This window comes from Phyllobates terribilis, unplaced genomic scaffold (assembly GCF_046119375.1).
Source record: "Phyllobates terribilis strain yellow unplaced genomic scaffold, ASM4611937v1 Scaffold_3__8_contigs__length_932513732, whole genome shotgun sequence".
NCBI lineage: Eukaryota > Metazoa > Chordata > Amphibia > Anura > Dendrobatidae > Phyllobates > Phyllobates terribilis.
This window is the reverse complement of record NW_027362763.1, coordinates 667,803,216-667,930,359: the sequence shown is the minus strand read 5'-3', so window position 1 is coordinate 667,930,359 and position 127,144 is coordinate 667,803,216. Positions and strand designations below refer to the sequence as shown.

Here is a 127,144-nt window from a genome sequence, read left to right as displayed (position 1 = left end):
GAAAGCTAAGAGGTTGAATTTCACCATCTGCAAGCTCTTGGCTACAGAAATGCTGCCTTTCCGCCTGGTGGACACAGAGGATTTTCGAGACCTTATGTCCGTCGCAGTGCCCCAGTACCAGATGCCCAGTCGGCACTACTTCTCAAAGAAAGGTGTGCCTGCGCTCCACCAGCATGTCGCACACAACATCACCGCTTCTTTGAGAAACTGTGTGTGACAGGGTGCATTTCACCACAGACACTTCGACGAGTAGGCATGGACAGGGGCGTTACATGTCGCTGACTGGGCACTGGGTAACTATGGTGACAGCAGGACAAGGGGCTGCTGTCCAAGTCTTGCCGTCCCCACGAGTTGTGCGTCAATCCTCTTTATGTCAAAGTTCCTCCACTGCTTCTGCCTCCTCAACCTCCTCTCGGTCTTCCACCTGCACCCAAAGCCTGTCTGGTCATGCCACAAGCTTTCTAACTGCGCAGAAGGGATCCTGCACACCTCCTTACTATGCTGGCAGTAGGGCTCAACGTCATCAGGCGGTTTTTACTTTGAAATGTCTGGGAAATGTGAGTCACACAGCTGAGGAGTTGTGGTCAGCTCTGGAGAACCAATTTCATGAATGGTTGTCTCCACTGGACCTGAAACCAGGGAAGGCCGTGTGCGACAATGCTGCAAACCTGGGTGCGGCCCTTCGCCGGGGCAATGTCACACACGTGCCTTGTATGGCTCACGTGTTGAACCTGGTTGTCCAGCAATTTTTAGCCCACTATCCCAGACTAGATGGCCTTCTGCAGAGGGCACGGTCGCTGTGTGCTCACTTCCGCCGTTCGCATCCCGCAGCTCAGCGACTTACATCACTACAGAAGTCGTTGGGCCTGCCACTTCACCGGCTAAAATGCGATGTGCCTACCCGGTGGAATTCAACTCTGCACATGTTGCAGCGACTGTGGCAGCACCGACAAGCCCTGGTGCAATACGTTCTGACGTATAGCCTGGGCCAACGAGATCCAGAGGTGGGGCAAATCACGCTGGAGGAGTGGTCTCAGATCAGGGACCTATGCACCCTTCTGCACAGTTTTGAAATGGCGACGAAGATGTTTAGTGCTAACGATGCCATTATCAGCATGACTATTCCGGTGATTTACATGCTGGAGCACATGTTAAACAGAATTCGGAGTCAGGTGGTGGCACAAGAGGAGGTGGAGGAAGTAGAGGAGGAGGAGTTGTATGCGGAAGGGCTCACATCTGCAAGGTCCAGACGGTTGGCAGCACCAAGGCGGCAGGCATGTGAGGGTGGGGGAGATGGTTTTACCAGGGCGCATGGTAGCAGCCAAACTAGTGAGGAAGGTGCAGGAGCCCAGGAAGAAGTGGAGGACGAACTGATGGAAGACTCATCAGATGAGGGAGACCTTGATCACATTTCTGTTGTGCGAGGTTGGGGGGAGAGGACAGAGGAAGGAAGCATGATTGTTACCTCGCCACCAACACAACAGGGACTTGGTGCTCCTGGATGCGCAACACACATGAGTGCCTTCTTGCTGCACTACCTGCAACATGACCCTCGAATTGTGAGAATTAGAAATAATCCTGACTACTGGGTTGCCACACTGTTAGATCCCCGGTACAAAAGTAAATTTCCAGAAATTATTCCTGCCATAGAAAGGGATGCACGCATGCAGGAGTATCAGCAGAGACTGTTGCAGAATCTTACATGTGCTTTTCCACAAAACACCAGTGGTGCACGTAGTGAATCTCACAGTTCCAACTTGCCAACTGTGGGACCGTCAAGTGTTCAGCACTCAAACCGTAACAGAACCACAGTATCTGCTGGTAACATCAATTTTGCGGAATCATTTCACCACTTTTTTAGCCCATCCTTTGCAAGGCCACAGGAGACAAGAAGTCTGACACATAGTCAACGCCTAGAGACGATGGTACAGGAGTATCTCCAAGTAAACATTGAAGCCATGACTGTGTCACTGGACCCTTGCTCTTTTTGGGCTTCCAATCTGGATAAATGGCCGGAGCTAGCCACTTAAACCTTGGAGATCTTGTCATGCCCCGCAGCCAGCGTTCTGTCTGAACGTGTGTTCAGCGCTGCTGGTGGTGTGCTGACAGATAAGCGCACGCGGCTCTCCACTGATAATGTAGACAGACTCACGTTCATAAAGATGAACAAATCATGGATCCGAAACGACTTTTCTACCCCTGTGTCATCCTGGGGAGAGTAAAAGCTTGATGATTGGTTAAAATCACCCTACCAACCGTTTTAAGCTTTCAAATTACTAATCATGTTTATCTGTATCTTGGCTGGAAAATAATTTGGGCTTTGTAGCAGTGTGCAGCACTGATTCTATTAGGCCATCTATAATAAGCTCCACCAGATTTAAAATTACTAATCATGTTTATCTGTATCTTGACTGGAAAATAATTTGGGCTTTGTAGCAGTGTGCAGCACTGATCCTATTAGGCCATCTATACTAAGCTCCACCAGATTTAAAATTAATAAAAATTTTTAGCTGCATCTAGCCCGGAAAATTAGTTTGGGGCTCCGAGATGCGCAAGACACATAAGTGCCTTCTTGCTGCACTACCTGCAACATGACCCTCATATTGTCAGAATTCGAAGTAATCATGACTACTGGGTTGCCACACTCTTAGATCCCCCAAACTTTTCGATCAACCTTTTCATTTTAATAAAGACCAAAAAAATGGTCATTTTTGAAATTATAAGCATTAGCAGGTTATTAGAAACTGAAATCAAACAGTTTTCAACTCAAAACTTTATTCTAGGTGATGTTACATTTTCACATAGGACCCCTTGTTCGAAAGGAGCTTCTGAACTCTCTCGTCCATTGAATTTGTCAGGTTTTGGATGGTTTCTGCTTCAATTGTTTTGCATGAGGACAGAATACCCTCCCAGAGCTGTTGCTTAGATGTGAACTGCCTCCCGCCATCATAGACACTCCTTTTGATGATGCTCCAGAGGTTCTGAATGGGGTAGAGGTCAGGGGAGCATGGGGGTCACACCATAAGTTTGTCCCCTTTTATGCCCATATCAGCCAGAGATGCAGATGTTTTATGTGCAGCATGAGATGGTGCATTATCATGCAGAAAAATGATCTTGCTGTGAAATACACGGTTCTTCTTCTTGAACCATGGCAGGAAGTGCTGTTTGAGAAAATCCACATACATTATGGAGTTCATCTTTAGCGCCTTCAGGGATCCTAAAGGGGCCGACAATCTCTCTCCCCATGATTCCAGCCCAAAACATTACTCCACCTCCTCCTTGTGTACACCGCACATATACAGTGTACACAGCACCGCACATATACAGCGTACACAGCACCGCACATATACAGTTGTCAGGGACGGCACCGGCAGGATCACACAATATCCCACCGATGCCACCAATTTGTCAGGGATTCCACCCACACCCAGTCATGACGACACCGGGGAGATCACGTAATATCTCACCATGTCGTAACGCTGTCCGTATTTCGTCCGGAGTCGCGAGCACGCAATCCAGACTACTCTCTACGTAGGTATCGGTAAGCGACCAGTGAGCGTATGGCGCAACACCGTGGGTTCCACAGACTGGAATCCGTGTTTAACGCCCTCCGTACGGTCACTGTCAGCTTCACGAAAGCCCAATTATTAATACTCTTTGCCACCACCGGCTGATTTTAACATATAATACAGGCCTGGCCGGACGCCTGCGTTTTGGTAGCGTATATGGCTTCGGGGGAGGGAACGATTACAGAACAAAAGAAACAGAACTATTAAATTTTATATTTAATCCAAAAGGGAGGCAGTGTTTAGGAAAAATATATACAAGGATGTTACAAAGGGGACATTAAAATACATAGGCAGATACATAAAACAGGATAAAAAGTGAAACTTACACTATAAAGTTCGCTGCGACGACTCAATATAGGTGGAGGAGGGGCTCCCCGGTTGGAATATGCTGTTATTGAACAGGACCCGTTGCTTATAATTCTTAATCCCCCCTGGCAATGTGTGCTCTTGTCTTCTCCATGTGTTCTCTTATACCTGAGGGGAGATCTGGCCCCACGCCCCTTATTGTGACATCATGTGGGCCGGTCTCCAGCCTTTACATTTTTATTAAAAACGCTGACTTCTGCGATAACTCATCGCTCGTTGATCGCACAAGCTTGCAAACTACGCCATTTTTTCCCTTATGATTTTATCTTTATGTAGATATCACACATCCCATAGCTGCAGTCTGCTATTCTGGTGTTTTTGCGCTGCAGCTCCCTGATTTTGGTTACAGCCCTGGAAAACTACCTACACATTCCTGGGCTGCTTTGGTCACTACACATATGGGTCCCATCACTGTCGGACCTATGGAACTCATAATATCTCATAATTCATATCGGAGTCATCATGTCTGCAAATTCCCCTTTGAAGCTCGGGAAGCAGCTTCAACAGTTACACGCAAATTAGTGCAAGCCTGCGTTTTAATTACCTCCTGCGTCTTTCAGGGACAAGATGCTTGCTTCTTAACGAAGTTATAACACTCCTTGCCTGGCCTTGTTTGCATAAACTATTTACCAGCCGTGGACTAATAGGGACTTTTGTGCTGAGGAAAATGGGACAGCTCGGTGCTGACAAGTGGTGATAATTTGCATTAGACACTGTATGATTGTCATCTCTGGACAAACACTACAGCAGAGGGCATGGGAGAAGGGATAATATTCTATTAATCTCTCCCTGACAATAATATTTTATAATATTCCTGACAACAGTGTAGACAGCACCGCACATATACGGCACCGCACATATACAGGGTACACGGCACCGCACATATACAGGGTACACGGCACCGCACATATACAGGGTACACGGCACCGCACATATACAGGGTACACGGCACCGCACATATACAGGGTACACGGCACCGCACATATACAGGGTATACGGCACCGCACATATACAGGGTATACGGCACCGCACATATACAGCACCGCACATAAAAAGCATCTACGGCACCGCACATATACAGCACCGCACATATACAGCGTACACAGCACCACACATATACAGCGTACACAGCACCGCACATATACAGCGTATACAGCACCGCACATATACAGCACCGCACATATACAGCGTACACAGCACCGCACATATACAGCGTATACAGCACCGCACATATACAGCACCGCACATATACAGCGTACACAGCACCGCACATATGCAGCGTATACAGCACCGCACATATACAGCGTATACAGCACCGCACATATACAGCGTCTACAGCACCGCACATATACAGCGTATACAGCACCGCACATATACAGCACCGCACATATACAGCGTACACAGCACCGCACATATACAGCGTACACAGCACCGCACATATACAGCGTATACAGCACCGGACACATATACAGCGTATACAGCACCGCACATATACAGCAAATATCTCACTGTAGACTGAGATCAGTGGAAGAGACGAGGCCTCCTGGGATTATAGTACAGAGGAGAAACCCTACAGACACCTGGATGATGTCATCACCACGTGACCAGTCACATGAGGGGGCGGAGTCAGACTCAGGCTTGAGGAAATGAAGGACCTTTGGTGATGTCATGGCCATGTGATCAGTCACGTGAGGGGGCGGAGTCTCATTTCCAGCTTTCCTGATTCTATGGTAACATCTTCATAAGCAGGTAATAGAGAGGAGAGTGTGACCCCGAGAACTACACAGGAGTGCGGGGGCTCCACACTATATACACACAGCTCTACACTATATACACACAGCTCTACACTATATACACACAGCTCCACACTATATACACAGCTCTACACTATATACACACAGCTCTACACTATATACACACAGCTCTACACTATATACACACAGCTCTACACTATATACACACAGCTCTACACTATATACACAGCTCTACACTATATACACACAGCTCTACACTATATACACACAGCTCTACACTATATACACACAGCTCTACACTATATACACACAGCTCTACACTATATATACACAGCTCTACACTATATACACAGCTCTACACTATATATACACACAGCTCTACACTATATACACACAGCTCTACACTATATATACACAGCTCTACACTATATACACACAGCTCTACACTATATACACACAGCTCTACACTATATACACAGCTCTACACTATATATACACACAGCTCTACACTATATATACACAGCTCTACACTATATATACACACAGCTCTACACTATATATACACAGCTCTACACTATATACACACAGCTCTACACTATATATACACACAGCTCTACACTATATATACACAGCTCTACACTATATACACACAGCTCTACACTATATACACACAGCTCTACACTATATATACACAGCTCTACACTATATACACACAGCTCTACACTATATACACACAGCTCTACACTATATACACAGCTCTACACTATATATACACAGCTCTACACTATATATACACACAGCTCTACACTATATATACACAGCTCTACACTATATACACACAGCTCTACACTATATACACACAGCTCTACACTATATATACACAGCTCTACACTATATACACACAGCTCTACACTATATACACAGCTCTACACTATATATACACACAGCTCTACACTATATATACACAGCTCTACACTATATATACACACAGCTCTACACTATATATACACAGCTCTACACTATATACACACAGCTCTACACTATATATACACAGCTCTACACTATATATACACACAGCTCTACACTATATACACACAGCTCTACACTATATATACACAGCTCTACACTATATACACAGCTCTACACTATATACACACAGCTCTACACTATATACACACAGCTCTACACTATATACACACAGCTCTACACTATATACACACAGCTCTACACTACATACACACAGCTCTACACTATATATACAGCTCTACACTATATACACACAGCTCTACACTATATATACAGCTCTACACTATATACACACAGCTCTACACTATATACACAGCTCTACACTATATACACAGCTCTACACTATATACACAGCTCCACACTATATACACAGCTCCACACTATATACACAGCTCTACACTATATACACACAGCTCTACACTATATACACAGCTCCACACTATATACACAGCTCTACACTATATACACAGCTCTACACTATATACACAGCTCCACACTATATACAGCTCTACACTATATACACAGCTCTACACTATATACACACAGCTCTACACTATATACACACAGCTCTACACTATATACACACAGCTCTACACTATATACACACAGCTCTACACTATATACACAGCTCTACACTATATACACAGCTCTACACTATATACACACAGCTCTACACTATATACACAGCTCTACACTATATACACACAGCTCTACACTATATACAGCTCTACACTATATACACAGCTCCACACTATATACACAGCTCTACACTATATACACACAGCTCTACACTATATACACACAGCTCTACACTATATATACAGCTCTACACTATATACACAGCTCTACACTATATACACACAGCTCTACACTATATACACAGCTCTACACTATATACACACAGCTCTACACTATATACACACAGCTCTACACTATATACAGCTCTACACTATATACACAGCTCCACACTATATACACAGCTCTACACTATATACACAGCTCCACACTATATACACACAGCTCTACACTATATACACAGCTCCACACTATATACACAGCTCTACACTATATACACAGCTCCACACTATATACAGCTCTACACTATATACACACAGCTCTACACTATATACACACAGCTCTACACTATATACACACAGCTCTACACTATATACACACAGCTCTACACTATATACACACAGCTCTACACTATATACACAGCTCTACACTATATACACACAGCTCTACACTATATACACAGCTCCACACTATATACACAGCTCTACACTATATACACAGCTCTACACTATATACACACAGCTCTACACTATATACACAGCTCTACACTATATACACACAGCTCTACACTATATACACAGCTCTACACTATATACACACAGCTCTACACTATATACACACAGCTCTACACTATATACACACAGCTCTACACTATATATACAGCTCTACACTATATACACACAGCTCTACACTATATACACAGCTCCACACTATATACACACAGCTCTACACTATATATACAGCTCTACACTATATACACACAGCTCTACACTATATACACAGCTCTACACTATATACACACAGCTCTACACTATATACACACAGCTCTACACTATACACAGCTCTACACTATATACACAGCTCTACACTATATACACAGCTCTACACTATATATACACAGCTCTACACTATATACACAGCTCTACACTATATACACAGCTCTACACTATACACAGCTCTACACTGTATACACAGCTCTACACTATATACACACAGCTCTACACTATATACACACAGCTCTACACTATATACACACAGCTCTACACTATATACACACAGCTCTACACTATATACACACAGCTCTACACTATATACACACAGCTCTACACTATATATACACAGCTCTACACTATATACACACAGCTCTACACTATATATACACAGCTCTACACTATATACACACAGCTCTACACTATATACACACAGCTCTACACTATATACACACAGCTCTACACTATATACACAGCTCTACACTATATACACACAGCTCTACACTATATATACAGCTCTACACTATATACACACAGCTCTACACTATATACACAGCTCCACACTATATACACACAGCTCTACACTATATATACAGCTCTACACTATATACACACAGCTCTACACTATATACACAGCTCTACACTATATACACACAGCTCTACACTATATACACACAGCTCTACACTATATACACAGCTCTACACTATACACAGCTCTACACTATATACACAGCTCTACACTATATACACAGCTCTACACTATATACACAGCTCTACACTATATATACACAGCTCTACACTATATACACAGCTCTACACTATACACAGCTCTACACTGTATACACACAGCTCTACACTATATATACACAGCTCTACACTATATACACACAGCTCTACACTATATACACACAGCTCTACACTATATACACACAGCTCTACACTATATACACACAGCTCTACACTATATATACAGCTCTACACTATATACACACAGCTCTACACTATATATACAGCTCTACACTATATACACACAGCTCTACACTATATACACACAGCTCTACACTATATACACACAGCTCTACACTATATACACACAGCTCTACACTATATACACACAGCTCTACACTATATATACAGCTCTACACTATATATACAGCTCTACACTATATACACACAGCTCTACACTATATACACAGCTCTACACTATACACAGCTCTACACTGTATACACACAGCTCTACACTATATACACACAGCTCTACACTATATACACACAGCTCTACACTATATACACACAGCTCTACACTATATACACACAGCTCTACACTATATACACACAGCTCTACACTATATACACACAGCTCTACACTATATACACAGCTCTACACTATATACACAGCTCTACACTATACACACAGCTCTACACTATATACACACAGCTCTACACTATATACACACAGCTCTACACTATATACACACAGCTCTGCACTATATACACACAGCTCTACACTATATACACACAGCTCTACACTATATACACACAGCTCTACACTATATACACACAGCTCTACACTATATACACACAGCTCTACACTATATACACACAGCTCTACACTATATACACAGCTCTACACTATATACACACAGCTCTACACTATATACACACAGCTCTACACTATATACACACAGCTCTACACTATATACACACAGCTCTACACTATATACACACAGCTCTACACTATATACACAGCTCTACACTATATACACACAGCTCTACACTATATACACACAGCTCTACACTATATACACACAGCTCTACACTATATACACACAGCTCTACACTATATACACACAGCTCTACACTATATACACACAGCTCTACACTTTATATATACACAGCTCTACACTTTATATATACACAGCTCTACACTATATACACACAGCTCTACACTATATACACACAGCTCTACACTATATACATACACAGCTCTACACTATATACACAGCTCTACACTATATACACACAGCTCTACACTATATACACACAGCTCTACACTATACACACACAGCTCTACACGATATACACAGCTCTACACGATATACACAGCTCTACACTATATACACACAGCTCTACACTATACACACAGCTCTACGCTATATACACACAGCTCTACACTATATACACACAGCTCTACACTATATACACACAGCTCTACACTATATACACACAGCTCTACACTATATATACACAGCTCTACACTATATACACACAGCTCTACACTATGCACACACAGCTCTACACTATATACACACAGCTCTACACTATATACACACAGCTCCACACTATACACAGCTCTACACTATATACACACAGCTCTACACTATATACACAGCTCTACACTATATACACAGCTCTACACTATATACACACAGCTCTACACTATATACACAGCTCTACACTATATATACAGCTCTACACTATATATACACAGCTCTGCACTATATACACAGCTCTGCACTATATACACAGCTCTACACTATATACACACAGCTCTACACTATATACACACAGCTCTACACTATATGCACACAGCTCTACACTATATGCACACAGCTCTACACTATATACACACAGCTCCACACTATATGCACACAGCTCTACACTATATACACACAGCTCCACACTATATGCACACAGCTCTACACTATATACACAGCTCTACACTATATACACAGCTCTACACTATATACACAGCTCTACACTATATACACACAGCTCTACACTATATACACACAGCTCTACACTATATACACACAGCTCTACACTATATACACACAGCTCTACACTATATACACAGCTCTACACTATATACACACAGCTCTACGCTATATACACACAGCTCTACACTATACACACACAGCTCTACGCTATATACACACAGCTCTACACTATATATACACACAGCTCTACACTATATATACACACAGCTCTACACTATATACACACAGCTCTACACTATATACACACAGCTCTACACTATATACACAGCTCTACACTATATACACACAGCTCTACACTATATACACAGCTCTACACTATATACACACAGCTCTACACTATATACACAGCTCTACACTATATACACACAGCTCTACACTATATACACACAGCTCTACGCTATATACACACAGCTCTACGCTATATACACACAGCTCTACGCTATATACACACAGCTCTACGCTATATACACACAGCTCTACGCTATATACACACAGCTCTACGCTATATACACACAGCTCTACGCTATATACACACAGCTCTACGCTATATACACACAGCTCTACGCTATATACACACAGCTCTACGCTATATACACACAGCTCTACGCTATACACACACAGCTCTACGCTATACACACACAGCTCTACGCTATATACACACAGCTCTACACTATATATACACAGCTCTACACTATATATACACAGCTCTACACTATATACACAGCTCTTTACGATGTATATTATATACGCTGCTCTTCATCCTTCATAGTTGAAAATGACTTCAGGGTTGAGAGGAGGATGAGTGGCTGTGGGTCCGGAGGTGACTGATGAGACCAATCCTGGCCCTGAAGGCTCACGCAGATACGTGACATAAGTGACTAGATGTGAGCAGGTCAGTAATACCCCGTGTGCCGTGTTCACAGCTCGCTCTCTTTTTGCCTCAGATACTCCTATCTTCAGCTGCACGGTCTAGTGAGGTGATCCTTAGCGAGCGTGTTCGGTGATACTCGGATATCACTTGAGTATCTGGGTTCTCGGATGTGGTCTGCACTCGTCGAGCATTGGGCGGTCCTCTATTTTGAAACTCGAATCCCGCCCCGCATGTTTGCACTTGTTACACAACCAATAAACATGCCATGCGGTGATTGCCTGCCAGTCACTGTAATGCTATAGCCATCTTGGTAGTGGCATTCCTGTATTTGACTGGCCATATTACATCATCAGAGGTATAAAAGAACAGGCGCCGCCAAGCTCTGCACACTGATACTGGTGCTGGTGCTGAACCATCATACTATGGGCTCTTTCACATGTCAGTGTTTCCAGTACGTGTGGTGACAGTTTCCACACGTACTGGAGACACTGACACACGCAGACCCATTTAAATCTATGGGTCTGCGCACATGTCAGTATGTTTCCACGGACCGTGCGTCCGTGTGCTCCACATGCTGACATGTCTGATTTTTTTGTGTATTCACGGTCCGCAAAAGTGTCTCACGCTGAACACACACGGATGACATCAGTGTGACATGTACCGGCGCCTGGGAATCAGTGATACAGGTAGCGCTGTTCCCAAGCGCCAGATGCTGAACACAACCCTCATCATGGTTCCCTGCCGACGCTGCAATCAGCACCAGCAGGGACAATGATGAGGGTAGTAGTGTCTGCTGCAGTATCCCTGTGTAAAAATAAGATTAAAATAATAAAATCCTTATACTCACCTGTCCTAGGTGTCCCCCGCTGTAATCCTCTCACCGCTGGAGCCAGGAAGAATAAGCCGGAGGTGAGCTCAGAGAGTGACAGGACACCGCTCCTGAGCGCAGCCCTGGAGCCCCTCGCTGGAGCTGCTCATTTTCCGCTTTGTCAGCAGTCAGACGATTACAGCGGGGGAATACCTAGGACAGGTGTGTATTAGGATTTTATTATGTTATTCTTATTTTTACAGGTAGACTCTGCGGGAGCAGAGACTACTACCCTCATCATTGTCCCTGCTGGTGTTGATCGCAGCGCTAGCAGGGAACCATGATGAGGGCAGTGTTCAGCACCTGGCGCTTGGGGACAGCTCTAACTGTAGTGCTGATTCCCAGGTGCCGGTCCATGTGATCCTGATGCGGCACACGGTTGCCACACGTGTGACACATGAGACACGGATACCATTTTTTCCGGTAGCGGAAATATACGGATGTGTGAAACCGGCCTAATAATCCTTGTAAGAGCTAATTTTGTGCTTTTCTGTATGTATCAGACACATTCTGCATTTAGCCTTGGGAGGGACAGGAGCAGGGGCAGGAAGAGTGACTGAATACAGTCTCTAGGCAGGGCTTAGGGCTTTGCAGTTGGTTGCTAAATATATAGCTGCGGCACTTGACCACATTAAATCCCCCCCCCCTCCCCAAAAAAAAAAAATATATTGTCATTCATAGAGTATTACATTCTTTGTAGTACATTTCAGTGTTATATAACACTCCAAACAAGCGTTGAAATTTTTTTCTGGATTCAATTACTCACCCATACAGTATTACTGTCACGGGTGTGTTGCCACGAAGATCGTCACGAGTACACAGCCTGACTTCTCGCAGCTGACTTGTTGGTGCTTTGTGTTTCTCGGCAGTGAGGGAGTTAATTCTCTCTCTCTCTCTCTCTCTGGGCTAGATGAGGTCCAGCCTCGCCCAGCTGCAATCAATACTTCTGTAGTGAGACTCCTTCATATACCTGCTGGTCTGTTTGGGAGGTGTCGGTGAAAGCATTTCATTCTGACTGACAGAGCGGATCGTGGTGTTTGGAGTTGCTGAGATAAGTGTATTTGGAAGTGTTTTTTCCCTTTCCTCGCTTTATCATTTATCTCCTTTCCCGTTGGTTTTCCCTCTGTTGTAGTTGAGAAGTTGTTTGTATGCAAGGTGGTTTTGGTTTTTCCCTTGTACTGTCTCGTTCGTCTAAATACTGTGTTTGGGCATATTATTTCTTGTTCCCTTTGGTTGTGATCGGGGTCCTTCTCAGGACTAGATTACTGAGGTGCAGGGATCTTCAGGAGGTAGGGGTTACGCTGGCGGCCTGGACCTCTGTACCTTTAACAGTACCTCCAGGTTGAGGGATTAGTCAGGGCCCCAGCTTAGGGTCAGCTTAGGCCCCCTACCTCCAGTATACAGAGACAGCGTGACATTTACGTACTTTGTGGTGCATTTTGGTGTTATATAACACTTCAAAAAGTGTTGAAAAATTTTCCGGATTCAATTAGTCCTCCACCCATTCATAGAGTATTGCGTGCTTTCTTAACAGTTCGTTGGTATATAACATTCCAAAAAAGGGTTAAACATTTTTTTCTGGATTCAGTTAGTCATCCATACAGTTTAACACGGTTATTGTTACATTACGGTGGTATTTAACACTCAAAAAATGCATTGACATTTTTTCTTGATTCAGTTAGTCATCCATAGAGTATTACGTGCTTTCTGTTAAATTTTTGTGGTATATAAAACACTCCAAAAAAGCATTCTAAATTTTTTCTGGATTCAATGAGTCATGTATAGAGTATTACGTGCTTAGTAAGCTACAAGGATGGCAGAATCCCATGAGACTCCTGAGGGAGAGACCGGAGGAATATTGGAGCCAGACCAAGCTGGTGCGACAGGAGAGGTTGCAGGAGCCTGTGTTCCTGAATCGGCCACTTTCCTGCAACTACCAAGGCCCGAACCCAGGCCACAGCCTTCACTGCTGGAGTTCTTGCGGACCGCAGACGGGAGAGCCAGGATCCAGCAACTAGTGAGCGGACTGCGGGGTCTAGGATAGTCGGAAGAGAGCAGGAGGTGAGCCAGGATCAGGGCTGGATCGTTGATATTTTGGAGATGTGTGAGCTACAAAGGCACAGGAAAGTTGAAGGAAAGATGAATGCAGCACGTTATCAGCAAATACTAGAGACAAAGTTGCACTCATCAGCCCGGAAGCTGCGCATGGGACGTACTTGGATGTTCCAACATGACAACAATCCAAAACACAAGGCCAAGTCGACCTGTCATTGGCTTCAGCAGAATAAAGTGAAGGTTCTGGAGTGGCCATCTCAGTCTCCTGACCTCAATATCATTGAGCCACTCTGGGGAGATCTCAAGCGCGCAGTTCATGCTAGACAGCCCAGGAATTTACAGGAACTGGAGGCTTTTTGCCAAGAAGAATGGGCAGCTTTACCATCTGAGAAAATAAAGACCCTCATCCACAACTACCACAAAAGACTTCAAGCTGTCATTGATGTTAGAGGGGGCAATACACGGTATTAAGACCTGGGGTATGAGAACTTTTGATCAGGGTCATTTGGATGTTTTTGGTCGTCATTAAGATTTATAAAGAGAAAACACAGTAAAGAGAATACAATAAATGGCTTCACCCAACCAATAACCATGAGTGTTATCATTCATATTCTCTGAAACAAGACCAAGAAAGGAAAAATTCTGCTGGGGTATGTAAACTTTTGAGCACAACTGTACACAGCTCTGCACTGAATATTAAATATACTCAGCTGTACATTTTATGCTATATACACACAGCTCTACACCATATACTATATACACACAGCTCTACACCATACACTATATGGGAGAATTGGGAGCGCAGGTGGTCTTCTCATCCATCCTCCCAGTGGATGGCCATGGAACAATGAGGTGGAATAAGATTCTACAGGTGAACAACTGGCTACGTCGATGGTGCCGTCAACAAGGATTTGGATTTCTGGATCACGGAATGAATTACCTATACGATGGACTACTTGCTAGAGATGGGGTGCACCTTACGAAGACTGGAAAACATGTATTTGGAAGTCGCCTTGCTACACTCATCAGAAGAGCTTTAAACTAGAACAATGTGGGAAGGGAAGCAAAAGGCCAGAAAAAGCCATACAGCTGACAAATACTATTGAGATCTCTGCTACTGGAAGTGGAAAAGAAGAACAAAGACAAAACAATTTAAATAATAAAAATACGGGAGGAAGAGAAACCAATCACAAACTAAAATGTTTTTATACAAATGCACAAAGCATGGGCAACAAACAAGGAGAATTGGAACTACTAATGCAGGAAAAGGAATATGATGTCATTGGAATCACTGAAACTTGGTGGGACGATACACATGATTGGAATAAAGGCTAAAAGGATACAACTTATTTGCAAGAAACAGACTTGATAAACGAGGAGGAGGTGTTGCATTGTATGTTAGAAAAGCGTATATCTGCACAGAGATTGAAGCTTCAGAGACTGGGAGTTCTGTGGAAACTGTTTGGGTAAGAATACAAGGAGAGAACAACGGAAAGGACACCATTGTAGGCATTTACTACAGGCCACCTGGGCAAGCTGAAGATATGGATGAACTCTTTATGTATCAAATGACCAAGTTCTCCAAAAAATATGACGTAGTGGTCATGGGAGATTTCAACTATCCAGACATTTGTTGGGAATCTCTCTCAAGTAAAACTAACAGGTCAAGCAAATTCTTATCCTCTCTTGCTGACAACTTTATCTTCCAAAAGGTAGGGGAGAAAACAAGGGGATCTGCTACTTTGGATCTAATCCTTATAAACAGGGAGGAAATGGTTGAGGAGGTAAAGGTGGCTGGGACCCTAGGAAGCAGCGATCATGCTATTATAGAATTTTGGATAACTAGAGGAGGAAGACATGTGAAGACTCAAACTTCAAGGTTAGATTTTAGAAAGGCAGATTTTAAGAGACTCAGAAAGAGAATAGGAGGGATCCAATGGCTGGATGTCCTTAAGGACAAAAATGTCCAGGAAGGATGGGAAATTTTTAAAAATGAGATTCTCCAAGCACAATCGTTAACAATCCCGAAAAGTAGGAAGAATGGGAAGCATTTAAGGAAACCAGGATGGATGAACACAGAACTTAAACACATGCTAAAAAGAAAGAAAGAAATGTTTATTAAATGGAAAGAGGGAGGCATATCTAAAGAAGATTATAATGCAGTCTGCAGATCCTGCAGGGCACGTATCAGGTTAGCTAAAGCTGACAATGAATTAAGGCTTGCAAGAGATGTCAAAAGCAATAAAAAAGGATTTTGGGGGTATGTCAAAAGTAAAAGAAAAGTCAAAGATGCTATAGGATTTTTACAGGATGAAAATGGAGAAATGGTAAGAGAGGATGTTGAGAAGGCCGAACTTTTTAATTCCTATTTTGCATCTGTTTTCTCTCAGAAAGAAAATGTAACATCAACTGATCTTCACTGTCCTTTTAAAGGAATAGAGGAATCCAAGTTATCTGTAAACAGAAAGATTGTGAGGGAATATTTAGCTAACATAAATGAGTTCAAGTCTCCAGGTCCAGATGAATTACACCCCAGAGTACTGAAGGAGATCGTAGAAGAAATTTTAGAACCACTCTCCATAATCTTTGAAAATTCTTGGAGAACAGGAGAAGTCCCAGAAGACTGGAGAAGAGCAAATGTTGTTCCTATCTTCAAAAAGGGGAAGAAGGTGGACCCAGGGAACTATAGGCCGGTGAGTCTAACTTCTATACCAGGAAAGATCTTTGAACAAATTATTAAACAACATGTATGTAAGTACATGGATAAGAATGAAGTGATTAACCAGAGTCAGCATGGGTTTGTAACTAACAAGTCATGTCAGACTAACTTAATTTCCTTCTATGACAGAATCACTGACTGGGTGGATCAGGGAAATGCTGTAGATATAGTATATCTTGACTTCAGCAAAGCATTTGACAAAGTATCTAACACCATCCTTATTGAAAAAATGACCAAGTATGCAATGGACCAGGCAACTGTTAGGTGGATTCATAACTGGCTTAGTGATCGGACTCAAAGGGTGGTTGTAAATGGCTTCACATCCAGCTGGATGAATGTCTCAAGTGGGGTACCACAGGGCTCCGTCCTGGGACCTGTATTGTTCAACATCTTTATCAATGATTTAGATGAAGGAATTGAGGGTAAACTGATTAAATTTGCTGATGACACAAAGCTAGGAGGGATAGCTAATACTAGAGAAGAGAGAGAGAGGATTCAAAAAGACCTAAATAAACTGGAGCAGTGGGCAGCAACCAACAGAATGGTTTTTAACAGGGAAAAATGCAAAGTACTACATCTGGGCAATAAAAATGAAAAAAACATATACAGAATGGGAGGAATAGAGCTAAGCAACAGTACATGTGAAAAAGACTTAGGTATACTAATAGATCATAGACTGAACATGAGTCAACAGTGTGATGCAGCAGCAAAAAAGGCAAATACAATTCTGGGATGTATTAACAGAAGCATACAGTCTAGATCACGTGAAGTCATTATCGGTCTTTACTCCTCTTTGGTCAGACCTCATCTGGAATACTGTGTACAGTTTTGGGCACCACATTTTAAAAAAGACATAGACAAACTGGAGCAAGTTCAGAGAAGAGCGACCAGAATGGTGACTGGTCTGCAAACCATGTCCTATGAGGAACGGTTGCAGGATTTGGGAATGTTTAGCTTGCAAAAAAGAAGACTGAGAGGAGACTTAATAGCTGTCTACAAATATGTCAAGGGCTGTCACATTGTAGAAGGATCATCTTTATTCTCATTTGCACAAGGAAAGACTAGAAGCAATGGGATGAAACTAAATGGGAGGAGACACAGATTAGATATTAGAAAAAACTTTTTGACAGTTAGGGTGATCAATGAGTGGAACAGGCTGCCACGAGAGGTGGTGAGTTCCCCTTCAATGGACATCTTCAAACAGAGGCTGGACAGACATCTGTCTGAGATGATCTAGTGAATCCTGCTTTGAGCAGGGGGTTGGACCAGATGACCCAGGAGGTCCCTTCCAACTCTACCATTCTATGATTCTATGATATACACACAGCTCTACACTATATACACACAGCTCTACACCATATACTATATACACACAGCTCTACACCATACACTATATACACACAGCTCTACACTATATACACACAGCTCTACACCATATACTATATACACACAGCTCTACACCATACACTATATACACACAGCTCCACACTATATACACAGCTCTACACTATATACACACAGCTCTACACTATATACACACAGCTCTACACTATACACACAGCTCTACACTATATACACAGCTCTACACTATATACACACAGCTCTACACCATATACTATATACACACAGCTCTACACCATACACTATATACACACAGCTCTACACCATATACTATATACACACAGCTCTACACCATATACTATATACACACAGCTCTACACCATATACTATATGCACACAGCTCTACACCATATACTATATACACACAGCTCTACACCATACACTATATACACACAGCTCTATACCATATACTATATACACACAGCTCTATGCTGCATACTGTATACACACAGTTCAACGCTGTACACTATAAACAAATAGCTCTACATTGTATAGTATATAGAGACAGCTATGCACAGTATACTGTATACACACGGTTGTACATTGTATTTTATATATACTCAGCTCTATGCCATGTACTATATACATACAGTTGAACGCTGTATATTGTATACACACAGCTCTATACCTTATAATATATCCACACTGCTCCACACCGTGTACTGTATACACACAGCTCCTCCTAATGTCTGGGGTGGATTCTTATTACATCAGGGTAAGAAGCTATAAGATTTATAGCAATTCGGAGACCTCTTCATCGTGTACTGTGTACAGTCCTGTATAATTTCCTATTAGGCTATGTGCCCACAATGCAGAAATGCTCAGGATTTTTTTTGAGCGTTTCTGCATCTCCCTGGCAGAAAAAACACATGCGGATTGTACATGCGGATTGTACATGCATTTTTCCTGCCAGGGACATGCGGATGTGAAGCGTTCTTCACATCCATTTCCGCATGCGGGTTGACAAGCGATTTTAGCATCACTTGGAAAGTGCTTGACAACTTGGTCACACTATATAAATCCATGCAACAGGCATATATAGTGTGACCGTAAAAGAATGTTTAAAAATAAATCTATACTTACCTTCTGATGGCCCCCGCTGTCTTGCTTCGCTCCGTCCTGGCTTGCCGGCAGCTCGCGGTACACTGAAGGACCTGCCGTCACATGACTATGACGTCAGCGCAGGTCCTTCAGTCCTCCGCGAGCTGCCGGCAAGTGAGGACAAGCACACCGGGGGCTATCAGAAGGTAAATATAATATTTATTTTTTATTTTATTCTTTTTTTTACAGGTTCTATGGTACCCGGGTCCGGAGGAGAGTCTCCTGTCCTCCACACCCGGGTACAATCAGCACATTGAAACACATGTTATCCGCATGTACAGATGCAGTGATGCGTAATCCATGCGTTCCAATGCAAGTCAATGGCGGCGAAAACTCAGCGCTTCCGCAAAATAATTGGTAGTGCTACGTTTTTTTTTCCCATGATAACCCGCAGCGGAAATTTGAGCAGCATGTGCATAGCACATGCGGATTATCATTGGGGAACATGGCAGGCCTTCTACCAAGCGTTTTTGAAGCGTTTCTGCAGCGTTTTTCCTGCTGCGGAAACGCTTCAAAAATGCATCGTGGGCACACAGCCTCAGATTTCCCTTCAGTTAGATTTTCAACCCTTGCTTTCTCATTTTTATTTTCCTTTAAAAGACAATGGTCCTTTCCATCAGTGCCCCCCCGAGGATGGAGCAGGACAGAGACCACATGGCGGCTCGGATATTAGACCTCACCCTGGAGATAATCTACTGGATCACTGGAGAGGTGAGAGCTTCACATCACATCACTCTGATCTCTAGTAATAAAGCCGGAAATGACGGGAAAGGTGAAGGATTCTCGGCCTCTGTGTAGTGATCGGCGCCTCCCCATACACAGGATCACACAGTAGTGAAGACGTCGTCTGGGGAGTGTGTGACCCCCCGTGTGTCAGGAGGGCGGAGCTGGACCCTGAGTGACATCACCGAGCCTCCACCTCATTCACTGATACATGAGCAGAAGATCCTAGAACTGACCACCAGGATCACTGAGCTGCTGAGCGGAGAGGTGAGCGCTGCCGGGAATGCTGGGACATTGTACAATAACGCCGGGGGAGGGGTCTCCTAATGACGGGTCATTGTGTGTGTCAGGTTCCTATAAGGTGTCAGGACGTCAGCGTCTATTTCTCCATGGAGGAGTGGGAGTATCTAGAAGGACACAAGGATCTGTACAAGGACGTCATGGTGGAGAATCACCCGTCCATCACATCTCCGGGTAAGAGGAGACCTTCCTGGGTTGTGGAGGAGAGAACAGGTCTGAGAGTCGTCTAGATTCCCCATCATCTGCTCATCACATATAGACAATGTATTCAGACACTGCGGTTATTTCCTATAGATGGATCCAGTCTGCGAAATCCCCCGGAGAGATGTCCCAGTCCTCTATATTTCCAGGATCGGCCAGAAAAGGAGGAAAATGTCCCCCGGGATCATCAGGTAGATGAGATGAGATTTCTGTAAATCCTCTGTAGATTGATGTAATGAGGCTTCCTCTGACCTCCTCCGGCCGCCGTGCTGTGCACTGGAGGATCCATCAGATCCTGGTATTGTCGGTCGGTATAAATGATTTCTGGTTTATATAAGATTGTGTGAAGCTTCCTGCTGTCTGGAGATTTATATTCAGTGTGGATAGATGGAAAGTTCTGTAGTGTAGATGTAACTAACAGATAACAGCACAATGCCAATCAGCTGCTTCTAAGGCAGAATACTGCTCGCAAAAAAAAAAAAAGTGAGTGCAGGAAGAAGTAGAAGGGGTAATCTCGAGCGGTGATGAAAGACTTCTTTACCGTAAAAGTGATGATGACGCTGATTAATGTAAGAAGTGTTTTTACTAAACGCAGTGTCCACCTTACAATGGACGAAGATTATTTCATGCAGAGTATAATGGTAATATTTCTGTAGACGTGAACTTGGTTGAACGTCATTGCTGTCTGCTCGCCATGCGAGGAGATATTTCTCATTTTAGGGTTGATTGGTTCATGTCCAGAATTAAGATTAACTAGGGTTCCTTTTTTCTTTTTTTTTATGTGTTTAATGTTGGATTCTTGTAGGAAAGTTCTGGTGGAACAAGTGGACTTCAACATCAGACATCAGCGTCAGTGACCGGTAAGAGCCGCTCGTTCATTTTGTTTCAGAAAAATGTCCTTGTGATTATTATTCCTATTATTGATAGCAATTTATTTCGCGACTGTCTGTCCACGGACTCTAGTATTTTGTCCTCCTATCTGAAACTGAATTTTTCAATTACGTAACTTCTTGTGTTTCATCTTCTGCTCATCAGGCTAACCCTGATATTTCCATCTGAGTATGTGAAGCGGCCATAACTCCATCTCCGGGATGTATTTCCGTTACTCCCTTTATCCAGTCAGTCGCACGCTCATGTCACCTGCAAATTAAAAAAATAACTGCACCGTCCACCATTTCAGTGTACATTGTGTAGTCCGCGCAAGACAGATTATAACTGGCTGACCGGTTGAAGATGGGAATATTTTCAGAAGAGTAGGAAGCATCTGGCCACCATTAGCCGGAGCATCGGCCGCCCACAGGGACATGATGCTGGAAGCGGGCAAGATGAGTAACAGTATTCCCCTGCTTCAAACTCCTTCCTGAAGGTGGGATTTGAGGGAAAACTTAAAATGAAAGAGGTCAATTGTATGTAATAAATCATTAGTACAGCATCTAGATCACCGACAGTCATACAAAAATTCTAAAAAAAATAAAAAGTTATACATGTACAAAATCTAGATATAGTGCAATCCGGTAAACTCTTCATCTCCTTGTCATATTCCTTTTGGTCAAATATTACTATTATTTGCCCCACAGCTCTCCTCTACTGGTTTACAAAGTACTGGGCCGTCTTCTTCATTTAATAAGATTGACAAACCCAGATTGATGATTGGGATAGTGGAGAGAGCGACTGTGGGCAGTTGTGGGATCTCTCACATGCTGGGATCCCACAACCTGGAAGTTCGGGCTGAATTTTATTAGGAGATGGTCTATTAGGGTTTGTTGTGAGTAGTTTTTTTTTTAATAGGTGATATTTAGAACAATTAACTATATGGGGCTATCCACTCTTTTATATAATAAAAATGGCAGCCCCAGATTGGTGATAGGTACTCTTTAAACATGTTTATTATAAATTTTTTAGCTCCTATAACTCCTGTCCAAAACTTGTCTCTTTGTAATTTTTTTTTTTTAAATGTGCAAATTACAAAAAATATTCCCCATTTTGAAAATATATATTTTTTTTTTTCTAGGTGAAGATTGGATGGGAAGCTCCTATAGACATCTCCTTTCAGCTCCCTATCATAATGTAGATGATAATACCACAGAAGATAATTCAATATCTCTAAATATACCCATAGTCCTTCACAGCGGAGATCTGTCCACTGATACCAGTCACATAACGCTATTGTCTAATCAATCACTGATCAGCAAACAAGGAACTGGGCTTAGACTCGAAAACGCATTTCTATGTGGGGAAAATGTAAATACTGAATCTAATCTTTTACGAAATGAAGAAATTCACATAATTGAAAGGCCATTTTCATGTTCGGAATGTGGGAAATCTTTTACCAAAGAAATGTATCTTGTTCGACATCAGACAACTCACACGGGAGAGACACTGGTTTCATGTCCGCAATGTGGGAAATGTTTTACTCAAAAATCAAGTCTCGTGAAACATCTAAGGACTCACACAGGGGAGAAGCCATTTTCATGTTCGGAATGTGGGAAATGTTTTGGCAAGAAATGGTATCTAGTTAATCACCAGAGAACTCACACAGGGGAGAGGCCATTTTTATGTCCTGACTGTGGGAAATGTTTTAGCCAGAAATCAAGTCTTATGGAACATTTCAGAAGTCATACAGGGGAGACACCGTTTTCGTGTTCAGAATGTGGGAAATGTTTTCGGAAGAAATCAAACCTTCTGGATCATCTAAGAAGTCACACAGGAGAGAAGCCATTTTTCTGTTCAGAATGTGGGAAATGTTTTACCCATAGATCAAATCTTGTGAAGCATCAAAGAAGTCACACAGGGGAGACACCATTTTCATGCTCAGAATGTGGGAAATGTTTTACTCAGAAATTAAGTCTTATGGAACATCTAAAAATTCATACTGAAGAGAAGCCATTTTCTTGCCCTGATTGTGGAAAATGTTTTAGGCAGAAAGCATATCTTGTAAAGCATCAAAGAATTCACACGGGGGAGAAGCCATTTTCATGCACACAATGTGGGAAATGTTTTAGCCAAAGATCAAATCTTGTGGAACATTTGAGAATTCACACAGGAGAGAAGCCATACTCATGTTCAGAATGTGGGAAATGCTTTACCCATAAATCAGGTTTCATACATCATCTGGGAACTCACACGGGGTAGAAACCTTTTTCATGACTTTTGTTGACCATCAAAGACTTCACGTAGAGGAGAAACAATTTCCTGGTTGATAATTTGAAAAATGTAACGAAAAAAACAAAACAAATTTTCTGGATCACGTAAATTGTCACACAGGGTAGAAGCCATTTTGATGTTCAGATTGTAGGAAATTTGTCAGGTGTCGAACTTAGAGGGTCATTTCTGAAGGTTGGAAGTTATTCCCTATCCATTGGTTAGGGGATAGCTTCCTGATTGTTGGGGTTCTGACCACTGCGACCCTGACTCTTCCAGAGAACCGGGGCTCTGAAGAGTCCTCTGTGAATGGAGTGGTGGTCGATTATGCGTCATGCTGCTCCATTCATTCTTAATGGGACCACCAGAGATAGCCGCGCACTACGCTATATGTATAGGGAATGACTTCTAAACTTGAGAATACCCCTTTAATTGTAAGACCAGCTGCCTAATAATGTCTTCTGTTTAGTGATGAGCGAGCCTGCTTGCCACTGCTCGGTACTCGCCCGAGCAACTCACTGCTTGGGCGAGTATTTCCGGGATGTTCAGACGGGAGCTTGGGTCCCCGTCTCGCATGTTTGGCGCTCTTTAGATAGCCAATTAACACGCAGGGATTGCCTGACACTCACTGTAATGCCGTAGCCATGTTGGTTGTGGCATTACAGTGATTGGCTGACCACATAGCGTCATCGGATCTATATAAGACCTGGTGACTCTATGCTCGTCATAGTCTACCTGGAAACAGGCAGAGTAGGGAGAGGTGCTGCTGAGTGAGGGACAGAATAGGTAGTTTATTAGTTAGGTATAGGTATTCCACAGCAAGATATATATCCATCTGAAATAACAGTCCTTCTAAGGACTCATCCAGCTGCATATATTACTGATGATAGCAGGCGTTAGGCAGGCAGAGTTTGTGGACACTGTATACAGCAGAAAAGGGTCCATTGCACGCTCTGTTACAGATATCCATAGCCCTAGATATCAGGACTAATTTTTCTCTTAATCCTGATTTTTTTGCTTAAAAAGCAATACAGTACACCATTTTACTCCTCCATTTGCTTGTTAGCAGAATACAGCCAGATTTTTTTTTATTTTATACGCATTGCTGTATTGTGGAAGTAGAGAAACTTGTCCATCATCAGACTTGATCCCATATTACTGCGGTAATAATCGTGACTTTTTTTTGGAGTGTGCTAGATATTACACTCCAGTTAATGTCTGCCAGTTGTGTGTTGCTCAACCTATTCACACTTAGTCGCTGACCAATACCATATCTCTAACGCCACTGCCTAAAACCGTGGTCATGACGAGATCAGATATTACTGCGCTAATAATGCAGAATTTTTTGGGAGCATGCCAAATATTACACTCCATTTAAACTCTGGCAGTTGTGTGTTTTTCAACTTATTCACACTGTAGTGCGGCGGTGTTCACACTGCAGTAATGAGGCAGTGACCCAAGGAAAGTCCAACTTAAACAGCATTTATCCTCCGGATAGCAGCCGGGTTGCCCACAATAGTCCATACAACAACAACCATTGCCGGGGGCGACTGCACCGCTGTTTCACTTCAAGGTGTGCCAGAAGCTTGGCCGTTCTGGGCTCTGTGTTTCCTTCACACAGACCTCTATAGCACAGAGGCTCCTGCTCTGCAGTCTGCAAAACCAAAGACTGACACACCCAGAACCTTTGCTGCTGGTTTTAAACAGGAATCTGTGGCCATGAGCCACCTGTAAGACCTGGACTGGAGGGAGTGGACCGCCCCACTGCCATTCCTGTAGTCCACTCCAAGAATAAAAGCCCATGCCGGGTTTTACCAAATCTGCCTTGGACAACTAGTTTGACCAAGTCCAAGTCCTCACATATCCCCCCCCGCCTCCTGTTCAATCTTGTGGGGTTGAACACTTGTCACCATACAGGGTGCCCGTGACAGGGCATCTGCATTTCCCTGCGACTTCCCAGCCCAAAGTTCCACTGAAAAACTAAAAAAATTTTGTAGGAACAGGTACCATCTGGTGACCCGAGCATTCCTCTCCTTTGCGTTTCTCATCCAGACGATGGGCGAATGGACCGTAACTAAGCGAAACTGTCGCCCGAGCAAATAATAGCGTAGGGACTCCAAGGCCCACTTAATTGCCAAGCACTACTTCTCCACTATGCTAGAATTTTTCTCTGCCGGGGTAAGTTTCCTGCTCAAGAAGGTGACCGGATGTTCTTCTCCGTTCACCTCCTGTGACAGTACCGCACCTAGTCCTACCTCTGGGGCATCAGTTTGCACGATGAAGGTTTTCTTGAAGTTGGGGCTGATAAGGACCGGCTGTCCACACAACCCCAACTTCATGGACTGGAATGCTTCCTCTGCTTGAGGGTTCCACTGTACCATTACCGACTACTTACCTTTTAACAGATTGGTCAGGGACGCCGTTCTCTCAGCAAAGTTAGGTATAAATCGGCGGTAGTACCCAACGATGCAGAGGAACGCTCTCACTTGTTTAGTACTCACAGGCTTGGGCCAGTTTTGAATGGCCTCGATCTTGTTTGTTTGGGGTTTGATAACCCCATGGCCAACCACGTACACCAAGTACCTGGCTTCCTCGAGGCCTATCGTACATTTTTTGGGGTTCGCTGTCTTGCCCGCTACTCTGAGCGAATCCACTTCTGCTTGTACCTGGGACAAGCTTTTCAGCCAGTCAGTACTAAAGATGATGATGTCATCCAAATATGCAGACGCATACTTCTGATGGGGCTCCAAAACTATGTCCATCAGTCTCTGGAATGTAGCCGGGGCCCCATGTAACCCAAAAGGCAAGACAACATGGTGATAGAGGCCCTCCGATGTTATAAAGGCGGTCTTCTCCTTTGCCGATTCTGTCAGAGGCACCTGCCAGTAACCCTTGGTCAGATCGAGCATGGTGAAGTACTGGGTCTGCCCTAGTCTCTCAATCAGCTCATCCACCCAGGGCATTGGATAAAGGTCATATTTTGACACCTCATTCAATTTTCGAAAGTCGTTACAAAATCGTAACGATCCGTCCGGTTTCGGAATCAGCACAATGGGGCTAGCCCACTCACTCCTGGATTCCTCGATTACCCCTAGTTTGAGCATTTGTTTTACTTCTGCTGCAATGGCTTGCCTCTAGGCTTCGGGTACACGGTACGGTTTCATTCGTACTCTCACCCGAGGCTCGGTGACAATGTCATGTTGGATGACAGAAGTACGGCCTGGTAGTTCGGAGAATACGTCCCCATTCTGCTGCACTAATTTCCGAGCCTCCCGCCGAGCGTCACTTATTTTTACCTCTCCAGCCTCCTCCTGTCGGAGGATCCACAGATGATACGACCGGAGTCACTTCCATAATCATACATTCCTGGTCTTTCCAGGCTTTAAGCAAATTGACATGGTATAACTGTTCGGGTTTCCTCTTCCCGGGCTGGTATACTCTATAATTTACCTCCCACACCTTTTCCCGGACTTCATATGACCCTTGCCACTTGGCCAAGAGCTTACTCTCAGCAGTGGGCACTAATACCAATACCGGATCCCCTTCTTTAAAGGAACTGACTGTGGCCGTTTTATTGTATGTGCAACTCTGCGCTGCTTGGGCATCCATTAGATGCTCTTATACTATAGGCATGACCGCCGCGATCCGACCCTGCATATTTGCCATGTGCTCAATTACCCTCTTATGTTCCCACGTCTCTTTGGCTACGTCCAGCAGACCCCTGGGATGCCTGCCGTATAGTAGCGCAAAGTGTGAGAACCCCGTGGAAGTCTGTGGTACCTCACTGATGGCAAACATTAAGTAGGGCAGTAACATGTCCCAATCCCTCACATCCTTGAAAACTACCTTTTTTAGCATGGACTTGAGGGTTTTATTAAATCGCTCGACTAGCCCGTCCATCTGTGGATGGTACAGTGACATGCGCAACTGTTTTATTTTCAGCAGTTTACACAGTTCCTTCGTCACCTTGGATAGAAAAGGAGTCCCCTAATCTGTAAAGATCTTCTTAGGCAGCCCTAGGCGACAGAACATGGCAAACAGCTCCCATGCAATAAGTTTAGCCGAGGTGTGGCTTAGCGGAATGGCTTCTGGGTAACGGGTTGCATAATCGACGACCACAAGTATGTGTTGGTGGCCACTAGCGGACTTTACAATGGGCCCCACCAAATCCATCGCAATCCGTTCAAAAGGTACCTCTATAAGTGGCCAAGGTACCAATGGGCTACGGAAGCTTGCGGTGGGTGTGGTCAGCTGACATTCCGGGCACGACTCACAATACCTCTGTACGTCAGCGTAAATCCCAGGCCAAAAGAACCGCTGCAAGATGTGATCTTGCGTCTTTTTAACCCCTAGATGCCCCCCCAGCAGGTGTGTGTGGGCCATCTCGAGTACCGCCCGACGGTGTGACTGTGGCACTACTAGTTGTTCCACGACCTCGTCCCGGATGTTGTCAACCCTATAGAGTAAATCTTGGTTGACCGCCATGTGTGGAAAGACAGTCTCTGCACCCGGTTGCTGAGCCACCCCATTTAACTCTATTACCCTTTCCCGGGTCAGGGTAGGATCCTGTAGCTGAGCTGTCCCAAACGCTCCCCGGGACACTTCCAGCTCTGGGATCAATAGGGCCTCGTCGACCTCTCGTGCCAATACCTCTAGGGGAAACCTATCGGGCTCACACTCTGTCCCTAGGTTGGCGACCCCTACGGCAGGTATCCCTGACTCGGGATCTTCGGGTTCCGCACCCGGACACATCTTTATTCTGGGAGGGTTAATCTTTCTCTCCCACAAGGACCAAAACAGTGGCAAATCTCTTCCCAGCACAGTTCCGTAAGGAAAAGTCTTTACCACCTCGACCACAGGTTTAACCTCTCTGAACGGAGTGGAAAAGGTTCCCTCTGCCGTCGGATACTCGCGGAGTTTGTTATGAATGCATATGAACCCGACCTCCCCCCCCCCCCCCAGTGGGTTCCAACCCAGAGATTAATGACCCATGGACAAGGGTCACTAGGCTCCCTGAGTCCAAGATAGCCTCAGCTCGATGTCCATTGATTGGCATCTGGCACAGATGGGGTCCACCCGTGGGACTGACGGGGTCCGCAGTGTAGATGGTCCGAGCAAACATAGACACCCTGTGGTTAAACCTGCAGGCCATGGGTTCAACAGTCAGGGGGCAATTGGCAGCCACATGTCCTGGCCCTTTTCATCGCCAGCACCTAATAGCGGTGGCATCGCCAATCCTTGAGACCGATTTAGGGGAAACTGATCTCCTGCCACCCTCACTCCGGGGTACCCCCTCAGCGTGGGCTTGGTTCTTACTGTCCCCAGCAGAGGGACGTGACCCTTTACCAGGCTCCGGGGCTTGCAGGGGCCGACATGCCATTCGCATTGGGGCAAAGTCCCGTACAATCAGGCTAACCACCTGGTCCAGGTTACCCGGGTCCCCTTGCCCCACCCAACGCTGTTTGGCTGCTGGCTGAGTTCGCACCAGCCTGTCCACCACCACCCTCTCTACCATTTGGGCTGGACTCAAGGTCTCATGTTGGAGCCACTTTTTGACCAACTGTAACAAGTCATATGCCTGAGACCTAGCGCGTTGGGACTCCGCAAAGGACCACTGGTACACGCGTTGGGCTCGCACATAAGTATTAACCCCCAGTCGGGCAAGGATCTCACCTTTCATCTTCTCGTAGTCCTGGGCATCCTCCCGACTGAGGTCAAAGTAGGCCTTCTGAGCATTGCCCATCAGAAATGGAGCCACCACTTCAGCCCACTGTTCGGCTGGCAAGCACTCCCGCTCCGCTGTGCATTCAAAGACTGAGGAAGGCCTCCATGTCGTCCTCAGGACTCATCTACTTCAACGCTGCTCTTACTTTGTCCCGGGCCTCACAACGGATTAGGATTGGCATTGGGGCCGTTTCTCGCAGGGCAGCAATCTGTTGCAGAATCAGTTCATTAGTCTTGCTGCTGCTGCTGCTGGTACAATAGCTGCTGCTGCTGATTATGCTGCTGATCCCTCTCCTGCTGTTGACATTGAAGATTCTGGTGCTACTGTTTCTGCTGCTGCTGGGTGAGTACCAACTGCTTTAGTAGCTCCTCCATTTTGTCTGCGGGCCTGGGCTGCAAGGTGGCAGGCCTAATAACAGACATGCAGCTGGTGTTGGGGTATGCCTCAGTTCACATTGCCCGCATTCTCCACCATACTGTAGTGTGGCTGTGTTCACACTGTGCAGTAATGAGGTAGTGACCAAAGGAAAGTCCAACTTAAACGGCTTTATTCAGCAAAAACTCACACAGTGAAGGCAGATTTATCCTCTGGATTGCTGACGGGTCGTCCACAATAGTCCATACAACAACAACCATTGCCGGGGGCGACTGCACTGCTGTTTCGCTCCAAGGTGTGTCAGAAGCTTGGCTATCCTGGGCTCCGTGTTCCCTTCACACAGACCTCTATAGCACACAGGCTCCTGTTCTGCAGTCTGCAAAACCAAAGACTGACACCCAAAACCTTTGCTGCAGGTTTTAAACAGGAATCTGTGGCCATGAGCCACCTGTAAGACCCGGGCTGGAGGGAGTGTACCACCCCACTGACATTCCTGTAGTCCACTCCAAGAATAAAAGCCCATGCCGGGTTTTACCAAATCTGCCTTGGACAACTAGTTTGACCAAGTCCAAACTTACTCTTATTCTTCACTGCAATCACAGCTATCTCTGTGACTGCAATGCACTCCAGCGGGTTTAATATGCCTCTATGCACATTCTAGGAGAAGCATACTGTCCTTTGCATATGATTCCCGTCACTGCCTCACAACACTTAGTCGCTGACCAATACCATATCTCTAATGCCACTGAATAAAACCATGGTCATCAGACGAGATCAGATATTACTGCGCTAATAATCCAGAATTTTTTGGGCGCGTGCCAGATATTACACTCCATTTAAACTCTGGCAGTTGTGTGTTGTTCAAATCTATTCACACTTGGTCGCTGACCAATATCATACTAATAGGCCACTGCCTAAAACCGTGGTCATCAGACGTGATCCCATATTACTGCGGTAATAATTGTGACATTTTTTGGAGCGTGCCAAATATTCCCCTCCATTTAAAGTCTACCACTTGAGTGTTGTTCATCTTATTCACACTTGGTCGCTGACCAATACCACATCTATAAGGCCACTACCGAAAACCGTGGTCATCAGACGTGATCCCTTATTACTGCGGTAATAATTGTGACATTTAATAAAGCAGGCCAAATATTACGCTCCATTTAAAATGGGCAAGGCGCGTGGCAAGGGACGGGGAAGTGGATGTGATGGTGATGGTTCATGCCGAGGCCGTGGGCAAGATGAAACTGTGCCTGCTGAGGAAGCACACCAAACACCCACATCATGTCGAACTACCTTCCTGTCCCAATTACTAGGGGGCAGCGTAACACCACTCCTGAAGCCAAAGCAGTGTGAAAAGGTTGTTGGTTGGATAGCAGATAATGCTTCCAGTCAGTTTTCCACCACCACCTTGTCTTCCACACGGTCAAGTCTTAGTAGCCGTGAGTCTAGCCCACATATTCCTCACCCTGATCCTCCTTCCTCCCACTATGCCAAGTGCCCGGAGACAACTGATCCCATACTTGGACACTCTGAAGAGCTGTTCACTGTTCCATTTATAGATTTGGGCCTCTTGCCCGGCCTGCTTCAAGCGGGGCAAGAGAAGATGCCCAAATATTTGAGCAGCCACGGTCACAAGAAGGCAACTGTGGGAAACTGCCACAAGAGGTGGATGATGATGAGACACAATTGCCACCAAGTCAGGAGGAGGCTCAGGGTGCGTACGTGGAAGACGAGGTGGTGGACGATGAAGTCACTGACCCAACCTGGCAAGGTGACATGCATAGCGAGGACAGCAGCACCACAACAGGCAGGAACAATCAGTGGGGTGGCCACAGACACAAGGCGGGCAGCTGTTCCACGGAACACCAACACGAGGGAAGTTGCCAGTCCAATTGTTAGGTCTTCCAGAGTCTGGCTTTTTTTTGAAGACTGTCCAGATGGCCTTTTTGGAGGTTATTTGCACTCCCTGCCATGCCAGTATCTGCAGAGGCAGCAAAACTATCAGCCGCACCAGCATGCTCAGGCACATGACAGGAAAGCACCCGACTAGTTGGGCAGAATGCAAGGGTCCAGAAACAGTATCTGCGGGTGACACCACTGCCTGTTCCGCTATTGTGCATGCACACCAATCCTCTATCCATGGCACAGGCGAAGATGCCTCCTGCCCTGCACCGGTCGTTGCACACTTGCAACTGTCAGCATCCACGTTGTTGTCCCAGCGCAATGTTCAGTTGTCCCTACCCCAGTCCTTTAAATGCAAGCGCAAATACGCAGCCAATGCCCCATAGGCCACACTACTAAACTCACATTTCTCGAATGCTTACATTTGAAATGTTTTGGGCTTGTGGAGACAGAATCTTTCCACAACCTGATGGCGGTGGCCGTCCCTTGGTACTCAGTGCCCAGCCGCCACTATTTCGCCGTCCCCACATTACACAAGCAGATGTCCCAGAACATTACCTGTGCCCTCAACAACGCAGTTACCGGGAAGGTCCACCTACCACGGACTCATGGACAAGTGCTTGTGGCCAGGGACAGTACATCTTGCTGACAGCACACTGGGTTAATATAGTGGAAGCCGGGACCCAGTCGGACCCTGGGATGGAACATGTCCTCCCGGTGCTGAGGATTGCGGGCCCTGGGTCAATCAGGGTTGCTCCCACATTCTACAGCTCCTGCACCTCCTCAGCCTCCACCTCCGAAAGACCACATCAGTCTGAAGCTGGAAGCACTGCAGCACTGCCTTAGCCAAGCGGTAACAGACACGGCTGAAACTAATATGCTTAGGTGACAAACTGCACACCACTGCAGAGTTGTTGACAGCTGTAAAAGAGCAGGCAGATCTGTGGCTGTCACCGCTGAATCTACAGCCAGGAATGGTCGTGTGTGACAATGGCCGGAACCTGGAGGCGGCTCTGAACCTAGGCGAGCTTGCACATGTATAAGGCCTGGCCCGTGTGCTCAACCTAGTGGTTCAGCTTTTTCTCAAAACCTACCCGGATCTGCCTGAGCTGCTTGTCAGAGTACGCCGCGTGTGTGCCCATTTTCAAAAGTCACCTACAGCTTCTGCCGCCCTTGCCATGCTTCAGCAGCGTTTGCAGCTTCCAGCTCACCGACTGGCGTGCAGTGTCACCACACATTGTAAATCAACGTTGCAGATGTTGGGAAGGATTTGTGAGCAGCAGAGGGCAGTTGTTGAATACCAACTTCAACACATCCATCGATATTCAGGTCAGCCTTCGCATATAAGAGCTGATGAGTGAGCATGGATGTCAGACATCTGTGCCTTCCTCCAAAACTTTGAGGACTCCACCAAGATGGTGAGTGGCGATTGATGCCATAATTAGCGTCACCATCCCGCTTCTCTGTCTACTGAAACGCTCGCTGCTCACAATCAAAGAGGAGGCATTGGAGGCACAGCACAATGAGATGGAGCCAGGAACCATACAGGGTGATGCCACACAGCCCAGCCTCATCTCATCCTAAAGCGGATTGGGTGATAATGAGAAGGAAGAACAGGAGCTGTTTTCCTGCGCTACAGACGGTACTACCCACACAACTGTCATACCGTCTGTTCAGTGTGGATAGCCTGAGGAAAGGGAGAACGAGGAGGAGAGCATGGACAGTCGTCCTCTTGGTCAGGACCGGGAAGACTTGACTGTTACCAGTCTGGCACACATAGCTGACTTTATGTTCCTCTGCCTTTTCTGTGAACCTTGCGTTGTACACATTTTGGTTGGTCACACTTCTAGACCCACGCTACAAAGAGAACTCTCTATCTCTCCTTCCCGCGGCGGAGAGGTCTAGTAAAATGTTGCAGTACTTGAAGGCCCTTGTTGAGGAATTCTTAAAAAAATTCCCATCTGAAAACACTGGTGACAGAGGTCACAGTTCCTTGGACAACCAAGGAGTACAGGCGAGGGAGACACAAATATGATGCAGCAGAGGCAGGGGAACACTGTAAGAGGTGTGGGACAGTTTTCTCAGATCCTCCCAGCACCCAGGCCCTGATGCGCGGGGTATTCTGACAAGGAGGGAGAAGTTTTGGAAGATGCTGAAGGAGTACCTTGCCGACCGTACCAATGTCCTCCAGGATTCCTCTGTGCCTTATAACTATTGGGTATCCAATTGAGAATGTGATGCAACACTCACATAATTTTTTTAAGGGCGTTTATGATGACTGTAGGAAATGTTTTTAGAGGCCTACCTCTAACATTCTGTACGCTATACAGTATGTTCATGTATACCCCCAGGGGTAAATGTTTTTCAGTCCATGCATTTAGTGCATGAGCATTACCAGTATAGGAGACCCACTCCTTAACAATGGTAACGATTTTGTTAATGAGGACCTCCTCTACTTCTCTTCAAAGGGGTATTGGAGTGCGTCCAATTTTTGGGCAGCCTTTGCAGTCACTGCATGGGCATTATCACTATAGGAGACCCACTCTGTAATAATGGGAAAAAAAATTTTAATGAGGCCCTCTACGTCTCTTCAAAGGGGTATTGGGGTGCGTCCAAATTTCTGGCAGCCCTTGCAGTCACTGCATACGCAATAACAGTATAGGAGACCCGCCCCTTTATAATTATTATTATTTATTTATATGGCGCCATTGATTCCATGATGCTGTACAAAAGTAAGAGTTACATACCAGATACAGACATCACTTACAGTATACAAAACTAAACAATGATAGAATGATAGGACCCTTCCCTTGCGGGCTTACATTCTACAGGAACGGGGAAGGAGGCAGTAGTTTGGGGGGTTGCTGTAGCTCCGGTGTTGAGGTGGCAGCAAGCAAGGTCATGGCAGACTGTAGGCTTGTTTGAAGAGATGGGTTTTCAGGTTCCGTCTGAAGGATCCAAATGTGGAGGCTAATCGGACATGTTGAGGCACATAACTCCATAGGATGGGGGATATTCGGGAGAAATCTTGGAGGCGATTGGGTGAGGAACGAATAAGTGTGGAGGAGAGAAGGAGGTCTGGAGAGGACAGGAGATTATGTGAGGGAATATATCGGGAGATTAGTTCAGCGATGTATGGAAGGGTAAGATTATGGATGGCTTTGTAGGTCAGTGTTAGTAGTTTGAACTGGATACGCTGGGCAATTGGGAGCCAGTGAAGGGATTTGCAAAGGGGGGTAGCAGAGGAGTAGCGAGGCTAGAGATGAACCAGTCACGCAGAAGAGTTGAGAATGGACTGGAGGGGTGCGAGAGTGTTAGCAGGTAGGCCACAGAGTATGATGCTGCAGTCGGGGCGGGAGATGATGAGGGCATGCACAAGCAGTTTAGTAGAGTTAGGGTTGAGGAAAGGACGGATTCTGGAAATATTTTTGAGCTGGAGGCGACAGGAAATGGTGAGAGCTTGGATGTGGGGTTTGAAGGACAGGGCAGAGTCAAGAGTTACTCCAAGGAAGCGGATTGCCGGTACTGGGGACAGTGTGGTGTCATTTATTGTGACAGAAAGATCAGGTAGGGAAGATACGCGAGATGGGGGAAAGATGAGGAGTTCAGTTTTGTCCACATTGAGCTTGAGGAAGCGAGAGAAGAAGGAGGATATGGCTGATGGACATGCTGGAATTCTGGACAGCATAGAGGTGACATCTGGGCCAGAGAGGTAGATCTGGGTGTCATCAGCATACAGATGGTATTGGAAGCCATGGGATTTTATGAGCTGTCCCACGCCAAGGATATAGATTGAGAAGAGTAGGGGTCCTAGGACAGAGCCTTGAGGGACTCCAACAGAAAGGGGGCGGGATGAGGAGGTAGCGTGGGAGTGGAAGACGCTAAATGTGCAGTTAGAAAGGTATGAGGAGATCCAAGATAGGGCAAGGTCTTAGACGCCAAAGGAAGAGAGGATCTGTAGTAGGAGGCAGTGGTCGACCTTGTCAAAGGCAGAGGACAGGTCAAGAAGAAGGAGTACAAAGAATTGTCTGTTAGCTTTGGCTGTAAGTAAGTCATTAGTGATTTTGGTAAAGGCAGGTTCGGTGGAATGATGGGGGCGGAAGCCAGATTGTAGGTTGTCAAAGAGAGAGTTAGATAAGAAGTGAGAGGAAAGTTCAAAGTGAATGTTTTGCTCAAGGAGTTTGGAGGCAAATGGGAGCAGCGATATGGGGCGATAGCTAGACAAGACGGTTGGGTCGAGGGATGGCTTTTTGAGGATTGGTGTGATTGTGCCATGTTTGAAGGCAGCGGGGAAGGTACTAGAAGTTAGTAATAGGTTGAAGGGATGGGTTAGGGAAGGGATGGGTGTGGGGGTGAGGTTGGGGAGGGGATGGGATGAGTGTGGGGGTGAGGTTGGGGAGGAGGTGGGATGAGATGGGGTCGAGTGCACAAGTGGTGAGGTGTGATCTGGAGAGGAGACGAGTGAGGTCTCCTTCCGGGATGTTGGAAAGGAAGGTTATAGGGGAAGGGCAATGGTCTGGGAACAAAGGGGTTGTGGTGGTCGGACAGTAAAGACTTGCTGTTTGGTCAATCTTGTTTTTGAAGTGTGTGGCAAACTCCTCAGCATAGATGACGGAGGTCGGAGGGGGCAGTGGAGGGCGGAGGAGAGAGTTAAAAGTGTTGAATAACTGTTTGGGGTTGTAGGATAAGGAAGATATGAGGGTTGTGAAGTAGGTCTGTTTAACAGAGGCGAGGGCTGACTAGAATGCGAGTGTTGCTTGTTTGAATGCAGTGAAGTCATCTTGCGAATGTGCTTTCTTCCAACGCCGCTCCACAATCCTGGATGCTTGCCGAAGCTGTTTAGTGAGGTTGTTGTGCCTGGGTTGCCTATTGACTCGTCGCGCTCTGCCATGCGGAAGAGGGGTGACCGAGTCAATAGCTGATGTGAGAGTGGCATTGTAGAAAGCAGTAGCGCTGTCTGTGTCTTTGAGTGAGGATATGGATGTCAGTGGTAGAATAGAGTCAGAGAGTGTGTGAGTGTCTAGATGTGCAAGGTTTCTGCGGGGATGTGCTAGTTGCTGGACATGCGTGACAGGTGAGGAGGACAGGGATGAGAAAGTGAGTAGATGGTGGTCAGATAAGAGTAAGGGGAGGTTGTGAGGTTAGCTAGGGAGCAGAATCGGGTGAAGATGAGGTCTAGTGTGTGTCCATCTGTGTGGGTGGCTGAGGAGGACAACTGAGTAAGTTCAAAGGATGAAGTAAGCGACAGGAGTTTGGATTCTGTTGACTGACGAGTGTCAGTGGGGATGTTGAAATCTCCCATGATGATTGTGAGAATGTCAGCAGAGAGAAAATGAAGAAGCCAGGAGGAGAATTGGTCAATAAAGGTAGTGACCGGGCCAGGAGGTCAATATATGACAGCCACTTGGAGGTTGGAGGGAGAGTAGATGTGGACAGAGTGGACTTCAAAAGAAGGGAGGGTAGAGGTGGGATAGGGCTAAAGGTACTGTTGGTAGAAAGGCAAAGACCCACTCCTCCACCATGTCTGTTACCAGGGCAAGGAGTGTGGGTGAAGTGGAGGCCACCGTAACACAGCGCAGCAGGGGAGGCAGTGTCGAGGGTGTCAACCATGTCTCTGTGATGCCCAGGAAGGAGAGATGACAAGAGGTAAAGAGGTCGTGGACAAAATTGAGCTTGTTGGTTGCAGACAGAGTGGGCATTCCAGAGTGCTCCAGAAAGAGAGAGCAAGAGGGTGGGTGTCAGGGGCACGGGTTTTATGTAGGAGAGGTTGCTGTAATTTTCAGTTGGTTAGAAGTGATAGGAGGAGGAATTGGTGGGAGGTGTGGGTTGTGGGGGTCCAGGATTGGGAGATATGTCGTCAGCAGTGAGGAGAAGCAGAGAGAGGGAGAGCAGGTGGGAGAAGGAGAGTGTCCGGCTTGTTTTATGTTTTGGTAGGATAGATGTGAAGTTGAGGAGCAGGTCTGCAGATTAGGTCAGGTGGGGGGTTAAGAGGGAAGGAGAGATGATTATTTGGTTAGCGAATGCTGGGGTTTGGGGATAGCGAAGGAGAGCAAGGATTAGTGGTGCAAAGACAGTAAGGGCGTATGTAAGCATAATGAAGGTTTAAGGGTGAATGAGAAAGAGAAACTAAGTACAATTAGTAAATAGTTACTCCTACCTTCTGGCCTATTTCGGCATATTTCAGATAAGACCCTTAAGCGTGACTCTTCAGAGCCAGACCCACGGTCTTTGCCAAACTTCTGGACTCTGGATATATGAAGCTCTTAACAGCACATGGACTTTGATCGGAACATCATTGATGGTGATGTGGAAACCTATATGCAAATTTTGAGGAGAATCTCAAGAGGCTTCACACATTTGCCAGTTTTGATCAAAATCAGGGAGTAGATCGATTGGAGACAAGAGAGAACACAACCAGATCGGTCTGTGTCCCAGGGTCATCTGGGTCTCAGATGCCTGGTCACATCTCTTTATTACAAGCAAAGAGATAAGGGGAAAAAAGGGAATGTCTTTACAGGCTTTACCTAAAAAGGAATATTTAAGTTTGGGAAAAACAAGGTCGTCAATCATGTCTTCTGCTGCATTCCTTAGGATCTGGCTAGGTCTAGTTTTATTCTACTTTCAGAACAAAGGAAGGCTGTATCAGAGACAACACCCTGTTATTTAAGAATAACACTTATAAAGCTAATATTAAAATACAAAATTATCAAAGATATATGAATTGTTTAAATAATAAAGCAAAGTATAAATATTTACCATAACAATTCCTCCCTTTTTATTATTTACAGACAATTTATCAGCTACTTCCCCATGCTATGGGAGCCTGGAGGGGACAAATCCCGTTCACTGACGTACATCTTGTTTGTAAATCTCGTCATATAGGTTTACTGGAGGAGCACTGTGATATTTTTCAGATGTGTTAACTGACGGTCTATGATGTCTGATCTTACGCATCTCTTTACATAGTGTCGTCATAACAAATATACCAATTCTAGCAGTTACATGCACTAGTAATACCAACATTTATATAATGAAAGGGTAAATGCATATACTCTTATTTCCTATCCCCATTTCCACTATATGAGGTCTACCATTCGGTCTGGGGCGATTGTCTGCAGCTCATGTATATAGGGAATGTTTGGGAACAGCATTCATATCTAGGTCATCATGCAGAAGTCTGAAGGTTGCAGGCGTAAGGTGTGCTAAGGTGCAGGTTCCCTTTGCACCCGGCAGAAGCCATTTATAGGCTGGTGACCACATACTAGATATAAATCCTTAGGCAGTATGCAGGTTATGATGCCATTGAGTCTCCCAAGACAAAGTATAGAAGTCAAAAGTCCTTGCATTGGAGGTTTCCTCCGTCGTAACGGGCAGTATCAAAAGTCTCTTCTTGGAAACAGCTATAGTTGAAAGCATCATATGGGGTTGGGGACACTGCGAGATATGGCATAGAATCAGAGGATATTGGGCTGTGGATGCATATCCAGCAGTTCTCAGGACAGTCTTTAGAAACTATGCCTCACAGCAGGACTTGGTGATACTTATCAGTTTATTCCAGTCCTCTCCTCCTTTAGTACATCATTGAGAGTTAGGGAAAGGGATGCAATTGCCATCAGAATTGTCCAAAAGGGGCAGGGTCATCATCTTTGCTGCTGCTGGGGATCAGGACCTTTTTCCAGTGGCTGGTATAATGGGCAAGTGTCTTTGCCTTGGAGGTTGTCAGCACTTAAAATGTCTCACTGTATCTGGGTCCAGTGGTCTCCTCATATGTCTCTTGACCACGACCCAGTCTCCTGGTACCAGTGTGTGTGTGTGCCACTTATACAGTTGGGGTCTGGAGGAAAGAACACAGTTATGAGTAACAGTCGGATATTTGTGCAACTCCAAGACATATTCAGTGAGGGAACTGTAGGAGGCTACAGCTGCCGTGGGAAATACAACCCTGTCTTATGGACACCACCAAACAGTATTTCATCGAGGACAGCTTCTTTCTACCCCTTGGGGCAGTCCTCACTGAATACAATGCAATGGGCAAGCTATCCACCCAGGACCAGTGTTTCCTTCATGCACTTCTGAATTTTTAATTTCAGAGTACTATTAAGGCGTTCCACCTTCCCACTACTTTGTGAGTGATAGAACATGTTCCCTATCTCCAGAGTGGACATGATCTGTTTCATCAGTTCTCCAGTGAAGTGTGTCTCTGTCACTCTGTATGGTTTCAGGTACCCCATATCTACAAACCATCTCACTTATCATTTATCTTTGTTTTGAACTTTGGTCACGGCCCAAGCTTCAGGCAACCAAGGGAAGGGATCAGTGCATACCAGGACTTATTCATAAGTACCCACCTTAGGTAGCTGTATGTAGTCCTTTTGCAGTCTCTGAAACAGGTAATCTGGTTTTGGCATGCATTTTGTGGGACTCAAATAGGTCTACCGGGGTTATTTTTCGCACAAACTAGACATACTTTGTAGCCGCATTCGGGAACCCTGGGGCACACCAGTTTTGTATCACCTCTGCACACACAACACCCTTTGAGTTGTGCAGCGGAGAAATGTGCTAGGGCAGCCATCATGGGGAACAGGCAGCGTGGGAGGCAAATCCTGGTGTTTACCTGCCATACCCCTGACTCTGACCGTACAGCACCCGTGTTGGCCCATGCATTCTGTTCACGTAGGGGAGCCTGGGTCTGGAAGACCTGCAGCAGTTCACGATCAACAGCCACTGGGCCGGTGCGGTGACAGTCTCCTCTGTGAAAAGGTAGCTTCCCGCACTATTGGTCACTGAATCCCCTAGCGTGGCCGTGTGTGCTATGGCCAGTATTCCAGTCAGAGGTAGTCGTGCTGCTTCCTTATCCGCCTGGTCTGCCAAGGCATTCCCTGCAGCAAGGGGAGTTTGTTCCCGTGTGTGCGCCGATAGCTGCCCTTCGGGGAAGGGTGAGTGCTGTGAGTAGCACCTCATAGGTTTGCCAGCAGAGGTCAGAAAATTACAGCTCTACCAAATGGCGCCAAAGTCATGTGCCACCCTTTAAAACATATCTTGAGTCTGAAAATACATAAATCTCTTTACCTTTACCCAGATTGCACGCTGCAGCGAGCACCTTCATCTCAGCCTCTGGCGTAGAGCCGCTGGAGGAGAGTTGTTCATGTATCACTGCCTTACCATTGTGGACTACTGCATACCCGGTGATGAATCGTCCTTGATCACTGTCCCGAGCTCTGGAACAAACTACAAATTACTCAGCAGAGGGGTTAGTGGGGGGTACATCAGGGATATCTAGCAAGCCCTATGTGTCTGCCTCCATCAATGCCTGACAGTCATGTTCATGAGTCAATGTCACACTGAACTTCCTCATCTGCTAGTTTGAAAAATAAGGGCGGATCTTGACTCGTGGTCCCCCCTCTTCCCCATCCTGATATTCTCCTCCCTTTTCTAAATCCACTGGTAATAACATAGCTGGATTTAGAAAATTACATCGTTTGATAGTTATATGGGGGAAAATTAAACAGGGAGGTTATAGGGACAATAGGACTTCCTTTCTGGAGCTCTCGGACGTTATCATACATCACCGCTATCTCCACAGTACTTATAGGGTACAGCTTTATACAGAGGGATGGACACCTGGTTTACGTTTTACTGTCTCCAGGGAATGGGTAGTTCTCCCAAATCAAGTGTGTAACATGTCCACAGCTGGCTGTTTATGTTCTCGAACCAAGTATTTAGGGAATGGGGTTCAGAGCTTGTATTGTCCAGGGCTGTAGGAAGTGTCAGGAACAAGAGACTACACAGTGGACCTTCATCTCTGCGGGTGATCATTTTGGGGCCATTTACTTTCTGCTCCAACTTTCTGCAACACGTTTGTCCCTAACAAATCAAAATGTTCATCGAGGAAACTAAAACCTTGGTCACAATTAAAATTGAATCATGCAAATTCAGTCGGAGGAGCTGAGACATTTGTAATTTAGTAGCTCATCCCTCTAGCCCTTCACAAGTGACATATTCGGGGGACAGTATAGCTTCGGATCTGTGTTCTTGCATTAATACTGTACTGGTTGCTCCAGTATCTATCATGAAAGTAACAGTTTGTCCCACCCCAGAGAAATGGGGACAGTGAGTGTGGGTCCCTGAGGGGTGACAACGGGGCACAGGGAGACATCTGGATTGCCAGTTTCCTATGAGGGGTTCAGGTTAGTAGCTGTTGATTTTGCAGGACATTTGGCCATAAAAACAAAATCCTTTTTTTCTTATCTTTCCCACACCAACATGCCCTTTGCTGCAGTCTCTATCTCTTTGATAATGGTCCTAATTAACTCTTCCTTCGACATGCTTTCTACTTCATTACCAAGGGCTGAATCATTCAGATTCTTCAGATCAACCTATTGCGCCACTCCTGGCGACTAGTGCGTACTGAGTTCTGGTCGATATATCTAAGACAATTCTAAGACTGCAGCAATAGCAAGGGGTCACTATAAAATGACTGAGACTAGATCATCCCATGTGGTCCAATATGCCTCCTCAACACAGTGGAGAAGCATTATAAATGCTAGGGGGTCCAGGAGCTGGGTACAAAGAGCGATGAGCTCACTGGGGGACCAGGGCCATTATTCTATTGGCTATACCTATGGTGAATAATGTGCCAGCAGGTTATTTTCTATCCTAGGAGGTAGAAAGTGTACTTGACTCGTGGTCCTTATGGGGGCAGAGGCACCTTGGACATCCATGGACATGGGGACCCACAGGACACCGTAATTAACTCCACGGGGATTCTATACGCAATATCTGCAATTCCTGCATAAGGCAGGGGTATCACAAAGGATGCAAGTTTTACATCAAGTACAGAGACTACAGGGGTCTCTGTGTTTTCATACTATCCTAGATTACATACACAGTTCTATGTCTATTTTCTCTGATTAATGTTCACTCATTAAGAGATGCTTTGACTACTTCTAGCCACAATCCTAGTCAGCTTAAGTCTGCTCTTATCTATCTTCCAGTAATCCTTCCTAATTGCAAATGCACTTCTCCCATTCCTTCTTAGTCTTTTCATTATATCACATACATGGACAAAGGTGGTACCTCTCAGACTGCTTACTTCCTTTCAGTTGCCAGTCCTCATGACTGCAATTTTAATGTCCGCAGTTAACCGAAGAACTGAATGGGCCCGTAGAGTCTTAACCGTAGAAGACTCTACTCTTCTCCCAGCTTCCAATTAGCTCGCTAGAGAATCAATTCAACTCCCAGAACCAAAATGTTCTCGAAAAAGAAGAATTTTAGGAAATATCAATGTTCGGTAACCAGCCCTCTGTACCCATGCAACTTTGATACATAACCAAACAAATAACAATCCAAAAACTATATTACTAATAGTTATTGAAATTACTTCCACTAGTCAACATAACATGTCATGGGAGAATAAATTCTTTTTCTACAAAACCTTTGTCCACCTCCTCTGATTTAGACAGATTACATCTATGACAAAAGAGGAGGGGTTACCTAGATCAGAGCATAATGTAAGCTTTTAAGTACTCCAAACAAGGAGTTTCCTTCAACATCCTGCAGGGGGCACAGCTTGAAATAGAAATATATGTTACGTCTCCCCTCTCTGGATATACTGGCTGGATGGACTACAACTCCTAATATACAATTTTTTATCTTGAGTTCACACAGTATGGACACCAAGGATGATGATTCATCAGAACTAGTTGACATAAAACAGAGGACAGGCACTGAGGACAACGATTCTGACTCACCAACACAATTTTACAATATGTCAGTCACTCAATCCACAGTTCACAAGCGCTGGTATAAAATCCTCCTGCTGTATTCAGAATAAGGCTGCATTCAGCACCTCTTTCAAGAGTGCCCTTATCAATTTACAGGGGACAAGTAATACCCTCAGAGTATTACCTTACCGTGAAGGATTCCTCTGTTATGAACAGTCACACTTTCCTGATCCTGTTAGGGACCAATTTTTCACTTCACCACATGTGAAGGAACACACCTAATGGGATCCCTTATCAATCAGAGACCGTAGTCCCTTATTGGTCACTCAAAACTCATTCAGTCCCACATTCAAGGATCCTCATAGTTTACAACATCACACCAGACTTTACAATCACATAGACAATGAGGACAACATATAACAATCCTCTGACAATATACAGGAAGAACTGCGAAGGCTCCTGACCAGAATCGTTGGGCAAGGATGGCTTGTCACTTCATTCAATGTTCATTCAACCATCATTCAATCACAGTTATACATCTAAAGACACATTGAAACATATGACAGACCACAAAATATACAAACAAAATTCAAATACCGGCAAAGGTTCAACAGAGATTGTCTTGTTCGGTCCACCAATTACCCATCTTGGAGCCCTCTAAGTAACACTGGATTTTTAGTAAAACAATGGGCTACTCACCGCGGATCATCATCCAGTGTTCCGAGAGAGATTTCCTTGCAGTCGGGTCCAAAGGAGGTCCAGTTCTGACAATCCCGGGTTTTCGGCACCAGGTAATGATGTGGAAACCTATATGCAAAGTTTTAGGAGAAGCTCAAGAGGCTTCACACGTTTGCCAGTTTTGATCAAATCAGGGAGTCAATCAATCGGAGACAAGAGAGAACACAGCCAGATCGGTCTGTGTCCCCGGCTCATCTGAGTCTCAGATGCCTGGTCACATCTCTTTATTACAAGCAAAGAGATAAGGAAAAAAAAGGGGAATGTCGTTACCGGCTTTACCTAAAAAGGAATATTTAATTTTGGGAAAAACAAGGTCGTCAATCATGTCTTCTGTTGCATTCCTTAGGATCTGGCTATATCTAGTTTTACTCTAATTTCAGAACAAAGGAAGGCTTTAATACATCTCTGTATCAGAGACAACAACCTGTTATTTAAGAATAACACTTTTAAAGCTAATATTAAAATAAAAAATTATCAAAGATACATGAATTGTCTAAATAATAAAGCAAAGTATAAATATTTACCATAACAATGAGAACATTTTTTTACTGAGCTCCTCTATGTCTCTTCAAAGGGGTATTGGGGTTCGTCCAAATTTTTGGCTGCCCTTGCAGTCACTGCATACGCAATAACAGTATAGGAGACCCGCTCCATTATAATGGGAACAACAAAGCATAGCCGGCTGATGGCCCTTCAACAATAGTGAGGGCCGACTGCTGGCCCTTTAACAATAGTAAGGGCTGCCTGATGGCCCTGTAAAAATAGGCTTTGTGGCTTTCAAAGTCCCTACTTCATAACAGAAACAGAATGTGTCTGATCGTGTCTCACATAGCACACGGGTTGATAAGGTAGTAAAATGTTAAAATTACATTTACTGGTGACTTTATTTTTCACCGTTGAAAGCAATGCAAAAATGCAAAAACGCTATGTGTGAACATAGCCCAAGATGATGAGGAGCATTTATTTTGTGTGTTTTTTGCCTTATATACAAGTCATTACCCTGGAAAGAATGTTCTTTAACATTTTTTCCAAGAAAATCCATTTTGGTTTCATTTTTGTATATTTTATTGTGAGTCCGTAAAAGTGTCGTAATACTCTGACAACATTGTTCACAGCAGTGACTTGGGAGTCAAAGATGCTTCCAGGGGTCTTCCCCATGCTGTTCTCATGCCATTTCAGCACTGATCCCATCAATTTGGGCAATTTTTAGGCCCCCTGCAAACCTCCGGGGAGAAAGGGGTGCTGGAAAAAAGCCAAAGTTTCCCATTGACTTACATTGGGCTCATTGCACTGGTCGAGCACCCGAGCATTACAGTTTGCTCGACCCGAGCAACTAAGCATTTTAGTGCTCGCTCATCACTACTTCTGTTGTATAATTTAACCCATTGAGGACTACAGTGCAGACATAAGTATTTAGAAGACTTGTTCTGAAGTATTACAATTCTGTGATTGTGTGGATACTGCCACTGTGCCTTCATGAACAATACTGCAGCTATAATACAAAGACCTTAGTCTGCTTTAACAGCAAAGGTAACTGCTGGTCAGTCTCAGACTGGCTCACCATAGGCTCCTCTGGTGAACGCCATGCTCTAATACTGCTGCACTACTTCAGCTCCTCAGTTGCCAACTGGAATGTCAGGATTTTGTTGCCTGTTCTGTGCTCATGGTATAGGCCACATTCTCAGGGTCACTCTTTGGTCAGTATTTTACATCAGTATTTGTAAGCCAAAATCAGGAGTAGGTGAAAAATTCACAAGGGGTGACGTGTTTCTATTATACTTTTCCTCTGGTTTTGACTTACAGATACTGACCACATACTGAATGTGGACTTCCCATGATAAGTTTTTGATGTTACAGATTTTCAGCACCTATTACATAAAATAGGTTACTTGCATTTTTTCAAAAATATGCAGTGTAAAAAAACTCACCCAAAATTCATCGTGGGAACGTAGCCTTAAGCAGCATATAAAATAGGCAGATGGGGGAGTCTGGCAGTAAGTAGTCCGCCTGATTAGAGGAAATGATGTCATACAATTTTCCTTTCATTAATAAAAAAAACACAAGATATTGTTGCAGATTCCAGTGGATACCTTATACTGGTGCTTCTCACAAATTAGAATATCCTCAAAAATTATATTTATTTCAGTTCTTCAATACAAAAAGTGAAGCTCCTATATTATATAGAGTCATTACACACAGAGTGATCTATTTCAAGAGTTTATTTCTGTTAATGATTTGGGATTACAGCCAATGAAAACACAAAAGTCATTATCTCAGTAAATTAGAATAATTAACAAAAAACACCTGCAAAGGCTTCCTAAGCGTTTAAGTAGGTCCCTTAGTCTGTTTCAGTAGGTTCCACAATCATGGGGAAGACTGCTGACTTGACAGATGTCCAGAAGGCAGTCATTGACACACTCCACAAGGAGGGTAAGCCACAAAAGCATATTAATGTAAAGTTGAGTGGAAGGAAAAAGTGTGGTAGAAAAAAGTGCACAAGCAACCGGGATAACCGCAGCCTGGAAAGGATTGTTAAGAAAAGGCCATTCAAAAATGTGCGAGAGATTCACAAGAAGTGGACTGCTGCTAGAGTCATTGCTTCAAGAGCCACCACACACAGACGTATCCAGGACATGGGCTACCAGTGTCGCATTCCTTGTGTCAGGCCACTCATGACCAATAGACAACGCCAGAAGCGTCTTACCTGGGCCAAGGAGAAAAAGTGGTTGCTTAGTGGTCCAAGGTGTTGTTTTCAGATGAAAGTAAATTTTGCATTTAATTTGGAAATCAAGGTCCGAGTCTGGAGGAAGAGTGGAGAAGCCACAATCCAAGCTGCTGGAGGTCTCGTGTGAAGTCTCCACAATCAGTGATGGTTTGGGGAGCCATGTCATCTGCTGGTGTAGGTCCACTGTGTTTTATCAAGACCAAAGTCAGCGCAGCCGTCTACCAGGACATTTTAGAGCCCTTCATGCCTCCCTCTGCCGACAAGCTTTATGGAGAAGGAAATGTCATTCTCCAGCAGGACTTGGCCCCTGTCCACACGGCCAAAAGTACCAATACCTGGTTTACACACAACAGGATCACTGTGCTTGATTGTCAGCAAACTCGCCTGACCTTAACCCCATAGAGAATCTATTATAGAGAATATATGGGGTATTGTCAAGAGGAAGATGAGAGACCCCAGACCCCACAATGCAGACGAGCTGAAGGCGACTATCAAAGCCACCTGGGCTTCCATAACCCCTCAGCAGGGCCACAGGCTGATCCCTCCATGCCACAGGCTGATCCCTCCATGCCACATTGCCACATTGATGCAGTAATTGATGCAAAAGGAGCCCGACCAAGTATTGAGGCATTTACTGAACATACATTTCACTAGGACATTTCAGATTTTAAAAACATTTTTCAAGCTGTTGTTATAAAGTATTCTAATTTACTGAGATAATGACTTTTGTGTTTTCATTGGCTGTAAGCCATAATCATCAACATTAACAGAAATAAACACTTGAAATAGATCCCTCTGTGTGTAATGACTCTATATAATAGATCCCTCTGTGTGTAATGATTCTATATAATAGATCCCTCTGCGTGTAATGATTCTATATAATAGATCCCTCTGCGTGTAATGACTCTATATAATAGATCCCTCTGTGTGTAATGACTCTATATAATAGATCCCTCTGTGTGTAATGACTCTATATAATAGATCCCTCTGTGTGTAATGACTCTATATAATAGATCCCTCTGCGTGTAATGACTCTATATAATAGATCCCTCTGCGTGTAATGACTCTATATAATAGATCCCTCTGCGTGCAATGACTCTATATAATAGATCGCTCTGCGTGTAATGACTATATAATAGATCCCTCTGCGTGTAATGACTATATAATAGATCGCTCTGCGTGTAATGACTCTATATAATAGATCCCTCTGCGTGTAATGACTCTATATAATAGATCGCTCTGCGTGTAATGACTCTATATAATAGATCCCTCTGCGTGTAATGACTCTATATAATAGATCGCTCTGCGTGTAATGACTCTATATAATAGATCCCTCTGCGTGTAATGACTCTATATAATAGATCGCTCTGCATGTAATGACTCTATATAATAGATCCCTCTGCGTGTAATGACTCTATAAAATAGATCGCTCTGCGTGTAATGACTCTATATAATAGATCCCTCTGAGTGTAATGACTCTATATAATAGATCCCTCTGCGTGTAATGACTCTATATAATAGATCCCTCTGCGTGTAATGATTCTATATAATAGATCACTCTGCGTGTAATGACTCTATATAATAGATCCCTCTGCGTGTAATGACTCTATATAATAGATCCCTCTGCGTGTAATGACTCTATATAATAGATCCCTCTGCGTGTAATGACTCTATATAATAGATCCCTCTGCGTGTAATGACTCTATATAATAGATCCCTCTGCGTGCAATGACTCTATATAATAGATCCCCCTGTGTGTGTAATGACTCTATATAATAGATCCCTCTGCGCGTAATGACTCTATATAATAGATCGCTCTGTGTGTAATGACTCTATATAATAGATCCCTCTGCGCGTAATGACTCTATATAATAGATCCCCCTGTGTGTGTAATGACTATATAATAGATCCCTCTGCGCGTAATGACTCTATATAATAGATCCCTCTGCGCGTAATGACTCTATATAATAGATCCTTCTGCGCGTAATGACTCTATATAATAGATCCCTCTGCGCGTAATGACTCTATATAATAGATCCCTCTGCGCGTAATGACTCTATATAATAGATCCCTCTGCGCGTAATGACTCTATATAATAGATCCCTCTGCGCGTAATGACTCTATATAATAGATCCCTCTGCGCGTAATGACTCTATATAATAGATCCCTCTGCGCGTAATGATTCTATATAATAGATCCCTCTGCGCGTACTGACTCTATATAATAGATCCCTCTGTGTGTAATGACTCTATATAATAGATCCCTCTGTGTGTAATGACTCTATATAATAGATCCCTCTGTGTGTAATGATTCTATATAATAGATCCCTCTGCGTGTAATGATTCTATATAATAGATCCCTCTGCGTGTAATGACTCTATATAATAGATCCCTCTGCGTGTAATGACTCTATATAATAGATCCCTCTGTGTGTAATGACTCTATATAATAGATCCCTCTGTGTGTAATGACTCTATATAATAGATCCCTCTGCGTGTAATGACTCTATATAATAGATCCCTCTGCGTGTAATGACTCTATATAATAGATCCCTCTGCGTGCAATGACTCTATATAATAGATCGCTCTGCGTGTAATGACTATATAATAGATCCCTCTGCATGTAATGACTATATAATAGATCGCTCTGCGTGTAATGACTCTATATAATAGATCCCTCTGCGTGTAATGACTCTATATAATAGATCGCTCTGCGTGTAATGACTCTATATAATAGATCCCTCTGCGTGTAATGACTCTATATAATAGATCGTTCTGCATGTAATGACTCTATATAATAGATCCCTCTGCGTGTAATGACTCTATATAATAGATCGCTCTGCGTGTAATGACTCTATAAAATAGATCGCTCTGCGTGTAATGACTCTATATAATAGATCCCTCTGAGTGTAATGACTCTATATAATAGATCCCTCTGCGTGTAATGACTCTATATAATAGATCCCTCTGCGTGTAATGATTCTATATAATAGATCACTCTGCGTGTAATGACTCTATATAATAGATCCCTCTGCGTGTAATGACTCTATATAATAGATCCCTCTGCGTGTAATGACTCTATATAATAGATCCCTCTGCGTGTAATGACTCTATATAATAGATCCCTCTGCGTGTAATGACTCTATATAATAGATCCCTCTGCGTGCAATGACTCTATATAATAGATCCCCCTGTGTGTGTAATGACTCTATATAATAGATCCCTCTGCGCGTAATGACTCTATATAATAGATCCCTCTGCGTGCAATGACTCTATATAATAGATCGCTCTGTGTAATGACTCTATATAATAGATCCCTCTGCGCGTAATGACTCTATATAATAGATCCCCCTGTGTGTGTAATGACTATATAATAGATCCCTCTGCGCGTAATGACTCTATATAATAGATCCCTCTGCGCGTAATGACTCTATATAATAGATCCCTCTGCGCGTAATGACTCTATATAATAGATCCCTCTGCGCGTAATGACTCTATATAATAGATCCCTCTGCGCGTAATGACTCTATATAATAGATCCCTCTGCGCGTAATGACTCTATATAATAGATCCCTCTGCGCGTAATGACTCTATATAATAGATCCCTCTGCGCGTAATGACTCTATATAATAGATCCCTCTGCGCGTAATGATTCTATATAATAGATCCCTCTGCACGTAATGATTCTATATAATAGATCCCTCTGCACGTACTGACTCTATATAATAGATCCCTCTGCGTGTAATGACTCTATATAATAGATCCCTCTGTGTGTAATGATTCTATATAATAGATCACTCTGTGTATAATGACTCTATATAATAGATCCCTCTGCGCGTAATGACTCTATATAATAGATCCCTCTGCGCGTAATGACTCTATATAATAGATCCCTCTGCGCGTAATGACTCTATATAATAGATCCCTCTGCGCGTAATGACTCTATATAATAGATCCCTCTGCGCGTAATGACTCTATATAATAGATCCCTCTGCGCGTAATGATTCTATATAATAGATCCCTCTGCGCGTACTGACTCTATATAATAGATCCCTCTGCGTGTAATGACTCTATATAATAGATCCCTCTGTGTGTAATGACTCTATATAATAGATCCCTCTGTGTGTAATGATTCTATATAATAGATCACTCTGTGTATAATGACTCTATATAATAGATCCCTCTGCGCGTAATGACTCTATATAATAGATCCCTCTGCGCGTAATGACTCTATATAATAGATCCCTCTGCGCGTAATGACTCTATATAATAGATCCCTCTGCGCGTAATGACTCTATATAATAGATCCCTCTGCGCGTAACAACTCTATATAATAGATCCCTCTGCGCGTAACGACTCTATATAATAGATCCCTCTGTGTGTAATGACTCTATATAATAGATCCCTCTGTGTGTAATGACTCTATATAATAGATCCCTCTGTGTGTAATGACTCTATATAATAGATCCCTCTGTGTGTAATGACTCTATATAATAGATCCCTGTGTGTAATGACTCTATATAATAGATCCCTCTGTGTGTAATGACTCTATATAATAGATCCCTCTGTGTGTAATGACTCTATATAATAGATCCCTCTGTGTGTAATGACTCTATATAATAGATCCCTCTGTGTGTAATGACTCTATATAATAGATCCCTCTGCGTGCAATGACTCTATATAATAGATCCCTCTGCGTGCAATGACTCTATATAATAGATCGCTCTGCGTGTAATGACTATATAATAGATCCCTCTGCGTGTAATGACTATATAATAGATCGCTCTGCGTGTAATGACTCTATATAATAGATCCCTCTGCGTGTAATGACTCTATATAATAGATCGCTCTGCGTGTAATGACTCTATATAATAGATCCCTCTGCGTGTAATGACTCTATATAATAGATCGCTCTGCGTGTAATGACTCTATATAATAGATCCCTCTGCGTGTAATGACTCTATATAATAGATCGCTCTGCGTGTAATGACTCTATATAATAGATCCCTCTGCGTGTAATGACTCTATATAATAGATCGCTCTGCGTGTAATGACTCTATAAAATAGATCGCTCTGCGTGTAATGACTCTATATAATAGATCGCTCTGTGTGTAATGACTCTATATAATAGATCCCTCTGCGCGTAATGACTCTATATAATAGATCCCCCTGTGTGTGTAATGACTATATAATAGATCCCTCTGCGCGTAATGACTCTATATAATAGATCCCTCTGCGCGTAATGACTCTATATAATAGATCCCTCTGCGCGTAATGACTCTATATAATAGATCCCTCTGCGCGTAATGACTCTATATAATAGATCCCTCTGCGCGTAATGACTCTATATAATAGATCCCTCTGCGTGTAATGACTCTATATAATAGATCCCTCTGCGCGTAATGACTCTATATAATAGATCCCTCTGCGCGTAATGACTCTATATAATAGATCCCTCTGCGCGTAATGATTCTATATAATAGATCCCTCTGCGCGTACTGACTCTATATAATAGATCCCTCTGTGTGTAATGACTCTATATAATAGATCCCTCTGTGTGTAATGACTCTATATAATAGATCCCTCTGTGTGTAATGATTCTATATAATAGATCACTCTGTGTGTAATGACTCTATATAATAGATCCCTCTGCGCGTAATGACTCTATATAATAGATCCCTCTGCGCGTAATGACTCTATATAATAGATCCCTCTGCGCGTAATGACTCTATATAATAGATCCCTCTGCGCGTAATGACTCTATATAATAGATCCCTCTGCGCGTAACGACTCTATATAATAGATCCCTCTGCGCGTAACGACTCTATATAATAGATCCCTCTGTGTGTAATGACTCTATATAATAGATCCCTCTGTGTGTAATGACTCTATATAATAGATCCCTCTGTGTGTAATGACTCTATATAATAGATCCCTCTGTGTGTAATGACTCTATATAATAGATCCCTGTGTGTAATGACTCTATATAATAGATCCCTCTGTGTGTAATGACTCTATATAATAGATCCCTCTGTGTGTAATGACTCTATATAATAGATCCCTCTGTGTGTAATGACTCTATATAATAGATCCCTCTGTGTGTAATGACTCTATATAATAGATCCCTCTGTGTGTAATGACTCTATATAATAGACCCCTCTGTGTGTAATGACTCTATATAATATGAGTTTCACTTTTTGTATTGAAGAGCTGAAATAAAATAAACTTTTGAGGATATTCTAATTTTGTGAGAAGCACCTGTATATCTTCTTGCGTTTGTGTGGCCTTGCATCAGCTCTCAGGATTTATTTCATGTTCACATTGTAGCTACCACAAACCTTCCTTTGTTTACTGCACATAATAAATGATTGTTTCTTAGTTTCCAAGCGATTTCTTCTCTTTTGGTAAATTTTTATATTTTTCAGTCTGTGTTCATACAGGGGAGAAGCCGTATTCATGTCGCCTATGTGAGAGATGTTTTAGTCAAAAAATCTTGTGGAACGTCTAAGAATTGTAAGTGGGAATAAGTGAGTACGACCCAGATCTGGAAGGCAAAGTTGGAAACATTATAGATTCCAGGGGACCATCTGACCTTTTTGTCCGTTTGCAGATGGACATTGGGATCTAAGCCAGACTAAGGGTGTGATTACAACAAGATAAAGATCATTTCACCTGATGAACGAGCATTGTGCAGCCGGTATACACTGAAAGATCGGGAATGAGCTTTCCTAGGAACTTAGAACTCACTCAAAACAATCAACGTTCTTGGCAACACATCGTCCTGTGCAGACAAAGACGACGGCCAATGTACTCAGGCAAAACATGTAGCCAATCTGCGGTGGTTTAACCCTGCAGATCATCTAACATAAATGAGCCGTAATCTAAAGAAGGCTGGACGAGGAAGAGAACTACTTCAAAGTGGATTGAAACAGACTGAATAGAAAATCGGACCCCCGTGGATCTTATATTTATGACCTATACCAAGAGTAGACCTCAATGTCTACATAGCAGACAGCCACTTTAATGTCTAAAATTTTACTGAATCACTGTGGTCCTGATTCATCAGAATTTCCTCGCCAGTCTTGAGGGGCTTGTGGAAGTCAGAAGCTGCTCTTCTATATATATATAATAGTCTTATCCCGTCTGTCTGTCTTTCTGTCTGTGTCCAGGAAATCCCACATCGCTGATTGGTCCGGCCGCTGTCTGTCCAGGAAATCCCGCGTCGCTCATTGGTCCGGCCACGGCCAATCAGCGACGCGGGATTTCAGAAAAAGATGGCGGCCGTTAGCGGCTCATCTGCCGGACGGAGGTCAGCGGCGATGCAGCAGGGAGATGACCGGCGTTAGCCGCTCATCTCCCCGCTGCTGGCAGCACAAGTACCCCGACAGGCCGCGCCGCTCACCTCCATGCGGCTAACGTCGGGAGATCAGCGGCTTGGCCCGCTGATCTCCGGAGGGCAAGTGTGAACGGAGGACTGGGGAGCGGCGCTGCCGGTCGGGATGCTTCTGCTGCGAGCAGCCGACCATCTCCCGGCTTCTTGCAGCGGAAGTAGCCGCACAGGCAGCGCTGCTCCCCAGTCCTCACTAATACGACGCTGATTGGTCGCAGTCGACGTCCGCAACCAATCAGCAAGATTGGCGCCAAATTTCAACAATGCTCTGCTGATTGGTCGAGGCCGCCGGAGGGCAAGTGTGAACGAAGGACTGGGGAGCGGCACCGTTGGTCGGGATGCTTCTGCTGCTGGCAGCCGACCATCTCCCGGCTTCTCGCAGCGGAAGTAGCCGCACAGGCAGCGCCGCTCCCCGGTCCTCACTAATACGACGCTGATTGGTCTCGGGCATCGACTGCAACCAATCAGCGATATGGGCGGAAAATTTAAACGCCGCTCTGCTGATTGGTCACGTTTGCAGGCCGCGACCAATCAGCATTATTGCTGCCAAATTTAAACGCCGCTCTGCTGATTGGTCGCGGTCGCGACTAGTCAGCGATTTTGGCGACAAATTTAAACACGCTCTCCAGTCCTCACTAACACGGTTCACTGATTGGTCGCGGGCGGTGGCCGCGACCAATCACCGATATTGCCGCCAAATTTAAACACCGCTTTGCTGATTGGTCATGGTTGCCGGCCGCGACCAATCAGCGATTTTGGCGCCAAATTTAAACACCGCTCTGCTAATTGCGCCCGGTCGGCCGGATACATATTCTAGAATGCGTTAGAATCGGGCCACCATCTAGTAATGAATAAGGAGCATCGGACGCGTGACGTGCAGCATGGCAGAGATCTTACTCCGGCCCGAGTGCAGTAAGGTTTGTGAGAGCAGGAGTTATACTTTATGTATCCTGATTCCATTCTGATTTTTGTACGTGTATCTTCTGCTTACCAAAGAGGAGTTTGAGTCAGTATGTGTGTGTGATAAGATGTCCCTCAGGAATTTCTGTGTCTAAAGACTTAGAGAAAACAGAAATGAAAGTAGAAAGTGAGATATTCCTAAAGTCAGAAAGTTGGGTGTAGACAGAATTACCTTTAGCCAATGAGATGTAAGCTAATGTCAGCACATATGTAGAGATAAGCTGAGACCATTATATTGTTACCATGCATGACTATTAACAAGCTATAAAACCTTGACCAATAATGTAATAAAAACAGACCTGCCCTGATGTTCAATGTATCAGATGTACAGTACAGACCAAAAGTTTGGACACACCTTCTCATTTAAAGATTTTTCTGTATTTTCATGACTATGAAAATTGTACATTCACACTGAAGGCATCAAAACTATGAATTAACACATGTGGAATTATATTCTTAACAAAAAAGTGTGAAACAACTGAAAATATGTCTTATATTCTAGGTTCTTCACAGTAGCCACCTTTTGCTTTGATGACTGCTTTGCACACTCTTGGCATTCTCTTGATGAGCTTCAAGAGGTAGCCACCGGAAATGGTTTTCACTTCACAGGTGTGCCCTGTCAGGTTTAATAAGTGGGATTTCTTGCCTTATAAATGGGGTTGGGACCATCAGTTGTTTTGTGCAGAAGTCAGGTGGATACACAGCTGATAGTCCTACTGAATAGACTGTTAGAATTTGTATTATGGCAAGAAAAAAGCAGCCGTTCCAGCATCTTCACAAGGACTAGATTCCAATTCCCAAGATGCAAACCTACGAGTATGTACTTGTGTGTGTTGTCCTCTTCTCAGGATGTACAGAAGCGTGCCCCGTGTGTAAAGCCACCGCCAAGGCTACAGCAAACCGACTAATTTCAGAAGTCATCTGCAGATACGGGGAGACCATGAAGAGTGACAGAGGCACCCACTTTACCGGATAAGTGATGCAGGAAATGACGCCCGCCCTGGGAGTGAAAAAGGCCTTCATACAGTGTACCATCCACAAAGTAGCGGTAGAGTAGAAAGATTGAATGGGACCCTGAAACTGAAAATCCAGAAAGCCATGGCTGAAACGGGCAGACCATGGACAGAATGCTTGCCCCTTCTCAGTCAGGTATACTCCCAATAAAAAGACAGTCCTCAACCCATATGAGGTGTTATTTGGGTAAGCCCCTTAGGCTAGGGTTGTATTTTCCACAGCAGCTCCAGATGCAACATGATAGGCTGTCTTCTTATGTTATTGAACTTACAAAACGCTTGTCTAACATACATTCTCGAGTTTTATAGATCCAGATTCTGTGAAAGCGAGCCAACACCTGCAGCCAAGAGACTGGGTGGTGGTCAAAAGACAGTCAGGAGAGCTCTTAAGCCCCGATTTGATGGATCCTTCCAAGTCTTGATGACAACTGAGATGGCTGTAAAGCTCAAGAGAAAGCCCAACTGGATCCACACTTAACACTGCAGGAGGACAGCTAAGCCCAAGAAAGCCACTGAGTGATGTGGATGCACACCCTGTGCCTTATTCAGATAAATGGGGGCTCATCGAGGACTATGTCCCAAGGGAGAAAGAATGGGGAGCTAGTTACCACTTTCTGGTTTGATACCTCAGACCCTGTTTTCTTATGAATTTGACTTGTGAAACATGGTTTCCTGCCCTAGGGAGGAGTGGCAGCGTGGGGACATCTATAGGCTCACCCAAAAGTGTATATTTTTATATGTCACCACAGCCAATATTGGCTATGGGTCTGATTTTAAGTCCTGGAGTATGGTGGGGTGGAAGACTGGGGCTACAACCCTTCCATAGCCCAAGAAAAGACGGACAACATTCTTACTAGAATGACTCTGCTACAACCAGAATACGTGTCCAATCGCTGTACAGTAGGGTCCTGTCTTACTTATAAGTCTGACAACTGTCTTCCTCTATACTTGACAATAGAGAACCCCTCTGTTACGGACGCAGGACTATATATGTGATGGGCATAAATATCTTGGGGGGCACTGACCGATTAGGACACTTTCACCTTAAAGATATCAGTGACCGACCTATTCTGAATAAGACTGAGACCCTGCAATTTAAGACTTCCAAAGACTTATTCTTGGTGCCCTTCCCTATAAGCAACTAGACAAACCTCATTGTTTTCTCCTGCCTAATTCTGCTATTTTCTGCTACAGAAGGAGAAAATACTTCTGATCCAGCAGTTGTATCTCCTTATAAACCCTAAAAATGTGAAGGCCAGTGGGCCTGGGAAGTACACTTGTTTCCAGAATTTAACATGTACCATTGACCTAAAGCATTTAGGTTCCTCCTACTGCAGTTGCACCACCACTAACTTGGTACAAAGCCCTCTAAAATCAGATGGTAGCTAGGGCTGACTTGGGAAAAATGGTGATTTTTATCCAGTACTGCCAGTGGGATGGGAGAGTTCTTGTGCTATTAGTAAATTCCTGATACCACTCCAGATTTTGACTCCAAATACAGACAAGCTCCACAAATATGCAACAGAAAATCGGAGACACAAGCGTGACACCAGCATTCCTACTTCTTTCAACCCTCACATGTACATTGACTTAATTGACGTTCCAAGAGGAGTACCGGACAAGTTCAAAGGCGGGACTTGAATAGTTATTCCACATCGTTACAGCGAATAAAAATGTGGACCGGATAAATGATATCTACAATGACAAACTGTTGGATGCCAACATTGACCAGCACATGAATGTGGCACCCGTATAGTTTCTTTGCTTGTTGTGGCTGGAGTGTGTGTGTGTGTGTGTGTGTGTCCATCCGACGGTGTGACAGACAGACCAATCCAGTGAAGCAGTGTAGGAAGAACGGTTTCTTCTATTAGGGGAGGAGAATGTATCTGGGGGAGTCTGTAGACATGCACTGCTGCTGGAGCAACCACCCACTGCCACAAAAGAAGGGAATTGTGAGAGCAGGAGTTATACTTTATGTATCCTGACTCCATTTTGATTTTTGTACGTGCATCTTCTACTTACCGAAGTGGAGTTTGAGTCAGTATTGGTGTTACGGATCCGGGGGGTGGAACCTCTGTGCTGCGATGCAAGGAGGGACCAGAGGGGCGTAACTAGGTATCAACTCGGACTGACCAAGGCTGCACAGCGGCTCAATCGACTCCGTGACCAGGGAAGGACCGAGCAGAGGGACCAGGTGCTACTCTGGGCCTGTCCTTGTATGAGAGCAGGTGACTCCCACGGGTAACTGGCAGGAGCCTCCGGGTAGGCACGGCAGGTAACTGGCAGGAGCCTCCAGGTAGGCTGACAGATAGGCAAAGCAGGTAACTGGCAGGAGCCTCCAGGTAGGCTGACAGATAGGCACGGCAGGTAACTGGTACGTTCTCCGGGTAGGCAGGCAAGCCAGGCCCATAGACAGACTGGCGGGTTTGGATCATAGGCAGACCGTCGGGCTGGAGAGTACACTTGGCTGGCGGAGACAGGTAGTCAGGCAGGCGGACAGGACTAGTAGGCAGGCTGGCGGACTGGACTGGTAGTCAGACTGGCGGACTGGACTGGTAGTCAGGATGGCGGACTGGACTGTTAGTCAGGCTGGCGGACTGGTAGTCATGCTGGCGGACTGGACGTCAGGCTGGCGGACTGGACTGGTAGTCAGACTGGCGGACTGGACTGGTAGTCAGGCTAACAGTGGGACCTGAGGGCTGAAGCAGAGTTTAGGACACAAAGCTACAACCTTGCACGGGCACCTCCATTTTGGAGGAGGTGCCTTTTATATAAGAGGTCCTCCGGCCATTGGCCGGGGACTCCTTAGGACGGCGTGCGCGGCCCCTTTAAGAGGGAGGGAGCGCGCGCGCCCTAAGCACAGTGCGCTCGCAGGCAGCGGCAGCAGGAGCGCCGGGGGACGCCGGGCGGGGAGCGCGGCAGTAAGAGGGACGGCGTCTCTGCCTGTCAGGGGGCAGAGACGCCGATACTATAGTACTCCCCCCCCCTTTACGCCCCCTCTTTTTTAGACCTGAAATAAATTTTTTAAGGAGAAGCGGGGCGTGGATGTTCTGCAGTGCAAGGAGGGACCAGAGGGGCGTAACTAGGTATCAACTCGGACTGACCAAGGTCGCACGGCGGCTCAATCGACTCCGTGACCAGGGAAGGACCGAGCAGAGTGACCAGGTGCTACTCTGGGCCTGTCCATGTATGAGAGCAGGTGACTCCCACGGGTAACGGGCAGGAGCCTCCAGGTAGGCTGACAGATAGGCACGGCAGGTAACTGGCTGGAGCCTCCAGGTAGGCTGACAGATAGGCACGGCAGGTAACTGGTACGTTCTTCGGGTATGCAGGCAAGCCAGGCCCATAGACAGACTGGCGGGTTTGGATCGTAGGCAGACCATCGGGCTGGAGAGTACACTTGGCTGGTGGAGACTGGTAGTCAGGCTGGCGGACTGGACTGTTAGGCAGGCTGGCGGACTGGTAGTCAGGCTAGCAGCGGGGTCTGAGGGCTGAAGCACAGTTTAGTACACAAAGCTCCAACCTTGCACGGGCACCTCCATTTCGGAGGAGGTGCCTTTTATATGAGAGATCCTCTGGCCATTGGCCGAGGACTCCTTAGGACGGCGTGCACAGCCCCTTTAAGAGGGAGAGAGAGCGCGCGCGCCCTAAGCACAGTGCCCAGGAAGCTGTGCGCGCAGGCAGCAGCAGCAGCAGGAGTGCCGGGGGACGCCGGGCGGGGAGCGCTGCGATAAGACGGACAGCATCTCTACCTGTCAGGGGGCAGAGATGCCGATACTACAATTGGTGTGTGAGATAAGATGTCTCTCAGGAATGTCTTTGTCTAAAGACTTTGAGAAAACAGAAACAAAAGTAGAAAGTGAGATATTCCCAAAGTCAGAAAGCTGGGTGTAGACAGAATTACCTTTAGCCAATGAGATGTATGTAAGCTAATGTCAGCACATATGTAGAGATAAGCTGAGACAATTATATTGTTACTATGCATGAGTACACTGTGTGCAGAATTATTAGGCAAATGAGTATTTTGATCACATGATACTTTTTATACATGTTGTCCTACTCCAAGCTGCATAGGCTTGAGAGCCAACTACCAATTAAGTAAATCTGGTGATGTGCATCTCTGTAATGAGGAGGGGCGCTGACTAATGACATCAACACCCTATATAAGGTGTGCTTAATTATTAGGCAACTTCCTTTCCTTTGGCAAAATGGGTCAGAATAGAGATTTGATGGGCTCTGAAAAGTCCAAAATTGTGAGATGTCTTCCAGAGGGATGCAGCAGTCTTGAAACTTTTTAAGCGTGATCACCGAACAATCAAGCGTTTCATGGCAAATAGCCAACAGGGTCGCAAGAAGCGTGTTGGCCAAAATAGGCGCAAAATAACTGCCCATGAATTGAGGAAAATCAAGCGTGAAGCTGCCAAGATGCCATTCGCCACCAGTTTTGCCATATTTCAGAGCTGCAACGTTACTGGAGTATCAAAAAGCATAAGGTGTGCGATACTCAGGGACATGGCCAAGGTAAGGAAGGCTGAAAAACGACCACCTTTGAACAAGAAACATAAGATAAAACGTCAAGAATGGGACAAGAAATATCTTAAGACTGATTTTTCAAAGGTTTTATGGACTGATGAAATGAGAGTGACTCTTGATGGGCCAGATGGATGGGCCAGAGACTGGATCAGTAAAGGGCAGAGAGCTCCACTCAGACTCAGATGCCAGCAAGGTGGAGGTGGGGTACTGGTATGGGCTGGTATCATTAAAGATGAACTTGTGGAACCTTTTCGGGTTGAGGATGGAGTGAAGCTCAACTCCCAGACCTACTGCCAGTTTCTGGAAGACAACTTCTTCAAGCAGTGGTACAGGAAGAAGTCGGTATCGTTCAAGAAAAATATGATTTTCATGCAGGATAATGCTCCATCACATGCATCCAACTACTCCACAGCGTGGCTGGCCAGTAAAGGTCTAAAAGAAGAAAAAATAATGACATGGCCCCCTTGTTCACCTGATCTGAACCCCATAGAGAACCTGTGGTCCATCATAAAATGTGAGATCTACAGGGAGGGAAAACAGTACACCTCTCGGAGCAGTGTCTGGGAGGCTGTGGTGGCTGCTGCACGCAATGTTGATCGAAAACAGATCAAGCAACTGACAGGATCTATGGATGGAGGCTGCTGAGTGTCATCATAAAGAAAGGTTGCTATATTGAACACTAATTTTTTTGTTTTTGCATGTCAGAAATGTTTATTTCTATATTTTGTGCACTGATATTGGTTTACCTGGTGAAAATAAAAAAGTGAGATGGGATTATATTTGGTTTTTATTAAGTTGCCTAATAATTCTGCACAGTAATAGTTACCTGCACAAACAGATATCCTCCTAAGATAGCCAAATCTTAAAAAAAAACACTCCATCTTCCAAAAATATTAAGCTTGGATATTTATGAGTCTTTTGGGTTTATTGAGAACATAGTTGTTGATCAATAATAAAAATAATCCTCTAAAATACAACTTGCCAAATAATTCTGCACACAGTGTATTAACAAGCTATAAAACCTTGACCAATGATGTAATAAAAACAGACCTGCCCTGATGCTCAATGTATCAGATGTAGCTCTTCAGTTCACGTATTTGAATTTTACAATTTAATTTGGAACAGGCACAACGTCTCAGAACATCTCACATTATGTGGCAACGACAGGTTTCTGGTGTGAGGACACATCTTGGTGTGAATGAGATGGTCTGTAGTGTCACGCCCCTGCCGCACCTCCTTTCTCACCTCAGCTCTGCCAAAATGGGAGAAATTGTCATGAAAGTGCCAAAAAGTTACAACTCCGGGTGGCGCCAACATTTTATGACTTTTTAAAGCTTTTATGACACTTTTTTTTGTGTAAAAACTTATGGTTTATTCAGGTCCTGTGTTTTCACAGGGACCTACATCCAAGACAAATCTGCAATGTCTGAATAATCTCTTAAATAATAAAAATAAAGCATACAGTGCACGGCACATATACAGGGTATACAGCACGGCACATATACAGGGTATACAGCACCACACATATACAGGGTATACAGCACCGCCCATATACAGCGTACACAGCACCGCCCATATACAGCGTACACAGCACCGCCCATATACAGCGTACACAGCACCGCCCATATACAGGGTACACAGCATCGCCCATATACAGGGTACACAGCACCGCACATATACAGCGTATACAGCACTGCACATATACAGCGTATACAGCACCGCACATATACAGCGTATACAGCACCGCACATATACAGCACCGCACATATACAGCGTATACAGCACCGCACATATACAGCGTACACAGCACCGCACATATACAGCGTATACAGCACCGCACATATACAGCGTATACAGCACCGCACCGCACATATACAGCACCGCACATATACAGCGTATACAGCACCGCACATATACACTGTATACAGCACCGCACATATACAGCGTATACAGCACCGCACATATACAGCGTATACAGCACCGCACATATACAGCGTACACAGCACCGCACATATACAGTGTATACAGCATCGCACATATACAGCACCGCACATATACAGCACCGCACATATACAGCACCGCACCGCACATATACAGCACCACACACATATACAGCGTATATAGTACCGCACATATACAGCACCGCACACATACAGCGTATACAGCACCGCACATATACAGGGTATACAGCACCGCACATATACAGGGTATACAGCACCGCGCGTATACAGCACCGCACATATACAGCACCTCACATATACACTGTATACAGCACCGCACACATACAGCGTACACAGCACCGCACATATACAGCACCGCACATATACAGCGTATACAGCACCGCACATATACAGGGTATACAGCACCGCACATATACAGCACCGCACATATACAGCACCGCACATATACAGGGTATACAGCACCGCACACATACAGCACCGCACATATACACTGTATACAGCACCGCACATATACAGCGTATACAGCACCGCACATATACAGCGTCTACAGCACCGCACATATACAGTGTCTACAGCACCGCACATATACAGCGTCTACAGCACGGCACACATACAGCGTATACAGCACCGCACATATACAGCGTATACAGCACCGCACATATACACTGTATACAGCACCGCACAGATACAGCGTACACAGCACCGCTCATATACAGCGTATACAGCACCGCACATACACAGGGTACACAGCACCGCACATACACAGGGTACACAGCACCGCACATACACAGGGTACACAGCACCGCACATACACAGGGTACACAGCACCGCACATACACAGCGTACACAGCACCGCACATATACAGCGTATACAGAACCGCACATATACAGCGTATACAGCACCGCACATATACAGCACCGCACACATACAGCACCGCACATATACACTGTATACAGCACCGCACATATACAGCGTATACAGCACCGCACACATATACAGCGTATACAGCACCGCACATATACAGCGTCTACAGCACCGCACATATACAGCGTCTACAGCACCGCACATATACAGCGTCTACAGCACCGCACACATACAGCGTCTACAGCACCGCACACATACAGCGTCTACAGCACCGCACCGCACACATACAGCACCGCACATATACAGCACCGCACATATACAGCGTATACAGCACCGCACACATATACAGCGTATACAGCACCGCACACATATACAGCGTATACAGCACCGCACACATATACAGCGTATACAGCACCGCACATATACAGTGTCTACAGCACCGCACACATACAGCGTATACAGCACCGCACACATACAGGGTATACAGCACCGCACATTTACACTGTATACAGCACCGCACATATACAGCACCACACATATACAGGGTATACAGCACCGCACACATATACAGCGTACACAGCACCGCACACATACAGCGTATACAGCACCGCACATATACAGCGTATACAGCACCGCACACATACAGCACCGCTCATATACAGCGTACACAGCACCGCTCATATACAGCGTACACAGCACCGCACATACACAGGGTACACAGCACCGCACATATACAGCGTATACAGAACCGCACATATACAGCGTATACAGCACCGCACACATACAGCACCACACATATACACTGTATACAGCACCACACATATACAGCACCGCACATATACAGCGTATACAGCACCGCACACATATACAGCGTATACAGCACCGCACATATACAGTGTCTACAGCACCGCACATATACAGTATCTACAGCACCGCACATATACAGCGTCTACAGCACCGCACACATACAGCGTATACAGCACCGCACACATACAGCGTATACAGCAGCGCACATATACAGCACCGCACATTTACACTGTATACAGCACCACACATATACAGGGTATACAGCACCGCACATATACAGAGTATACAGCACCGGACATATACAGCACCGCACATATACAGCGTATACAGCACCACACACATACAGGGTATACAGCACCGCACACATATACAGCGTATACAGCACCGCACACATACAGCGTATACAGCACCGCACACATACAGCGTATACAGCAGCGCACATATACAGCACCGCACATTTACACTGTATACAGCACCACACATATACAGGGTATACAGCACCGCACATATACAGCGCATACAGCACCACACACATACAGGGTATACAGCACCGCACACATACAGCGTATACAGCACCGCACATATACAGCGCATACAGCACCGCACATATACAGTGTATACAGCACCGGACATATACAGCGCATACAGCACCGCACATATACAGTGTACACAGCACCGCACATATACAGTGTACACAGCACCGCACATATACAGCGTAGACTGAGATCAGTGGAAGAGACGAGGCCTCCTGGGATTATAGTACAGAGGAGAAACCCTACTGACACCTGGATGATGTCATCACCACGTGACCAGCACATAAGGGGGCGGAGTCAGACTCAGGCTTGAGCAGCTGAAGGACCTTTGGTGATGTCATGGCCATGTGATCAGTCACGTGAGGGGGCGGAGTCTCGTACAACTTTCCTGATTCTACGGTAATTTCTTCATAAGCAGGTAATAGAGAGGAGAGTGTGACCCCGAGAATACACAGGAGTGCGGGGGCTCCACACTATATACAGCTCTACACTATATACACACAGCTCTACACTATATACACAGCTCTACACTATATACACACAGCTCTACGCTATATACACACAGCTCTACACTATATACACACAGCTCTGCACTATATACACACAGCTCTACACTATATACACAGCTCTACACTATATACACAGCTCTACACTATATACACAGCTCTACACTATATACACACAGCTCTACACTATATACACACAGCTCTACACTATATACACACAGCTCTACACTGTATACACACAGCTCTACACTATATACAGCTCTACACTATATATACACAGCTCTACACTATATATACAGCTCTACACTATATACACACAGCTCTACACTATATACACACAGCTCTACACTATATACACACAGCTCTGCACTATATACACACAGCTCTACACTATATACACACAGCTCTACACTATATACACAGCTCTACACTATATACACACAGCTCTACACTATATACACACAGCTCTACACTATATACACACAGCTCTACACTATATACACAGCTCTACACTATATACACAGCTCTACACTATATACACACAGCTCTACACTATATACACAGCTCTACACTATATACACAGCTCTACACTATATACACACAGCTCTACACTATATACACACAGCTCTACACTATATACACAGCTCTACACTATATACACACAGCTCTACACTATATACACACAGCTCTACACTATATACACACAGCTCTACACTATATACACACAGCTCTACACTATATATACACAGCTCTACACTATATACACACAGCTCTACACTATATACACACAGCTCTACACTATATACACAGCTCTACACTATATACACACAGCTCTACACTATATACACACAGCTCTACACTATATACACACAGCTCTACACTATATATACACAGCTCTACACTATATACACACAGCTCTACACTATATACACACAGCTCTACACTATATACACACAGCTCTACACTATATACACACAGCTCTACACTATATACACAGCTCTACACTATATACACAGCTCTACACTATATACACACAGCTCTACACTATATACACACAGCTCTACACTATACACACAGCTCTACACTATATACACACAGCTCTACACTATATACACACAGCTCCACACTATATACACACAGCTCCACACTATATACACAGCTCTACACTATATACACAGCTCTACACTATATACACACACAGCTCTACACTATATACACAGCTCTACACTATATACACACAGCTCTACACTATATACACACAGCTCTACACTATATACACAGCTCTACACTATATACACAGCTCTACACTATATACACACAGCTCTACACTATATACACAGCTCTACACTATATACACACAGCTTTACACTATATACACACAGCTCTACACTATATACACAGCTCTACACTATATACACACAGCTCTACACTATATATACACACAGCTCTACACTATATACACACACAGCTCTACACTATATACACACACAGCTCTACACTATATACACACACAGCTCTACACTATATACACACACAGCTCTACACTATATACACACAGCTCTACACTATATACACACAGCTCTACACTATATATACACACAGCTCTACACTATATATACACACAGCTCTACGCTATATACACACAGCTCTACACTATATACACACAGCTCTGCACTATATACACACAGCTCTACACTATATACACAGCTCTACACTATATACACACAGCTCTACACTATATACACACAGCTCTACACTATACACACAGCTCTACGCTATATACACACAGCTCTACGCTATATACACACAGCTCTACACTATATACACACAGCTCTACACTATATACACACAGCTCTACACTATATACACACAGCTCTACACTATATACACACAGCTCTACACTATATACACACAGCTCTACACTATACACACAGCTCTACGCTATATACACACAGCTCTACGCTATATACACACAGCTCTACGCTATATACACAGCTCTACGCTATATACACACAGCTCTACGCTATATACACACAGCTCTACACTATATACACACAGCTCTACACTATATACACACAGCTCTACACTATATACACACAGCTCTACACTATATACACAGCTCTACACTATATACACACAGCTCTACACTATATACATACAGCTCTACACTATATACACACAGCTCTACACTATATACACACAGCTCTACACTATATACACACAGCTCTACACTATATACACACAGCTCTACACTATATACACACAGCTCTACACTATATACACACAGCTCTACACTATATACACACAGCTCTACACTATATACACAGCTCTACACTATATACACACAGCTCTACACTATATATACACAGCTCTACACTATATACACAGCTCTACACTATATACACACAGCTCTACGCTATATACACAGCTCTACGCTATATACACAGCTCTACGCTATATACACAGCTCTACGCTATATACACAGCTCTACGCTATATACACACAGCTCTACGCTATATACACACAGCTCTACGCTATATACACACAGCTCTACGCTATATACACACAGCTCTACGCTATATACACACAGCTCTACGCTATATACACACAGCTCTACGCTATATACACACAGCTCTACGCTATATACACACAGCTCCACGCTATATACACACAGCTCCACGCTATATACACACAGCTCCACGCTATATACACACAGCTCCACGCTATATACACACAGCTCCACGCTATATACACACAGCTCTACGCTATATACACACAGCTCTACGCTATATGCACACAGCTCTACGCTATATGCACACAGCACTACGCTATATACACAGCTCTACGCTATATACACAGCTCTACGCTATATACACACAGCTCTACGCTATATACACACAGCTCTACGCTATATACACACAGCTCTACGCTATATACACACAGCTCTACGCTATATACACACAGCACTACGCTATATACACACAGCTCTACGCTATATACACACAGCTCTACGCTATATACACACAGCTCTACGCTATATACACACAGCTCTACGCTATATACACACAGCTCTACGCTATATACACAGCTCTACGCTATATACACACAGCTCTACGCTATATACACACAGCTCTACGCTATATACACACAGCTCTACGCTATATACACACAGCTCTACGCTATATACACACAGCTCTACGCTATATACACACAGCTCTACGCTATATACACACAGCTCTACGCTATATACACACAGCTCTACGCTATATACACACAGCTCTACGCTATATACACACAGCTCTACGCTATATACACACAGCTCTACGCTATATATACACAGCTCTACGCTATATATACACAGCTCTACGCTATATATACACAGCTCTACGCTATATATACACAGCGCTCTACACTATATACACAGCTCTACACTATATATACACAGCTCTACACTATATATACACAGCTCTACACTATATATACACAGCCAGCTCTACACTATACACACACAGCTCTACACTATACACACACAGCTCTACACTATACACACACAGCTCTACACTATACACACACAGCTCTACACTATACACACACAGCTCTACACTATATACACACAGCTCTACACTATATACACACAGCTCTACACTATATACACACAGCTCTACACTATATACACAACTCTTCACCGAATACTAAATATAGACAGCTGTAAATTGTATGCTATATACACACAGAGCTACTTTATATATTATATATACAAAGCACTACGCCGCATACTTGTCTCAGATGTGTCAGAGGTGACAAGACAGTCGCCCTGCAGTGGTCTGCAGGAGATCTCCACTTTTGGCAATGCAGACAGCTGCCCAGATAGAAGGCTGTGTTTAGGACCCAGCGACTACCTCCCTTTAGTCTGGGTGTATATATACCTGGTGTGTCTAGGTGGGCGTCGCCGGTTATATTTCTTCCTGCTTGGAACTTGGCTGAAGTAGTATCACGTCCTCTTTGGAGTCTTGAGGCCGTGTGCCCTGTTGGAGTTTCTTCTTAAGCTAAGTTGTAATTCCCCAGTGTTGTTTTCCCCTTTTGTCTTTAGAGTGCTATCGGAGGTTGACTAGTTCTCATCTCCTTCCACCCCCAGTTGTAGCCTTACTCCAGGGCGAGGCACGTGATCGGCTACAGCTGCGGAGGCTGTATAGGGACGGTAGGGGAAGACAGGTTGATGCTAGTCCAGTCACCATTTCCCCTTTCCCTAGTGTCTGGGCTCCCTTTACCTTTCCCCCCCTGTATTGCACCCACTCCTGGCATGACATTATAACCGGCCAAGCACGTTTTTTTGAAAAAAAAAAAAAAAGACACAAATCTGACACTTTGGGTTCCTTTTTTTTTTTCCGTGTGTTTTTGGGTGTGTACCTTTTTTTTTTTTCTTCTCTCCCTTGGTATGGGATTGGTTGCAGAGCAGCTACACGGGCTGTCTCTGGAGGTGAATGACCTCTGCTTTGAAGTACAGCAGCAGTTTCAGCGGCTGCAGGTCACCAATGTGGGGGTCTCTGCTGGTAGGCCTGTCCAGCCTGAGCTCAAGGTTGCCCTCCCGTCCAGGTTTTCAGGAGGTAGGGACAGGTTTTTTGTGTTTAAGGAGGCATGCAAATTGTTCTTCAAACTTCGCCCTACTTCTCTGGTAATGAGGAGCAACGGGTTGGCATTGTGATCTCTCTACTGCAGGGCGATCCTCAGTCATTTGCGTTTTCGTTACCGCAGGATTCGGTTCGTCTCCAATCTGTGGAGGGTTTTTTGGAGCTCTTGCCTTCATCTATGAAGACCCTGACCGTGTCGCCTTGGCTGAGTCTAGACTACGTCGCCTTCAGCAGTTGTTTCGGTCACTGGAGACGTACAGTTCGGAATTCCGTAGATGGGCAACGCATTCCAAATGGAATGATTCAGCCCTTAAAAGTAAATTTTGTGAGGGTCTAACGAAAAGGATTAAAGATGCCTTGGCTGTATATGAAACCCCTCAGTCCTTCGGGATAGTCGAATGCGACCTCCTTCTCCGGGGCCTTCTTGTCGGGGTTGTGTACCTTTGCCAAGGGAGCGGTCTGGGGGTGAACCAGTACTGAGGGAAATGGAGGAACATATGCAGTTAGGGGGTGTCTCTACATCATACATCTCCCCGGAGAGTTGCAAGAAAATAGGCATTTTTTTTTTTTGTGGGAAAAAGGGACACTTTGTTGGGACGTGTCCTTTAATTCCTAAACAAAAAGAGACTTGATTATCTCTCGGTAGTCTGGAGTTGGATAAACAAGTCTCGCTTTGTCCTGACTGCAGAGGTGGTGCTAGAGAGCAAAATCTAAAATATTTCTGTGTTTGTTGACAGTGGAGTCGGAGTCAGCATGGTTGATGCTGAGTTTGTGAAAACTCATGGTCTTGCTTGTTGTGCTTTAGCTGAACCTATTTCCATCTTTGCCATTGACTCGGCGCCACTTGCACAGAAAGCATTTACTCAGATTGTACATAATGTGAAAGTGAGGGTGGGGTCAATTCATTGTGAAATCATTCCTTGCTATGTTTTGGAGAATCTCCCTACTCCGATTGTTTTAGCTATCCCCTGGCTTGTTAAACATAATCCATTGGTGGATTGGCAAACCGGGGAGATTACTGAATTGGGAGATTACTGCCATGAGAACTGTCTGAATGTTTCCATTGGTGGTGTCTCTGCGGAGATACTGCCTGCTTTTCTATCTGGATTTGAGGACGTTTTTTCTGAGAAGGGGTGTCAGGATTTGCCTCCTCATCGTGCTTATGACTGTCCTATTAACCTGACCCCCGGAGCTAAACTACCCAAGTCCAGACTGTATAATCTTTCTGGCCTTGAGAGACAAGCCAAGAAGGATTTCATTGCTGAAAGTCTGGAGAAGGGACATATCAGAACCTCATCTTCGCCCATAGCGGCAGGGTTCTTCTTTGAGAAGAAAAAAGATGGCGGTCTATGTCCCTGTTTAGATTTCCGGGAATTAAATCAAATTACCATCCGTGATCCATACCCTCTTCCTCTGATTCCTGATTTGTTCAGCCAGGTTGTGGGAGCTAAGGTATTCTCCGAGTTGGATTTAAGGAGAGCCTACAATCTGATAAGAATCAGAGAATGGAAGACAGCGTTCAATACCCCGGAAGGTCATTTCGAGAGTCTGGTTATGCCTTTTAGTTTGACCAATGCACCTGCGGTATTCCAGCATTTCATTAATGATATTTTTCATCATTTGGTGGGGAGGTTTGTGGTGGTCTATCTGGACGATATTTTGGTTTATTCACCTGATTTTTAGACCCATCAGGGGCATGTTAAGCAGGTGCTCCAGATATTAAGGGATAACAAACTCTATGCCAAACTAGAGAAATGTGTTTTCGCTGTTCAGGAGGTGCAGTTTTTTGGGTACTGGTTGTCATCTTCAGGCTTTCGGATAGATCCAGAGAAGATCCGTACTGTCCTTGACTGGGAACGTCCCAAGAACCTGAAGGCCCTGCAACATTTTCTGGGCTTTACTAATTTTTGCAGGAAATTCATCCAAAATTACTCTGTTGTAGTGAAACCCCTTACTGACATGACTAAGAAGGGGTCTGATTTTTCCAAATGGTTGGATGCTTCCCTCTAGGCTTTTTCTTCCTTAAAGAATCATTTTGCCACTGCACTTATACTCAGTCAACCCGATGTTTCTCAACTCTTTATTGTGGAGGTCGATGCTTCGGATGTCGGGGTAGGGGCTGTGTTGTCTCAGGGTTTGTCCCCTGGTAAATGGCGTCCATGTGCCTTCTTTTCTAAAATATTGTCTTCTGCTGAGAGAAATTATGACGTGGGTAATAGGGAACGTTTGACAATCAAATTGGCGTTTGAGGAATGGCGTCACTGGTTGGAGGGGGCTGTCCATCCTATTACTGTTATTACTGACCATAAGAACCTGTCATATCTCCAGTCAGCTAAACGTCTCAACCCTAGGCAAGCCAGATGGTCCCTGTTTTTTACTAGGTTCAATTTTGTTGTCACTTTTTGTCCAGGGGTCAAAAACGTCAAGGCTGATGCCTTGTCATGGATCTTCCCTGGTGGTGGTGACCATGAGAACCCTTCCCCGATATTACAGAAAGGGGGTAGTCATTTCGGCTCTTTTTCCTGAACTGGAGTGTGAGGTGCTGGAGGCTCAGGGGGACGCCCCTGCCTCCTGCGCCATAAAGTAATCAAGGAACATCATAAATCTGTGCTTGCTGGTCATCCAGGTGGTAAGGCAACCGCGGACCTCCTCTCTCGTCGTTTTTGGTGGCCGGGGTTGCATCGGGATGTAATTGAACACGTAGCTGCTTGTAGTATTTGCGCGCGTTCTAAGGTTTCGCACACCTGTCCATCTGGTACTCTTCTTCCCCTACCTATCCCTAGCAGGCCATGGACACACTTGTCCATGGATTTTATTACTGACCTACCGGTTTCTGCAGGCAAAACGGTGGTTTTGGGAGTAGTAGATAGGTTCAGTAAAATGGTTCACTTCGTCGCTTTACCCGCTCTTCACAATGCTAAGACTCTTGCTCAGGTGTTCATAAATGAGATTGTGAAGCTTCACGGAGTTCCCTCCGATGTGGTGTCTGATCAGGGAAGGCTTTCTGTTCTCGACTGGGGTGCAGCTGTCCTTTTCCTCTGCCTTCCACCCTCAGTCAAATGACCCACTCGGTCTGACCAATCAGAACTTGGAGACTTACCTCAGGTGTTTTGGCTCCGAAAATGAGGAGGATTGGGCATCCTACTTACTGCTGGCAGAATTTGCCATCAATGATCATTGTCAAGGATCCACTGGCAGGTTACCGTTTTTCGGTGCATACGGTTATCATCCACAGTTTGGTACTTTCAGTGGGAGAGGAGCTTCAGGAGTTCCTGAAGAGGAACTGTTTGCTTTGTCGCTCTCCTCGGTGTGGCAGGGTATTCTGTGTAACTTGAAGACCATGGGTGATAGGTATAAACGTATGGCTGACAGAAAGCTCAGGTCCAGACCTGAATGTGAATGACTTTGTGTGGTCGTCTACCAAGAATATAAGATTGAAAGTTCCTTCTTGGAAGTTGGGACCTAGGTTTTTTGGTCCCTACAAAATTACCAACGTCATTAACCCAGCAGCGTTTCGTCTTGGACTTCCTCGGGCCCTTAAGGTTCACAATGTGTTCCACAGGTCCTTACTCAAAAGGTACATAGAACCTCTTGAGCCCTCACCTATACCACTGCCCCCAGTAATGGTTGATGGTAATTTGGAGTTCGAGATTTCGAGGATAGTAGATTCTCGTCTCCAACGTCATTCTCTGCAATACTTGGTGCACTGGAAAGGCTATGGTCCGGAGGAGAGGACATAGGTTTCAGCATCAGAGGTGAATGCTCCCAGATTGGTTCGCTCTTTTCACACCTCTTTTCCTGAGAAACCTGGTCCTGAGTGTCCGGAGGCCACTCGTAGGGGGGGGGGGGGTACTGTCACGGGTGTGTCAGAGGTGACAGAAGGTCGCCCTGCAGTGGTCTGCAGGAGATCTCCATGTTTGGCAATGCAGACAGCTGCCTAGATAGGAGGCTGTGTTTAGGACACAGCGACTACCTCCCTTTAGTCTGGGTGTATATATACCTGGTGTGTCTAGGTGGGCGTCGCCGGTTATATTCATTCCTACTTGGAACTTGGCTGAAGTAGCATCACATCCTCTTTGGAGTCTTGAGGCCGTGTGCCCTGTTGGAGTTTCTTCTAAAGCTAAGTTGTAATTCCCCTGTGTTTTTTTTCCCCTTTTGTCTTTAGAGTGCTAGCGGAGGTTGACTAGTGCTCATCTTCTTCCACCCCCAGTTGTAGCCTTACACCAGGGATAGTAAGACGAGGCACGTGATCGGCGACAGCTGCGGAGGCTGTATAGGGACTGTAGGGGAAGACAGGGTGACGCTAGTCCAGTTTAGGAGGTCACCACTTTCCCTTTCCCTAGTGTCTGGGCTCCCTTTACCTTTCCCCCCTGTACTGCACCCACTTCTGGCATGACAATACTGTATACACACAGTTCAACGCTGTATAATATACACAAAGCTCTATGCCTTTATATGATATACACATAGCTCTACACTGTATAATATATAGACACAACTCTACACCACATACTACATACACAGTGACAGCTCTACACTATATACACACAGCTGTGCAAAGTATAGTGTATGCACAACTCACATATTTAAAGTCTGGCTGGTTTATTTCAGTCCTCATAAACCACATCACAAGAAAACTTAAGTACAGCCTTTGTCCGGCACAAAGTGAAACATAAAGTAACAAGTCCAAATAGTGCTGGTTAGCCCGCCTAGCAAAGATTCCAGCTTCTTAGTCTTTTAGCAAAGGCACACAATCCTGGAGATCTGCACACCTCCATATACACAGACATCTCTGAGACAAACAGGTCTCATTTTACAAAGTGAACCACACCCATGGGTGGAGATATGGTGAGCAGTCGCCGTCTCTCCCAGCTCTTCAGCTGCTCACAATCAAGCTGTCATGGCCAATTACCCATTCTTGTCCTATATGTACAGTATGCTATATATGCTAAGCTCTATGCCATATGCTATATACATACAGTTCAATACTGTATACACACAGCTCTACACCATATACTGTATGCACAATGCTCCTCCTAACCTCTGAGGAGGAGTATTATTACTTCAGGGTAAGACGTTATAAGATTTATATCAATATATGAGACATCTCCTTCGTATACTGTATACAGTCCTGTATAATTTCCTAATCGATTTCCCTTCAGTTAGATTTTCCATCCTTGTTCTTTCAGGTTTATTTTCTTCGAACAGATAATGGTCCTTTCCATCAGTGACCCCCCGAGGATGGAGCAGGACAGAGACCACATGGCGGCTCGGATATTAGACCTCACCCTGGAGATAATCTACTGGATCACTGGAGAGGTGAGAGCTTCACATCACATCACTCTGATCTCTAGTAATAAAGCCGGAGATGACGGGAAAGGTGAAGGATTCTCGGCCTCTGTGTAGTGATCGGCGTCTCCCCATACACAGGATCACACAGTAGTGAAGACGTCGTCTGGGGAGTGTGTGACCCCCCGTGTGTCAGGAGGGCGGAGCAGGACCCCCTGTGCCATCACCGAGCCTCCACCTCATTCACTGATACATGAGCAGAAGATCCTAGAACTGACCACCAGGATCACTGAGCTGCTGAGCGGAGAGGTGAGCGCTGCCGGGAATGCTGGGACATTGTACAATAACGCCGGGGGAGGGGTCTGCTAATGACCGGTCATTGTGTGTGTGTCAGGTTCCTGTAAGGTGTCAGGACGTCACCGTCTATTTCTCCATGGAGGAGTGGGAGTATCTAGAAAGACACAAGGATCTGTACAAGGACGTCATGATGGAGAATCACCCGTCCATCACATCTCTGGGTAAGAGGAGACCTTCCTGGGTTGTAGAGGAGAGAACAGGTCTGAGAGTCGTCTAGATTCCCCATCATCTGCTCATCACATATAGACAATGTATTCAGACACTGCGGTTATTTCCTATAGATGGATCCAGTCCGAGAAATCCCCCGGAGAGATGTCCCAGTCCTCTATATTTCCAGGATCGGCCAGAAAAGGAGGAAAATGTCCCCCGGGATCATCAGGTAGATGAGATGAGATTTCTGTAGATTGATGTAATGAGGCTTCCTCTGACCTCCTCCGGCCGCCGTGCTGTGCACTGGAGGATCCATCAGATCCTGGTATTGTCGGTCGGTATAAATGGTTTATGGTTTATATAAGATTGTGTGAAGTTCCTGCTGTCTGGAAATTTATATTCAGTGCAGATAAAGGGAAAGTTCTGCAGTGTAGATGTAAATGACAGATAACAGCTCAATGCCAATCAGCTGCTTCTAAGGCAGAATACTGCTCGCTAAAGAAAAAAGTGAATGCTGAAAGAAGTAGGTTTAATCTCGAGCAGTGATGAAAGACTTATTTACTGTAAAAGTGATGATGGCGCTGATTAATGTAAGAACTGTTTTTACCAAACCAGTGTCCACCTTACAATAGACAAAGATCATTTCATGCAGAGAATAATGGTAATATTTCAGTAGACGTGAACTTAGTTGAACGTCATTGCTGTCTGATCGCCATGCGAGGAGATATTTCTCATTTTAGGGTTGATTGGTTCATGTCTAGACATGAACCAAACTAGGGTTCCTTTTTTCTTTTTCTCATGTGTTTAATGTTGGATTCTTGTAGGAAAGTTCTAGTGGAACGACGAGTGGACTTCAACATCAGACATCAGCGTCAGAGACCGGTAAGAGCCTCTCGTGGATCTTGTTTTACCCTAAATGTCTTTTATTATTGAAACCAGTCATGGGAAGTTCAGAAAAATGTGACTCTGATGATAATTATTACTATTATTGATAGCAATTTATTTAGCGACTGTCTGTCCACGGTCTCTAATATTGTGTCCTCCTATCTGAAACTGAATTGTTCAGTTATGGAACTTCTTGTGTTTCATCTTCTGCTCATCAGCCTAACCCTGATATTTCCATCTCAATATATGAAGCGGCCATAACTCCATCTCCGGGATGTATTTCCGTTACTCCTTTTATCCAATCATTCGCACGCTCATGTCACCTGCAAATGAAAAAAATTCTCCCACCTTTTTGTGTCGAGGGGAAAAAAGTCTCATTGTCACAGAACTGCACCGTCCACCCTTTCAGCGTACATTGTGTAGTCAGATTAGGACAGATTTCCGAGCTAACGGGAGGGCGGGAATCTTTTCAGAAGGTTAGGCAGTATCTGGCCACCATTAGCAAGAGCCTCGGCCACCCACCGGGGCATGACGCTGGAACCTGGCAATATGTGTTACAGTATTCCCCAGACTTCTTCATGAAGGTGGGATCTGAGGGAAAACTTAAAATAAAAGAGGTCAATTGTATGTAATAAATCAGAAGTATAGCATCTGCAGTAGATGTTATACAGCTACAAAATCTAGATATAGTGTAATCATGGAGGAGTGTGGCGCCAGAGTACGCGTGTGCCCATACCTTGCTGTCTAGCGCCAATGTGTCTTTACTAAAATGGCGCTGGATAGTGCGCTATGCGCTGATTCCAACGCCGCACTCCTCCCCCGGACTCCAGCCAAAACAGAGGTGCCGCGGCAACATTCCTTCAGGTCAGGTATGTACTTATGGCGCCGGAGCTCACGGTATGCATTCAGTGTCTACGCATACCACGATCTCAGGCGCCATATACTTCTCTTAACTGTAACGGCTGGATGCATTTTTCTGTCTGGATTCGCGCATGTGCAGTCTATAGAGGCTTTGGATAGAAGGGCAAATCCCTGGTTATATTATAGATGTCCCTCAATTCTGTTAATATCCCCCATCCTGGTATATGGCACCCCTCAATCCCGGTATGCATGGCACCCCTCCATCCCGGTATCCATGGCACTCCTGATCCCCATCCTGGTATGCAAGGCACACCTTCATCCTTATATGCACGGCCCCCATCATCCTTATCCTGGTATGCAAGGCCTGCCTCATCCCTATCCTGGTATGCATGGCACCCCTCATCCCTATCCTGGTATGTATGGCACAGCTCATCCCTATCCTGGTATGTATGGTACCCTTCATCCCCCAATCCTGGTATGTATGGCCCCCCTCATCGCTATCCTGGTATGTTTGGCTCCTCATCCCCAATCCTGGAATGTATGGCCCCTCTTCCGTATCCTGGTAAGCATGGTACCCCTCATCCCTATCATGCTGCACACACACACACAAAAAAGCAAACACTTCTACTCACCCTTCTTCCCTGTGCTTCAGCCCTGCGTTCCATTCTGCCGGAGGCAGGGGGAGGAGTGTGGTGCTGGAGTACGTGCGTGCCCATACCGCGCTGTCCGGCGCCATTTTGTTGAAGACACAGCAAATGTGTCTTCAGTAAAATGGCGCCGGATAACGAGCTATGCGCATGCGCTGATTCAGACGCCGCAGTCTGCCCCCGGCCATAACAGAGGTGCCGCGGCAACACTTCAAATAAGTATTTGATCCCTTGCTGTTTTTGTAAGTTTGCCCACTGACAAAGACAGGAACAGTCTATAATTTTAAGGGTAGGTTACTTTTAACATGGAGAGATAGAATATCCAAAAAAAAATCAAGAAAATCACATTGTATAAATTAGTTTTTTTTTTTTGCATTTTGCAGTGAGAAATAAGTATTTGATCCCTCTGGAAAACTACTCTTAATACTTGGTGGTAAAACCCTTGTTGGCAAGCGCAGCAGTCAGACGTTGTTTGTAGTTGATGATGAGGGTTGCGCACATGTCAGGAGGAGTTTTGGTCCACTCCTCTTTGCAGATCATCTCTAAATCATTAAGATTTTGAGGCTGTCGCTTGGCAACTCGGAGCTTCAACTCCCTCCATAAGTTTTCTATGGGATTAAGGTCTGGAGACTGGCTAGGCCAGCAATGACTGAAACTGAATGATGGCAGGGAGAATGGGGAGAATAAAGTTTATTTTCTCCCCGCTGCAGTCGGTTGCATGCAGGCGCCAGGCAGCATAATAACACTATTAACCCGCAGATTAATCACATATCTGCAGATTAATAATCTTATTTCTGGTGACAGGTTCCCTTTAAGATAGCACAATAATGTACCAATAAAAATGCTCGGTGTAGGATGGGTTCAGTAGCTAGTGTGTGTGTGTGTGTGTGTGTGTGTGTGTGCGCTGCATATACACATACATACACACACTATACACTCAGGCACGCACTCTCCAGATATACGCAAGCATTTGACACAAGTATATACATACAAAATTACACATACAATAACCATATACAGAAACTGGAAATAAATAAAGCCCGCTCTTGTCTGGCACACAGCTTCTTTCAGTAGGTAGTTTCTGTTTCCTACATCTCTCCTCTCAGCCCCGCTTGCTGCACACAGTAGGAGAGGGGCACCATCACTACCCTCTTGCTGCACACAGTGGGAGAGGGGCACCATCACTACCCCGGAGGCTGCAGGAGTCTCTAGAAGATCTGAATTTCAGCGCTGGATAGTGTGTGGGGGGAATAGGAAGCCAACAGCAAGAATATCCTGCAGGGATTTACCACAGAAGAGGGAGGTGGAAGGAGGAAACCACTGCTTGGTGAGTTATGGAGGGAGTTACAGGATCTCAGCAGACACAGAGCTGATTGTGCTGTAGCAGCAGATGTAGAGCAGGATCTGCTGACTTACTGGCAATGTATATAGCAGCCCAGCGATCCTGCTCTGCATTATTACTTACAGAGCGCAGACCAGCAAACTACTGATCACAGTCCCTTGGTGCAATGCATCATGGGAGAGTGACATCAGCACAGCTGAAGAGCTTGGTGAATCCCCTGGAGGCGACTTCAGCTGAAGTCGGCTCAGTTAAATGAGAGGCTCGTGTCAAGAAAGGGAGTTTTTCTCCCACTTGGTATATACGTTGTTTGTCATTTTTTGGTCAAAATTATTGATATTTTTACTTGTGCCTTTAAATCAAATACTAATAAATTTAGTGATAGGTTCGCTAGAGGCGAGCATATACAGCAGAGGGGAGTGGCCAACACTGAACAGCTGAGACAATCTAAGTAGGAAAGCTCCATGAGCTTCAACTGAACAGTTTAACCCTTGCACCGCTTGTGTGATGATCTGCAACAAGTACTAAGGAAAGATGGGGGAAAGCTGTCCCTACAGTTAGACTAAGCTGAATCCCTACGATGTAGCGGGCTGCCTGTTCCTAGCGAACAGACCCGCCTTAGTCCACGGCTAGTCTGAACGAAGACCTATATCATAAGGGGAAGGGTCCCTAAAAGAACTAAGGACTGGGACAAAAATGGGACACCTCCTAAACAGAGAAGTTGTTGCAGAACACAAAATGACAAAACAGACAGAAAGGTACTAGAGGTCCCAGAAGGACCAAACGAACTGACAGAGAAAGGCACAGAAGCACCTGGCTAGAGAAACAGTCAGCACAGCCAGGAGGGTGGAGCTGGAATATAAAGGCAGGTGGTCACGTGACCGCAAAACACAAGATGCAAAAACAAACAGGAGGGTTCTAACAGTACCTCCTCTTTTATGAGGATCCTCTGGATCCTCCAGGCCCAGGCCTATCCGGAAACCTCCTGTCCGGAAAGCTCTAACAAGCCTAGGAGCAGAGACATCATCTGTCCTTACCCAGGAGTTGTCTTCGGGACCGAAACCCTTCCAGGAGACAAGATACTGTAATCTCCCTCTATGCCATCTAGAATTCAGGATACGAGAAATTTCATATTCGTCGTCTTCCTCCACAGGAGGAACTGTGACAGTGGAATCCCTATCTGATACATCAGCCTTTTTCAACAAGGAAACATGAAACACAGGATTAATCTTCCAGGGAGTAGGGATATCCAACCTAACCGCAGACGGGTTAACAACCTGAAGCACCTTAAATGGACGCACAAACTTAGGACCCAGTTTTGTAGAGGGAATCCTCAACCGCAGGTTCTTCGAGGACAACCAAGCCATGTCACCCACAGTAAACAAAACCTCCTTACGTTTCCTGTTAAAATACTTCTTGGACTTCTTGTTAGCCTCTTGAAGGTTGCAACGTACATTAGTCCAAACTCTCTCCAAATCACCGGAAAAATTCTCCTCCTCCGGCACCGCCAACCCCAATTTGGAGAACGAACCAAAAGACTGATGTCTCCCAGTACAATAAAAAAAAGAGAACACCCAGCAGAGGAGGATGTATGATTGTTAAGAGCAAATTCTGCGAGAGGCAGAAACTCAGACCACATCTCTTGATTGTCCGCCACAAAACAACACAAAAACTGTTCAACATCCTGGTTCTTTCTTTCTGTCTGTCCATTAGACTCAGGATGATAACCAGACGAAAATGACAAATGGACTCCCAACCTGTCACAAAAAGCACAACAAAAGCGAGCCACAAACTGAGGTCCTCTATCAGAAACAATATCCGTGGGAACGCCATGGAGCTTGACAATCTCCTTAACAAATGCCTTAGCGAGTGTCTTGGTGCAGGGCAACTTAATGAATGGAACCAAATGACACATCTTACTAAAACGGTCCACGACCACCCAGATGACAGTAAAACCCTCAGACACAGGAAGATCAGTAACAAAATCCATTATGAGATGCGTCCAAGGCGCACTAGGAACCTCCAGAGGGCAGAGCAACCCCGCAGCAGGAGTATGTGAAGCCTTTGACCTAGCACACACAGTACATTGACGCACCCACTTGATGACTTTCTTCTGCCATCCAGGCCACCAAAAACTGCGACTGATAAGTCTCTTAGGTCATCCAGGAATTTCGGAGACTGCCAACTGAGACTCATGACACTCCACAAACAAATCTCTCCTAAAGGCTCTAGGCACGAACAACCTCCCATGGGGAGTGTTAGATGGAGCATCATCTTGAGCTTTCAGAATCCCATTCTCCAAAACGGAGTCCAAAGGTGCCACCATAACTCCTTTCTGTAAAATGCTCTCCTCCTCCTCGGCACCGACCGTAGGAGAGAAGCTGCGAGATAAAGCATCGGCTTTAACATTCTTAGTACCAGGGATATAGGTAACAGAAAAATGAAACCGAGAAAAAAAAAAAGTGCCCACCTAGCTTGACGGGCATTCAAGCGCTTGGCAGCATCCAGATAAATCAAATTCTTATGATCTGTGAAAAACTGAATAGGAAATTTAGCGCCTTCCAAAAAATGACTCCAATGTTCAAACGCAAGTTTAATAGCCAGCAACTCCCGATTTCCAACATCATAATTCAGTTCGGTTTCCGAATTTTTTGTTCAAAAAGAAGGCACAAGGATGTACTCCACCGTCGTTCTCCTGAGGCAAAACTGCTCCGACCCCCACCGATGAAGCATTGACCTTGACCAAAAAAGGCTTGGTCTCATCAGGCTATATAAGGATAGGGGATGAACTGAACCTCTCTTTGAGATACTCAAAGGCTTCAATGGCCTCAGTAGTCCACTGGGCCGTATTCGCACCTTTCCTGGTGAGATCGGTCAGAGGCTTAACAATTACGAAAAATTCTTAATGAATTTCCTGTAATAATTGGCAAAACCCAAAAATCTCTGTATAGATTTCAAACCAATAGGCCTAGGCCATTCCTGCACAGCCTGAACCTTCACCGGGTCCATCTCAAAGCCCTCGCTGGAGACAATGTAGCCCAAAAAACTAATTTTCTGCACAGCGAACTCACATTTCTCCAGCTTCGCAAAGAGTGAATTATCACTCAATAACTGCAAAACTTCACGTACGCTCTGCCAATGAGACTCCAGATCTGGCGAATAAATCAAAATGTCATCCAAATACACAACCACATTCTTACCAATCAAAGGTCTCAGGATGTCATTAATAAGGTTCTGAAAAAATGCAGGTGCATTGGAAAGACCAAAAGACATCACCACATTCTCAAAATGACCTACCAGAGTGTTAAAAGCCGTTTTCCATTCATCACCCTCCTTCACTCGTAACAAATTGTATGCCCCCCGGAGATCAATCTTAGAGAAGCACTTGGCCCCCACCAACTGGTTAAACAAGTCAGGAATTAACGGCAATGGGTAGGTATTGCGTACGGTAATCTTATTAATTTCACGAAAATCCAGACATGGACTTAAGCCCCCGTCCATTTTTTTAAAAAAGAAAAATCCAACTGCCACGGGCGACTTAGAAGGTCTAATGTGACCAGCAGCCAGGCTAGTCTGTATGTACTCCTCCAAGGCCTTTCTTTCTGGGATAGTCAGATTAAACAAGCGACTCTTGGGAAGAGTAGCTCCAGGAACAAACTCAATGGCGCAATCATAATCCCTATGAGGAGGTAAAACTTGCGACTCCTCCTCTGAAAACACCCTCCAAAAATCTTGAATAGGTACAGGTAATTCCCCTTTTTCCACAGCCTCAATGCGACCATTACAACATTTATCATAGCACTTCGTACTCCAAGACTTAATCACATTAGTAGACCAGTCCAGTAAAGGATTGTGCAATTTTAACCAAGGCAATCCTAGAACAACTGGAGAGGGTAAATTATCCAAAACAACCAAGTCCAAAATTTCTTGGTGAACTCCATTGATAGTGAGGGGAAATGCAGCAACCTTGTGAGTAATGCATTTCAAGGGAGTGTTATCAATTGCAATCACAGAAATAGGTGATGACAAAGGTTTGGATTTCAATTTAAGTAATTCCAAAAACCCTTTATCAATCACATTAAGTGTTGAACCACAATCCACAAATACCTGAAATTCAATCAAATTTTCCTGCAAAGTAGTACTCCCAGAAAGAAATACTCCTGCAGAGCGTAAACAAGCTATACGGGCGTAACTGACCTTTTTTTTTTCTTTAGTTAAACGAAGCTCACAGTTCTTAATCAAATGGTCAGCTTTACCACAATAAAGACATAATCCCTCGGCGAACCTCCGGTCTCTTTCCTGAGAGGGGAGCCACTTCGCTCCAACCTTCATCGGTTCTCCGCCATCAGTGCAGATTTTCTGGGGACTAGGACCTTGCAATACAGGAGTCTTTACGTCATTCTGTCTAAATCTCAGTCTCCTATCCACACGAACACACGATCAGGTGCAGGGAATGCAATTAGCAAATCCTTAACTCTTTCACTCAGACCAGCAAGAAATAGACATTTCAGAGCAGGATCATTCCATCTAACTTCCGAAGCCCATCTTCTTAAGTGTGTGCAATAATTTTCAACATCACTTGACCCCTGATTCAAACGCCTGAGTTCTGCCTCAGCAGATGAGCCTCGATCAGGATCATCATATAATAGCCCCATAGCAGAAAAAAATTCTTCCACAGACCTTAGACATGGATCAATAGGTTGGCGAGAAAAGGCCCACCCCTGTGGTTCATTGCACAAAAGTGACATAATAAAACCAATGCGCTGTGATTCATTCCCAGAGGACCTTGGTCTCAAACGAAAATATAACAAACAAGCATTTTTAAAGGATAAAAAATCTTGCTGTTTACCATAAAAAACATCAGGCAGTCCTACCTTGGATTCCACAAAATGCGCTTCAGAACAGCTACTCACGTGTTGCTGGAACTTGGCTACCTCCAAAGACAATCCCTGCAGGCGTTTAGCCAAATCCTGGACGGAAACCATACTGATCCCCGAATTTCTTTCCTTTTAGTTTTTTTTGGGCTGGACTTACTGTTATGATCTGCAACATGAACTAAGGAAAGATAAGGGAAAGCTGTCCCTACAGTAAGACTAAGCTGAATCCCTACGATGTAGCGGGCTGCCTGTTCCTAGCGAACAGACCCGCCTTAGTCCTCGGCTAGTCTGAATGAAGACCTATAGCATAAGGGGAGGGGTCCCTAAAAGAACTAAGGACTGGGACAAAAATGGGACACCTCCTGAACAGAGAAGTTGTTGCAGAACACAAAAAGACAAATAGACAAAAAGGTACTAGAGGTCCCAGAAGGACCAAACGAACTGACAGAGAAAGGCACAGAAGCACCTGGCTAGAGAAACAGTCAAACACTGAAGTCCAGCACAGCCAAAAGGGGCGGAGCTGGAATATAAAGGCAGATGGTAACGTGACCACAAAACACAAGATGGGAAAAACAAACAGGAGGGTTCTAACAGCTCGCAAGGAAAAGCCCTGCACTGTTTAATAAGATGGTGGCGTACTTTTAACCAGTGCAGGAGTTCGTCAAACCAGACACTGCTATCTTCTGGCCCCTCTCTGTTGCGGTATCCTGTGACACCTGGTTTTCACTTACAAATACTGATGTAAAATACTGACCAAATACTGAACGTGTGAATGTTGCCTTACAGTGGTCAGCATTCAGTAACAACAGCTTGGTAATCTACGCGGCAGCACTGGGCTAGTGGAAAGAGCGAGAGCGACTGTGGGCAGTTGTTGGATCCCTCACTCCATGCTGGGATCCCACAACGTGGAAGTTTGGGCCAAATAGTTATAGAAGTTGGTCTATTAGGGTTTGTTGTGAGTACTTTTGTCAATAGGTAATATATTTAGAACAATTGCCAATATCGGGCTAGCCACTATTTTATTAAATAAAAAGGGCAGCCCCAGATTGGTGATAGGTACTCTTTAGACATTAGTTTATTATAAATTTTCTAACTCCTATAACTTTTGTCCAAACTGTGTCTCATTGTAACCTCTTTTTTAAAAAGAAAATTAAAAAATGTGAAAATATTATTTTGCTTAATCTTGAAAAATTATTTTTTGTTCTAGGTGAAGATTGGATGGGAAGCTCCTATAGACATCTCCTTTCAGCTCCCTATCACAATGTAGATGATAATACCACAGAAGATAATTCATTATCTCTAAATATACCCATAGTCCTTCACAGCGGAGATCTGTCCACTCATACCAGTCATATAACGGTATTGTCTAATCAATCACTGATCAGCAAACAAGAAACTGGACTTAGACGTGAGAACCCATTTCTATGTGGGGAAAAAATAAATACTGATTCTAATCTTTCATGGAATGAATACCTTCACAGAATTGAAAAGCCATTCTCATGTTTGGAATGTGGGAAAACTTTTACCAAAGAAATGTATCTTGTTAGACATCAGACAACTCACACGGGAGAGACACTGGTTTCATGTCCGCAATGTGGGAAATGTTTTACTCAGAAATCAAGTCTTGTGAAACATCTAAGGACTCACACAGAGGAGAAGCCATTTTCGTGTTCGGAATGTGGGAAATGTTTTAGTAAGAAACAGTATCTAGTTAATCACGAGAGAACTCACACAACGGAGAGGCCATTTTTATGTCCTGACTGTGGGAAGTGTTTTAGCCAGAAATCAAGACTTAAGGAACATTTCAGAAGTCATTCAGGGGAGACACCATTTTCATGTTCAGAATGTGGGAAATGTTTTCGGAAGAAATCAAACCTTCTGGATCATCTAAGAAGTCACACAGGAGAAAAGCCATTTTCCTGTTCAGAGTGTGGGAAATGTTTTACCGATAGATCAAATCTTGGGAAGCATCTAAGAACTCACACAGGGGAGACACCATTTTCATGCTCAGAATGTGGGAAATGTTTTACTCAGAAAATAAGTCTTATGGAACATTTAAAAATTCATACTAATGAGAAGCCATTTTCTTGTCCTGATTGTGGAAAATGTTTTAGGCAGAAAGCATATTTTGTGAAGCATCAAAGAACTCACAAGAAGCCATTTTCATGCACAGAATGTGAGAAATGTTTTAGCGAGAAATCATATCTTGCGGAACATTTGAGAATTCACACAGGAGAGAAGCCATACTCGTGTTCAGAATGTGGGAAATGTTTTACCCATAAATCAGTTTTTATAAATCATCTGGGCACTCACATAGGGTAGAAGCCATTTTCATGACTTGAATGTGGGAAATATTTTTGTTAGGAATAAATTCTTTTTGACCATCAAAGACTTCACGTAGAGGAGAAACCTCCATGTTTCTAAACTGTCACGCAGGGTAGAAGCCATTTTGATGTTCAGATCATAGGAAATTTGTCCGGTGTGGAACTTAAAAGGGTATTTCTCAAGGTTAGAAGTTATCCCCTATCCATTGTTTAGGGGATAACTTCCAGAATGTTAAGGCCCCGTCACACTTAGCGATGCTGCAACGATCCCGACAACGATACGACCTGTCAGGGATCGTTGCTGCGTCGCTATGTGGTCGCTGGTGAGCTGTCAAACAGGCAGGCTCACCAACGATCAGGGGAGCAGCGACATCGTGTAAAGAATCTTTCCACTATGTCCTGCTCCTGGTTACCAGCCTGCTGAAGCAGGAGCAGGCTGGTAACTATGGTAAACATCGGGTTACTAGGGGCATACGCGCTCCTAGTAACCCGTTGTTTATCATGGTTACCACTCTGCTACAGTGAGCGGGAGGTTACCGCTCACTTTAGCAGGCTCGTAACCATGCTAAACAACGGGTTACTAGGTGCGCGTGTGCCCCTAGTAACCCGATGTTTAGCATGGTTACCAGCCTGATCGCTGCTCCCGCTGGTCACACACAGCGATGTGTGCTGACCAGCGGGAGGGCAACGACCAAAAAATGGTCCAGGACACTTTGCAGCGATCAGCAACCTCACAGCAGGGGCCTGATCGTTGCAAAGTGTCACACATAGCGACATCGCTGGTGAGGTCGCTGTTGTGTCACCAAAACCGTGACATAGCAGCGATCTCGCTATATGAGACGGGGGCTTTAGGTACACAATCCACCACCACTGTGAATGGAGTGGTGGTGGATTGTGTACAATGCTGCTCTATTCATTCTTAATAGGACTAACAGAGATAGCCGAGCGCTATGCGCTATATATATATATATATATATATATGGGATAACTTCTAAACTTGAGAATACCCCTTTTAATTGTAAGACCTGCTGCCTCCTAATAATGTCTTCTGTTGTATAATTTAACTCATTGAGGGCTACAGTGCAGACATAACTATTTCGAAGACCCATTCTGATCTATTACAATTCTGTGATTGTGTGGATACTGCCACTGTGTCTTCATGAACCATACCGCAGCTATAATACAAAGCCCGTATTCTTCTCTACCAACAAAGGTCACTGCTGGTCAGTCTCAGACTGGCTCACCACAGGCTCCTCTGGTGGACTCCTTGCACTAATACTGCCGCACTACTCCAGCTCCTCAGTTGCCAAGTGGAAAGCCAGGATGTCATTACCTGCCGTGTGCTCATGGTATTAAATCTTACGCCACATTCACACGTTCAGTATTTGGTCAATATTTTCCATCAGTATCAGTAAGCCAAAGTCAGGAGTGGGAGCCAAAATCAGGAGTGGGAGCAAAATGCAGAAGTGGTGAACATGTTTCTATTATATTTTCCTTTGATTGTTCCACTCCTGGTTTTGGCTTACAAATACTCATGTAAAATACTGAACGTGTGAATGTGGACTTAGGCTACGTTCCCACGATAAGCATTTGATGTTGAAGATTTTTTTGCACCTATTAAATAAAATAGGTTACTTGGCATTTTTTTCGAAAATATGTAGCGTAAAAAAAAACTCACCAAAAATTACTCGTGGGAACGTAGGCTTAAGCAGCACATAAAATAGACAGAGGGGGGAATCTGGCAGTGAGTATTTTGCCTGTTTACAGGAAATAATATGTTCCTTTTATTAATAAATGAAACACAAGACATTTTTGCTGATTCCAGTGTGTGGACTTGCATCAGCTTTCAGAATTTATTTGCTGTTCATACAATAACTACCACAAACCTTCCCTTCTTTGCTGCACATAATAAAATGATTGTTTCGTAATTGTTTCCAAGTGATTTCCTCTCTTTTGGTACAATTTTATTTTTTGTTTTAGTCTTACTGTTTTCATACAGGGGAGAAGCCGTAATCGTGTCGCCAATGTGAGAAATGTATTGATCAAAAACATTTTAAGAATTGTAAGTGGGAATAAGTGAGTACGACCCAGATCTGGAAGGCAAAGATGGGGAAACATTATAGATTCCAGGGGACCATCTGACCTTTTTGTCCGTTTGCAGATGGACATTGGGGTCTAAGCCAGACTAAGGGTGTGATTACAACAAGATAAAGATCATTTCACCTGATGAACGAGAATTTTGCAGCCGGTATACACTGAAAGATCGGGAATGAGCTTTCCTAGGAACTTAGAACTCACTCAAAACAATCAACGTTCTTGGCAACACATCGTCCTGTGCAGACAGACGACGGCCAATGTACTCAGGCAAAACATGTAGCCAATCTGCGGTGGTTTAACCCTGCAGATCATCTAACATAAATGAGCCGTAATCTAAAGAAGGCTGGACGAGGAAGAGAACTACTTCAAAGTGGATTGAAACAGACTGAATAGAAAATCGGACCCCCGTGGATCTTATATTTATGACCTATACCAAGAGTAGACCTCAATGTCTACATAGCAGACAGCCACTTTACCCCCGAGGGTGGTTGGCACGTTAATGACCAGGCCTATTTGTACAATTCTGACCACCGTCACTTTATGAGGTAATAACTCTGGAATAGTGTTGAGCGAGTATGTTCTCTTAACCCTTTCGCCGAGTATGCTCGGGCCGAGCTCAGAGTATTTACAGCTGCTCGGTGTTATGGTTGAATCGCTCCCGCTAACATGATTTGCAACTGTTTGACAGTTTTATTACATGTGAGGAATGTCTATTTCTTACACATTCCTCCCATGTAATAAAGCTGTCAAACAGTTGCAAATCATGTTAGCGGGAGCGATTCAACCATATCACCGAGCGGCTGTAAATACTCGGAGCTCGGCCCGAGCATACTCGGACAGAACATACTCGCTCAACACTACTCTGGAACGCTTCAACGAATCCCTCTGATTCTGAGATTGTTTTTTTCGTGACATATTGTACTTCATGATAGTGGTAAAATTTATTTGATATGACTGGCGTTACTTTGTGAAAAAAATCGGAAATTTGGCGAAAATGTTGAAAATATCGCAATTTCAAACTTTTGAATTTTCATGCCTTTAAATCCTAGAGATGTGTGACACAAAAGAGTTAATAAATAACATTTCACATATGTCTACTTTACATCAGCACAATTTTTGAAACAACATTTTTTTTTGTTAGGAAGTTATAAGAGTTATAAGTTAACTAGCGATTTCTAATTTTCACAACAAAATTTACTAAACCATTTTTTTAGGGACCACATCACATTTGAAGTGACTTTGAGGGGCCTTTATGACAGAAAATACCAAAAAGTGACACCATTCTAAAAAACTGCACCCCTCAAGGTGCTCAAAACCACATTCAAGAAATGTATTAACCCTTAAGGTGCTTCACAGGAATTTTTGTAATGTGGAAGAAACATTTATGCAGGGGCATTTATGCATATAGCATTTATGCATACTTTATCGAAGTGCCATAATTTAGCAAAGTGCCCTGGCAGTTAGAAAATGGCATTGCTAATATTCATCTTTCTTCTCTTCTTACAGGTATATATTTTTCACTGCTTGTGTGATCTGTCCTGAAAACTGCATTATATCTCCATGCAATGCTCTGCAGCCTATCAATTTCTGGTATATATTTTTCACTGCTTGTATGATCTGTCCTGAAAACTGCATTATATCTCCATGCAATGCTCTGCAGCCTATCAATTTCTGGTATATATTTTTCACTGCTTGTGTGATCTGTCCTGAAAACTGCATTATATCTCCATGCAATGCTCTGCAGCCTATCAATTTCTGGTATATATTTTTCACTGCTTGTGTGATCTGTCCTGAAAACTGCATTATATCTCCATGCAATGCTCTGCAGCCTATCAATTTCTGGTATATATTTTTCACTGCTTGTGTGATCTGTCCTGAAAACTGCATTATATCTCCATGCAATGCTCTGCAGCCTATCAATTTCTGGTATATATTTTTCACTGCTTGGGTGATCTGTCCTGAAAACTGCATTATATCTCCATGCAATGCTCTGCAGCCTATCAATTTCTGGTATATATTTTTCACTGCTTGTGTGATCTGTCCTGAAAACTGCATTATATCTCCATGCAATGCTCTGCAGCCTATCAATTTCTGGTATATATTTTTCACTGCTTGTGTGATCTGTCCTGAAAACTGCATTATATCTCCATGCAATGCTCTGCAGCCTATCAATTTCTGGTATATATTTTTCACTGCTTGGGTGATCTGTCCTGAAAACTGCATTATATCTCCATGCAATGCTCTGCAGCCTATCAATTTCTGGTATATATTTTTCACTCCTCTAGCTTTTTTATTCCATGATACTTAAAGGTCATCACACTTACTTTAAGAGTTTATGATCCATGCCGAGTTTACTAGTCTGTTTTTTTTTTTTTCCCTGCACTTTATGGTCTCCTGTTGTCTTTTAAGCTAGTGATTGATTGTTAATGAGTTAAATCTGTGCAGATCTAAGCAGATACGTCCCTATATATTGAGACTTAGTTAAGGGGAGGCATTTATGCGGGGGCATTTATGCATATAGCATTTATGCATACTTTATCGAAGTGCCATAATTTAGCAAAGTGCCCTGGCAGTTAGAAAATGGCATTGCTAATATTCATCTTTCTTCTCTTCTTACAGGTATATATTTTTCACTGCTTGTGTGATCTGTCCTGAAAACTGCATTATATCTCCATGCAATGCTCTGCAGCCTATCAATTTCTGGTATATATTTTTCACTGCTTGTGTGATCTGTCCTGAAAACTGCATTATATCTCCATGCAATGCTCTGCAGCCTATCAATTTCTGGTATATATTTTTCACTGCTTGTGTGATCTGTCCTGAAAACTGCATTATATCTCCATGCAATGCTCTGCAGCCTATCAATTTCTGGTATATATTTTTCACTCCTCTAGCTTTTTTATTCCATGATACTTAAAGGTCATCACACTTACTTTAAGAGTTTATGATCCATGCCGAGTTTACTGGTCTGTTTTTGTTTTTTTTTTCCCTGCACTTTATGGTCTCCTGTTGTCTTTTAAGCTAGTGATTGATTGTTAATGAGTTAAATCTGTGCAGATCTAAGCAGATACGTCCCTATATATTGAGACTTAGTTAAGGGGAGGCATTTATGCGGGGGCATTTATGCATATAGCATTTATGCATACTTTATCGAAGTGCCATAATTTAGCAAAGTGCCCTGGCAGTTAGAAAATGGCATTGCTAATATTCATCTTTCTTCTCTTCTTACAGGTATATATTTTTCACTGCTTGTGTGATCTGTCCTGAAAACTGCATTATATCTCCATGCAATGCTCTGCAGCCTATCAATTTCTGGTATATATTTTTCACTGCTTGTGTGATCTGTCCTGAAAACTGCATTATATCTCCATGCAATGCTCTGCAGCCTATCAATTTCAGGTATATATTTTTCACTGCTTGTGTGATCTGTCCTGAAAACTGCATTATATCTCCATGCAATGCTCTGCAGCCTATCAATTTCTGGTATATATTTTTCACTGCTTGTGTGATCTGTCCTGAAAACTGCATTATATCTCCATGCAATGCTCTGCAGCCTATCAATTTCTGGTATATATTTTTCACTGCTTGTGTGATCTGTCCTGAAAACTGCATTATATCTCCATGCAATGCTCTGCAGCCTATCAATTTCTGGTATATATTTTTCACTGCTTGTGTGATCTGTCCTGAAAACTGCATTATATCTCCATGCAATGCTCTGCAGCCTATCAATTTCTGGTATATATTTTTCACTGCTTGGGTGATCTGTCCTGAAAACTGCATTATATCTCCATGCAATGCTCTGCAGCCTATCAATTTCTGGTATATATTTTTCACTGCTTGTGTGATCTGTCCTGAAAACTGCATTATATCTCCATGCAATGCTCTGCAGCCTATCAATTTCTGGTATATATTTTTCACTCCTCTAGCTTTTTTATTCCATGATACTTAAAGGTCATCACACTTACTTTAAGAGTTTATGATCCATGCCGAGTTTACTGGTCTGTTTTTTTTTTTTTTTTCCCTGCACTTTATGGTCTCCTGTTGTCTTTTAAGCTAGTGATTGATTGTTAATGAGTTAAATCTGTGCAGATCTAAGCAGATACGTCCCTATATATTGAGACTTAGTTAAGGGGAGGCATTTATGCGGGGGCATTTATGCATATAGCATTTATGCATACTTTATCGAAGTGCCATAATTTAGCAAAGTGCCCTGGCAGTTAGAAAATGGCATTGCTAATATTCATCTTTCTTCTCTTCTTACAGGTATATATTTTTCACTGCTTGTGTGATCTGTCCTGAAAACTGCATTATATCTCCATGCAATGCTCTGCAGCCTATCAATTTCTGGTATATATTTTTCACTGCTTGTGTGATCTGTCCTGAAAACTGCATTATATCTCCATGCAATGCTCTGCAGCCTATCAATTTCTGGTATATATTTTTCACTGCTTGTGTGATCTGTCCTGAAAACTGCATTATATCTCCATGCAATGCTCTGCAGCCTATCAATTTCTGGTATATATTTTTCACTGCTTGTGTGATCTGTCCTGAAAACTGCATTATATCTCCATGCAATGCTCTGCAGCCTATCAATTTCTGGTATATATTTTTCACTGCTTGGGTGATCTGTCCTGAAAACTGCATTATATCTCCATGCAATGCTCTGCAGCCTATCAATTTCTGGTATATATTTTTCACTCCTCTAGCTTTTTTATTCCATGATACTTAAAGGTCATCACACTTACTTTAAGAGTTTATGATCCATGCCGAGTTTACTAGTCTGTTTTTTTTTTTTTTTTTTTTCCCTGCACTTTATGGTCTCCTGTTGTCTTTTAAGCTAGTGATTGATTGTTAATGAGTTAAATCTGTGCAGATCTAAGCAGATACGTCCCTATATATTGAGACTTAGTTAAGGGGAGGCATTTATGCGGGGGCATTTATGCATATAGCATTTATGCATACTTTATCGAAGTGCCATAATTTAGCAAAGTGCCCTGGCAGTTAGAAAATGGCATTGCTAATATTCATCTTTCTTCTCTTCTTACAGGTATATATTTTTCACTGCTTGTGTGATCTGTCCTGAAAACTGCATTATATCTCCATGCAATGCTCTGCAGCCTATCAATTTCTGGTATATATTTTTCACTGCTTGTGTGATCTGTCCTGAAAACTGCATTATATCTCCATGCAATGCTCTGCAGCCTATCAATTTCTGGTATATATTTTTCACTGCTTGGGTGATCTGTCCTGAAAACTGCATTATATCTCCATGCAATGCTCTGCAGCCTATCAATTTCTGGTATATATTTTTCACTCCTCTAGCTTTTTTATTCCATGATACTTAAAGGTCATCACACTTACTTTAAGAGTTTATGATCCATGCCGAGTTTACTAGTCTGTTTTTTTTTTTTTTTTTTCCCTGCACTTTATGGTCTCCTGTTGTCTTTTAAGCTAGTGATTGATTGTTAATGAGTTAAATCTGTGCAGATCTAAGCAGATACGTCCCTATATATTGAGACTTAGTTAAGGGGAGGCATTTATGCGGGGGCATTTATGCATATAGCATTTATGCATACTTTATCGAAGTGCCATAATTTAGCAAAGTGCCCTGGCAGTTAGAAAATGGCATTGCTAATATTCATCTTTCTTCTCTTCTTACAGGTATATATTTTTCACTGCTTGTGTGATCTGTCCTGAAAACTGCATTATATCTCCATGCAATGCTCTGCAGCCTATCAATTTCTGGTATATATTTTTCACTGCTTGTGTGATCTGTCCTGAAAACTGCATTATATCTCCATGCAATGCTCTGCAGCCTATCAATTTCTGGTATATATTTTTCACTGCTTGTGTGATCTGTCCTGAAAACTGCATTATATCTCCATGCAATGCTCTGCAGCCTATCAATTTCTGGTATATATTTTTCACTGCTTGTGTGATCTGTCCTGAAAACTGCATTATATCTCCATGCAATGCTCTGCAGCCTATCAATTTCTGGTATATATTTTTCACTGCTTGTGTGATCTGTCCTGAAAACTGCATTATATCTCCATGCAATGCTCTGCAGCCTATCAATTTCTGGTATATATTTTTCACTGCTTGTGTGATCTGTCCTGAAAACTGCATTATATCTCCATGCAATGCTCTGCAGCCTATCAATTTCTGGTATATATTTTTCACTCCTCTAGCTTTTTTATTCCATGATACTTAAAGGTCATCACACTTACTTTAAGAGTTTATGATCCATGCCGAGTTTACTAGTCTGTTTTTTTTTTTTTTTTCCCTGCACTTTATGGTCTCCTGTTGTCTTTTAAGCTAGTGATTGATTGTTAATGAGTTAAATCTGTGCAGATCTAAGCAGATACGTCCCTATATATTGAGACTTAGTTAAGGGGAGGCATTTATGCGGGGGCATTTATGCATATAGCATTTATGCATACTTTATCGAAGTGCCATAATTTAGCAAAGTGCCCTGGCAGTTAGAAAATGACATTGCTAATATTCATCTTTCTTCTCTTCTTACAGGTATATATTTTTCACTGCTTGTGTGATCTGTCCTGAAAACTGCATTATATCTCCATGCAATGCTCTGCAGCCTATCAATTTCTGGTATATATTTTTCACTGCTTGTGTGATCTGTCCTGAAAACTGCATTATATCTCCATGCAATGCTCTGCAGCCTATCAATTTCTGGTATATATTTTTCACTCCTCTAGCTTTTTTATTCCATGATACTTAAAGGTCATCACACTTACTTTAAGAGTTTATGATCCATGCCGAGTTTACTAGTCTGTTTTTTTTTTTTTTTTTTTTTTTTTTTTTTCCCTGCACTTTATGGTCTCCTGTTGTCTTTTAAGCTAGTGATTGATTGTTAATGAGTTAAATCTGTGCAGATCTAAGCAGATACGTCCCTATATATTGAGACTTAGTTAAGGGGAGGCATTTATGCGGGGGCATTTATGCATATAGCATTTATGCATACTTTATCGAAGTGCCATAATTTAGCAAAGTGCCCTGGCAGTTAGAAAATGGCATTGCTAATATTCATCTTTCTTCTCTTCTTACAGGTATATATTTTTCACTGCTTGTGTGATCTGTCCTGAAAACTGCATTATATCTCCATGCAATGCTCTGCAGCCTATCAATTTCTGGTATATATTTTTCACTGCTTGTGTGATCTGTCCTGAAAACTGCATTATATCTCCATGCAATGCTCTGCAGCCTATCAATTTCTGGTATATATTTTTCACTGCTTGTGTGATCTGTCCTGAAAACTGCATTATATCTCCATGCAATGCTCTGCAGCCTATCAATTTCTGGTATATATTTTTCACTGCTTGTGTGATCTGTCCTGAAAACTGCATTATATCTCCATGCAATGCTCTGCAGCCTATCAATTTCTGGTATATATTTTTCACTGCTTGTGTGATCTGTCCTGAAAACTGCATTATATCTCCATGCAATGCTCTGCAGCCTATCAATTTCTGGTATATATTTTTCACTGCTTGTGTGATCTGTCCTGAAAACTGCATTATATCTCCATGCAATGCTCTGCAGCCTATCAATTTCTGGTATATATTTTTCACTGCTTGTGTGATCTGTCCTGAAAACTGCATTATATCTCCATGCAATGCTCTGCAGCCTATCAATTTCTGGTATATATTTTTCACTGCTTGTGTGATCTGTCCTGAAAACTGCATTATATCTCCATGCAATGCTCTGCAGCCTATCAATTTCTGGTATATATTTTTCACTGCTTGTGTGATCTGTCCTGAAAACTGCATTATATCTCCATGCAATGCTCTGCAGCCTATCAATTTCTGGTATATATTTTTCACTCCTCTAGCTTTTTTATTCCATGATACTTAAAGGTCATCACACTTACTTTAAGAGTTTATGATCCATGCCGAGTTTACTAGTCTGTTTTTTTTTTTTTTTTTTTTTTTTTCCCTGCACTTTATGGTCTCCTGTTGTCTTTTAAGCTAGTGATTGATTGTTAATGAGTTAAATCTGTGCAGATCTAAGCAGATACGTCCCTATATATTGAGACTTAGTTAAGGGGAGGCATTTATGCGGGGGCATTTATGCATATAGCATTTATGCATACTTTATCGAAGTGCCATAATTTAGCAAAGTGCCCTGGCAGTTAGAAAATGGCATTGCTAATATTCATCTTTCTTCTCTTCTTACAGGTATATATTTTTCACTGCTTGTGTGATCTGTCCTGAAAACTGCATTATATCTCCATGCAATGCTCTGCAGCCTATCAATTTCTGGTATATATTTTTCACTGCTTGTGTGATCTGTCCTGAAAACTGCATTATATCTCCATGCAATGCTCTGCAGCCTATCAATTTCTGGTATATATTTTTCACTGCTTGTGTGATCTGTCCTGAAAACTGCATTATATCTCCATGCAATGCTCTGCAGCCTATCAATTTCTGGTATATATTTTTCACTGCTTGTGTGATCTGTCCTGAAAACTGCATTATATCTCCATGCAATGCTCTGCAGCCTATCAATTTCTGGTATATATTTTTCACTGCTTGTGTGATCTGTCCTGAAAACTGCATTATATCTCCATGCAATGCTCTGCAGCCTATCAATTTCTGGTATATATTTTTCACTCCTCTAGCTTTTTTATTCCATGATACTTAAAGGTCATCACACTTACTTTAAGAGTTTATGATCCATGCCGAGTTTACTGGTCTGTTTTTTTTTCCCTGCACTTTATGGTCTCCTGTTGTCTTTTAAGCTAGTGATTGATTGTTAATGAGTTAAATCTGTGCAGATCTAAGCAGATACGTCCCTATATATTGAGACTTAGTTAAGGGGAGGCATTTATGCGGGGGCATTTATGCATATAGCATTTATGCATACTTTATCGAAGTGCCATAATTTAGCAAAGTGCCCTGGCAGTTAGAAAATGGCATTGCTAATATTCATCTTTCTTCTCTTCTTACAGGTATATATTTTTCACTGCTTGTGTGATCTGTCCTGAAAACTGCATTATATCTCCATGCAATGCTCTGCAGCCTATCAATTTCTGGTATATATTTTTCACTGCTTGTGTGATCTGTCCTGAAAACTGCATTATATCTCCATGCAATGCTCTGCAGCCTATCAATTTCTGGTATATATTTTTCACTGCTTGGGTGATCTGTCCTGAAAACTGCATTATATCTCCATGCAATGCTCTGCAGCCTATCAATTTCTGGTATATATTTTTCACTGCTTGGGTGATCTGTCCTGAAAACTGCATTATATCTCCATGCAATGCTCTGCAGCCTATCAATTTCTGGTATATATTTTTCACTGCTTGTGTGATCTGTCCTGAAAACTGCATTATATCTCCATGCAATGCTCTGCAGCCTATCAATTTCTGGTATATATTTTTCACTCCTCTAGCTTTTTTATTCCATGATACTTAAAGGTCATCACACTTACTTTAAGAGTTTATGATCCATGCCGAGTTTACTGGTCTGTTTTTTTTTTTTTTTTTTTCCCTGCACTTTATGGTCTCCTGTTGTCTTTTAAGCTAGTGATTGATTGTTAATGAGTTAAATCTGTGCAGATCTAAGCAGATACGTCCCTATATATTGAGACTTAGTTAAGGGGAGGCATTTATGCGGGGGCATTTATGCATATAGCATTTATGCATACTTTATCGAAGTGCCATAATTTAGCAAAGTGCCCTGGCAGTTAGAAAATGGCATTGCTAATATTCATCTTTCTTCTCTTCTTACAGGTATATATTTTTCACTGCTTGTGTGATCTGTCCTGAAAACTGCATTATATCTCCATGCAATGCTCTGCAGCCTATCAATTTCTGGTATATATTTTTCACTGCTTGTGTGATCTGTCCTGAAAACTGCATTATATCTCCATGCAATGCTCTGCAGCCTATCAATTTCTGGTATATATTTTTCACTGCTTGGGTGATCTGTCCTGAAAACTGCATTATATCTCCATGCAATGCTCTGCAGCCTATCAATTTCTGGTATATATTTTTCACTCCTCTAGCTTTTTTATTCCATGATACTTAAAGGTCATCACACTTACTTTAAGAGTTTATGATCCATGCCGAGTTTACTGGTCTGTTTTTTTTTTTTTTTTTTTCCCTGCACTTTATGGTCTCCTGTTGTCTTTTAAGCTAGTGATTGATTGTTAATGAGTTAAATCTGTGCAGATCTAAGCAGATACGTCCCTATATATTGAGACTTAGTTAAGGGGAGGCATTTATGCGGGGGCATTTATGCATATAGCATTTATGCATACTTTATCGAAGTGCCATAATTTAGCAAAGTGCCCTGGCAGTTAGAAAATGGCATTGCTAATATTCATCTTTCTTCTCTTCTTACAGGTATATATTTTTCACTGCTTGTGTGATCTGTCCTGAAAACTGCATTATATCTCCATGCAATGCTCTGCAGCCTATCAATTTCTGGTATATATTTTTCACTGCTTGTGTGATCTGTCCTGAAAACTGCATTATATCTCCATGCAATGCTCTGCAGCCTATCAATTTCTGGTATATATTTTTCACTGCTTGTGTGATCTGTCCTGAAAACTGCATTATATCTCCATGCAATGCTCTGCAGCCTATCAATTTCTGGTATATATTTTTCACTGCTTGTGTGATCTGTCCTGAAAACTGCATTATATCTCCATGCAATGCTCTGCAGCCTATCAATTTCTGGTATATATTTTTCACTCCTCTAGCTTTTTTATTCCATGATACTTAAAGGTCATCACACTTACTTTAAGAGTTTATGATCCATGCCGAGTTTACTAGTCTGTTTTTTTTTTTTTTTTTTCCCTGCACTTTATGGTCTCCTGTTGTCTTTTAAGCTAGTGATTGATTGTTAATGAGTTAAATCTGTGCAGATCTAAGCAGATACGTCCCTATATATTGAGACTTAGTTAAGGGGAGGCATTTATGCGGGGGCATTTATGCATATAGCATTTATGCATACTTTATCGAAGTGCCATAATTTAGCAAAGTGCCCTGGCAGTTAGAAAATGGCATTGCTAATATTCATCTTTCTTCTCTTCTTACAGGTATATATTTTTCACTGCTTGTGTGATCTGTCCTGAAAACTGCATTATATCTCCATGCAATGCTCTGCAGCCTATCAATTTCTGGTATATATTTTTCACTCCTCTAGCTTTTTTATTCCATGATACTTAAAGGTCATCACACTTACTTTAAGAGTTTATGATCCATGCCGAGTTTACTAGTCTGTGTTTTTTTTTTTTTTTTTCCCTGCACTTTATGGTCTCCTGTTGTCTTTTAAGCTAGTGATTGATTGTTAATGAGTTAAATCTGTGCAGATCTAAGCAGATACGTCCCTATATATTGAGACTTAGTTAAGGGGAGGCATTTATGCGGGGGCATTTATGCATATAGCATTTATGCATACTTTATCGAAGTGCCATAATTTAGCAAAGTGCCCTGGCAGTTAGAAAATGGCATTGCTAATATTCATCTTTCTTCTCTTCTTACAGGTATATATTTTTCACTGCTTGTGTGATCTGTCCTGAAAACTGCATTATATCTCCATGCAATGCTCTGCAGCCTATCAATTTCTGGTATATATTTTTCACTCCTCTAGCTTTTTTATTCCATGATACTTAAAGGTCATCACACTTACTTTAAGAGTTTATGATCCATGCCGAGTTTACTAGTCTGTGTTTTTTTTTTTTTTTTTCCCTGCACTTTATGGTCTCCTGTTGTCTTTTAAGCTAGTGATTGATTGTTAATGAGTTAAATCTGTGCAGATCTAAGCAGATACGTCCCTATATATTGAGACTTAGTTAAGGGGAGGCATTTATGCGGGGGCATTTATGCATATAGCATTTATGCATACTTTATCGAAGTGCCATAATTTAGCAAAGTGCCCTGGCAGTTAGAAAATGGCATTGCTAATATTCATCTTTCTTCTCTTCTTACAGGTATATATTTTTCACTGCTTGTGTGATCTGTCCTGAAAACTGCATTATATCTCCATGCAATGCTCTGCAGCCTATCAATTTCTGGTATATATTTTTCACTGCTTGTGTGATCTGTCCTGAAAACTGCATTATATCTCCATGCAATGCTCTGCAGCCTATCAATTTCTGGTATATATTTTTCACTGCTTGGGTGATCTGTCCTGAAAACTGCATTATATCTCCATGCAATGCTCTGCAGCCTATCAATTTCTGGTATATATTTTTCACTGCTTGTGTGATCTGTCCTGAAAACTGCATTATATCTCCATGCAATGCTCTGCAGCCTATCAATTTCAGGTATATATTTTTCACTGCTTGTGTGATCTGTCCTGAAAACTGCATTATATCTCCATGCAATGCTCTGCAGCCTATCAATTTCTGGTATATATTTTTCACTGCTTGTGTGATCTGTCCTGAAAACTGCATTATATCTCCATGCAATGCTCTGCAGCCTATCAATTTCTGGTATATATTTTTCACTGCTTGGGTGATCTGTCCTGAAAACTGCATTATATCTCCATGCAATGCTCTGCAGCCTATCAATTTCTGGTATATATTTTTCACTCCTCTAGCTTTTTTATTCCATGATACTTAAAGGTCATCACACTTACTTTAAGAGTTTATGATCCATGCCGAGTTTACTAGTCTGTTTTTTTTTTTTTTTTTTTCCCTGCACTTTATGGTCTCCTGTTGTCTTTTAAGCTAGTGATTGATTGTTAATGAGTTAAATCTGTGCAGATCTAAGCAGATACGTCCCTATATATTGAGACTTAGTTAAGGGGAGGCATTTATGCGGGGGCATTTATGCATATAGCATTTATGCATACTTTATCGAAGTGCCATAATTTAGCAAAGTGCCCTGGCAGTTAGAAAATGGCATTGCTAATATTCATCTTTCTTCTCTTCTTACAGGTATATATTTTTCACTGCTTGTGTGATCTGTCCTGAAAACTGCATTATATCTCCATGCAATGCTCTGCAGCCTATCAATTTCTGGTATATATTTTTCACTGCTTGTGTGATCTGTCCTGAAAACTGCATTATATCTCCATGCAATGCTCTGCAGCCTATCAATTTCTGGTATATATTTTTCACTGCTTGTGTGATCTGTCCTGAAAACTGCATTATATCTCCATGCAATGCTCTGCAGCCTATCAATTTCTGGTATATATTTTTCACTGCTTGGGTGATCTGTCCTGAAAACTGCATTATATCTCCATGCAATGCTCTGCAGCCTATCAATTTCTGGTATATATTTTTCACTGCTTGTGTGATCTGTCCTGAAAACTGCATTATATCTCCATGCAATGCTCTGCAGCCTATCAATTTCTGGTATATATTTTTCACTGCTTGTGTGATCTGTCCTGAAAACTGCATTATATCTCCATGCAATGCTCTGCAGCCTATCAATTTCTGGTATATATTTTTCACTCCTCTAGCTTTTTTATTCCATGATACTTAAAGGTCATCACACTTATAAGAGTTTATGATCCATGCCGAGTTTACTGGTCTGTTTTTTTTTTTTTTTTTTCCCTGCACTTTATGGTCTCCTGTTGTCTTTTAAGCTAGTGATTGATTGTTAATGAGTTAAATCTGTGCAGATCTAAGCAGATACGTCCCTATATATTGAGACTTAGTTAAGGGGAGGCATTTATGCGGGGGCATTTATGCATATAGCATTTATGCATACTTTATCGAAGTGCCATAATTTAGCAAAGTGCCCTGGCAGTTAGAAAATGGCATTGCTAATATTCATCTTTCTTCTCTTCTTACAGGTATATATTTTTCACTGCTTGTGTGATCTGTCCTGAAAACTGCATTATATCTCCATGCAATGCTCTGCAGCCTATCAATTTCTGGTATATATTTTTCACTGCTTGTGTGATCTGTCCTGAAAACTGCATTATATCTCCATGCAATGCTCTGCAGCCTATCAATTTCTGGTATATATTTTTCACTGCTTGGGTGATCTGTCCTGAAAACTGCATTATATCTCCATGCAATGCTCTGCAGCCTATCAATTTCTGGTATATATTTTTCACTGCTTGTGTGATCTGTCCTGAAAACTGCATTATATCTCCATGCAATGCTCTGCAGCCTATCAATTTCTGGTATATATTTTTCACTGCTTGGGTGATCTGTCCTGAAAACTGCATTATATCTCCATGCAATGCTCTGCAGCCTATCAATTTCTGGTATATATTTTTCCACTCCTCTAGCTTTTTTATTCCATGATACTTAAAGGTCATCACACTTACTTTAAGAGTTTATGATCCATGCCGAGTTTACTGGTCTGTTTTTTTTTTTTTTTTTTTCCCTGCACTTTATGGTCTCCTGTTGTCTTTTAAGCTAGTGATTGATTGTTAATGAGTTAAATCTGTGCAGATCTAAGCAGATACGTCCCTATATATTGAGACTTAGTTAAGGGGAGGCATTTATGCGGGGGCATTTATGCATATAGCATTTATGCATACTTTATCGAAGTGCCATAATTTAGCAAAGTGCCCTGGCAGTTAGAAAATGGCATTGCTAATATTCATCTTTCTTCTCTTCTTACAGGTATATATTTTTCACTGCTTGTGTGATCTGTCCTGAAAACTGCATTATATCTCCATGCAATGCTCTGCAGCCTATCAATTTCTGGTATATATTTTTCACTCCTCTAGCTTTTTTATTCCATGATACTTAAAGGTCATCACACTTACTTTAAGAGTTTATGATCCATGCCGAGTTTACTGGTCTGTTTTTTTTTCCCTGCACTTTATGGTCTCCTGTTGTCTTTTAAGCTAGTGATTGATTGTTAATGAGTTAAATCTGTGCAGATCTAAGCAGATACGTCCCTATATATTGAGACTTAGTTAAGGGGAGGCATTTATGCGGGGGCATTTATGCATATAGCATTTATGCATACTTTATCGAAGTGCCATAATTTAGCAAAGTGCCCTGGCAGTTAGAAAATGGCATTGCTAATATTCATCTTTCTTCTCTTCTTACAGGTATATATTTTTCACTGCTTGTGTGATCTGTCCTGAAAACTGCATTATATCTCCATGCAATGCTCTGCAGCCTATCAATTTCTGGTATATATTTTTCACTGCTTGTGTGATCTGTCCTGAAAACTGCATTATATCTCCATGCAATGCTCTGCAGCCTATCAATTTCTGGTATATATTTTTCACTGCTTGTGTGATCTGTCCTGAAAACTGCATTATATCTCCATGCAATGCTCTGCAGCCTATCAATTTCTGGTATATATTTTTCACTGCTTGTGTGATCTGTCCTGAAAACTGCATTATATCTCCATGCAATGCTCTGCAGCCTATCAATTTCTGGTATATATTTTTCACTGCTTGTGTGATCTGTCCTGAAAACTGCATTATATCTCCATGCAATGCTCTGCAGCCTATCAATTTCTGGTATATATTTTTCACTCCTCTAGCTTTTTTATTCCATGATACTTAAAGGTCATCACACTTACTTTAAGAGTTTATGATCCATGCCGAGTTTACTAGTCTGTTTTTTTTTTTTTTTTTTTCCCTGCACTTTATGGTCTCCTGTTGTCTTTTAAGCTAGTGATTGATTGTTAATGAGTTAAATCTGTGCAGATCTAAGCAGATACGTCCCTATATATTGAGACTTAGTTAAGGGGAGGCATTTATGCGGGGGCATTTATGCATATAGCATTTATGCATACTTTATCGAAGTGCCATAATTTAGCAAAGTGCCCTGGCAGTTAGAAAATGGCATTGCTAATATTCATCTTTCTTCTCTTCTTACAGGTATATATTTTTCACTGCTTGTGTGATCTGTCCTGAAAACTGCATTATATCTCCATGCAATGCTCTGCAGCCTATCAATTTCTGGTATATATTTTTCACTCCTCTAGCTTTTTTATTCCATGATACTTAAAGGTCATCACACTTACTTTAAGAGTTTATGATCCATGCCGAGTTTACTGGTCTGTTTTTTTTTCCCTGCACTTTATGGTCTCCTGTTGTCTTTTAAGCTAGTGATTGATTGTTAATGAGTTAAATCTGTGCAGATCTAAGCAGATACGTCCCTATATATTGAGACTTAGTTAAGGGGAGGCATTTATGCGGGGGCATTTATGCATATAGCATTTATGCATACTTTATCGAAGTGCCATAATTTAGCAAAGTGCCCTGGCAGTTAGAAAATGGCATTGCTAATATTCATCTTTCTTCTCTTCTTACAGGTATATATTTTTCACTGCTTGTGTGATCTGTCCTGAAAACTGCATTATATCTCCATGCAATGCTCTGCAGCCTATCAATTTCTGGTATATATTTTTCACTCCTCTAGCTTTTTTATTCCATGATACTTAAAGGTCATCACACTTACTTTAAGAGTTTATGATCCATGCCGAGTTTACTGGTCTGTTTTTTTTTCCCTGCACTTTATGGTCTCCTGTTGTCTTTTAAGCTAGTGATTGATTGTTAATGAGTTAAATCTGTGCAGATCTAAGCAGATACGTCCCTATATATTGAGACTTAGTTAAGGGGAGGCATTTATGCGGGGGCATTTATGCATATAGCATTTATGCATACTTTATCGAAGTGCCATAATTTAGCAAAGTGCCCTGGCAGTTAGAAAATGGCATTGCTAATATTCATCTTTCTTCTCTTCTTACAGGTATATATTTTTCACTGCTTGTGTGATCTGTCCTGAAAACTGCATTATATCTCCATGCAATGCTCTGCAGCCTATCAATTTCAGGTATATATTTTTCACTGCTTGTGTGATCTGTCCTGAAAACTGCATTATATCTCCATGCAATGCTCTGCAGCCTATCAATTTCTGGTATATATTTTTCACTGCTTGTGTGATCTGTCCTGAAAACTGCATTATATCTCCATGCAATGCTCTGCAGCCTATCAATTTCTGGTATATATTTTTCACTGCTTGGGTGATCTGTCCTGAAAACTGCATTATATCTCCATGCAATGCTCTGCAGCCTATCAATTTCTGGTATATATTTTTCACTGCTTGTGTGATCTGTCCTGAAAACTGCATTATATCTCCATGCAATGCTCTGCAGCCTATCAATTTCTGGTATATATTTTTCACTCCTCTAGCTTTTTTATTCCATGATACTTAAAGGTCATCACACTTACTTTAAGAGTTTATGATCCATGCCGAGTTTACTGGTCTGTTTTTTTTTTTTCCCTGCACTTTATGGTCTCCTGTTGTCTTTTAAGCTAGTGATTGATTGTTAATGAGTTAAATCTGTGCAGATCTAAGCAGATACGTCCCTATATATTGAGACTTAGTTAAGGGGAGGCATTTATGCGGGGGCATTTATGCATATAGCATTTATGCATACTTTATCGAAGTGCCATAATTTAGCAAAGTGCCCTGGCAGTTAGAAAATGGCATTGCTAATATTCATCTTTCTTCTCTTCTTACAGGTATATATTTTTCACTGCTTGTGTGATCTGTCCTGAAAACTGCATTATATCTCCATGCAATGCTCTGCAGCCTATCAATTTCTGGTATATATTTTTCACTGCTTGTGTGATCTGTCCTGAAAACTGCATTATATCTCCATGCAATGCTCTGCAGCCTATCAATTTCTGGTATATATTTTTCACTGCTTGGGTGATCTGTCCTGAAAACTGCATTATATCTCCATGCAATGCTCTGCAGCCTATCAATTTCTGGTATATATTTTTCACTGCTTGTGTGATCTGTCCTGAAAACTGCATTATATCTCCATGCAATGCTCTGCAGCCTATCAATTTCTGGTATATATTTTTCACTGCTTGGGTGATCTGTCCTGAAAACTGCATTATATCTCCATGCAATGCTCTGCAGCCTATCAATTTCTGGTATATATTTTTCACTGCTTGTGTGATCTGTCCTGAAAACTGCATTATATCTCCATGCAATGCTCTGCAGCCTATCAATTTCTGGTATATATTTTTCACTGCTTGGGTGATCTGTCCTGAAAACTGCATTATATCTCCATGCAATGCTCTGCAGCCTATCAATTTCTGGTATATATTTTTCCACTCCTCTAGCTTTTTTATTCCATGATACTTAAAGGTCATCACACTTACTTTAAGAGTTTATGATCCATGCCGAGTTTACTGGTCTGTTTTTTTTTTTTTTTTTTTTTTCCCTGCACTTTATGGTCTCCTGTTGTCTTTTAAGCTAGTGATTGATTGTTAATGAGTTAAATCTGTGCAGATCTAAGCAGATACGTCCCTATATATTGAGACTTAGTTAAGGGGAGGCATTTATGCGGGGGCATTTATGCATATAGCATTTATGCATACTTTATCGAAGTGCCATAATTTAGCAAAGTGCCCTGGCAGTTAGAAAATGGCATTGCTAATATTCATCTTTCTTCTTTTCTTACAGGTATATATTTTTCACTGCTTGTGTGATCTGTCCTGAAAACTGCATTATATCTCCATGCAATGCTCTGCAGCCTATCAATTTCTGGTATATATTTTTCACTGCTTGTGTGATCTGTCCTGAAAACTGCATTATATCTCCATGCAATGCTCTGCAGCCTATCAATTTCTGGTATATATTTTTCACTCCTCTAGCTTTTTTATTCCATGATACTTAAAGGTCATCACACTTACTTTAAGAGTTTATGATCCATGCCGAGTTTACTAGTCTGTTTTTTTTTTTTTTTTCCCCTGCACTTTATGGTCTCCTGTTGTCTTTTAAGCTAGTGATTGATTGTTAATGAGTTAAATCTGTGCAGATCTAAGCAGATACGTCCCTATATATTGAGACTTAGTTAAGGGGAGGCATTTATGCGGGGGCATTTATGCATATAGCATTTATGCATACTTTATCGAAGTGCCATAATTTAGCAAAGTGCCCTGGCAGTTAGAAAATGGCATTGCTAATATTCATCTTTCTTCTCTTCTTACAGGTATATATTTTTCACTGCTTGTGTGATCTGTCCTGAAAACTGCATTATATCTCCATGCAATGCTCTGCAGCCTATCAATTTCTGGTATATATTTTTCACTGCTTGTGTGATCTGTCCTGAAAACTGCATTATATCTCCATGCAATGCTCTGCAGCCTATCAATTTCTGGTATATATTTTTCACTGCTTGGGTGATCTGTCCTGAAAACTGCATTATATCTCCATGCAATGCTCTGCAGCCTATCAATTTCTGGTATATATTTTTCACTCCTCTAGCTTTTTTATTCCATGATACTTAAAGGTCATCACACTTACTTTAAGAGTTTATGATCCATGCCGAGTTTACTAGTCTGTTTTTTTTTTTTTTTTTTTTTCCCCTGCACTTTATGGTCTCCTGTTGTCTTTTAAGCTAGTGATTGATTGTTAATGAGTTAAATCTGTGCAGATCTAAGCAGATACGTCCCTATATATTGAGACTTAGTTAAGGGGAGGCATTTATGCGGGGGCATTTATGCATATAGCATTTATGCATACTTTATCGAAGTGCCATAATTTAGCAAAGTGCCCTGGCAGTTAGAAAATGGCATTGCTAATATTCATCTTTCTTCTCTTCTTACAGGTATATATTTTTCACTGCTTGTGTGATCTGTCCTGAAAACTGCATTATATCTCCATGCAATGCTCTGCAGCCTATCAATTTCTGGTATATATTTTTCACTCCTCTAGCTTTTTTATTCCATGATACTTAAAGGTCATCACACTTACTTTAAGAGTTTATGATCCATGCCGAGTTTACTGGTCTGTTTTTTTTTCCCTGCACTTTATGGTCTCCTGTTGTCTTTTAAGCTAGTGATTGATTGTTAATGAGTTAAATCTGTGCAGATCTAAGCAGATACGTCCCTATATATTGAGACTTAGTTAAGGGGAGGCATTTATGCGGGGGCATTTATGCATATAGCATTTATGCATACTTTATCGAAGTGCCATAATTTAGCAAAGTGCCCTGGCAGTTAGAAAATGGCATTGCTAATATTCATCTTTCTTCTCTTCTTACAGGTATATATTTTTCACTGCTTGTGTGATCTGTCCTGAAAACTGCATTATATCTCCATGCAATGCTCTGCAGCCTATCAATTTCTGGTATATATTTTTCACTGCTTGTGTGATCTGTCCTGAAAACTGCATTATATCTCCATGCAATGCTCTGCAGCCTATCAATTTCTGGTATATATTTTTCACTGCTTGTGTGATCTGTCCTGAAAACTGCATTATATCTCCATGCAATGCTCTGCAGCCTATCAATTTCTGGTATATATTTTTCACTGCTTGTGTGATCTGTCCTGAAAACTGCATTATATCTCCATGCAATGCTCTGCAGCCTATCAATTTCTGGTATATATTTTTCACTGCTTGTGTGATCTGTCCTGAAAACTGCATTATATCTCCATGCAATGCTCTGCAGCCTATCAATTTCTGGTATATATTTTTCACTCCTCTAGCTTTTTTATTCCATGATACTTAAAGGTCATCACACTTACTTTAAGAGTTTATGATCCATGCCGAGTTTACTGGTCTGTTTTTTTTCCCCTGCACTTTATGGTCTCCTGTTGTCTTTTAAGCTAGTGATTGATTGTTAATGAGTTAAATCTGTGCAGATCTAAGCAGATACGTCCCTATATATTGAGACTTAGTTAAGGGGAGGCATTTATGCGGGGGCATTTATGCATATAGCATTTATGCATACTTTATCGAAGTGCCATAATTTAGCAAAGTGCCCTGGCAGTTAGAAAATGGCATTGCTAATATTCATCTTTCTTCTCTTCTTACAGGTATATATTTTTCACTGCTTGTGTGATCTGTCCTGAAAACTGCATTATATCTCCATGCAATGCTCTGCAGCCTATCAATTTCTGGTATATATTTTTCACTCCTCTAGCTTTTTTATTCCATGATACTTAAAGGTCATCACACTTACTTTAAGAGTTTATGATCCATGCCGAGTTTACTGGTCTGTTTTTTTTTCCCTGCACTTTATGGTCTCCTGTTGTCTTTTAAGCTAGTGATTGATTGTTAATGAGTTAAATCTGTGCAGATCTAAGCAGATACGTCCCTATATATTGAGACTTAGTTAAGGGGAGGCATTTATGCGGGGGCATTTATGCATATAGCATTTATGCATACTTTATCGAAGTGCCATAATTTAGCAAAGTGCCCTGGCAGTTAGAAAATGGCATTGCTAATATTCATCTTTCTTCTCTTCTTACAGGTATATATTTTTCACTGCTTGTGTGATCTGTCCTGAAAACTGCATTATATCTCCATGCAATGCTCTGCAGCCTATCAATTTCTGGTATATATTTTTCACTGCTTGTGTGATCTGTCCTGAAAACTGCATTATATCTCCATGCAATGCTCTGCAGCCTATCAATTTCTGGTATATATTTTTCACTGCTTGTGTGATCTGTCCTGAAAACTGCATTATATCTCCATGCAATGCTCTGCAGCCTATCAATTTCTGGTATATATTTTTCACTGCTTGTGTGATCTGTCCTGAAAACTGCATTATATCTCCATGCAATGCTCTGCAGCCTATCAATTTCTGGTATATATTTTTCACTGCTTGTGTGATCTGTCCTGAAAACTGCATTATATCTCCATGCAATGCTCTGCAGCCTATCAATTTCTGGTATATATTTTTCACTCCTCTAGCTTTTTTATTCCATGATACTTAAAGGTCATCACACTTACTTTAAGAGTTTATGATCCATGCCGAGTTTACTAGTCTGTTTTTTTTTTTTTTTTTTCCCTGCACTTTATGGTCTCCTGTTGTCTTTTAAGCTAGTGATTGATTGTTAATGAGTTAAATCTGTGCAGATCTAAGCAGATACGTCCCTATATATTGAGACTTAGTTAAGGGGAGGCATTTATGCGGGGGCATTTATGCATATAGCATTTATGCATACTTTATCGAAGTGCCATAATTTAGCAAAGTGCCCTGGCAGTTAGAAAATGGCATTGCTAATATTCATCTTTCTTCTCTTCTTACAGGTATATATTTTTCACTGCTTGTGTGATCTGTCCTGAAAACTGCATTATATCTCCATGCAATGCTCTGCAGCCTATCAATTTCTGGTATATATTTTTCACTCCTCTAGCTTTTTTATTCCATGATACTTAAAGGTCATCACACTTACTTTAAGAGTTTATGATCCATGCCGAGTTTACTGGTCTGTTTTTTTTTCCCTGCACTTTATGGTCTCCTGTTGTCTTTTAAGCTAGTGATTGATTGTTAATGAGTTAAATCTGTGCAGATCTAAGCAGATACGTCCCTATATATTGAGACTTAGTTAAGGGGAGGCATTTATGCGGGGGCATTTATGCATATAGCATTTATGCATACTTTATCGAAGTGCCATAATTTAGCAAAGTGCCCTGGCAGTTAGAAAATGGCATTGCTAATATTCATCTTTCTTCTCTTCTTACAGGTATATATTTTTCACTGCTTGTGTGATCTGTCCTGAAAACTGCATTATATCTCCATGCAATGCTCTGCAGCCTATCAATTTCTGGTATATATTTTTCACTCCTCTAGCTTTTTTATTCCATGATACTTAAAGGTCATCACACTTACTTTAAGAGTTTATGATCCATGCCGAGTTTACTAGTCTGTTTTTTTTTTTTTTTTTTCCCTGCACTTTATGGTCTCCTGTTGTCTTTTAAGCTAGTGATTGATTGTTAATGAGTTAAATCTGTGCAGATCTAAGCAGATACGTCCCTATATATTGAGACTTAGTTAAGGGGAGGCATTTATGCGGGGGCATTTATGCATATAGCATTTATGCATACTTTATCGAAGTGCCATAATTTAGCAAAGTGCCCTGGCAGTTAGAAAATGGCATTGCTAATATTCATCTTTCTTCTCTTCTTACAGGTATATATTTTTCACTGCTTGTGTGATCTGTCCTGAAAACTGCATTATATCTCCATGCAATGCTCTGCAGCCTATCAATTTCTGGTATATATTTTTCACTCCTCTAGCTTTTTTATTCCATGATACTTAAAGGTCATCACACTTACTTTAAGAGTTTATGATCCATGCCGAGTTTACTGGTCTGTTTTTTTTTCCCTGCACTTTATGGTCTCCTGTTGTCTTTTAAGCTAGTGATTGATTGTTAATGAGTTAAATCTGTGCAGATCTAAGCAGATACGTCCCTATATATTGAGACTTAGTTAAGGGGAGGCATTTATGCGGGGGCATTTATGCATATAGCATTTATGCATACTTTATCGAAGTGCCATAATTTAGCAAAGTGCCCTGGCAGTTAGAAAATGGCATTGCTAATATTCATCTTTCTTCTCTTCTTACAGGTATATATTTTTCACTGCTTGTGTGATCTGTCCTGAAAACTGCATTATATCTCCATGCAATGCTCTGCAGCCTATCAATTTCTGGTATATATTTTTCACTGCTTGTGTGATCTGTCCTGAAAACTGCATTATATCTCCATGCAATGCTCTGCAGCCTATCAATTTCTGGTATATATTTTTCACTCCTCTAGCTTTTTTATTCCATGATACTTAAAGGTCATCACACTTACTTTAAGAGTTTATGATCCATGCCGAGTTTACTGGTCTGTTTTTTTTTCCCTGCACTTTATGGTCTCCTGTTGTCTTTTAAGCTAGTGATTGATTGTTAATGAGTTAAATCTGTGCAGATCTAAGCAGATACGTCCCTATATATTGAGACTTAGTTAAGGGGAGGCATTTATGCGGGGGCATTTATGCATATAGCATTTATGCATACTTTATCGAAGTGCCATAATTTAGCAAAGTGCCCTGGCAGTTAGAAAATGGCATTGCTAATATTCATCTTTCTTCTCTTCTTACAGGTATATATTTTTCACTGCTTGTGTGATCTGTCCTGAAAACTGCATTATATCTCCATGCAATGCTCTGCAGCCTATCAATTTCTGGTATATATTTTTCACTCCTCTAGCTTTTTTATTCCATGATACTTAAAGGTCATCACACTTACTTTAAGAGTTTATGATCCATGCCGAGTTTACTGGTCTGTTTTTTTTTCCCTGCACTTTATGGTCTCCTGTTGTCTTTTAAGCTAGTGATTGATTGTTAATGAGTTAAATCTGTGCAGATCTAAGCAGATACGTCCCTATATATTGAGACTTAGTTAAGGGGAGGCATTTATGCGGGGGCATTTATGCATATAGCATTTATGCATACTTTATCGAAGTGCCATAATTTAGCAAAGTGCCCTGGCAGTTAGAAAATGGCATTGCTAATATTCATCTTTCTTCTCTTCTTACAGGTATATATTTTTCACTGCTTGTGTGATCTGTCCTGAAAACTGCATTATATCTCCATGCAATGCTCTGCAGCCTATCAATTTCTGGTATATATTTTTCACTGCTTGTGTGATCTGTCCTGAAAACTGCATTATATCTCCATGCAATGCTCTGCAGCCTATCAATTTCTGGTATATATTTTTCACTGCTTGTGTGATCTGTCCTGAAAACTGCATTATATCTCCATGCAATGCTCTGCAGCCTATCAATTTCTGGTATATATTTTTCACTGCTTGTGTGATCTGTCCTGAAAACTGCATTATATCTCCATGCAATGCTCTGCAGCCTATCAATTTCTGGTATATATTTTTCACTCCTCTAGCTTTTTTATTCCATGATACTTAAAGGTCATCACACTTACTTTAAGAGTTTATGATCCATGCCGAGTTTACTGGTCTGTTTTTTTTTCCCTGCACTTTATGGTCTCCTGTTGTCTTTTAAGCTAGTGATTGATTGTTAATGAGTTAAATCTGTGCAGATCTAAGCAGATACGTCCCTATATATTGAGACTTAGTTAAGGGGAGGCATTTATGCGGGGGCATTTATGCATATAGCATTTATGCATACTTTATCGAAGTGCCATAATTTAGCAAAGTGCCCTGGCAGTTAGAAAATGGCATTGCTAATATTCATCTTTCTTCTCTTCTTACAGGTATATATTTTTCACTGCTTGTGTGATCTGTCCTGAAAACTGCATTATATCTCCATGCAATGCTCTGCAGCCTATCAATTTCTGGTATATATTTTTCACTCCTCTAGCTTTTTTATTCCATGATACTTAAAGGTCATCACACTTACTTTAAGAGTTTATGATCCATGCCGAGTTTACTGGTCTGTTTTTTTTTCCCTGCACTTTATGGTCTCCTGTTGTCTTTTAAGCTAGTGATTGATTGTTAATGAGTTAAATCTGTGCAGATCTAAGCAGATACGTCCCTATATATTGAGACTTAGTTAAGGGGAGGCATTTATGCGGGGGCATTTATGCATATAGCATTTATGCATACTTTATCGAAGTGCCATAATTTAGCAAAGTGCCCTGGCAGTTAGAAAATGGCATTGCTAATATTCATCTTTCTTCTCTTCTTACAGGTATATATTTTTCACTGCTTGTGTGATCTGTCCTGAAAACTGCATTATATCTCCATGCAATGCTCTGCAGCCTATCAATTTCTGGTATATATTTTTCACTCCTCTAGCTTTTTTATTCCATGATACTTAAAGGTCATCACACTTACTTTAAGAGTTTATGATCCATGCCGAGTTTACTGGTCTGTTTTTTTTTCCCTGCACTTTATGGTCTCCTGTTGTCTTTTAAGCTAGTGATTGATTGTTAATGAGTTAAATCTGTGCAGATCTAAGCAGATACGTCCCTATATATTGAGACTTAGTTAAGGGGAGGCATTTATGCGGGGGCATTTATGCATATAGCATTTATGCATACTTTATCGAAGTGCCATAATTTAGCAAAGTGCCCTGGCAGTTAGAAAATGGCAGTTGGACAGGGCAGGAGACAGGTAAGACATCCAAGACAATTAAACAAACTTGCTTCCAGGTCATCTTTTTGGCAAACAGTATTCACCATTTGTATCTGTGCCATTTATACTCTGGTTGCTACAATGATCCACATTCACCGTTCTCCCACAAATGCGGCACACTTCATCCATATTAATCCCTCACTCCTCTCTTCTCCTATGTACAGTTGTCATGCTCTCTTCACAATGTTATACCACGCAGATCCATTCATTCCCACCATACAACGCAGAAAACGCTCTCACAAATCACTCAATCATCTGCTCACTCTCTGTATCTTCCTTCTATTAGTCGCAGGTGATATTTCTCCCAACCCAGGACCCTCCAGTAATAATAACACTAACTCTTTCCCTGTTACATTCAGAAACCCTGCTAATCTCATTAATATTCCCTGCATATCTTCTGTCTCATTCAACTGTGCCCTTTGGAATGCACGCTCAGCTTGTAATAAACTCTCTTACATCCATGACTTTTTCCTCTCTAATTCCCTCAACCTTCTGGCTCTCACTGAAACCTGGATCCAGCAGTCGGACACCACCGCCGCTGCAGCTCTCTCCTATGGTGGCCTACATTTCTCTCATACCCCGCGACCTGACAACAGATCAGGTGGAGGTGTTGGTCTGCTTCTTTCAACAAAATGTACTTTTCAGGTTATCCCCCCTGTACCCTCCCTTATCTTCCCGTCCTTTGAGGCCCACACAGTCAGACTCTACCGGCCCTTCTCCCTGCGAGTGGCGGTTGTCTATCGCCCCCCAGGTCCCCCCCGTCAATTCCTGGATCACTTTGCTGCCTGGCTTACAAATTTTCTATCCTGCGACATCCCCACGATAATCATGGGAGACTTTAACATCCCAATTGGCGATCCTCTTTCCCCATCTGCCACGCATCTTTTATCATTAACCTCCTCCTTCGGCCTTTCACAGCTTGCTAATTCTCCTACACATGAGGACGGGAACACATTGGACCTGATCTTCTCCCGGCTTTGCTCAGTACATGACTTTACTAACTCTCCCCTTCCACTCTCTGACCATAATCTTCTTTCATTCTCTGTCAAGAACTGTGACTCTACTCAAGACACTCCCACCGTCCACACTTATAGAAATTTACGCGCCATTAACACCCAGAAATTTATAAAAAGGTTGCAATCATCATTGGCCCCAATCTCCTCCCTCTCATGTCCCGACTCTGCATTGAAGCATTATAACAAAATAATGCTATGCGCCCTGGATGAAGCCGCACCTCCTACACAAAGAACAATTCGGCATAGACGGCGACAACCCTGGCACACGCCTCAAACACGTCTTCTCCAGAGGTACTCCAGGTGCGCTGAACGGCTGTGGAGAAAATCAAATCTGCCCGAAGATTTCCTCCACTATAAATTTATGCTGAAAACATATAACTCTGCCCTTCACCTCTCCAAACAAACCTACTTTAACAACCTCATCATCTCACTTTCCAATAATCCTAAACGACTCTTTGACACGTTTCATTCTCTCCTCAATCAAACAGCACAGGCCCCGACCACTGACCTCAGCGCTGACGATCTGGCTAACTATTTCAAAGAAAAAATTGACCATATCCGACAGGAAATTTTCTCCCAATCCCCAAATGTTATGCATGCTCCCCCCCACCACATTGTATCTTGCTCATTTTCTGACTTTGAACCAGTCACGGAAGATGAAGTGATCAGGCTCCTTGCATCTTCTCGCCCTACCACCTGCACCAGTGACCCTATTCCCTCAATCTCCTTCAGTCCCTTGCTCCAGCTGTCACCTCTCACCTAACTAAAATTTTCAACCTTTCCCTCTCATCTGGTATCTTTCCCTCTTCTTTTAAACACGCCAGCATACAACCATTACTTAAAAAACCATCCCTCGACCAGAACTGCACGGCCAACTACAGACCTGTTTCCAATCTTCCCTTTATCTCTAAACTCCTGGAACGCCTGGTCCACTCCCGTCTAATCCGCTATCTCTCAGACAACTCTCTTCTTGACCCTTTACAATCTGGTTTCCGCTTTTTACATTCTACTGAAACTGCCCTCACTAAAGTCTCTAATGATCTACTAACAGCTAAATCTAATGGTCACTACTCCCTGCTGATTCTCCTGGATCTCTCTGCAGCATTTGACACTGTGGATCACCAGCTCCTCCTCACTATGCTCCGCACTATTGGCCTCAAGGACACGGTTCTCTCCTGGTTCTCCTCTTATCTCTCTGATGCTCCTTCTCTGTGTCTTTTGCCGGCTCCTCCTCCTCCCTACTTCCTCTTACTGTCGGGGTTCCTCAAGGATCAGTCCTAGGCCCCCTTCTTTTCTCCTTACACACCGCTCCTATTGGACAAACAATCAGTAGATTTGGTTTTCAGTACCATCTCTATGCTGATGACACCCAATTATACACCTCTGCTCCGGACATCACCCCTGCATTACTACAAAAGACCAGTGATTGTCTTTCTGCTGTGTCTAACATTATGTCCTCCCTCTACCTAAAACTGAATCTGTCAAAAACTGAACTACTCGTCTTTCCTCCCTCCATTAATCTACCTGTGCCCGATATTGCTATCTCCGTTTGTGGCTCAACCATTACTCCCCAGCTACAAGCCCGCTGTCTTGGGGTCATTTTTGATTCAGATCTTTCTTTCACTCCTCACATCAAATCACTTGCTCGTTCATGTCATCTACACCTCAAAAACATCTCAAGAATCAGGACTTTTCTCACCTTTGACTCGGCAAAAACTCTTACTGTCGCTCTTATTCATTCTCGTCTTGACTATTGCAACGCTCTACTAATCGGTCTCCCTCTTACTAAACTCTCCCCTCTCCAATCCGTCCTGAACGCAGCAGCCAGGATCATATTCCTCGCCAACCGCTACTCAGATGCCTCTTCCCTGTGCCAGTCATTGCATTGGTTGCCCATCCAATATAGAGTTCGTTTTAAACTTATCACGCTTACCCACAAAGCGCTCCATGCTTCAGTACCCCCCTACATCTCCTCCCTTGTCTCAGTCTACCACCCTACACGTGCCCTCCGTTCTGCAAATGACTTGAAACTAAAATCCTCCATAATCCGAACTTCCCACTCCCGTCTCCAAGATTTCTCGCGTGCTGCGCCAATTCTCTGGAATGCACTACCCAGGACAGTTCGATTAATTCCCAATACCCACAGTTTCAAGCGAACCCTAAAAACACATTTCTTTAGACTGGCGTATCACCTAAACACACTCTGTCCATCCCAGCTTTCCCCCATATTAAAATCTTCTTCAACTTCGGGTTCAAACCAACCATGCACATAAAAGCCTCTGTCAGGACTGTACACATACTGGCTGGCGACCAGTCCATGTATTATTATTTATCCTATTCAGTATATCAAGGCTGCATTATACAATATATGTACTTTTTACCTTTTGTGTCTCCCCCACTTCCTCATAGACTGTAAGCTCGCGAGCAGGGCCCTCACTCCGTTCGATATGAGATATGCTTATTCTGTATTGTCTGTATAAGTCCCCCCTAAAATTTGTAAAGTGCTGTGGAATATGTTGGCGCTATAAAAATAAACTTATTATTATTATTATTATTTTAACTTTTTTTCACAAAAATTTTACTTTAGACCCAAGGGTAGCAGGAAAAATGGACCCCAAAATGTGTTGTGCAATTTCTTCTGAGCACGTCAATACCCCATTTATGGGGGCAAACCACTGTTTGGGCGCACGGCAGGGCTCTGAAGGGAAGGAGCGCCATTTGAATCTTTTGAATGTAAAATTTGCTTGAATTATTAGTGGACGCCATGTCCTGTTTGGAGAGCCCCTGATGTGCCTAAACAGTGGAAAGCCCCCACAATTGACACCATTTGGAAACTAGACCCCTTAGCGAACTTATCTAGATGTGTGGTGAGCACCTTGAACCCCCCCAGGTGCTTCACAGAAGTTTATAACATGGAGCCATGAAAATAAAAAAAAAAAAATCTACATTTTTCCCACAAAAATGTTTTTTAGCCCCAATTTTTTTATTTTTCAAAAGGGGTAACAGGAGAAAATGGACCTAAAAATGTGTTGTGCAATTTCTTCTGAGCATGTAGATACCCCATATGTGGGGGAAAAACTTGTTTGGGCGCACGGCAGGGCTTAGAAAGGAAGGAGTGACATTTTGGAACTTAGACTTTGATGGAATGATCTGGGGGTGTCATATTACGTTTGGAGAGCCCCCTGATGTGCCTAAACAGTTTATTCTTCAGGTCCGTATGTTTACAGCGATACTACATTTATATAGTTTTTTTTATGTTTTGGCGCTGTAAACAAAAACTATTTTATAGCAAAAAGATTTTTTTTTTGCATCGCTTTATTCTGAGAGCTATAACTTTTTTATTTTTTGGCTGATGGAGTTGTATTAAGTTTTCAGCGGTGTTATTTTTATCTACGTTCGTCTTTTTGATTGCGTTTTATTCCACTTTTTGATGATAAAAGCACAGTTTTTTCATTTATTTTTTTTTACCCTGTTGTTCACTAAAGGGGTTAACTGCGCATGACCTAACTACCTTGCTAGTGCCTAGTGTCCCGGATGTCGTTATGACGACATTAGGTCACCATAGCAACGATCGGGACCCCGCGACATCATCCGATCCAAGAGCAGAGGGGCTTTTGTCTCTCTGCTCACTCGCTAAATGCTGTGATCGCAGCATTTAGGGGGTTAAAGTGCCAGGAACAGTGCGGGCATCACTCCTGGCACTGAGTGCCGGGTATCAGAATCAGCTGACACTTGGCGGCCATTGCGCACGTACATCCTCTGTGCGGACGCGATCGCCGAGATGTATCTATACGTACCTGGTCATTAAGGCCCAGGCCACAGGGACGTATAGATACATCTCGCGTCAGAAAGGGGTTAATATCTAAAATTTTACTAAATCACTGTGGTCCCGATTCATCAGGATTTCCTCGCCAGTCTTCAGGGGCGTGTGGGAGTCAGAGGCTGCTCTTAATGAATCGGGAGCATCGGACGCTTGACGTGCAGTATGGCAGAGATCTTACTCCAGTGTCTGAGTGCAGTAAGGTTTCTGGTGTGAGGCCACATCTTGGTGTGAATAAGATGATCTGTAGTGTCACGCCCCTGCCGCACCTCCTTTCTCACCTCAGTTCTGCCAAAAAGGGAGAAATTGTCTTGAAAGTGACAAAAAGTTACAACTCCTGGTTCGTCCCAAAGTTTTGTGACTTTTTAAAGCTTTTACGCCACTTTATTTTGGTGTAAAAGCTTTTGGTTTAACCTCTTAAGGACGGAGCCAATTATGTCCTTAATGACCAGGACAATTTTTACAATTCTGACCAGCGTCACTTTATTAATAACACTTCAACGGATCCCCCTGATTCTGAGATTGCTTTTTCGTGACTTATTGTACTTCATGATAGTGATAAAATTTCTTTGATATCACTTCTGTTTATTTGTGAAAAAAAAATCAGAAATTTGGCAAAAATTTTGCAATTTTTAAACTTTGAATTTTCATGCCCTTAAATCAGAGAAATATATCACACAAAATAGTTAATAACATTTCCTACATGTTTACTTTACATCAGCACAATTTTTAAAACTAATTTTTTTTTTTTGTTAGGAAGTTATAAGGGTTAAAAGTTTATCAGCGATTTCTCATTTTTACAACAAAATTTACTAAACCATTTTTTTTAGGGACCACATCACATTTGAAGCGACTTTGAGGGGTCTATATGACAGAAAATACCCAAAAGTGACACCATTCTAAAAACTGAACCCCTCAAGATGCCCAAAACCACATTCAAGAAGTTTATTAACCCTTCAAGTGCTTCACAGGAACTGAAGCAAAGTGAAAGGAAAAAATGAAGGAGCAATATTTGAATTTTGGAACACAAATTTGGATGAAAGAGACGGCGGGCACTATGGGTATGTGCACACGATGCAGAAATGAAGCAGAAAATTTCTGCATCATTTCTGCATCTCCCTGGCAGAAAAAACGCAAGCAGATTGTGCATGTGTTTTTCCTGCGGAATACATGCACATTGACAAGCGCTTTCCAGGCGATTTTAGCATCACTTGGAAAGTGCTTGACAACTAGGTCACACTATATAAATCCATGCAACCGGCATGGATTTATATAGTGTGACCCGAGAGAGTGTACAGTACAGACCAAAAGTTTGGACACACCTTCTCATTTAAAGATTTTTCTGTATTTTCATGACTTTGAAAATTGTACATTCACACTGAAGGCATCAAAACTATGAATTAACACATGTGGAATTATATACTTAACAAAAAAGTGTGAAACAACTGAAAATATGTCTTATATTCTAGGTTCTTCAAAGTAGCCACCTTTTGCTTTGATGACTGCTTTGCATACTCTTGGCATTCTCTTGATGAGCTTCAAGAGGTAGTCACCGGAAATGGTCTTCCAACAATCTTGAAGGAGTTCCCAGAGATGCTTAGCACTTGTTGGCCCTTTTGCCTTCACTCTGCGGTCCAGCTCACCCCAAACCATCTCGATTGGGTTCAGGTCTGGTGACTGTGGAGGTCATCTGGCGTAGCCCCCCCATCACTCTCGCCCTTGGTCAAATAGCCCTTACATAGCCTGGAGGTGTGTTTGGGGTCATTGTCCTGTTGAAAAAGAAATGATGGTCCAACTCAACGCAAACCGGATGGAATAGCATGCCGCTGCAAGATGCTGTGGTAGCCATGCTGGTTCAGTATGCCTTCAATTTTGAATAAATCCGCAACAGTGTCACCAGCAAAGCACCCCCACACTATCACACCTCCTCCTCCTCCTCCATGCTTCACGGTGGGAACCAGGCATTTAGAGTCCATCCGTTCACCTTTTCTGCGTCGCACAAAGACACGGTGGTTGGAACCAAAGATCTCAAATTTGTAACTCATCAGACCAAAGCACAGATTTCCACTGGTCTAATGTCCATTCCTTGTGTTCTTTAGCCCAAACAAGTCTCTTCTGCTTGTTGCCTGTCCTTAGCAGTGGTTTCCTAGCAGCTATTTTACCATGAAGGCCTGCTGCACAAAGTCTCCTCTTACAGTTGTTGTAGAGATGTGTCTACTGCTAGAACTCTGTGTGGCATTGACCTGGTCTCTAATCTGAGCTGCTGTTAACCTGTGATTTCTGAGGCTGGTGACTTGGATAAACTTCTCCTCAGAAGCAGAGGTGACTCTTGGTCTTCCTTTCCTGAGGCGGTCCTCATGTGAGCCAGTTTCTTTGTAGCGCTTAATGGTTTTTGCAACTGCACTTGGGGACACTTTCAAAGTTTTCCCAATTTTTTGGACTGACTGACCTTCATTTCTTAAAGTAACGATGGCCACTCATTTTTCTTTACTTAGAATTTGTATTATGGCAAGAAAAAAGCAGCTAACAGTCTATTCAATAGGACTATCAGCTGTGTATCCACCAGACTTCTGCACAACACAACTGATGGTCCCAACCCCATTTATAAGTCAAGAAATCCCACTTATTACACCTGACAGGGCACACCTGTGAAGTGAAAGACATTTCCGGTGACTACCTCTTGAAGCTCATCAGGAGAATGCCAAGAGTGTGCAAAGCAGTCATCAAAGCAAAAGGTGGCTACTTTGAAGAACCTAGAATATAAGACATATTTTCAGTTGTTTCACACTTTTTTGCTAAGTATATAATTCCACATGTGTTAATTCATAGTTTTGATGCCTTCAGTGTGAATGTACAATTTTCATAGTCATGAAAATACAGAAAAATCTTTAAATGAGAAGGTGGGTCCAAACTTTTGGTCTGTACTGTATATACTTACCTCCGATGGCCCGCGCTGTCCTGCTCAATCCATTCTCCCTCGCCGGCAACTTTGAATTGAAAGACCTGCCGACGTCAGCGTCACGTGACCCGTCACATGACTGACGTCAGCGCAGGTCCTTCAACTCACTGCAAGTGCCGGGAACCAAGCAGGAGCGCTGCGCGGGCCGACAGATGGTAAGTATATATACAGTTATATGAAAAAGTTTGGGCACCCCTAGTAATCTTAAGCTTAATGTTTTATAAAAATTGGTGTTTTTGCAACAGCTATTTCAGTTTGATATATGTAATAACTGTTGGACACAGTAATGTTTCTGCCTTGAAATGAGGTTTATTGTACTAACAGAAAATGTGCAATCTGCATTCAAACAAAATTTGACAGGTGCATAAGTATGGGCACCTCACCTGAAAATTGACATTAATATTTAGTAGATCCTCCTTTTGCAAAAATAACAGCCTCTAGTCGCTTCCTGTAGCTTTTAATGAGTTCCTGGATCCTGGATGAAGGTATTTTTGACCATTCCTCTTTACAAAACAATTCCAGTTCAGTTAAGTTTGATGGTCGCCGAGCATGGACAGCCCTCTTCAAATGATCCCACAGATGTTCAATGATATTCAGGTCTGGGGACTGGGATGGCCATTCCAGAACATTGTAATTGTTCCTCTGCATGAATGCCTGAGTAGATTTGGAGCGGTGTTTTGGATCATTGTCTTGCTGAAAGATCCATCCCCTGCATAACTTCAACTTTGTCACTGATTCTTGAACATTATTGTCAAGAATCTGCTGATACTGAGTGGAATCCATGAGCCCCAAAGCATGATGGAACCTCCACCAAATTTTACTGTGGGTAGCAAGTGTTTTTCTTGGAATGCTGTGTTTTTTTTGACGCCATGTATAACGCCTTTTTGTATGACCAAACAACTCAATCTTGGTTTCATCAGTCCACAGGACCTTCTTCCAAAAGGAAATTGGCTTCTCCAAATGTGCTTTTGCATACCTCAGCCGACTCTGTTTGTGGCGTGCTTGCAGAAACGGCTTCTTTCGCATCACTCTCCCAAACAGCTTCTCCATGTGCAAAGTGCGTTGTATAGTTGACCGATGCACAGTGACACCATCTGCAGCAAGTTGATGCTGCAGCTCTCTGGAGGTGGTCTGAGGATTGTCCTTGACTGATCTCACCATTCTTCTTCTCTGCCTTTCTGATGTTTTTCTTGGCCTGCCACTTCTGGCCTTAACAAGAACTGTCCCTGTGTTCTTCCATTTCCTTACTATGTTCCTCACAGTGGAAACTGACAGGTTAAATCTCTGAGACAGCTTTTTGTATCCTTCCCCTGAACAACTATGTTGAATAATCTTTGTTTTCAGATCATTTTACAGTTGTTTTGAGGAGCCCATGATGCCACTCTTCAGAGGAGATTCAAACAGGAGAACAACTTGCAAGTGGCCACTTTAAGTAGCTTTTCTCATGATTGCATACACCTGGCTACGAAGTTCAAAGCTCAATGAGGTTACAAAACCAAAAAAAGTGCTTTAGTAAGTCATTAAAAAGTAGGTAGGAGTATTTAAAACAAGAAAATGATAAGGGTGCCCATACTTATGCACCTGTCAATTTTTGTTTGAATGCAGATTGCACATTTTCTGTTAGTACAATAAACCTCATTTCAAGGTAGAAATATTACTGTGTCCAACAGTTATTACATATATCAAACTGAAATAGCTGTTGCAAAAACACCAATTTTTATAAAACAATAAGCTTAAGATTAATAGGGGTGCCCAAACTTTTTCATATAACTGTATATTTTTTATTTTATTCTTGTTTTACAGCTTTTTTAATGGTACCTGGGTGTGGATGAGGCTCTCCTCTCCTCCACACCCGGGTACCATCCGCATATTATAACGCGCCAATAACGCAAGTACAAATGCAGTCTTGCGGAATTGGCGCGTTCTAATGCAAGTCAATGGCGGCGAAAACGCAGCGTTTACGCAAAATTAATTGACATGCTGCGGATTTTTGAGCGTAGCGTTTACACTGCGGAAAAATCCGCATCATGGGCACAGCACATGCGGATTTCAATTGGGGATCATTGCTGCCCTTCTACCATGCGTTTTTAATGCGTTTCCGCGGCGTTTACGCAACTACAAAAACGCCGCGGAAACGCATTAAATACGCATCGTGTGAACTCAGCCTATGTCCCATTTGCAGCGCCTTTAAGGTGCCTAAACAGTGGAAACCCCCCACAAGTGACCCCATTTTGGAAACTAGACCCCTCAAGGATTTTATCCATGGGTGTAGTGAGCATTTTGAACCCACTGGTTCGACACAGAATTTGATAACATTAGGTCATCATATTGAAAAAGTTCATTTTTTTTCACAAAAATCTTGCATTAGCCCTAAATTTCTCACTTTTTCCAAATGTAACACCAAAAAGTGGACCCCACAATTTGTTACCCTCTTTGTTACAAGCGCGGCGATACCCCACATGTAGTCAAAAAGTTCTGTTTGGACAAACGGCAGAGCTCAGAGCGGAAGGAGCAATATTTGAATTTTGGAACACAAATTTGGCTCTATTCGGAATAGATTGTCATCTTTGCAGAGCCTGTGTGGTCCAAGAGCAACAGAAATCCCCCATATAATGTATTTTTTTGTAAATTATACCCTGTAATGTATTTATCTAGGGAGGTAGTGAGTAGTTTGATACCACCATTTTTTATGCAGTTTATGCAACAAAAGTTTTAAAATGTACAATTTGTATTTTTTTCACTGTTTCTTTTATAAATCTTTTTTTTGTATGTTCTGAGGAACACACCTCAAATTATATTGCACTAGATTTTCAGTGTTAGAAAGTACATCCAATATGGTACCAATGTAAGCACTGGACACACCACTGTGCCTATAATAGATGGCGCACCATTTGATCTTTTAGGTAAAATTGAATGGAATTCGAGGACCCATTCAAAGCATACAGAGACACTGAACTACCAAACAAGAAAATCCTTCTAGGAATTATTACTCGCAGAGGGATACATGGCCCCTAAAAACGCATTTGCTGATTATAAAACTTGGTTTTTCTAACAAAAGAGTTGTCCTGTAATTGCCTATGTTATAGCAGGAAGAATAAACTGTACTGGAGTGAAGAGCAAAATGTGGAGGAAAATGCAGCCAACTACCGTATTTTTCGGACCATAAGACACACTTTTTTTTCTGCCAAATTTGGGAGGAAAATGGGGGGTGCGTCTTATGGTCCGAACATTGCGTACCTGCGGTGGTGGTGGAGTGGGATCTCTCTCCTTCAAGGCGGCGGTGGCGGCAGCAAAGGAGGAGGAGGTGAGATGCTGCGGGTGTCTGGCTGGGAGCTGCAGGTATCTGGCTGGGGGTGGCGCGGGTTGGACTGGATGCGGGCAGTGTCTGGCTGCGGGCCGGTGAGCGGCGCAGGTTTCCGGTGTGCGCGGCCATCTTCCTGATGCTGTGATCCACAGGAAAATGGCCGTCCGAGCTGGCGCATGCGCTGACTTGTAGCTCGGGCGGCCATTTTCCTGTAGACCACAGCTTCAAGAAGCCGGAAACCTGCGCCGCTCACCACCCCGGCCTGCAGCCAGACACTGCCCACATCCAGTCCAACCCGCACCGGCCCCCAGCCAGGCACCCGCAGCATCTCACCTTCTCCTCCTTTGCTGCTGCTGCCGCCGCCACCAACGGTCTCGGTCCCCAGGCAGGCCTCGGCAGCACACAGCCAGACTCCAATCCCGGCCACTATCGCCAAACCTTGGCCCCGGCCCTCACCTATGCAGCGGACCTCAGCCAGGCCCCCAGCCAGGTCCCGGCCCCCAGCCAATCATCAGGCCCCAGCCATCTCTTCTGCTGCAACAGCCCGGTTCCTGAGCAAGGGAATGGAGGGCCCTGCAATCCTGCTC

General features: G+C 43.0%; 1 protein-coding gene across 1 annotated transcript; it reads left to right on the top strand.

Annotated features, from left to right (window-relative positions):
- Window positions 1-5,603: 5,603 nt before the first annotated feature.
- LOC141257317 (uncharacterized) lies at window positions 5,604-89,485 on the top strand. The gene is made up of 10 exons (XM_073671758.1): window positions 5,604-5,684; window positions 11,830-11,952; window positions 20,676-20,786; window positions 20,898-21,065; window positions 21,149-21,272; window positions 21,393-21,490; window positions 22,105-22,159; window positions 23,311-24,396; window positions 40,816-40,825; window positions 86,781-89,485. Exons 3-10 carry the CDS (start codon window positions 20,679-20,681, stop codon window positions 87,553-87,555), a joined length of 2,424 nt encoding a protein of 807 aa, XP_073527859.1. The 5' UTR covers window positions 5,604-5,684; window positions 11,830-11,952; window positions 20,676-20,678; the 3' UTR covers window positions 87,556-89,485.
- Window positions 89,486-127,144: the final 37,659 nt, after the last annotated feature.

Excerpts from the sequence above, each read along its gene's own strand:
- LOC141257317 (XM_073671758.1), top strand. The coding sequence starts at position 20,679 with ATGGTCCTTTCCATCAGTGCCCCCCCGAGGATGGAGCAGGACAGAGAC. Across the intron at positions 21,066-21,148 it reads CTGAGCTGCTGAGCGGAGAG|GTTCCTATAAGGTGTCAGGA; the intron begins GTGAGCGCTGCC and ends TGTGTGTGTCAG. Across the intron at positions 21,491-22,104 it reads ATGTCCCCCGGGATCATCAG|GAAAGTTCTGGTGGAACAAG; the intron begins GTAGATGAGATG and ends GGATTCTTGTAG.